Source organism: Quercus robur, chromosome 4, assembly GCF_932294415.1.
Source record: "Quercus robur chromosome 4, dhQueRobu3.1, whole genome shotgun sequence".
NCBI lineage: Eukaryota > Viridiplantae > Streptophyta > Magnoliopsida > Fagales > Fagaceae > Quercus > Quercus robur.
The window spans coordinates 52,495,299-52,639,477 of record NC_065537.1 but is presented as its reverse complement, the minus strand read 5'-3'; the positions used below and the strand labels follow the sequence as shown (position 1 = coordinate 52,639,477).

The 144,179-nt window shown below is 34.6% G+C and overlaps 6 protein-coding genes, 1 long non-coding RNA gene and 1 pseudogene across 9 annotated transcripts; 6 read left to right on the top strand and 2 right to left on the bottom strand.

Moving 5' to 3' along the window:
- Positions 1-2,653: 2,653 nt before the first annotated feature.
- Positions 2,654-11,706, top strand: LOC126722952 (3-phosphoinositide-dependent protein kinase 2-like). Its single transcript, XM_050426117.1, has 11 exons — positions 2,654-3,389; positions 5,135-5,315; positions 5,489-5,541; positions 6,324-6,425; positions 6,495-6,603; positions 6,688-6,766; positions 7,003-7,168; positions 8,859-8,993; positions 9,149-9,315; positions 10,340-10,562; positions 11,207-11,706. The coding sequence occupies exons 1-11, from the start codon at positions 3,219-3,221 to the stop codon at positions 11,288-11,290; spliced, it is 1,470 nt and encodes a 489-aa protein (XP_050282074.1). The 5' UTR covers positions 2,654-3,218; the 3' UTR covers positions 11,291-11,706.
- A 6,682-nt stretch (positions 11,707-18,388) lies between these two features.
- On the top strand, positions 18,389-22,008 carry LOC126722947 (bark storage protein A-like). The gene is made up of 6 exons (XM_050426111.1): positions 18,389-18,734; positions 18,828-18,895; positions 19,235-19,390; positions 19,526-19,735; positions 20,971-21,150; positions 21,675-22,008. Exons 1-6 carry the CDS (start codon positions 18,491-18,493, stop codon positions 21,828-21,830), a joined length of 1,014 nt encoding a protein of 337 aa, XP_050282068.1. The 5' UTR covers positions 18,389-18,490; the 3' UTR covers positions 21,831-22,008.
- An 18,602-nt stretch (positions 22,009-40,610) lies between these two features.
- Positions 40,611-42,771, top strand: LOC126722949 (bark storage protein A-like; annotated as a pseudogene).
- Positions 42,772-56,383: 13,612 nt separating this feature from the next.
- On the bottom strand, positions 56,384-113,922 carry LOC126722948 (uncharacterized). Of its 3 annotated transcripts, none has more exons than XM_050426114.1 (6): positions 113,859-113,922; positions 57,875-58,004; positions 57,621-57,790; positions 57,023-57,308; positions 56,743-56,906; positions 56,384-56,624 (listed from the first exon to the last, which is right to left on the bottom strand). In XM_050426114.1, the coding sequence occupies exons 1-6, from the start codon at positions 113,890-113,892 to the stop codon at positions 56,476-56,478; spliced, it is 933 nt and encodes a 310-aa protein (XP_050282071.1). In that variant the 5' UTR covers positions 113,893-113,922; the 3' UTR covers positions 56,384-56,475. The 3 variants fall into 3 exon arrangements, with proteins under 3 accessions (XP_050282071.1, XP_050282070.1, XP_050282069.1); XM_050426113.1 differs by lacking the exon at positions 113,859-113,922 and adding an exon at positions 62,046-62,111; XM_050426112.1 differs by lacking the exons at positions 56,384-56,624; positions 56,743-56,906; positions 57,023-57,308; positions 57,621-57,790; positions 57,875-58,004 and adding exons at positions 108,384-108,626; positions 108,744-108,907; positions 109,023-109,308; positions 109,623-109,792; positions 109,877-110,006 and having other exon boundaries at positions 113,859-113,921.
- LOC126722951 (uncharacterized) lies at positions 73,995-79,252 on the bottom strand. Its single transcript, XR_007654079.1, has 3 exons — positions 78,252-79,252; positions 74,178-74,333; positions 73,995-74,082 (listed from the first exon to the last, which is right to left on the bottom strand). It is a non-coding gene; the product is annotated as an uncharacterized LOC126722951 (long non-coding RNA).
- On the top strand, positions 88,420-92,051 carry LOC126722946 (bark storage protein A-like). Its single transcript, XM_050426110.1, has 6 exons — positions 88,420-88,840; positions 88,934-89,001; positions 89,306-89,461; positions 89,613-89,822; positions 91,048-91,227; positions 91,718-92,051. Exons 1-6 carry the CDS (start codon positions 88,591-88,593, stop codon positions 91,871-91,873), a joined length of 1,020 nt encoding a protein of 339 aa, XP_050282067.1. The 5' UTR covers positions 88,420-88,590; the 3' UTR covers positions 91,874-92,051.
- Positions 97,197-102,060, top strand: LOC126722950 (bark storage protein A-like). The gene is made up of 6 exons (XM_050426115.1): positions 97,197-97,505; positions 97,642-97,709; positions 98,070-98,225; positions 98,319-98,525; positions 101,250-101,429; positions 101,585-102,060. Exons 1-6 carry the CDS (start codon positions 97,253-97,255, stop codon positions 101,741-101,743), a joined length of 1,023 nt encoding a protein of 340 aa, XP_050282072.1. The 5' UTR covers positions 97,197-97,252; the 3' UTR covers positions 101,744-102,060.
- A 17,632-nt stretch (positions 113,923-131,554) lies between the features above and the next one.
- On the top strand, positions 131,555-134,629 carry LOC126722945 (60S ribosomal protein L24-1-like). The gene is made up of 5 exons (XM_050426108.1): positions 131,555-131,717; positions 133,488-133,563; positions 133,735-133,836; positions 133,919-134,067; positions 134,242-134,629. The coding sequence occupies exons 1-5, from the start codon at positions 131,707-131,709 to the stop codon at positions 134,393-134,395; spliced, it is 492 nt and encodes a 163-aa protein (XP_050282065.1). The 5' UTR covers positions 131,555-131,706; the 3' UTR covers positions 134,396-134,629.
- The last annotated feature ends 9,550 nt before the right edge of the window (positions 134,630-144,179 follow it).

Here is a 144,179-nt window from a genome sequence, read left to right as displayed (position 1 = left end):
GAAGTGAGTGTTTAACACTTTTCCATTTTATAGCGTAGTCCTCAAATTTAGTCTAATGGACCTAGTTTAGGTTTTATTTTGTATTTTATTTTGAATTATTTTAGAATAATATAATTAAGAAACAAAATATTGTAATTAAGATTGAACCCATATAATTTGGTTAATTAAATTAAGTGGTGACTTCAATAATTAAATTAAGTGGTGACTTCAATATTGTAAGTTCCTTAGGATAGGGGGATGATATCAAAAGTTGAATTTCCACATTGAGATTTGCTATTGAGTGATTTTATAATTTACCCATTAAAATTAGAATCTATTTGCGACTCTCACATGTTGAAATCTCCAAGACTATTAATGTGATTGAAATACCCCTTTAAACCACCAAAATGATAATGATAATAAAACACCCCAAACCATCAAAATGAGAAAAATACCTCCCAATATCCAGTTTTTTTTTTTCCTCCCAATATCCAGTTAATGACCATGATATGCATCAATATATTGGGAATCGCCCTTGAACTTTTAAAAGTTGAACAAAAACAACTTTTCAAGTGTCTTTTTAGATGTTTAAGTATTTTAATTATGAATGTCAATTTTATTACCATCTTTAAATTTCAAATGCTGTCATATACAAAAAAAAAAAAAAAAAGAGAGTTAAATTATTATAAAACTAAAACACAAAAATAATTTTTAGCCTATTTTTTTATTTATGTGTCGATTTGGTTGCAAATTGTTTTAATTAGTGATCGATTTCATAATATGGCTTCGTCTCAATTCTCTCTTGTTTGTTATAGGTATTTGCTTCTTAAAAACAAAAAAACAAAAAACAAAAAAATTATTATAGGTCCATTCTTACCTCAACAAAAAGGAGTTTATTGTTTATCTTTATCCAAAAGAACCGATGTTTTGTTTACGTTAACTACACTGCGTAGAATGCTTTTTTTTTTTTTTTTTTTTTTTGAGAAACCACTGCGTAGAATGCGATGCTAAAATGATGCAATATCAATCAATATCAAGTTACCAACTTGTTAGGGAATAACGTTAGAACAATACATACGGCGCTAAAGAATAACATATCAAGAGAGATTAGATTTTGTAGTCTCTACTCTCTACTCTCTACCATTGATAGAATAAAGTAACTATAGTTCATAAAGTTACTTGCATCAATGCCTTAACAAAATTACACAATACCCTATACTAGACATTACTAAGCAATATAACGAGAGTAATGAACATGAGAATGTGTCATTTTGCTTATAATATGAGCCTCTATTTATTCGTGAGGCCTCAATAGTTATTGATAGAAATTTGTGCCACATGAAGTATTATCAGTGATCCTCTAGAACCCTTGTCTATCGTGTTATTATTAGGCGTTAACTTCTCTTTTAAAATATCATAAATACAATAACCGGCTAACCCTAGTATTTCTAACAAGGGATTGCCATGATATCCATTTCGTGTTAGCCATGCTATGTTGTTTTTTTGGCAGTCCTCCATGATTTGTTGCACGTCTCATCCCTTTGGTTCCATTTGCATTTTGGTCATAATAGTAACACACCAAAATAGGAAATACTATACATATGATCAACATGTGAGAAGCATTTGTTTTTTTTTTTTCCCCCCAAATAAAATCACTCCTAGACTTAGGTGAATTAATATCCTAGAGAGTTTATAGGGTAACTCTACCATGGATTTTAAAAATCTTGTTCATCCAATGTTGCTGTTGTTGCCTTTTTTTAAAAAAAAAAAAAAAATTTATATTGATAAAAATCTTGCTCATCATTGTGATTAACAGATCATCAACACTTAAACAAAAAATTGATTAACACTATTTATATTTATTTATTTAAATTGTTGATAATGTGACAAAAATGATTAACTCATTTCATAATTAATGGATAAAATTTTAAAAATTCCATAGTAGAATTACTCTAAAACCCCTATAAAATACCAATTAGGAATGATCATGAGTTGGGTTTGGGACGAAAATTGCTTTTCCAAATCCAAACCATTCCCACTCATATTGGAAAGACTTAACCTGTTTATCTAACCACGAGTCGGGTCAAATAAGTTGGATTGAGTTGGGATGACCTAAAATTGAACACCTTAAAAACTATTAACAAAAATTAAACATTAGTAAGCACTTTTACACTAAATTAAAAGCAATGTTTTAGGAGAGAAAATAGAGGCACGCTTACTTTTATTATAGAAACCCTAAGTCTCTTTGTATAAACAAAATTAATAATAGGATTACTTTAGTAATCTAAACACATAATCGAGTCTGGGTTGAATTTGAATATTTAAGATATAAGAAAAACCAAACCCTTTTCTAAGTCCTCATGATGTTCGTGAGATTCATGGTTTGAAGCCTTTAACAAGCATTTTGAGATCACCTTTAAGAGATTTCTTCCTAGTTCTGAGTGTTTGTAGAATGATGAATTACAAACATTCCAATGAATAGTTAAATGCTTAAAGAGAGCCTTGGATTTCTTGTTAAAAACCATTCTCTAAATCAATAATAATAACAGATCAATTTTATAAGCTGTCAAGACTCGAGAGTCTTATAACTTAATTGTCAGTTTCAAACTGAAGATATCCATGGATAGGGCATAATATATATATTTTTTGCTAGATATGGTTTCCCAATCATAAGGAGCGTCAGCATCACCCCCCTACTCTCATTTCCCTTTTTAGGTGTAGTGAGAGAAACAGAAAGAGGAGATGTCCATCATTCAATCCCATGTGCCATTCTCTCCTCTTCAATCCCCATACCTTCCTCTCCTCCATCAAATATAATACCAAACCCAAATACACAAAGCTCTGTCTCTCTGTCTCTCTTTCTCTCTCTCTCTCTCTCTCATCATCCAATATTGGAGTTTGAGAGTACTTTCTAGGGGTTTTGAAAATTGAAAAACAAAAACAAAGCCAAAGCCCAAAGCTTTAAAGCTGATCACACACACACCTTCACCGCTAAACACCACACTCACACACATACCCATATACCCCCAATAAGGGAACCCCAACTCTCTTACCTTTTCTTTTTCAGAGAATATTATCAATTATCAAAGACACAGTCTCTCTGATCCAATTGGTCAAGCTCTCCTCCCAAAGTTTTCATTTTTATCTTCATTTTTTATTCTCAGGAGAGAGAGAGAGAAAAAAATGTGGGTTCAGAGAATATGTAGAGAATATTGAAGGGAGTGAAGAGAAAAAAAGAGATGTTGGCAATGGAGAAGGATTTTGATTCAAAGTTGAAACTTCAGGCCACTTCTTCCAATGGTGGGAATGTCCAGAAATCCAAGAGCTTTGCTTTTAGGGCACCCCAGGAAAATTTTACTGTTCAGGATTTTGAATTGGGCAAGATCTATGGCGTTGGTTCCTATTCCAAGGTTTTTATTTTGGAAACTATTCTTCCTCTTTATTTTTTAGATTTTTGTTCATTTTTGGCTTTCTGGGTTGTTTTAGTTTGTTTTGTTTTTGCTATAGATTGCTGGCTTTTGATTGAATGTTCGTGTGTGAATGGTATGTTTGTATCAGTTTTTTTAATATGTGATAAAAGTTCAAAATTTATTTTCTTCTTTGTATGTTTATTAATGGGCAGTAATGGTGAATGGGTATATGAGCAATAAAGCTATTGGGGGAGTTATGGGCAATATTATGGTGGATTATATTCATATGTGGAGCAAGTATAATTATGAATTAATGCAAACCCAGGTGGGTCTTGCTCAATAGGGGAGTTTCATTTACAAGGAAGGTAGTTTTGATAAATTGGGCCCTGAAATGAAGATGGATGTGATGGATGGAACATGGGGTTTGATTTCAGTGCCCTTTTGATTGGTTGCTGGGAAATCTGAACCAAAGATCCTTTTCTTGTTTTTTACCCTCAGAAAATGCGGCTCTTCCAAGCTGTATGGTTGAAGTTAGTTTTATAGCATGCTGGTTTTTCGTCTTTTCAGTTCCAAAACACAATACACACACACACAAAAAGAAGACTCAAATAAAATTTTTACCCCCCCCCCCCTCTCTCTCTCTCTCTCTCCAAAAAAGGAGAAGTGTTACGTCCACAATATTTTCACAACAAATCATAGATGTTAATTTGTTACTGGTTCACCATTGCACACCCTTGGTGTGATAGTTACTCTACAAGTATAAGTGCTTGTTAAGTTGTTACTAGTTCACTATCGCATACCCTTGGTGCGATGGTTACTCCACAAGTATAAGTGCTTGTGGGGTATGGGGGGGCAAGGGATAGGGTTCAAGTCTCCAGGAGTGAGCTTCATGTACATATACAATTATATGTTAAAAAAAGAAGTTGTTATTGGTTATAATTTGAACCCACCACTACCCACTAATAACAATTAGTAATAACCTGTCACTTAAGATATTTGTTGAGAAAGTGTTGTGGATGTTACATTTTTCAAAAAAAAAAGTGAGAATTTTAGAGAAAAAATATATGAGCTGAGTACATCGTGTGGGTTGTTAAGACAGCATGGCCTGTTGGAATTTATGGAGCTTCTCACCTGCGCTTTTATAGGTTTAAGCTTAGGTCCAAAAGGACCAAAACACAAAAAAGAGTAAGGATGTGATAAGGGGTAGACTATTAATTATGATGATTAGCTAGTCTGTGATGCTATCTAAGACCAATTTGGATGCTGTGTCAAATTATTTTCTTATGCAACTTTCCTCTTGTCATGTGAATGATTGATTACAACTGATGTGATATGCCATGGTAATTTTCTCAATTGGTTGGCCGTATGGATTGATTGACTATCACCTGTATTTTTTTACCTCAAGGTTTCTGTTGAGTGCTTTATGAGGATGATTTATTATTTTTCACAGACAGAAAAGTTTAGTCACCTTGCTTTGGATTTCGTTTGTTTGACATGCCAAGGTTGACCAAATTTGAGGCTTTCCATTTCTGTATTTAGAGCTAATATCATACACATGACTCTAAATGCAAGAAAATAATAGTTATAATTATCTGTTCTATTCTTCAACCTCTTATTCTCTTCTTTAAACTGTTGGCGACTCTTATAGGTGTGTGGCTCATATCATCTCTTGTCTGTGTTAAATGTGTAATTATTGATATATTTCTATCGATCTTCTTTGAATATTGAATGAATGATACTAACAGGTTGTTAGGGCAAAGAAAAGGGACACGGGAATTGTGTATGCATTGAAGATCATGGACAAAAAATTCATTACCAAAGAAAATAAAACAGCTTATGTGAAGTTGGAGCGCATTGTACTTGATCAATTGGATCATCCTGCCATTGTGCGGCTATATTTTACATTTCAAGATACTTTTTCACTGTGTAGGTATTCTTATTGTAATTTTGTAGTAGTATTTTACTTTTTGAATACTGCTTCGGCTTCTCAACTTTTTTACTGGTGTTCTTTATGTGCTCTTTGTTCTTTGTTATGCCTTTCTGGTTTTTCCTTATTTGGATTATCATTTGATGTTGATTTCTTTTATTATATCGTGAAGACATGGCACTTGAATCCTGTGAAGGTGGAGAACTGTTTGATCAAATAACCAGGGTAAGAAATTTTATAGCATGCATCCATTGTGGAATCATCTCTGATTTGTCCAAAGAAAACTTCTTTGGCCACTTTTTCCATGTTTGATATAAGCAAAAAGAAAAATAGAAGATGGTGTTTTTCTGTTTAATATGTAGCTTTGACACAACTCATCCCACTTTTGGAAGTTTTATGGTTAGTTGCATCTTGTTTGTGAAAAAAAAAGAAGCTTTTTTCAAAAGGCGCCAACAATGGTAGTGCTGCTGAAGTACATGGGCAGAGGGTGACCAAAGAGAGGGGAAAGAGGGGGGGTGGTGGTGAGGGAGCAAGGCCAGTCGTCTTTTATAATAATAACTGTCCATAAAATTTAAAGAGGAGGAAATCTTAATAAAAGGAGTAATGCATATTTTTACTTATATATATAAAAAAGAAAGTAGTAATGCACATCCAAGAAATTGAAGTCCTTGTAAACTTATGCTCAGGAACTTTTCCATTTGTCAAAATTTCCCTACCATGCCATCAAAAGCCTTTTATTTCTTTGCAACGAAATACCCTTCACCAGTGACAATGGAAAGCATCCTAGTTTTCCCCTCTCATAACTTCCCTCTGTTATTGGACACCAAATTCATCACTGTATTAGGCATAGACCGGTTAAGCCCAAAATCTCTCTCTATCTCTCTCTTCTGAATATTTGCTTTGTCAAAATATCAGGAATTCGAATCTGTTGTTATGTTTCCAGTTTCTGTTGCTGCCTTTTAGCTTGTCATTCTACAGTATCCACTATCGGTTAGTTGTATTTGCAGAAAGGTCGTTTGTCAGAGGATGAAGCTCGCTTCTATGCAGCAGAAGTTGTAGATGGACTTGAATACATACATAGTCTGGGCTTGATACATCGTGATATTAAGGTAGTTTCCAAGTTGGCTTGTACCATTTCATTTTTATATGAATGATTCTAAAAGTTTTTCACATGGCAGCCTGAGAACTTGCTGCTTACTTTGGATGGACATATTAAAATAGCCGATTTTGGAAGTGTGAAGCCTATGCAGGATAGCCAAATTACAGTCCTTCCAAATGCTGCATCAGGTTGGAGTAAATCTTGTCATGTGGATGCTGTTAATTCCACTTTTGAGTGATATGTTAAAATTTTTCAGTTAATGCCTTGTCCAGATGATAAGGCCTGCACATTTGTGGGGACAGCTGCATATGTCCCTCCAGAAGTTCTCAATTCTTCTCCTGCAACATTTGGGTGAGTGACTTTCTTTCCTTGATTAAGCAAGGCATGTATAAGTTAGCGTGCGTTGTTATTGCAATCAATACAAATTCTTAAGTTTAATGTTTCTACCTTAAATTTATATTTATTGAATTATTCACTTCAATCAATACTTGGTTCTTATACTTCACCTTGTTCATTCTTTTAGTTGTTAATGTTGCACTGCCTTCGTAGGATAACTTCCTTTGCTTTTTCTGAACATATTAAAACAGAAATGACCTCTGGGCACTTGGCTGCACCTTGTACCAAATGCTTTCAGGAACTTCTCCTTTCAAAGATGCAAGTGAATGGCTTATTTTCCAAAGAATTATAGCCAGAGATATTAGATTTCCAGATCACTTTTCAGAGGAGGCAAAAGATCTCATTGACCGGTTATTGGTAAGCTACAACTGCAGTTGTTATTAGCTTGAGGGTTCTTGTAAGCATGCACTGATTGTATATGTTAGGGTCCTACTGTTTCTTTTAAACATCTTTATCAGGGAAAAAGAATAAAGTAGAATTACTCCCAAGTGATTATGGTGTGCTTTTCAGCTATAATCTTTAGGAAATGACTGTGCTATAGGGCAAGCTCATGTTGGCACTGGTTTGAAGGCATGTGGTTTTATTTTTCTGTTTTAGGGAGCGAAAACCCTTATATCCCCATCATTTACAAATAGTGCTTCTTGTTGGAAGAGAACTTTGAAGAAGGCAACTACTGTATTCAGTTGAAGACAGGGAGGGTGGATCTTGGGAATAGTGTAGCTGCTGTCAGTTTTGCTTCCACTTCTTCTCCTCTTCCCCCTCGTTGTACTACTGCTACTTCTAGTTCTATTACAAAGATAATGACAACCACCACCACCTTTGAGAGTATCGTTTATCTACATTTTGATTATTGGCCTTTAAATCGTTAACTGTTATGTTCTGTTGCTATCCTGAGCTATTTCTTATTCCTTTCTCTACTAAAAGCCTATATATAACATCATAAAATGGTTAGTTGACTACCATGACTAGCAGTAGGATCACCACCCTTGAGAGTCCAGTTCAACAACAACCAATCCTTAGTCCCAAATTTTTTGGGGTCAGCTATGGTATGGTTCCTTAAGGACCTCAACAGATTAATCACAGTGGACACTTCAATGAATATCTGTGGTGAATTCCTTCATAATAGAGTGACTAAGTTTTACGTTGGCAGTCAACCTACAGCAACCCTCATCCTTTTCTCAAGCTTGGGACTGGCTGCGGACAAAATATATGACACTAAGCATAGATGTAGGCCTAGTTTCTTGAGAGTCCTATTGATTTGCTTTATTCATTAGTGTATTTTAAATTGTTTACTTTCACAGCTTGTCATATTTGTGAACTATCATATATCTTGCACTACCTACAGTCCTGACTTAAAATTAATAACACGGATTGATAAATTTCTGACATTGAAATTAACTGCAAAGAAAACAGATGTAATCCTAGACTACATATAATCTTTTGGTCCACTTTTGGTCCTAGCATACAATGCATCGATAATGGCCTACAATATAACTTTTTGTCCGTATGTGTTCAAGTAGGAAGGTATTCAGATAGGATAAACAAAAAAATCCACGTATAAGATGTGCATAAATTGACAAAGATTCCAATGAGAGCAAGTAGGAGCCATTTTGATCTTTAAGGAAGACTATAGAGAACCATCCCACTTATCTTTGATTTTGTTTTTCCTGGAAAGTGGAAGGTCCTTTCCTCTGCTTGGTAACAGGTTCTAATGATTGAATTTCATCCTTCAGTAAATAATCAAGAAATTTCCAATTATTATCAGAGTTGGTAATTGTCAATATAGTTAGGTGCTTTTGTTAGTTTTCCAAAAAATGTTTCTTTAGGGGAAAATATCTTTATTTATCAACAAAAATAAATCTTTCAAGTGTTTAAATTCATTTTTCTCTCGTGAGGGAACAATGCAGGCATTTAAAGAATATCTATTTTTGAATATATTTTGATTTATTTTTTCTCACTTAATCTCTGTTGCATGTGATAGAATGTTTAATTGATATTGCTTGATGAAGTGAATAATTGCCCTAAATTAGCTACAACCATGATGCAGGATTTAGATCCCAGCAGGAGACCTGGCGCTGGACCTGATGGTTATGTGGTACTCAAGATGCATCCCTTTTTCAAGGGCATTGACTGGAAGAACTTAAGAGGGCACACCCCTCCAAAACTTGCTTTGGAACGAGGGGTATGGCTTTGGCTATGTGTCAAACTGCAATCTACAAAGAAATCTCACTCCCTCTAAGAATCCTTGCCTTCACTGATTGAATAATTCTAAAAAAATGTTTTTTATTTTTTACTTTTTTTTACATCAATTTTGATAATTGTTCTCTAATTTTTTAGGTTCCCTCAAGTGAGGGCGAGGATGTTCAAGATTCATCATGGAACCCTTCACACATTGGGGATGGTTCAGACAGACAAGCAGATGGGAATTGTGGTGCTGCTTCATCATCTGAAGGGTCTGGCCATATAACTAGGCTTGCTTCAATTGACTCATTTGATTCAAAATGGTATTGGTTCAACATCTTTATCTTTATTCTTGGCATCCATTGTGCTTTACTGTTAAGAAAATCTGGTGTTTCTTCGACTAGCAATTCTATCTGTTGTGAGCTCTACATTTTTAAGAGTATAGATATTACTCCCTCTGTCCCATTGTGTTTGTCCAGTATTCCATTTTTTGCTGTTCGCAAATGGTTGTCTAGTTTTTGAAGTTGATGGTCATTAATTTACTGACTTACTAATATTCCCCTGCTCTTAATTGTATTCATGTTTAAAATTCTTGAAGTTTATAAGGGTAATTTGAAATCTTCCACACTTTTCTTTGAGATACGATGCATTAAATGAAGTTCGCTTAAAAGTTTAGATTTTCTGAACTGGACAATTAAAATGGGACGGAGGGAATTGTCGTTGTGCTTGTTACTGTGAAGGTGTCTCAAATGTTCACATGCCCAAGATCATGATTGGACTTGATCTTAATTACACCATCCATTCCATTGTTAGTGGTTCTCATGAAGGATGCCCTGTAAATTTTGATGCAATTTGTAGATGAAATATAAATCTGCATAGGTTTTGTAATAAAGCTTAAGCTTTTCTAGAAGGCAAGTATAAGGAAGATTCACATGATTTTATTAGGGACTTGGACTCCAAACTTTTACTCTCTAAGCTCTAGCGTTTAAACTGTTGAGCTCAGTCAAGAAACATGCATGGAAAGAAGTTGTAAAGATCAAGTTGCTGTGTTGCAAGAACGGTCCTCATTGGGGCTATCCAACAAATTCACCTTCAAAAAGGACATTTGGCTAATTTCTCTAGAACTTGGGCTGAAATAATTTTTCTTTGTTGATGTTTTAGATTTTTGAGAAGTATGAGGGGAAAGGAGCTCTATAATTATACTTTCATTTCTGTCATACTTTCTGAAATTCAAATTGATTTTGAATCTGTAACGTTTGTAGGTTTTGCTTGGCCGTCAACATGTGTTCTTTTGTTTGTGTATGCATGGTGACCCATATCTAATCTGTATACTAACCATGTTAACAGGCAACAGTTCCTAGATCCAGGGGAATCTGTTCTTATGATCTCAATGGTGAAGAAAATACAGAAATTAACTAGCAAGAAGGTGCAGCTTATCCTCACTAACAAGCCAAAATTGATTTATGTGGACCCTTCAAAGCTGATTGTGAAGGGAAACATAATTTGGTCAGACAATCCTAATGACCTCAACATCCAAGTCTCAAGTCCTTCAAATTTCAAGATTTGCACAGTAAGTCCCCCTGCTCCCTGCCCTATTATCATCAAGGGCATATTTCCAGTTAACTGTGTCCCCCCTCTACCCTACCTAAGCTTCAAAATAAATAAGTAAATAACAAGTAAAAAAAATATTTAGCAGTAGCCAATCATAGTGGGCCTCGTCATTGTATTTGGAATTCGGCAATAATCTTTCTCCAATAATGTGTCATATAATACATAAATCTTGAGTGTTATGATGTGCAGTTTTAGTAATTTTTATCTTCATATAGCCAGCATGAGAATTTAGAAAGCATTACTTTCATTGATTATTGCAGAAAAATTATTTTGATAAGTGATAGAAATTTTATTAATAAAATAAAACAGTCTAGTAGACCAGATCTGTACAAGAATGTTTCATAAAGTTTTAAAATCTGAATTTCATAAACTCAAGAAAGAAACAAAAGAAGCTGAAGAGTAGCACTATGAAAAGCACACATTGAAACATACAACACACAAGAATTTTTAAGTGAATAAACTGAGAGCTCCACCCCCTCATAATTCCAGTTATTGCAGCAAAAATTGAATTAAGAACTAAATATATAGGGTTTTGGTCCTACTTCTGTTCCTTCTTCTTTTTTAGATCTTCGTTTCCTGATTCTAATTTATGTAATTGTTCAGCCAAAAAAGGTGATGTCATTTGAGGATACAAAACAAAGAGCATGGCAGTGGAAAAAGGCAATTGAAGGGCTTCAAAACCGGTAAAATTTGTTTCGTGGTTTTGACAACACATTCTTTGGATGTTATAATAGTGTAGAGGAACGTGGAGATTCTCAAACATTTGACACCCCTGAGAATTATTTATTCAATGAAAGAGATTTGAGTTGCACATTCGGCTCTTCCAAGGTGCAAAGCTGTTCCCCCTCCTCTCACTGCTTTCATCTGAGTTTTTGATGAGGGGTTTTTTCCATCCTTTTTTCACGCATTGTGTGGTAATCTGTACAATGTGAAGTTGTAACTTTAGGGTTTGTAGGGGGGGGTGGGTTAATCACTTGATACTGTATGAAAAGGACATTACCTTAATGAAATTTTCTTTTTGTAAAATGATTACTGTATAACAGCAATTTTGAGATTGTTCCATTTGGTTTCTTAGCATTTCATATGCATGCAATTTGCTGTGAGTGGTGTTCATGCCCTTCATAAAATGGCATCATGCTATTGAGCTCTAACTTGACTGACACGTCTTCCTATTATAAGTTCTAGATGAAGGGCGATGTCATGGATTCAAGATCCATTGAGTGCGTGTGCAACTTTACCGATTTAAAAAACAGAAAGTGCTCCATCTGTAAGTGTAAGAGTGCTTAGCCTTACCTTTTGAGTTTCACATCAGTTTTCTTGAGACTTTGATGGACTGAGCTAAACCATTCAGTTTCATCTCCTATTGTTCTGTCATCCTCCATTGCTTAAAAAGGTGACAGCACCGGTAGTGCGTTTCATATTATGATGAGATATATTCTTGTGATGGTTTCAGACTTCAGAGCACCTATAGGTCCTATACTGTTGAGTCTGTAATCATATGCAAATAGCTCTTGTGCATGTATAGATTATGGATAATACGCCATCTAAAAGTAGACAAAAATCCTCATACTTTTAATTGATTGTATTTACATTATGATTCTTTTAAGTGCAGGTGCCATCTCAAAATGCCATGTTTTTAGATATTCCGTGTTAGATCACAAATCACATGAACTCGGTTATGTCTTCTTAAAAAAAGAAAAGAAAAAAAAGAACTTAGGTTATAATGTGGGAGGCTGAGAGAATTAAACTGGCAGTTTGTATCTGATGTACGAATTAATTGAAAAGTATATGCAAATTAGGGAAACGATTCATTAATATCATTGAAATTGAACAATAAATTCGATAGTCTTAATTTATATTATTTGGCAAAGCTGAGAGAAAATCTAATTAGATTTCAAATTTGACTTCAATTAAAGTTTAATTTTGCACCATGTGTTTCATCTAATTTAGCTTTTAAATTTTTGTGCCAAGTGAATTAATATAGTGTAAAAATTAGATTTCAATTAGGGTTAAATTTTGCACTACGTGTCTCATCTAATCTAAATTTTTAAAATTTTTGTACTAAGTGAGTTAATTCAGTGTTAAACGAGGAGTCCAATATAAAAAAACTTAGGTAATATATATAAATATATATATATTTATATTTATATAAACCAAAGCTTAGAGAAAATTTGATTAGCATTAAAATTAGATTTTGCCTTCGTTAGCTTTTCATACAAATTAAATTGTTTAGATTTTTGAGTTTTATTTTATTTTATTTTTATTATATATATTTTTTGAACTAACGAGTGTATTCTTATTTTATTTTTTAATACTGTTTCTATTTACATATTTTGTATGTGAAGATCTTGAATATAACAAACTGTAATTGATCTAAACGATCCTATGCACCCATCCCCATTCAATTTAGGAGATACTATTGAACCAATTTATTTTTTTATTTTGTGTTGTATTTAGTAGAATTTCATGGATAGTGATAATGAATTCATATTGTATATGTAGTGTCCAATAGTGATTTTCAAAATTATATATATAATAGTAGTGTAATGAGAAACTTGGTGTAACCAATGTTATTCAAATTGCAAGGAAAAATCATTCTAGTACCTCCAAATGTCCTGGTCAAAGTAATGTCTTATATATTTAATAATCTAAACTAACATCAATAGTTCCATTATAATTTATCATTCTTGTGCGTAAGCACAGGTTACATACTAGTAAAAATAAAAGGAAAAAAAATTACCTCAAAGTTTTGCAAATTGCATAATGAAGAGCCTTATATAAGATTCTCTTTCAAAAGTACGAAAAAAATTATAGTAAATGACTTAAATACTTTGAAATAAGTAACGAAAAGTTATTTCAAATTTCTTTAAAATTTTGGTAATATAATTTTAATTAAATATTCTTAACTTTTTAGAATTTTACTAGATTAAATTATTTTGATAATATATATATATATATATATACACATATATATAAATCCAAAACTTGGAGAAAATTCAATTAGATTTTAAATTAAATTTCAATTGTTGGCTAATTTTGTACCTTGTGTCTACTTAAAATTTTTAATCTTTGTGTCAAGTGAGTTAATAAATGCAAATTACTAAAAATTTAATATTAATGAACTATAAAATAAAAATTAAAAACTAATTGTGTATCTATCAATAAAAATCATCACACAACAAAGATTATCATGCGTTCTATCTTAGTTAAAATTAAAAAAATGATCATAATTAGTATTAAATTTATGCAAGAATTTTAACATGTAACTAATTATGTTTACTTTTTCTAATAATTTTAATAGTTATTTATATTTTTATGATAAAAAAGTGTTTATTTTTAAATGCATTTATGCATATGCATGAGTTACACACTAGTTTCAATGTTAGCAAGCAACATTATGTAAGCATGTCATATGACGTATAATTTATAGTGTTTATAATGAGTCATATAATAATGTATATAAGATGCTATGCTTATTATATATTATTAACAATATGTCTGTGCCATGTACAAATTAACAAAAAAGTAAACTGATATTATTGAATTTCAACAATGAAATAAATAGTAATAATATATTAAATTATTTGACAAAAGCATATTGTGTAGTAAGACATAATTTTCATTAAAAAGAAATTATGGAGGATGATTAAACCAATTTAAAATGAATAACAAAAGCTCTTGTAACCTTCTTGAAACTTATAGTAATAGAATTTAATAGAAAAATATTTAAAATTCTTGAAACTTGGTAATAGTGTTTTATTTAGAGTAAATTGTGTTACTTATTGTATGAAGAATAAAAATTATATCAATTTTTTTTACAAAAAGTTTACAAACTAAACAAGACAATAGATGTGATTGGTGACATATCAACAACATAATAAATAAATTTATTAATAATTAAATATTATTATTATTTTTTTAAATTAAAAATATTAGTTTGGTAAGAATTATGTAGGAAAATTGATAGTTTCCTAACATCATTATAATATTAATAATACTTATAGTGAGAAATATAACAAAAGCATGTTATATGACCTATAACATTTATGTTGAATTTACGGATGGCATATGAGAGCCAACTTGTCATGTAATAGATAATGCTTAAATGAGTTACATCGTCTATAATTTATAATCTATATAAAACAATATCATTTTTTTACTTTTAGTTGAGCTCAACGTATTGTGTCACATAAGTTGTTGAGAGTTCACATTTTTTTCACGTTATTATTTTAGTATATATATATTTAATTGAATTTAAATTCTATTCTATATTTAAACTACCATAATGATCAAATTTTATATTTTGAAAAAAATAAAAGAAAAAAACAAATATTATTATTATTATTATTATTATTTGGGTTTATTGTTCAAGTTACCAACTAGTGTAAATATAACATGAAGATATCATTTTCATTATACTAGATTATAGGGCCAACTTGAAAACTTGATATAGTTTGAGGCTTGAGTGGATAATTTTTTTTTGGGGGGGGGGGGGGGGGGGGTTTATATTTAATATAAACCAAGGTTAATTTGATGAATTAAATATACAACTCGATGAATTAATTCTAACCAAAACAATGGTAATTTTATATAGAGAATTAAATATCATAGTTCAAGCATATAATTTAACAAAAAGAAATGAAAAATCATTATATTTTAAAAGGGTGTTTACTTTATCTGGATAAAAGGTAATGCACGAATAAGTAAAGTTGTAATTTATTCATTTATTTTTATTTTGGTATTAAGAGAGAGATAGAGATTATTTTAGGTGTGGTTTTATGAAAACATTTGACTTTAGGTCAACACCTCATGATATTTTGTTACATAAACTTTTAATGACTCACAATTTTACATGTCAATCTTCTAATATATATATATATATATATTTAAAAAAAAATTAAATTCTATTCTATATTTAAATGCTCAATTAGAATCTTAACGTATCATAGTTTGTGGCTTTAGTATTTTATTTTCTATTAAATAATAGAATAATTAGTTATATATATAAACATAATCATAATAAATACCTATTAGGAAAATGATTGGCATCAACTGTCAATAGGAAGATGACACGTGTCTTGTTATGTGTAATACACATAACTCACTTGGTTTATTGGGTTAAGTGAGTCATACGCAATGCATATGATAATGAAAAATTTCATCTTCCTATTGGTGGTTAGAAGTTAGAACCCAAAAATCCAAACATGTATGAAACCAAACTTTGTCCTACCTATTAATAATTATCATAATTATATATTTAATCGATTCATATAATACAAAATTATAATAACTACTCATTAATATCTATCATAATTAGGCATGTCCATGGGTCGGTCCGGGTCGGGTTTGTGCCCAACCCGGAACCGACCTGACCAAATTGGGTCTCCTAAACCTGGACCCATCGACGGCAGCGGTTTAGGTGGTCGAATGTCAACGGTTCGCTAGTCGGGTATTGGTTGGTTTCAGACTGTGTAAATTGTGCCAGATTTTGCAGAAATCGTCGTTGGATTTTGTCGAAATCTCTGGTTTTTGCTAGATTTGACTAGATCTCAAAGAGATCTTGGTGGATCTTAAAAAAAAACCTATTTTCCTGATTCTTATGTCATATCTTGGGGATATGCTAGAATGATGATCTTGATGACTTTACTCTTTGTTCATGTGTTTTAATTATACAACATAAAACACCATCAAATATACCACTTAATTAGGATCAGTTTACTGTCCTTTAGAGGCTTATAAGCCTGTTATTGTATAAACTCTTTAATATCTAAATAATACTCCCCTTTTATCCAAAAAAAAAGAAAAAAATTACCACTTTATTGGATTAAAACTTAAAACTAGTTTTTTTGTGAATTAAGAAATTCAACAAATAATTTCAAACAATCTCAACAGATATTGTAACCAAAATTCTTAAGTCTAGAACATAATTCAATCACGCAGTACATAAACTATACAAAAATACTAAAGTAAAAAATAAAAATAAAAAGAAAAAAGAAAAAAAACCTTTCCATTTGAAGAGAAATATCATAGGAACAAATCGTGGTTGAGTGTTGACCATGAATCCTCGATAAACTAATTGAAGTTATTAACATATATTTTTCTCCACCTTCCAACTCCAAACAAACATGCTATCATAAAATTAATTATTTATTCTCAAGTTAATGCCTTAAAAACAAGATTGACACCAATAACAGATTATAATACAAGTAAAAAAATCTCTATATTAGCAACAAAAAAAAAAAAGGTAAAAGAATCTCAATAAGAATTACATCACAATTTTCTCATAAAAAACAACAAACTTTAAGAGGTCAAAATGCTCAAAAAGTCAAATATTATGATGGAATTCACCCACCAAAGTCCTACAAATCCTCCTTGATATCCAAAGTTCAAACCTTTGAAGAAATTCAGAACTCGTGAGTCGTCGTCGTCGTCTCTCTCTCTCTCTCTCATTCTGTTTTCTTTCCCAAGTAAAAAAAAAAAAAAAAAAAAAAACTCTAATTTTTATTTCCAAGACCACTGATAGTTATGGTTTTCTTACTCTTGTTTACTGGAAAATTGAATCATAATTTAATTCTTCAATTAAAATAGATCACCTTTTCTTATCCTATAAAGATAAGAAAAACGATTGTACTAGAGCATATCAATTTTTTATAATTTTTTCACAAAGGCTAATATGATATATTGTAATTAAAATAACATTATTTTGACATTAACACATCATTGGTATCATTTTTATTAATGGTGATTAGTATTACAACAGACCGTGGGTTTGCCAGTACTTAACCCTAACTCTATTATTCACTCCAAATTAAAAAAAAAAAAAAAACCCAACACTGTTAAATAATTTATTTGTTGCTTACTTGGCTTTTGCCACTTAACCTAAACATCATATTGCTATGTTGAGATATGAAAAGGAAAGAGATTAATGCAATGATACCAAAAGGTAAAATACTATTACATACTACACGCTATACACATATTGCTTTTTAACTGAAATTACGACTTGAAGTTATGATTTTAGTTAAAAAACAATATATATATACAGTGAGTGGTGGATCTAGGAATTTTATTTAGGATGATCATTAAAAAATTTAAATTACCACAATATTTTTCTTAGTACCATTTTTTAAAGAAAAATGAAATTAGAAATTATTTTTATTGAATAGGTTGAACAAGTTAAAATTTATCTTTTTGTTTTATAATAGGTATTTTGTTGAATAATTTTTTCATTTGTTGTTGTTTGGTCTTGTATTATTTTTGTTTGATTTATGTTTGTTGTTATTTGGGTTAATATTTATTATTATTATTATTTAAGCTTAAAAAAAGAGATTAAGAATTATGTTTGGGGCAGAATTAATTTTGGAGTAATGCTAAGTCCATAACATTTTTATAATAAATCTTATGCAAAAAGCTGTTATTAGTGGGTAAAAAATAATATTAGTATTTGACCCAAATTAGAATCAATAACAACTTATCACATTTATATTTGTTATAAAATTATTGTGAAAATGTTGTGAATGTAGTAGCACTACTCTTATTTTTGTTGAACCTAAATTTTTGTAATTCTCAAATCAGGGTGTTCAAAATTTTTATTAGGGTAGTCACAATAGGTTAGTTTAGCATATAATATTTTTTTAGTAAGTTAATATATACATTTTTTTTTGTAAATTAGGATTGTCTTTTGACCACTTTGGCTTGCAGTTAGAGCCGCCACTATGTTTGGAATAACCATTACTCGTAACAAAGAAAGTAGGTGTGTGATGACACCGGCCAAACAAAAATTTTGGATAATTTTAGAATATGCCTTGCCGGAAATCTCTTAAGTCTGAACAAGTCATATGCTTATATATTGGAAAATAAAGCAGTCTCTTTCACCAGAACCTAACCATGGCTACAAAACTAGTTACAAGATGTTCACTGCTTATGCAGGTTTTAGTTTTCTTTCTGGCTGTTGTTCCTGATGCATTTGCTTTACCACTAAACAGGTTGAAATCTCTGACTGTAATCAAGGAGGTAAACCGCAGAGGGCCTTATCTTGGTCTCATCACAGTGTATGAACCTGAAGAGAATGCTTTTTTTGCTACTGGGGCTTTTAAGCCTCACAAGACTCACCCATTTGTTGACTTATCAGGTGAATTTTGTTCCCCTCCATCTATGGTTTGTTGAAGTTGTAGTTTTATTGGTATTAAATTAGTTTGTTAAAAATACAACTTGAAATTTACAGGCCGGCGATTCCGGGTTGGAAAGATCCATGGTGAGAAAGTCATCTATGTGAGATGTGGGGTTGGAATGGTAATTAAATACACCTTTAGATTCTAAATACTATAGCATACACCATGGTGGTTATGTTATTTTGAATAAAAATCATCAGTCCCACTTAATTTTTCATGAATCATAGTTGGTCACACTTTTTTTACGTGACATAATATTAAAGTTAGTAAAGCATAAAATGGAACACAAAAAATGACGTCGCTATTTTACTAGATGCTATTTTGATGACCAAGAATACCAGCTACAACTAGTTTACCTTAATATTTCAATTTTCTTATATATATATATATATAATCAATATCTATGTGCCTTGTTGTTAACCTTTGTAGTTGTTATTCTGATTGGTGTTGGGTAAATCAGGTAAATGCTGCAGCAGCAACACAACAAATGCTGGATTTGTTTGACATAAAGGGCATAATCCATTTTGGCATTGCTGGGAATGCAAATGATTCTATGTCCATTGGAGATGTTATCATTCCCAAACAATTTGCTAACACTGGCATTTGGGGCTGGGTGGTATGTATTTAAGTTAACTCTATAACTTTAGTGTCTTTTAATCTTTATATGATTTTTTTTTTTTTTTTTGCTTTGGTTGTTCTATGTACTATATGTTCTGTGCTGCTTATGTGAGGAAAACTCTTTTGTTGACAGAACCTTAATAGTACAACGAACCTTAGCGATGTTGTTCACTTGGATATTGCAAGCTACAATGTACCAAAAGGTGAAGGAAATAATTTGTTGGGACATATTGGGTATAGTGATGAGGAATTCTACTCTGAGTTGGGGAAGCCCAATACTGCTCAGCCGCTGTTTTGGGCAGAAACAAGTAAGCATTGGCTTCATCTTGCTGCCAAATTGGAGGTATGACTAACATTCAAGCTTCTTCTTCTTACTTTTTGGATTATTTTTGTTATTATTATGTATTTTCTAGTCAACAGAGAGATATATCAGATAGGAAATTTGGAAATTTGTAGGTGACTTTGAAGTTTAAATTGTTAGGTAAGGCAATGACAAGTCAAATTGAGTTCATATAAATTATAATAGATAAGGAATTGTATGTAACATTATTACTCCATGCCTTAACATCCAAAAGTCATTTTGCATAGCCCCAGAACACCAAATGTGTAGTGCCCAAATATAAGATAGTGACAAGTATTGACAACTAGGTATAGTACTACAGCCAATAAAAAAACAAGGAAAATTAAATTAAAGTTTCTCCTTTGACATTTTCTTCCATTCTGTCGTCAAATTAATTAAGTTAGGTAAAATATGTGTAAGGTAATTTGATGATCGAAATTTCAGGAAATGACTGATGAATTGATCTAGAACTTTATAATCTTGTTGATAATCAAAATCTATTTTGGGTTAAATTTTTAATTTGGTACTCCAACTTAATATAGATGGCAAAATTTACCCAAACCTATTTACTCACCCATTAAAATAAGAGCTAATTACCCAACTAGCCCCAAGTATCATTCACCCAAATCACATAACTCTAAAATATCTCAAAACCATTAAAAAGACCAAAATACCCTTAAAATCACCAAAATGACTAAAATATGCTCTAAATGACCAAAAATATTATGAAACCTCTAAAATGACCAAAATACTTAAAATTTTTCAAAAATGACAAAAAATACTCAGAAACCCCCTAAAATAACTCAAATACCCTAAAATTAAAGATAAAATTAAAAATTTAGTTTGGTCCCTTGATAATTAATCATATAAACTTAGTTCCAATTAATTGTATCAATTTAGTCCCCTTTTGAAATCAACTCAATTTTATCATTGAATCTTCTCTCCATTTAAAATTTAACGAAATTAGTTAGTGTGGCAAATGGAATATAAATTAAAAGGTTATAATATAAAGTTTTAAAAAAATTAAAATCAAATTAAATTCAACTATTAATTTCATTAAAATTCAAACAAAGAGGAGAGTTCAAGGTGAAATTAAATTGATTTTGAAGGTTAAGCAATTATATTGATACAATTAATAGTTGAGAAAATCAATTAAACTTTATCTCATTGTTTGAGGATCAAATAAGTAGGGTATTTTCTTTTTATTGATTGTATTTTCAATTTGAGTACTTTTTCAGGGGATGGAATTGGAACAGTGTGTGAATTCAAGCTTGTGCCTCCCACACAAGCCCAAGCTAGTAGTTGGACTAAGGGGATCAACATCCAACATTTTTGTGGATAATGCAGCTTATAGGAAATTTTTAGTTAGAAATTTTCACGTGTCATCCGTAGATATGGAGAGTGCAGCTGTAGTAATGGTAAGTTTGGTAATCACTCTATATATCAGTTATAAAGCTTGAGTTCAACTATTGTATCATTTACAAATTGATTGCTTAATAATGATTGGCAGGCAATATATATATTTTTATATATATATATATATATATATATAAGTTTAATTTAACCTTTGCATGGATGTTAAGTTAGCCTAATGTAGGTTTAGTTAGTTCGACTGACAAATACTCATAATTGAATAAGAGACTTGAAATTGAATTATGCCTACATAAAAGAAATAAAAAAAATTAATGTCTTAACTTGATGGTAAAAAGCAATTATTTTAAAGCAAATGCATTACTTTAAATCTTATTATATCTTTAAAAAAAAAAGAAAAAAAGAAAAAAAAAAGGCCAAGTTAGCCTAAAGATAAACACAAAAGCTTTTATTTATTCATGTGAGTAGATTTTAGTTCAAAATTAGTGGCTATGCATTTCGCACTTTGATAACCTGATAGGAACTTATTTTATATAGAGAAATAGCTAATACAAAATGGCACTTCTTTCAGACAAGCTTGTCAAATGGTTCTCCAGTGATAGTATTCAGAGGGTTATCAGATTTAGCCGGAGGACAATCAGGAGGAAATGCAATTTTAAAATTTGGACCTCTTGCAGCACTCAATACTGCCAAAGCTGTTGTTCAATTTATCAAGACATTACAATGATGTAATTTTTATTTGTTATTGCTTTCGTAAACTCATACCTTTGATGATGTTAGCCAGTGATGTTCATTTAAAGGCTATCTATGGACATGTTAGGTTTTATGCATAATGAATAAAATATGTAAGTTCTCAACAATGAATTCATTAGTCTCTAAATAAAGGAAAGGGTATATTTAGGATTTGTTTGGGATCTACTTATTTTGTTGAAACTGAAAACTTTTTACTGAAAGTACAGTAGATAAAGGTAAAAATGAGCTAAAATAGTTCAGTGGGACTCATAAATAGTATCAAAAAGTGCAGTAGAACTCATAAATGGTAGCAAAAATAAGTTGAATAGTAAAATAATTTGGCTTTTTAATTTGGAGCCAAATTAATGCATTCTGTTTGGGACCCACTTATTTTACTGAAATTGAAATTTTTTTGCTGAAAGTACTGTAGATAAAGGTAAAAGTTAGCTAAAATAGTACAGTGAGACCTATGAATAGTACCAAAAAGTGTAACGGAGCCATGAATAGTAGCAAAAATAAGCCGAATAGTAAAATAAGCTGACTTTTTAATTTTTTCCAAACACACTCTTAGTTGATTTTCATATTGGAGTTGAAATCAAGTGTAATTTCTCAATTCTTTGAGTTGTAATAGTGCGAGTAACAAGAATTGAACAAACTGCATGAAAGCAGGCACTATTTGTAAAAGTTTTCTGATGTGTCAAAGAAGATTTATTTCACAAATTTCTCTGGAAAGGCTATTCAAAGAAAGGTTTCATTTCTAATCAAGTGTTTATAAATCAAACTCAATTCTAGTGTATAATGCTTGTAAGTTTTGCGTCACATCAAGAAGCAAGTATCTTATCAAACACAATCTCACTATGCTCAAGTAGAAAACATAAAGGAGGAATCAATAAAAGAGAAGTTTTATTGATACTTTAACATTACACGCACTGTGTTAAACACACACACCACTATTCACTATTTCACTCTTTGCTTTCTTATTCCTTATATACACTTGTATTTTGCTTTCGTACTTGCACTTGTTGGATGCTTGATACATATCGTAGGAAGTCTTAAATAGAAAACCAACCTATACTTCACTTCAAAGTCAAAGAGACGAATTAAAATTATCACCTAGCTACAAGTTGGAAAGTTTGACTGCATGCAAAGAAGATTCAACAATATCAACTCTTCTTCCTTTAAAAACCTATACCACGTTTTTATTTTTTTCTCACACATGAAGTTTCAAAGACAACATTCACCAACTAAAGAATCCCATTGTCCCTTTATTGCTTTCTAGTATCGTAAACATATGTAAACACATATCTTACTTGTTAGAGATATATTAGCCCAATATCATAGGCCCAAGTTCAATCCTTCAATATATATAAGCCCAAGCCCAATCCTTCTATTGGGCTAATAGATCTCTAATAATACTAACTCACATGCACAATATTGGTTTTGATGCGCGCATCATCAATACCTATAGTTTTCAAATAATTAAAATTATCCATTCTCACAATACAAATATATCGATGTGAAAAAAGAGCTAACTACATTTAACCTTATAACTTAAAAGGTCTAATAAAATTGCAATTGAGATCTTTTAAACCTAAGATCCATATAGTAAACACTTAATATAGGACTCAACACATGCCTACATAATACCAATGTAATGACCCGAGGAAAGTGCTAACTATATCATACCCTAAATGGACTAGTTAAATTGCAATTTGAACTTCTTGTAATTACTTATAAACCTAAGATCTAGTTAGTAAAATACTTAATTTGGGATGTAACATACGACTGCATAATATACACTCAAACAATTTTATCAATCAAATTCGCACAATTTGGGTGTTGAAATACACATGCATCTTATACATGAAATCCACAGCGGAATTAAAACAACATCTACTTCATATCTTAGACTTTTAAATTATTGCAACTTCAGGTGCACCATTAAAATCTTGCAACTTCTGGTGCATAAGCTATTGCGACATTAAGTTTTTTTTGGAACTTTAAATCGTGCAACTTTTGATGCATAAACTTATGGGATGATTAAGTTCTTTTGGAACTCATATCTCTCCCTCAAATTATTTCATGAATTTAGGGGACGTTTTACTGTAAGGTACTTGTAGTTGCACGATTTCCCTGGCCCAACTTCTGTTGATCAGGCCTTGGCCCAAAGCACAACCCACAATAAATATTTGTAGAGGATGGGTCAAAGAACTTAGCCTCAGTGAACCTATTAGGTCTGATGCATGGACTGTACTGTTTGCAAAAAGAAATAAAAGCACAAGAATGGATTTCTCACGTATGATTCTATTTCTTCAGTTCCTGATACAATTCTTTCGTCCCCTTCTTTGAGGGACTCCACTACATTATATAGTTCTCTTCCTTTCATCTCAACCTTACACCTGTTGATCATCTAAGCATCCATTTGAGCACCTGTCCTATCAGACGCCCTCATCAGTCCCTTTGTGAGTTGCAGAGGCGAAGGTGGTACTGTTCAGGGGTCTTTTCCTCATTAATGCGGCCAAGAGGGTGGTTGGGGCGCAATTAATGTGGTGGTAGCCTTCCATGAGATATTTTGGATTTTATTCATTTTATATGTTGGGAAGATGAGCTGAAATGGCTGGGGAAAGTTCCTCGTCTGGGCTTCGTGATGTCCGAGGAGGAGTTACTCCTCGGACAGGTTTCCTTGGCGCTATTGGGATGGAGTAATGCTTCATATGAGGCTTCTCTTCGGACAGGACGCTCCTCGGACGGGCCTGAGTTTGGAATAGCCCATTATTTTTGGGCCGGGCCCCACAATAGCCCCTCAAAACTCCGGTTTTTACCTCCCTCCGAGGAGAGAAGCGGGGTTTTGATGTTTGTGAGAGGATGGAAATAAGGAGATCGTGTGGCGCGCGTGCGGACCGTTACTTTTGATGCGCTACAATTTACGAGGCGCGGCCATTAACTTCTGGAGGCGTTATGTTCCCTTCATCCAACGGCTTGGCGTGGATCGAACGGCCATCGTTCTTTCCCGTATTTTTAGGCAGGGGTGATCTTTTCTCTCTCCTCCCGGCTATATAAGACGTTAGAGGGGTTCACTTCCTTCTTTCATCTGCATTTCACAAACCTCAAAGGACTCTAGAGAACTCCATCGAATCCTAGAGATATATGAACACTTGCGTCCGTTACGCCACCGTAGCCGTTTTTGTGAAGCGTTTCGTCCAAGAGAGATTTCCAGCCGTCCCATTGAGTGTTTTGTGAAGGTACCAGTACATTTCGTTCTTCTCACCGTTTCAATTCCCTCCTCGGACTCTACTTTTCTTTTTGGTCTTTACTTTCATTTCCCCAGTTCATTTCAGATGGGTAGATTCGAAAAATTAGTAAAAACTCCAGCCGCTATGGAAGCCTTTAGGGCGAAATACCACATTCCCCCGGGGGTTGGGCTGCGGTACTGTCCTTTTGAAGGAGTATTGACAGATAGAGTTGAGGGAGAAGTTGTTATCCCCATGATTGCTTTTATAGAGGGAGGGATGACACTTCCCATGCGTAGGATTACAAGGGAATACCTGTTCAACCATAGGTTGACGCCGTATCAGTGTGCCCCAAATATGCTCAAGATACTAGGCTGTGTAGACGTCTTAGACGAGCGGATGAATCTAGGCCTCACCTGGCACGATGTGGCTTATCTGTACGAATGTCACCGCCTCGGGGATGATGGGTATTATCTTAAATCCCGGAACGAGGACGTTAGGTTGATCTCTTGTCTCCCAGTATCCAATAAGACCATGAAGAATGACTTCCTCATTGCTTTTGGGGAGTGGTTCGACGGTATTCATTGTACAACTCGGGCAGGAAACCCAGGTGCGGCGTTTTTAGGATCGGTCCTTTTTGGGAAAGGATTTAGTATTAAGGGGTTATTATTTTTTCTTGCTTTCTGTGTAATTGGAAAATTTCATGGACTAACCCCACTTTTCTTGGTTGTTTGCAGACAAAGTTCATGTCGCTCCTCGGATAAACTTTGTGAACGTGCCAGCGCTGAACTATCTTCTTAGGTCGGAGATTTACGTTTCCGAGGACGGACAGTTGCGTGCGGCCCATCTGGTTCTGGGCTATCAACCTCTGAGCAGCGCTTTCCAGGCAATCGGTCACGCTATAAGGGCTGGTAGTCCGAGGCTGGCTAGGATTGACGTGTCCCAGGACGAGTTCCTAGCTCAATACGATCTGCCACCAGTTGTGTTGCCTGGTGTCAGAAATCCCTACTTAGCAGAGCAGCTACCTCCGGTGAATGAGCCTGGCGCTGCTGTTTTGGTTGAAGAAGGAGCTGAATCATCTCGTCTTTCCCTTGAGGAGGAGATAGACAAGTTTTACTTCGAGGAGGAAATTCAGCAAAACCCCTTAGTGGAGCTTTCTAATCCTGAAGCAGAGCAGGACCAACATTCTGCAGTTGGTGTTCCCTCAATCGTTATTTGCTCGGACGATACTTCAGACGAAGAGGCGGAGCCCATGGCAGGAAAAGGAAAATCTCTAAAGGAGCTGATGTCCTCCCGAGGGAAAGGTCAGTCATCGAAGGGTCAGTCATCGAAGGGACCAACTCCATCACAGGTCAAAACCCTTCCCCCGGTGATCCCCCAGGGCGTCTCGGGCCCTGGCCTTAAGGTCAATCCGGACCTGAAGAAGAAAAGGCCGGTTGACACTCCTGAGGAAGGCGAGGTGGCTGCCCAGCCGACCAAGCAGCAAAAAACCACACGGGCGCCAAGGAGCAGAAGGGGTAACTCCTCGGAGAACCGGGATGAGGAGAACCTGGCTGAAGTGCGCGCTGCCCCTCGTCCATGGGACCCAAAGTTGGAGCTGGATGGGGTTGCCATCCCTTTCAATGCTTCGGTCCAAGAGTATAATCAAGGCCGGGCAGGGTACGTGGCGGATGCCTTAGAGCAACCCCTACTTCTTCCTCGGGACATGGAGGCCTATAGGCGGTTCTCTCAGTCCAAGCTCTTCCTATCCCTTAAAAGGGATCTCGCGATGGTAAGTAATCCTTTTACTGTTTTATTAATTTACTTACCCCTGTTAGATTTCTTTTAAGGCACTCTTGTTTCGTTCGCAGATTACTCAGCAGGTGTTCGTGGCTGAGGAGTTTTGCCGTGATAGCCGCAGTCGGGCTGAGGCTGAGACCCAGGCTCGGACGGAGATGGAGAAAGCCTTGGGGTCCCTCAAGCACGATCACCTTAGACTCACGGACGAGTTCAAGGAGTCGGAGAACCGGCGCAAAAGTGCAGAGGCTGGTTTGAAGAACGCCGAGACCCAGGCGGAGGACCAGCGCAAAGAGCTGTACACGACACAGCTTAACCTCGTCACCGAGAGGCAGGCAGTGCAGGATCTCAAGACTGCCCTTCAAAAAGTAGAGGATGAGCTGAGGCGGGTCAAGGAGGAGGCCCAGCTGATCCGAGAGGCTACAGAGGCCGAGAAGAATGCTGCTCGCCAGCTCGGGGCCGAAGAGACGGAGGCCAGGCTATCCGAGGAGATCCCCGAGGTATGCAGGGAGTACTGCGGCATTTCATGGGCTCATGCTCTCGACGCTGCAGGAGTTCCTGCGGATTCGGCATTAAGACTGCCCGAGAACATCTTCTATCCTCGGGAGATCTGAGCGAATCCTGATGACGCCCAAGCGGCTTCAGAGCAGGACCTGGCGGTGCCTGATGCCGTCCCTGTGCCTGGTGTGGCGGAGGATCCTGCCGCAGACTCTACCATCGAGGTTCCTCTTCCTCAGCCCGAGCAGAAAGAAGATCCTCCTGCTAAGGCTTAGCCTTTTAGGCTTTCGAACTTTGTGAATAGTTAATATATATATATATATATATATTTTTTTTTTTTTGAATGAGAGTTATCTTACTTTTCCCTTTTTTTTGTAAGGACCTCTCTTTCTAATGTACTCGGTATATTAATATAAAATGTTCGTTTTGCTTACTACGGATGTGTGTCAGTAGCGCTCTTCTTTAAACATTTGCAATCGATGTGGATACAGGTAATTGGTCAAAATAAAATGGGTTCTTGGGGCTACGCATTTGACGGTTGCGATGGTGCTAGACTGCGCGCACGCCTTAAAAATGATTTCCTTTAAGTAATAATCTCCCAATCTATCATAGGTAATAATTTCCGTTAAGTCTGTGGTCAGAGGAACCATGCAGGACTTAGGTTCTGTTTAAAACCATGAATTGTCATGAGTAATAATTTCCCCAAAGTCTGTGGTCCGAGGAGCCATGCAGGACTTAGGTTCTGTTTAAAACCATGAATTGTCATGAGTAATAATTTCCCCAAAGTCTGTGGTCCGAGGAGCCATGCAGGACTTAGGTTCTGTTTAAAACTTATAAATAGTTGTCTTAAGTATTAATTTCCCCTAAGTCTGTGGTTCGAGGAGCCATGCAGGACTTAGGTTCTGTTTAAAACTTATAAATAGTTGTCTTAAGTATTAATTTCCCCTAAGTCTGTGGTCCGAGGAGCCATGCAGGACTTAGGTTCTGTTTAAAACTTATAAATAGTTGTCACATAGACCAGCAAGCGGCGGATAGTCATGAAAGAAAACGTATGCTAAGCCATTCTCATTAATAATAATACCTCCTGAGGTTATTTACATTCCATGGTCGAGGTACAGCTTTTTCATCCAAATCTTCTAGGTAGTAGGCGCCTATTCCGGCCACGGATGTGACACGGTATGGTCCCTCCCAATTGGGCCCCAACTTGCCCCAAGAGGGGTTCTTTGCGCTGCCAAGAATCTTCCTCATCACGAGATCACCTAGACCCAGAGGCCGTAATTTGACGTTAGCATCATACCCTTGTCTCAGCTTCTGGTGATAATAGGCCATGTGAATCGTGGCCTTTTCCCTTCTTTCCTCGGCTAGGTCCAGACTTCTTCCTAGCAACTCATCGTTATCGCTTGGGGTAAACGAGCTAGACCTCAATGTGGGGAAATTGTTCTCGATCGGAAGCACAACCTCAGCCCCATAAGTCATTGAGAAGGGGGTTTCACCGGTTGAACGCCGCGGCGTTGTCCGATAGGTCCACAAGACGTGCGGTAGTTCTTCTACCCATCTCCCCTTTGACTCATCCAGTCTTTTCTTCAATCCGTTCACTATGACCTTGTTTACGGCCTCGACTTGCCCATTTCCTTGGGGGTATGCGGGGGTGGAATATCGATTAATGATCCCAAATTCACGGCAATACTCTCTAAAATTCTTGCTGTCAAACTAAAGACCATTGTCGGAAATGAGTGTTCTCGGAGTTCCGAAGCGGGTGATAATGTTCTTCCAGATGAATTTCTGGGCATCCACGTCCCTGATGTTGGCCAAAGGTTCAACCTCCACCCATTTAGTGAAGTAATCGGTTCCGACTATTATGTATCGCTTGTTCCCCGCAGCCTTGGGGAAAGGCCCGACAATATCAAGACCCCATTGCGCGAACGGCCATGGACTGGAGAGTGGGTTGAGAACCCCTCCGGGTTGGTGGATATTCGGGGCAAATCTTTGGCACTGATCGCACTTCTTAGCGTATTCCTGGGCCTGTCTCTGCATGTTCGGCCACTAATATCCTTGGGTGAGTGCCCTGTGCGCCAGCAATCTTCCTCCGGTGTGACTTCCACATACTCCCTCATGCAACTCCTCAAGAAGAGACTCGGACTCTTCTGGATGTACGCAAAGTAAGTACGGTCCAGAGTAGGAGCGCCGATAGAGTTTGCGATTCTCTGATAGCCAGAAACGAGGAGCATTTCTACGTATCTTCTCGGCTTCTAGTTTTTCTTCCGGGAGGATATCGTCTTGGAGGAAATTCCTTATGGGGTCCATCCAACTAGGACTCTGTCTAATCTGATGGACATGGGCCGGGTTTCCGCTGATGGGACTGGCCTTGACTAGATCTTCGACTAGGATCATTCGTGGCAAACTACGTGCCGAGGACGTGGCAAGAGTGGCCAGCGAGTCTGCATGAGTGTTTACGCTCCTGGAAATGTGCGTCAGACTGAAGGATTCAAAACTCGTCTGTAGCCGTTTGACTTGTCCCAGATACTCTTGCATCCTAGTATCTCGAGCTTCAAGCTCTCCCATCACTTGTCCAACCACTAATCTGGAGTCCGAGAATGCTTCTATTACTCTTCCACCCAATCTTTGAACCATTGCCATCCCTTGAAGTAAGGCTTTGTATTCGGCTTCATTGTTCGTAGCCGAGAATCCGAGTCTTAACGATTTTTCAATGACAGCGCCGTCTGGCGATATTAAAACTATCCCAACTCCTGATCCTCTCTGGTTGGCCGCGCCATCCACGTAGACCTTCCAATGCATGGTCCCCTCGGCTGAAACTGCGCCAACCAATTTTCCACCCAAGTCTTTCTTCTTGGTCATCGTTTCTATAGAGGGCTCAGCAAACTCGGCTACCAAGTCTGCGAGGACCTGTCCTTTGACGGAGGGTCTGGGCATATATTTAATATCAAAGGCCCCCAAAAGAGCACTCCACATGGCGATCCTTCCTGTGTAGTCAGCGCTTCGAAGCACGGCTCGAAGGGGAAGCTGAGTTAGAACGATGACCGTATGCGCCTGAAAATAATGAGGAAGCTTCCGGGTTGCATGCACTATCGCGAGAATTGCCTTTTCTAAAGGTAGGTATTGCATCTCGGCCTCATATAGTGATTTGCTCACATAGTACACCGGTCGCTGCACCCCATTATCATCCCGTATTAGCACCAGGCTTACGGCGTGGGGAGCTACGGCGATGTAGGCAAACAACACCTCGTCTGCCTCAGGGCTGGACATGATGGGTGGTCGGGACAGGTAGTCCTTAAGCTGTTGGAAAGCCTGAACGCAATCCTCTGACCATTTGAACTCTTTCCACTTGTTTATCAGGAGGTAAAAAGGCCGACATCGATCCGCCGATCGCGATATGAACCGGTTTAATGCCGCAATCATGCCAGTGAGCTTCTGCACCTCCTTCGGGTTCCGAGGAGTCTGTAGGCTGTTAATGGCTTTGATTTGGTCGGGACTTACTTCTATTCCCCTGTGGGTGACCATGTACCCTAGGAATTTCCCAGACCCGACCCCGAATGAACATTTGGAGGCATTCAGCCGCAACCGGTGCTCCCTTAAGATAGCGAAGACTGTTCCAAGGTCTTTCACGTGCTCGGACACCCTTTTACTCTTCACAACCATATCGTCTATATACACCTCAATGATCTTGCCCAGTTGTGGCTCGAACATCCGAGTCATCATCCTTTGGTAGGTTGAACCCGCGTTCTTTAGCCCGAACGGCATCACCTTATAATGATAATTTCCGATGGGCGTCATGAAAGCCGTTTTCTCTTGGTCCTCTAGCGCAAGGGGTATCTGATGATAGCCCTGGAAGGCGTCCAGGAAGCTCATTCGAGGGTGCCCCACGGTTGTATCCACCAATCGATCGATTTTGGGTAGGGGGAATGGGTCCTTGGGGCACGCCTTGTTCAGGTCCGTGAAGTCCACGCAGACCCTCCACTTCCCCGTCTTCTTCCTTACCACCACTGTGTTCGCCAACCATTCGGGATAAAAGACCTCTTTGATAGCCCTTGCTCTTTTCAATTTTGCCACCTCGTCTCTTACGGCACTAGCGTGTTCCTTTGAAGGGCGTCGGGGTGGCTGCTTCCTCGGAGTGGAAGAGGAGTTGACGTTCAGGTGGTGACAGATGAGGCTAGGATCAACTCCCGGGGCATCGTAGGCGTCCCAAGCGAATACGTCGACATTTTCTCTGAGAAATCTGACCAGTTCCTCCTTTTCTTGAGAGGGCAATTCAGAGCCGACCTGAAAGAACTTCTCCGGGTCATCGTTGACAGCAATCTTATCTAAACCTTCACACCTTGTCTCCTCGGCCAACCCATCGTTTTGCTTTGCCGAGGAGGCTGGTTGCTATAAGCTCTTTGAGACCGAGGACTCGACTAAGGGCCGATGTAAAATGGCGGCCACCACACACTTCCTGGCCACGGCCTGATCTCCTCGGATCTCTTCCACTTGTCCTCTGGATGGGTATTTTACTTTTTGGTGAAATGTGGAGGTCATGGCCTCTAGGCTGTGGATCCATGGCCTTGCAACTATCGCGGTGTAGGGTGAATAAGCGTCGACCACGATAAAATTCACCTCCACCACTTCCGCCCCAGTCTGTACGGGCAGTCGGATTTGCCCCTTTGGCGTAACAATCTTCCCCTCGAAGCTGAGAAGAGGGGAGTCATAAGCTGTCAAATCTTCCGGCTTCAAGTTCAGCCCCTTGTATAGGTCGGGGTACATTATCTCCACCGCACTTCCTGAGTCTACTAACACCCTTTTCACATCGAAACCCCCAATCCGCAGGGTGACCACCAAGGCATCATTGTGAGGTTGAATAGTTCCTCTCTTATCCTCATCCGAGAATCCCAGTATCAAAGAGCTTCCCTTTTTTAACCTTTTGGGCTCCCTTTGCCTGCCCTTGGAGGGGAGGCGATCCACGGCTAATACCCTGGGGATGGGCGGCCCTGTTCTTCCCGGTGCATTAAGGATGACATGTATCGTCCCGGTGGGGGGTCTTAAAGACACGTCCCTTCGAGGTTCTTGTGTTGCTTGGCCGGGATGGCCGCTCGATGGGTGCAGCAGGTGACGTAGCTTTCCTTCTCGGACCAATTGATCTAGGTGATTCCACAGATTCCTGCAGTCCTCAGTAGTATGCCCGTGGTCCTGATGATAGTGGCAATACAAGTTCTGGTTACATTTGGCAGGGTCTCCAGCCATCTTTCCCGGCCACCTGAAATAGGGTTCATCCCTTACTTTCTCCAATACCTGTTGTACTGGCTCTCTGAATACGGCATTCACTGTTTGCGGGTTGCTCTGCCCAGCCTGTCGCGGAAAATCTCTCCTCGGCTGACCAGGATTGTGACGTTCCGTCCTGAAATCATTTGCTTTAAGGGGGATAACCTTCTCCTTTCCCTTCCCTTGCAGCTGATCTTCCTCCACTCTTTTGTACTTGTCGATCCTATCCATTAGCTGTTAGACGTCAGTAACTGGTTTTCCGGTGAGGGATTTCCTTAAGCCATGCCCGGTGGGGAGACCGCTTTTGAACGTGCTGATAGCAACATTATCATGGTTGTCATCTAAATCGTTATACACCTCCCAATACCTATCCGAGTACGCTTTCAGGGTTTCTCCTTCGTGCATGGATAAGAACAGTAGCGAACTGAAAGGTCGAGGGACTCTGGTGTTTGTAATGAAACGGGAGCAAAAAGCTTGAGTGAGCTGCTTGTAGAAGCCTACGGAGTTTGTCTTCAGGCTGTTGAACCACCTCATTGCCATTGATCCCAAGCTGGATGGGAAGATTTTGCACATTAGGGCCTCGTTTTGCGAATAAATCGCCATTTTTTGGTTAAACTGACTCACGTGCTCCATCGGGTCTGTTTTGCCGTGATAGATGGCGAACACCGGTTGGTTGAAGCGTCTTGGCAGCTTAGCCCCTTCGATTCTATTCGTGAAGGGTGATCTTAAGACCTGATCCAGCGCCTTCTTCATGGCGTCGCTCCCCGAACCTTTGCCGGACGGGCTCTCATACTTCCGTACAGGGCGTGGTTCCTTTTCGTAAGAAAAGGTTTCGCTTGGGGGGGTCCTTGACCTTTGTCTGTAACTCACGTCTTCCGCATTAGAAGACTCGCCTGAGTCAGAGGGAGATCGTCTTCGCTGCGCACGTCGTAACTTCCTTTTTAGGTCATCTATCTCTCGCTGCATGGCCTGGTGACTATTTCGCCTCTGAGACACGTGACTTCCTATCTGGGCGTGACTTTGGCTCGTCCGGGTGGTATGCACACTCCCCTCACGATTCCCCCTGCTGCCTGGGTCGGTTGGGTTATTTTGCCTCTGGGACTCGGCGGGTCGTGTCCGCTGGGAGTTAGCTTGGTGAGGATCCTCCTGGTGTGGATCTAGTTCTGCCATGCTCGACCGTTGCGCTAGCTGATGCCTTAGTTCTTCCCACAGACGGCGCCAATTGTAGTTGCACGATTTCCCTGGCCCAACTTCTGTTGATCAGGCCTTAGCCCAAAGCACAACCCACAATAAATATTTGTAGAGGATGGGTCAAAGAACTTAGCCTCAGTGAACCTATTAGGTCTGATGCATGGACTGTACTGTTTGCAAAAAGAAATAAAAGCACAAGAATGGATTTCTCACGTATGATTCTATTTCTTCAGTTCCTGATACAATTCTTTCGTCCCCTTCTTTGAGGGACTCCACTACATTATATAGTTCTCTTCCTTTCATCTCAACCTTACACCTGTTGATCATCTAAGCATCCACTTGAGCACCTGTCCCATCAGACGCCCTCATCAGTCCCTTTGTGAGTTGCAAAGGCCAAGGTGGTACTGTTCAGGGGTCTTTTCCTCATTAATGCGGCCAAGAGGGTGGTTGGGGCGCAATTAATGTGGTGGTAGCCTTCCATGAGATATTTTGGATTTTATTCATTTTATATGTTGGGAAGATGAGCTGAAATGGCTGGGGAAAGTTCCTCGTCTGGGCTTCGTGATGTCCGAGGAGGAGTTACTCCTCGGACAGGTTTCCTTGGCGCTATTGGGATGGAGTAATGCTTCATATGAGACTTCTCTTCGGACAGGACGCTCCTCGGACGGGCCTGAGTTTGGAATAGCCCATTATTTTTGGGCCGGGCCCCACAGTACTCATTTTATAATTCTTCATGGAAATGTGTCAAATAAAGATTATTTACTTTTAAGCAATCCTATTGGGATGCTTGGTAGCCATTCAAATTAATATCTCCAATATTCATTACACCAAGGTGGATCTCATCAAGGATCTTGATAAATAATTATTTTATCAATTTGTGTCCAAAATTATTAGACACGTGTCACATATAATTTTAATATGCTTAAGATAAAAATAAATGCTATAGAATTGCTTGATTTATCACTGATGATATTTAACAATATTACCATATGTAATATTGTGGTTGCTCGGCCCAATGGAATGAAGGTTTTGGGCTGAGGTCCCCAATTCACTTGTATTATGGGTCAGGAATTTCCAACGATGAGAGGCCCCAAAGATGGCATTGTAGGTTTTTATAAGAGACAAACAAAGGCTTTTTGGTTTCCTTTCTCGTAACTCTACCTTCCCTGAGATGATAACAGTGTAACTGATCTCTTTTTATGAAATCTAGACCGGACTTCCTTCTCCCCGGGACGTATATCTCCTCACTACTCTCGTGTTTCTCTCCCCTATTTTCCCAACCCCTTGCCCCTTACCTATTAGTCACTATTTATAGACTCCCCTTAATGGTGTCGTCATGATGAGAGGGTTATTCCCATGTTGGTGGGCCCCTCTATGCTATATTCCTAACTAGATGGGACCTGCCACTTGCAGCTAATGTGACCCTCTTCGAACTTGCACTAGGCGCCATTTAGCTCGGTAGGCGAATTCCCCCAAGCAAGTCTGACCCTAGACATTTTGGGGCCTAAGGCGAGAACTAAAATATGAGATTTTTTTTAAATTATATTTATATATTAATTAAATTAATATTTATTTAATATTTTTATATTATAATATATTTCATTTAAAATCTATTTTTCTTGCCTTTTGAGATGCAAATTGATTAATTAAAATTTTGTAATCAAGTCCTTCTAATATCTCATTTTCAATCGATAATATAGTAAATCTACTTAATCTTTCTTGGGACATTGTCGATCTTAGATATGATTTTATTAACATCTCCTTTTGTGTTGTATTTTGTTTATTACCAATAACAAATTTATCCATTGAGACTTAATTAATTAATTTTTTTTTTTAAAGTTTTTCATATCCAAATGCATATTTTATAGTAGACATTTCTAATCAAACAATATTTACAAATAAAATAAACACTATCTATAATATATTTATAATGACTGGAATAAAAAATTACTTTCAAGTGTAGAGCAATAGAACCTGATGTATATAAAAAGTACTATTGTAGCTTTACCGAACAATAACAAGTAACAAGTATCTAGCAATCTCTACTTGCATAAATAAAGACATATGCATTATATTATTCAATGAATTAACACTAATAAAAATTATATATATATATATATATATTCTAAATATCCGAACAATAACAAGTATCCATTTTGTGTATAATTTTTTAGATCGGTTTTGTATTTTATCTGGTTGAATTTTGGTTTTTCAATAGGTTAAGGATGCTATTTTTGGGACAATTGATTTTGTTTAGATCAAAGAATTTTTTGGGTACCAATGTTTACCAAGATGTACCCAATTTTTTGTTCTTCGGTCACAAGGATGTACTAGATTTTTTTGAAGTTTCTTTTGAAACTTTTTTTTTTTCTACTACCCTTCTTTTTCAAAATTTTGGAGCCCCTTTCACTTGGGAGCCTTAGGCAATGGCTTAATTGACCTAGTGGAAGGGCCGGCCCTGCCCCCCAGGCATTATCTTTTGATCTCGGTATAATAGAAGATATTTAGTCAGGCTGTGAGCTCGGGCCAAGCTCGTCTAGGGAATAGGCTAGGTGCTCGGTTAGTAATTAGGGTGAGATGTGCCCACCTAGGAAATGTGCAATGAGCTCGGTACAGGCTGATAACCGTGGCCTGTACAAATATGTTTAGCATGAGATCCATAATATATAAATTTAATAAATAAGTACATAAATTTTAAGCATGAATCTTGTGATAACAAATGACTTAGATGATAAAATTACCAATTCTTAGGGAAAACTTACAATGGGTTGTAGTATCTCATAAATAGCCTTTAATTTCGAAAGGTAGAATGAGGATAACTTTCTTTTTAGAATTTGGCTAGAGCTTCGTGTTGATAACGTGTGAAATAAAGGATATAGCAAGACAAGAGAAAGAACTATGAGAATGAGATAAAATATATAGAACTGAAGTGATCATCCACACAATAAATCTGATGATATATCTCTTGTAGTTTATATTAGCTCTTCTGCATTTTACCAGGAGAGTGTACACATATGTATAGCTCAAGTGTCGGTAGGGAGGAGAGAGAAGCAAATTCAAAGTTGGCAGTTGGCTGAGAGATTGCATTGAATTTCCGCATAAAGAAAAAAAAAGAAAAAGTGCAGCACATGTTTATCTCATTTCCAAAACATGTGGAACCTAACGTTTATTTTATAACATATCTCTGGTTGTTAGTCTTCCTCACATTTTGAATGTGAAAGACAACTCACCAACATGAGAAAAAAAAAAATTTCAGCAAAGAAGAATAAAAAATAAAAATGCAAATAACATATGTAAAATGTTGTTAAGACAAATCACCGTCCAATTGCTAAAGTTGGTGATGATTCTTACACTTTTATCGTACAAAGGACAAGAACTACAGAAATCTTAAGAAAACAAATTTCATAGCTTTTATTTATTTTTTTACAATTGTTGACTGCGCAAATTATTATTGGAATAACATCACTTACCTAACATATCTCATGCTTTTACAATTTTAAACAAACATCATGATAGCAAAATAGAAGAGATCAAATGATCAATGGCAATCAGGGGCATAGCCAGGATTTTTAACTTAGGGGGAGGGGCGGCGAATTACATACTTGTACACAGGGGTGGAGCCACGTTGCCCCTTGGGGGGGCAGTGGCCCCTGCAAAAAAAAAAAAAAAAAAAAAAGTCCACCAGCCTATATAGAAATTTTAATTGCCACCCCCCCCCCCTCCCCCCCGCCCCCATGATGTACATCAGGCCCCCCCTCCCATTTCTGTTCAATTCACTCTTAGGCCCCAACATGCTCCAGTTTCAATTGTAGGCCTCTTTTATTTTCTAATAAAACAAAACATGGCCCCTTTATATTTAAATACCCAAACGCACTACCCAACAAAATATCATTTTATCACTCATTCTCAATCTCAAAATCAGAACCCTTTCTTTTGCTATTCTTTTTAGAGAGGTGCTACGTCTACAAATTTTTTATTGTATTTTTAAAATCATAAGTGGTTAGTTGTTATTGGTTCAAATTTGAACCTAACACTAAGATTACTTTTTTGCTCCAACAATAACAATCAGTAAAACCTGCCACTTAGGATTTGTTATAAAAATGTTGTGAAAATATTGTAAACATATCATTTTTCTTCTTTTTATTCTCTTCTTGTCTTCTGTGTACACACCACCGCCCACTCCACTGGTACCAGCAGCCCCCAAACAAAACAAAACCTTAGCTTAGCCCTCCTTTCAAACTCGGTCCTCACGATCCCAAAAAAAAAAAAAAAAAAAAAAAAAAAAAAAAAACTGACCATTATTTTCTTTCTTCTTGCTTTCTTAAAATAAATCATTCAGAGGGTGAGTTTTCAGTTTTCTTTTCTTTCTTCAGCACTACACCTTCATCTCTTTTTTTAGTGTTTTTTTTTTCCCTTCTTCTCAACTATATACGCTTACTTAAATATTTACATGCACTTTAATTTTTCATAGATTTTTAGAGAAATATATGATTGAAGGCATGGGGAGGTATGAATAACATCCATATAATTAATAATAGGAATGATGATAGGTTGACTGTTTAAATTACAGTGGAAATTTTGTTTTTTTCTTAAATACGAATAACATCTATATAATTAAGTAAAAAATTCTAATTAAGAGTTTATTTTTTAAGTTCTTTTCAGGTTAATTTTTGAGTAATATTCTTAAAGCTTAAAGAATTATGAGCAAACGAAAAACAATTGATGCATTCTTTAAGAAAAAAGATGTTAGCAATTCAGAATTTAGGACACCTATGGTTGTAGAAACAAATGTGGCTGTAGAAATAAATGTTGATACTTCAATGCCTAATGAACACCCTTCCAAATGTTTAGGAATTCAATCTGAAGAGATAGATCGTGATCCAGGATCACATAAACAAATATGTGAATTTCCTATCAAAACAAACAAGATGAATCCGACGAGCTTATCTCAAAGAAGGTCCATATCAACTTAAAAATATAGACTGTCCATACAATAATGATAATTATTGTCGTCGAAAATCGGCCCCCCCATGTAAAAAATCCTGGCTACGCCCCTGCTTGTACATTAGTCATAACTCATATATTTATGTCTATGTATGTGTGAGATAGATAGAGTTAAAAAAAATAAAGAAATGAAACTTAAAGATTAAGAATGCCACCAAAAAAAAAAAAAAAACACTAGTTTAAGCAAAACGATAAACTTTTAGTGACTTTCACATTTGAACATGCACAAACATAGGGCACTTTTATTTACTTAAAATATATATATATATTTTTTTTTGGTTTGAGTAAACATGTGTTTTGTTGGGTGAAGTCCGTTTGAGAAACTAAAATATTGTAATTGTAAAAAAAGTCATATTTCAAAATGAATGCTATAAAGAAATTAACATTGTATGATGCATAAGCCCCACAACAAAATAAATACATGACAATTGCTCCAGTCAATTGCTGAGCCAAAGGCTAATGACTGAAAGGTAACTAATACTTTTACTTTGTTTTAGTCATTTTATATGCAATAATTTGCTAGACAACCCCACTTAGCTAATTATTTTCATTACTTCCATATACCTTCTTTAATCCTAATAGTTCCATGCTCGATACATCCAATCGTCAGCCAATAAAATTGAAACATACTTATGGTATCAAATATTTTTTATCACTCGTGCTAGTGTGTCATTCTATGTAGTTTTGAGAGATAATTGCCTTAGCCCTTTGATTGATCATACAACCACAACATATTTCAAAGGGGAAACCACTAAAACTAACATTAGGCTAGATATGTGAATTTTTTTGGAGGGGCCAATTGATACATTTGCAGGTCACCCCCCCCCCCCCCCCCACCCCCCCCCACAAAAGGTTATGTGTGCCTCCGCCCCTGATGACAATGATAGCCAAATACAAAACACTATAAAATGGTAGGGTTGGCATTGGCTATTAATGGTCGGCATCTCTGAACAAGCCATTTCTTTATATATAGGAAAGTACATGCAGCAGTCTCTTTCACCAGAACCTTAACCATGGCTGCAAAACTAGTTAATAGAAAATGTTTACTGCTAATTCAAGTTTTAGTTTACTTTCTGTTTCTGGTCATTGTTCCTGCTGCATTTGCTTTACCACTAAAAAGGTTGAAATCTCTGACAGTAATCAAGGAAGTAAACCGCGAAGGGCCTTATTTAGGTCTCCTCACAGTGTCTACATCTGAAGACTCTGCTTTTTTTGCTACTGGGGCTTTTCAGCCTCACAAGACTCATCCAATTATAGATTTGTCAGGTTATTTATATTTATTTATTATTATTTTATAATGTTAGATTTTTTTTTATTTTTTATTTTTTGTGTGAAAGAATTTTATAATGTTAGTTGAAGTTGAAGTTATTGTTTTTAGTTAGTTACTTAAAGAAAACTTGAAATTGCAGGCCGAAGATTCCGGGTGGGAAAGATCCATGATAAGAAAGTCCTCTACGTGAGATGCGGAGTTGGAATGGTAAAAAACACTTTTAAATTTGTAATATTTAATCTAAATAGTAGAGAGCATCTTGTAATGAAAACATGTTATTTATCTTATTTTCAAATAAAAATCCTCGGTTCACTTTTAGCATTCATTTTATACTATCAATCGCAATTTTCCATGTCATTTCCTTATAAAGTACCGAGTTTTAAAATGAAAAAAAAAAAAAAAAAAAAATTAGACACGTTACTATAATTGGTAGGGCACAAAATGGAATATCAAGAATAAGATATATGATTTTTATTCTATGTTTTTCAATTTCTTATTATGTATATGCCTTTTTGTTCACCTTATAGTTTTTATCTCGATTGGTGTTGGGTGAATGCAGATAAATGCTGCTGCAGCAACACAACCTATGCTGGACTAGTTTGACGTAAAGGGCATAATCCATTTTGGAGTTTCTGGGAATGTAAATGATTCTTTGTCCATTGGAGATGTTGTCATTCCCAAACAATTTGGTCACACTGGCATTTGGGACTGGCTGGTATATATCTAAGTTCACTCTATGACTTTAGTCTCTTTCAATCTCTATATTTGCAAATTTATATTGTGTTAGAAAATTCTTTTTGTGACAGAACCTCAATGGAACATCGAACCTTGACCATGTTGCTGAATTGAATGTTGCAAGCTACAATGTACCAAAAGGTAAAGGAAATTTGTTGGGACTTGTTGGATATAGTGAGGAGGAATTCTACTCTGAGTTTGGGAAGCCTAATATAGCTCAGTCGCTGTTGTGGGTACAAACAAGTAAGCATTGGCTTCAACTTGCTGTCAACTTGGAGGTATGACTAATCTTCAGGCTTCTTTTTCTTCCTTGGGACTAGTTTTGTTATTAATTTATTGTATCCTCTAGTCAACAAGAAGATAGATTAGATAGGGAATTTTGATTGAAAATAAAGCTAAGACACAACACTTCCACAATGTAGAGGGCCATACCAGGCCTTAAGTCCTTAACACCCAAAAGCCAGTTTTACACAGCCCCAAAACAGCAAATGTCTAGTGACCATTTATAAGAAAGTGCCAACTAATGTATCTTCTTGACCGTTTTCAATCACTACTACAAGCTATATAAAAGCGAGGAAAAATTAAGTTTCTCCTTTGACTTTTCTTCCATTAAGTTATCAAATTAAGTTAGGTGAAAAATGTGTAAGGTACAATAAGTATAGAGACACACCAAAATTGATGACAAATTTCATACTATCTGAGATGGCAAATTGTTAATAATAGATAGTAAAGTACAATTAGTGGTGGGCTTATATGAGAATTAATATTAATAACTTGTTAATTTAGCAGGTGTGGATTTTATTGTCAAAACTATTGAATCAATAGCATTGCTCGTGTAAGATAATTTGATTATAGAAATTTCAGGACACGATTGATTGGGTCAAGAAGTTTCTAGTCTTGCTGACTAAATAGAATTTTAGGTTAAATTATTAATTTGGCACTCCAAGTCTCCAACTATAAGGTAACATTAAAAATTCAATTTGGCCCATCAACTATTAATTGTATAAACTAGAGCTCCACAGCTATTTATTGTGTCAATTTAGTTCCACAACTTTTAAATCAAGTCAATTTTATTGTTGAATCTTCTCTCCATTTAAATTTTAATGAAATTAGATAGTGTGGTGAATGGAACACTAGTTGATAGGTTATTATATAAAGTGTAAAAAAAAAATTAAATTAAAATCAAATTAAGTTCAACTATTAATCTATTAAAATTTAAACAATGGGGATACCTAAAGATGAACTTGATGTTGAAAGTTAATGGATTAAGTTGACACAATTAATAATAGACAGACCAAAGTAAACTTTACCTAATCGTAGGAGGACCAAATTAGTAGGATATTCACCTTTTATTAATTTAATTTATACATTCAATTTAAGTACTTTCAGGGGATGGAACTGAAACAATGTGTGAATTCAAGCTTGTGCCTCCCACGAAAGCCAAAGCTGGTAGTTGGGTTGAGGGGAGCAACATCCAACACTTTTGTGGACAATGCAGCTTACAGAAATTTTCTAGTTAGGACTTTTGGTGTTTCATCCACAGATATGGAGAGTTCAGCTGTAGTTATGGCAAGTTTGTTAATCACTCTATAGTCTATATACTGCCAGTTATAAAGCTCGTATTCAACTTGTATCATTTACAAATTGATTTCTTAATATATATAATTTGATAGTAGCTTATTCTATAAATAGAAATAACTAGTATAGAGTGGTAATTCTTTCAGACAACCTTGTCAAATGGCTTCCCAGTGATAGCATTACGAGGGCTATCAGACTTAGCTGGAAAACAATCAGGGGAGAATGCATACACTAAATTCGGATCCCTTGCAGCATATAATGCTGCCAAAGCTGTTGTTCAGTTTATCAAGATATTACAATGATGTAATTTCTCAATTCTTGAGTTGCAATAGTGCGACTTGCAGCAACAATTGAATAACGTGGTTGGTGGAAATTTTTCTCCAAACTCGTTTGAAAGTAAACTTTTTCCATTTAATAAAGTGCATGAGAGCGGACGATATTTGTAAAAGTTGTCTGAAATAAGATTTATTGCACGAGTTTCTTTGGAAAGGCTATTAAAGACAATCAAGTTTCGCTAATCATGTTTTGATAATTCAAGCACAATTATTTTGTGTATAATGCTTGTAAGTTTTGTGTCATATCATGAAATAAGTGGTTAGATGAACCACTAATTCTGTTACCCCTTACTATTTTTTATTTGACATACTGTTTAAAAAATTATCAACTGAAATATCATATCATATACTATAGTTGGGTTTGGATACGGATGAAAAGGAATGCGTTTGCTACTGCGTGCTTTTTTTTTTTTTTTGAGCGTTTTGTGGCTGTGGTGTCATACCAGTGGATCCCGTGCACTGTTCACAGGACCCACAGATCTTTTTTTCAGTAACTTTTTTATTAAAAATGGGTCCCACGGCATTATTCACACATTTAAAAATTATTTTACTACAGTGTTTTCAGTTTTCAGCAAAATAAGCGGTATTCAAACGGACCTTATATAATAAAATTTGGGCTTAGAAACTGTAGTTGCGCCAAGTGGCGGCACAAAATTGAAGAAAAAACAAGAATAATAAAAGTTGAGTTTAGAAACCATAGTTGCGCCAAGTGGCAGCACAAAATTGAAGAAAAAAAATTTTAAATAAAAGTAAAAAATAAAAAATAATGTATATCACTATATCCTATTATAATTAGGATTTCTAATTAACGTGTTTGTTGTTATCCTATGAGAAAAATGGAATAAAAAAGGTCATATTTTTATGGATAGAATGAAAAAAAAAAAATGTTGATATCAACATAATGTAAAAATTAAAAATTAAAAAAAGAAAACACGTGAATGAGGTAATAAGGATATAAGATAGATTTTTTTTTTTTAAAGGATATATATATTGTTATAGTCCCATTTGATATAAAATTTAAATCCTATTGAAATAGAATTGTTAATCAATGTGTTGTATTGCCATACTAAAAAAAAAAAAATAGAATTAATAAAAAAAAAAAGGTCATATGAAATTATGAATAGAATGAAAGCAAAAAAAAAAAAAAAAAAAAAAAAAAAAGTGATCTGTAAGGAATTAGGATATGATTTTATAAAAAAAAAAAAATCCACAAATAACAAAACAAATTTATCCTAAGAAGTGATAAAAGAATAGAATAAAGGTTGATAAGAACAAATAATATGTTATATTTATCTAAAAAATCATTGTAATTAAAATAAAATAAAAAACCCACAAAGAAGAAGTTGTTATCAACATAACTTTATCCAAAGAAGTTATAAAGCAACTAAAGAAAAGTACAACTAATTTGTAATAATCTTTTCTGATAGGGCAAAAATGAATTGACCCCTTTTGTAAATTAATTAATTAATTAAGTCAATTTAACATGAAATAGGCGTGGTAGCACAAACAAATCATCAAATAACTAAATGCAACGAAAAATAAATTTAACACAGGTGATTTGTTTACGAATGGGGAAAACTACCGAGGCAAAACTTCACAAGGTGAATTTAAGGTCACTATTCCTAAGAATCCACTATTGTCAATAACAAGTGGTTATAAGTAAAAGGAATCCCAGTACCCAATACCAACTTACAGTTGAACTCTTACCCTAATACCCAATTGGACTTATATTGTAGCGGCAATCTCTCCGTTCAATACACAAATCCCAGTATGCGACTACTAATGATGCACGGAATCCAGTGCGTGACTAACACACCAACTTGAGGAAGATGTAGGCTGCAAAGTTCTTCAGTTCATCAACAATGAAGATCAGGAAGCTCCTTGGTCACAAAACTTTTGGCGTAAAGACACAGTAGTTTCTACAGAGAGAAAGATGAACTAGAGCAATTTCTGCTTCCGGTCACAATATGCGTGTATTATGTTTTCAACACCTTGCATCACTTGTGACGACTCTTAAAATAATCCTTATATATGGCTAGGGTTGTGAGAAAAGAAATCCTACACAAATAATCAAGGATATGCGTGTAATCAGATCTGGAATTTTTGATTTCGTAATTCTTGATAGATACAACTTATGTCGAACTTCTGTCAAGCTTCAGCAATAATTCTCGATAAAAAAGGATTCTATCGAGATTTTTGTCGAGTTTTAATGAGCAGCACATTCTTCACTTGTTTCTTGGTCAAATTTGCATGGCTTCAGTACTTAACTTGAACACTTATTTCTTGAAGTACTAAATTTATCCTAGATCTACTCAATTACAAGTAAAGTACATTTTGTCAAAGAATTAGCCAATTACATCAAATATGTCCCTAACATTTTCCAAAAAAATTGTACGATTTCTCTATTTTAAATCCTATATCAATTAGGTTATGTTCCATCTACTTTGCATGGGCAAAAATCATTTATTATATCCAATGAATCTAAGATAACAGATGTAATGCCATCACGAAAGGTAGGTACAATCTAGATGCAATTTGTAACACTAAGAAGGAAAGGTAAGGAAATTTGTGTTATTAATAGGTTAGTGATTCTCATACTTATTTTTTTAATAGGAATTGAAAGCTAATTCTTAGTACTTCTGAAATAGTGTTGTTTTTCATTTTGGAGTCAAATGTTGTTGTTTTTCATTAGGGAGTCAAATCTCTCAAAGGATTGATGAAATACATGTTCCATTTACTTTCTTTTATATAGTTTTAGATCTATTATTTTATTTTTATTTCAATTTTATCATAGGAAACTCTTAAATTGACAATTAAATTTAAAGGTTGTATAATATACAATTCTATTTTTAATTTAGTTTAATTTTCCTTCTAATTTATATTTTCAATTTAGCTATTGTTATATGTTTCATTCCATTTGTTATATGTTGTAATTAATACATTTTTTTTTTTTTTTCATAGGTGATTCCAAGCAAGCATCCTACAAAATTGTTGAAGACTCCTAAATTGACATACAATTCAAAGGTTGCAATCTATGTTATTCTATTTTTTAAACTTAGATTTTAATTTCTTTCTGATTTGTATTTTCAATTTTAGTTATTGCTATATATATATATATATATATGTTATTTTATATTTTCTTTTCTTTTTCAGTATTGTCGTAGGAGATTCCATGGATTCTAAGATGGTTGAAGACTATTGACAATCAATCTCAATGTTGTAAAGAAAAGGTTGTATAGGCTTTTAAGGTAGATTCCCATTTTATCTCAATATCATTTTTTAACTCAATTTTAATATTCGTCATTTGTTCTCCCATGTTTGCGGAAAGGGTAATGCTATGGCTAATAAGTTAGCCAAATTTGCTAAGTATCTTGTTGTTCCCCAAGTTTGGTTGGAGGACATCCCTAGTGATGTTGACTCTTTTGTATTGATTGAGAGTAGTTTTGCTGTGATTTGAATAAAATTCTTGACTAGTTTCTCAAAAAGAAGAGATCATACACAGCGACCAAAATATTTTTCATAGTTTTAGTTTATTAAAAAAAATTTAAATAATAATAATAAAACCTGAATTAGGATCCAATTAATTGGCTAAAAAATATTTAAAGAGCAAACCCATATTTAGGGCTTATGGTAAATTGGTACTAAAATTAATCATCTTTAAAAAAAATGGTACAAAAACTAAATTAGGGAAAATTATTGAATACTCTGGGAGTACTATAAATGCGTACTCCTCCCTCTCATATGAATTATGGGTCCCACTATAAATTTAACTAGTCGCTAACCCGTGCGATGCACGGGTAAACTATTAGAAAATAATAAAGCATGCATATATTAAAAGACAATTTAAGTTCATGTGTGCTTGCAAGGGATACATACCTAAATAGTTTTTGCGGTAGAAATAAAAGTCTTATCTTTGAGATAAAGAACTGATGTAAACAAACTAACCTTACATAAAACAAATTAAAAAAAAAAAAAAAAAAACATAAAACTGATGTCACGGGAAATTCAGCCATATAGTAGTAATATATAAATCTCTTAAAACCTAAACCTAAACCTAAATGTAAGGACTAAATATTTATGCACCTTCTCTTGCTTTCCTGATGTATTTGGTTAAAAACATAAAACTGATGTCACGGGAAATTTAGCCACATAGTAGTAATATATAAATCTCTTAAAACCTAAACCTAAACCTAAACGTAAGGACTAAATATATAAACAAACTAACCTTATAAAAGCTGAACTTTATAAGGTAAAATCTATACCGTGAGTTGTAGATCTTGAATGCTATACCGTGCGTTTAGGGCTTCCTACATCTGGAGAGAGAGAGAGTTTGCAAAAACCAAAGAAAATCTCTCTATAGCTTAAGAAACACAATATAATAAAATCAAAGAGATAAAATTTTTCAGATGACAAAATATTATAGATAATTTAAAAGAATTTTGGTTTAATTCTTGAACATCGCAACTCCATAAAATTCATACTAATAATAATATTTTATGATAGCGCAGTTAGAATTTTGGTTTAATTCTTGAACACTGAATTGGAAATTGATTATATGAGTATTCAATGGTGAACAAAGTACTATGTATTAATTAATATATAAACAAAACTAACCTTACAAAAGCTGAACTTTATAAGTTAAAATCTATACCGTGCATTGTAGATCTTGAATGCTTTAGGGCTTCCTACGAGCTGAACTTTATAAGCTAAAATCTATACCGTGCATTGTAGATCTTGAATGCTTTAGGGCTTCCTACGTCTGGAGAGAGAGAGAGTTTGTAGAAATCGTGACTTTATATTTCTTAACTTGAGAGAGGGGTAAGGTTGCTAGGGTTTTGAGTTATAATTTTTATTTATTTTTTATTTTTTAAATATTGTACTGACGTGGAAAATTGTGGTGCCAGCAAAGGCTTCGGTTTTATATATATATATATATATATATATAGATTAGTGGGACTCATAGTTATGTGAGAGGGAGGAATACACATTTATGGTACTTTAGGAGTATTCAATAATTATCCTTAAACTAGTAGCTGCAAGCCTATTAGTTTGGGCTAAAAGATAGGTAAAAGGCTAAATAATCAATTGCAAACCATTAATTTGTGCAATTAGCTCTTTTAATTTGTGGCAGATATACTTGTAACCCGTTTAGATCTGACTCATCCACCTACTAGTTACTCATATTTTTCCTAACGCTTACTATGTCTGTTTATTAAGTTCTTAAGTTATCTATGGAAAAAATTATCACTATTAGCAATAGGGGTGTTCACCAAACCGCACAAATCGCACAAAACTGCCTGTAAAATGGCATAATCGCACCGTACCGCAAATAACAGTGCACTGCACCACAAGTAACAGTGTACTGCACCACACTACACCGCATGGTGCAATGTGATTTGCAATTTTATTATAAGAAAACTGCCCAAACCGCACCGCAATGCACTCTCTTTATATATTAATGTATTTATTTATTTTTAATATTAAATATATTATTAATAGTTTAATGACCCTAGTTTTCAAAAAAAAAAAAATGATAACCCTAGCAAGTGTTGACTAGGAAATCCAACCAAAAAAAAAAAAAAAAACTAACTCAATAGTTTAAAACCTAGCCTAAAACAAAGGGAAAAATTTGTTTTGGGCTGGGTAGGAAAAGCCCAAAACTTGAAAAATATATTGACTTCAAATTGTTCAAACCGTATCTTATACACTGTATTACACATGTGACCGCAAAAATGAGGTGCAGTGTAGTTATGGTTTTGGCCAAACTCTAAACCGCACTACATCACACATGTGACTACAAAAATAACGTATAGTATAGTTATAGTTTTAGCTAAATTGCATTGCAAAGTGCGATGCTAAATATGGTCCAAAACCGCATCGCACTGCAAATACCCCTTAACAACGTATTTATTTTCATTGATAATTTGATAGTAACATATTAGTGATGATGCTGTAAAACTTTTCTTAACCACCGAGCATTTTTGGTGTAGTGGTCATTACACAAGTATAAGTGTTTATGGGGTGTAGGGGGTAAGGACCCGAGTTCAAGTCTCTAGGAAGGAGTTTCACAGACACATACACTTAGATTAAGTTAGAGTAGAATTTCTATCTTATAAAAAAAAATATATATATATATATATATATATATACATACTAATATAATAAAAGCGGACAATGACATGTCATTTATTTCCTTTATTTGGTGTGATTTAAATAAACTATACAGCATACCATAATTAGTACATATAAATTTCATTTATGATGTGTTTGTCATATATAAATATATTTCTTAAAATACATTAAATAATTTACTGTCAGTTTTATCCTTTTTTTTTTCTTTTTTTTTTCTTTTTTAAGGAGTAAGTTTTATCCTAGTTATACCCAAATTGATATGCCCTTGAATATCCACAATGCACAATGGGCTACTTAAATGGCCATTCATTTCTTTTTTTTTTTTTTTTTTCTTTCCTATTTCATTATCCATTTTGTTGTCAGAATTATTACCTAATTGAATTGATGCAATGAGGATTACAATTATGTAAAGACTATTAATTTATTATATGACAGTTTTTGGTAGTCCAAGTTGTTGGGAAAAAATCCTAATCCCCTCAATGTCTAAGTGTGAATTAAAATATATAACTACTAAGCAATAGCAATATTATAGAAACAAAAAAAATTCAGCAAGCACCGCATAAACACAATCACACAAGAATATCAAATCTTACGTGGAAAACCCTTCGGTATAGAGGGAAAAACCACGGGACAGCTCTGAAAAATATCCACTATGAAATAGAGATTACAATTATCAAGTTTATGCTAAACTTGAGTCCACAATAAATTGGATATACAATAAATAAATTTCAAGGAGTAAATGCAATCTCACCACAAAGTCAGTAGCAAAAGCTTCCTCTGAATACTCAAACTCTTCATGATTGTAACACTCAAAAACTCTATGAGAACTCTATCAATTTATCTTCCTTGTGTGTAACTTGAGCAAAGAAAAAATGTCTCATTTTTCTTTTTCACTCTCTCATACTCTCGCTATATTTTTCTCTATCTCTTCGGATTGCACCTCCTGAAGCTCTCACTTGTGTTTTTCTCACAATGGCCGAATGGCTCTCTCTTGCTTCAGCTCTTCACCGTGTGTTTCTCTTTGTCACACCCTCTGGCCGAATGGCCTTTTTTTCTTTCTTTTCTTTTTCTTTAGCGTGTACAACACACCTAGGATCACTTCTCATTAAGAGAAGTCAGACTTCTAAAAAGTCTTGGTCATTTCTCAATAAATGAGAAAGCTGAATTTGAAGACTCTTGGAACAAGCTCATAAATGAGATTTGACAAAATGTGTGTGCTGGAATTCAAAGGGTGTCACGTGCACCCAACACAAGTAAACAAAATGTTTTTGGTAAAAATATTTATGACAATTACTCTACTCTTTAGACTTTTTTTTTTTTTTTTGAATTTAACCATTTTATTTCTTATTTAATAAAGTACTGTTACCCATAGATTCTTCAATTTCCCCTTCCTTTATCAAGGTGATGCCTTTTAGGAATTAATCCTCACTACCCACAGTACATCTAATATTCACCCACAATTATTAGAAGTTTAGAACCAACCATTGATATTATTTTCGTGAAAAAAAAAATTGATATTCTCCATAATGCTTTCATTTTGATATAAATAGACCAAGCTCAAGTAGAAATTTAAAAGAGGCATTCTTGCAATTGAATATACATACCTTTTACCAAAAAAAAAAATATATATATATATATATATATACCTTCTTCAAATCCTCGTTTCTTTTGCCATCAAATTCTACGTGAAGTTGTTATGGAACCAAAAATAGTGAAGGAGAGATGGTTTTTATTAGGGTTAAGGAGGAGAACAAGTTCACGGTGGTGTGTGACAATGAGTTTAAGGTTCCATGTCAGAATGAATAGTAGGAAGACATTGTTTTTTTTTTTTTTTTTGGGGGTAAGTCTTTTTAGCTGCTCTAAGGCATCCATATTTGTCCATTACAAAACTATTTTTTTATTTGGGAACAACAGTCATAAACTCATAATTATTATGGAAATACTAAATAAACCTGCCAAGATGAATTTGGTAACTATTATTTTAATTTTTTTCTTTTAAAAAAAAGAACCATTTTTGGTAGAAATTATTGTCCAAGCATGCATTAAATGACTTCCTAAAAAAATTATATTATAATAATGATAACTACGGGTTACTCGAGAAAAATTCAATCATAACCCTGAATTTTCTTCTTAAAATACATTAAATAATTTACTATCAGTTTTATGCTACTCACACCCAAATTGACATGCCCTTAAATATCCACAATTAGCTACTTACCATGTAAGGTATTCTCTCTCGATCTCAAATTGCTATATCAAATATTGTTTGATCAAGATGTAATAATTTTCGTTCTTATCTAAAATTTTGGTAATGCGAGGTGCAGATTCAAAGATTGATTTGAATTTAAATTTGAGATCTTTCATCTAAATATTGTTTTTTCTTTATTTTATTAATGTACAGGTTATGTGATTAGGATATAAGCACGATGATTCCCGCCAAATGAAGACAATTGGTGAAAGAGCCAGCACACAAATGACCAATTGGTACAAATTAATGTCCTACTATTTAAAGAAGCAATGGATGCTCCAAAAAATTCAATCAAAATCCTTTAATTTCTTCTTTAATCTCTCTCACTCCGAAATTCATAATTTTGTTTCTTTGTATTTAACGCATTGAAGCTATTCTCTCTCTATTTTTACTACTCTTGATTCCAATTTGTAAATATCTAATATTGTTTGATTAAGACATAGTAATTTTCCATTCTCATCTAAAATTTTGGTTCGTGTAAATTCATTTTGTTAGGTGTAGATTCAGCGGTTGATTTTTAATTGAATTTGAATTCTTTCATCTAAATATTTAAAGTAATGTGTAGGTTGTATGATTGGGAATGATGATTTCTGCCAAAGGAAAACAATTAGTAAAAAGAACTTACTGACGAAAGGCCAATATTTAAATGAACGATCGAGATATTGAATTGAAATGTAATTTCCTAATGTTCAATTTTAAATATTATGCAAAAAAAAAATTATGTATATATTGTGTGATTGAGCATAGCGATACTGATTAAAGGAAAATAATTGTTGAAAAGAACTTTTTTTTTTTTTTTTTTTTTTGAGAAACCCCTATCCTTAGGGAATATTATTAAGTAATGAACTGAAGGTCAAAATTGTAGACATCAATCGTGTCTGGAGGAACAGACTCCATCCAAACATCCAACGGATTAGGCACGGCTCTTCTGGCAAGTTTATGGGCCAGATAGTTACCTTGCCTCCTAATATGGTGAAAAGAAATACAACTAAAAAAAGAAGATAGAAACTTAATGTCTTGTAAAATATGCCCAAACTCAGATTGAGCCATATTGTTGCCATTGATGGAGTTAATAATAATTTCTGAGTCACCTTCAACTATCAAGCTGTGAAAACCCAACTCCTTTGCAAACCAGAGAGCTCGGCGCGCTGTTAGCACTTCCACCATCTCTATCGAAGCAGGCAGTGGAATTTATTGTGTTAGAGCAGCCATAACCAATCTGCTTTCATTACGGATTATAATACCTAGACCAGCAATGTTTTCTTCAGCAAAAAAGGCCCCATCAAAATTAACTTTGAGCAGACCTACCGGTGGAGGACGCCACCTTAAGGATCTAGCTTTTTGTGGGAGCTTCTCATGAGTGGGCCGAAGTTTATTGTATTCCAGGAGTGCCTCACGAGCCATGGAACTGATCTTAGCTAATGGAGCCGTGTCTTCCTGCATGCGTAACTTATTCCTACACATCCAAATCAAGGATGATGTCCAAGCAAATAAAGCAAAACGGGACAAGTCTTGTTGTGCAAGCAAAAAAAAAAATCCACAACAACCCACCACATTCACAAACCTCAAAACCCATCCCAAATCAAACAAACCCACAACCTAGCTCAAAATCTCATTCCTTATGCTCTCCGACAACGATTTCCTTGACGACCCTGCCACCAGAGTCCTTCCAGCGCATCCGCGAATATCGAATCGGAATCACCTTCTTCTTTGTACTCGCCAGAGTTGGTAAAGACGGAGACGGGATTATTGTCGATGCAGACAAAGACTCAGTCATTACCAAGTGAGTCATCGTAAATGGGATTGGACGAGGGCTGTGGACAAGAGAGAGAGAGAGAGAGAGAGAGAGAGAGAGAGAGAGAGAGAGAGAGAGAGAGAGAGAGAGAGAGAGAGAGATAATGACAGGGAAAAAAAAAGAGAGAGAGAGAGAAAGAGGTGCAGAGAAAGTGAACGGAAAAAAGAAAAAAGGAAAAAAAAAAAGAACTCGAAGCCATGTGGTGAAGATGCTGGAGCCATCTATTCCTTCATTGTCCAGTTGCTCTGGAGTTGTGGGATATGGTTTTTGGTTTATTTGGAGTTTGTTGGGTTATGCCAATGTCTGTTGTTGAGCTTTTTGCTTGCTGGCAAGGTCGATTTGGTTGCTATCGCAATGGAGATATATGGATGGTTGTTCCTCATTATTTGATGTGGTGTATTTGGAAGGAAAGAAATAATAGGTGTTTTGAAGACAATAAGCGTTCTATGCCTAATTTCAAGCTTCTTTTTTTCAGAACCTTATTGGACTAGTTCTCAGTGTGGAGAAACCATCATTTTTTCTTCTTTTTTGGATTTTCTTGATTTATGTAATTTCTGTATGTGATATGTGCCCTGTATACTTTCTATGTACTTGGGTGTCTCTCTCTTTTCGTTATCAATAAATCCTATTACTTATCAAAAAAAAAAAAGAAAAAAAAAAGAAGAAAAAGGGAAGAGGGAGTGACAGGAGATAAGGAACAGGTGGAGGAAGAAAGAAGAAAAAAGTAAGAGAGAGAAGAAAGAAAAGTAATAAAAGAAGAGAGGAAATGAATAAAAAAATATTTTTTTTAGTACATCTGTTCGTATCGTTCCAAAGATGGAATGGTACTATTTACGTGTGTCAAAATTTATAGGATTTAGAACACCTTATGAGAAGGGTTTTTTGGTGTTTGGTGTGCCAAATGTCAAATATTTGGCATTTGGCACACCTAATGGTAATGCTCTTATTATTATTGCGTCAACATTGATCAAAACTAATATTTGTAGCACAAGAAAAAATAAAAGTAAATTTTATTATATAGCAATATTGACTACTATGCATTATACAATTGAGTGGGAAGACCATTAAGTATCACCAATTTGGTCTTTTAAGTGCACTTAATAATATCTCACATTCTAACATTTACAACTTACCTTTTCAACGGCAATCAAGTTTAGCTTCTTCTCACAAGAAAAAAAAAAGTTTAGCTACAAATTAAATAGAGGATTACATGAAATAATAATAAAAAAAATTCTTTATATAATAATAGATGATACTATTTAAAATAATTAATTTAAAAAAAATTACATCTACTTATAATATTTAAAATTTTATAAATTATTAAAAAAAAAAAAAAAAAAGAATCGTGTGAAGCACAGGTTAACAACTAGTATTGTCGATTTGGTAGTCATAATAAACCAATTGCCTATAAATTGCTTGTTAGGGCATGACATTTGGCTTACCCTTTCACTGATGATATACTTCCATATATATCGTAAAGTTCAATTATACATATTGTGGAGCTCTTCAAAAAATAAGAAGATAAAAAATCATCTCATTTATATATAGTTCTGGTTTTATATATTTTTTACGTTATAAAAATGTATTATTTCATAAATTTTTTATTGAATTATTGCATAATTTATTGATTGAATAGTAAAACACATTTTATTGATATCAAATTTGATGTGTATGATAAATATTGAAAGAATATTTGATTTAAAAATTTAATATAAAGATACTAAGGGATTTAATTTTAACAAAATTAATACTAGGTATAACTTGATTCAAAGTGTATACCAATTATGAGTATGATAAAATATCAAATCTATAATAAATTATGAAATAGTATTACATTGAAATAAAGTTATATCATATAAAAGATGAACTTAACTTTTATAAATACACACTTATTAGTTATTATGTACTACTGAGATGATTTAGAGCATACATGTATACATACATAATTACATAATATATATATGCACACACACACACATTTATATACATACATGTGTGTATTTATGTATATAAATTGCTAGCTAAAGACCAAATTTCCTTCATTGTTGATTTGGTAGCCATAATAAACCAATTGCCTATAAATTGCTTGTTAGGGCATGACATTTGGCTTACCCTTTCACTAATAATATACTTCCATATACATCGTGGAGTTCAATTATACATATTGTGGAGCTCTTCAAAAAATAAGAAGATAAAAAATCATCTCATTTACATATAGTTCGGGTTTTATATTTTTTGCATTATAAAAATATATTATTGATTAATTTTTTTATTGAATTATTTCATAATATATTGATTGAATAGTAAAACACATTTGATTGATATCAAATTTGATGTATATGATAAATATTGAAAGAATATTTGATTTAAAAATTTAATATAAAGAAACTAAGAGATTTAATTTTAACAAAATTAATACCGGGTATAACTTGAGTCAAAGCGTATACCAATTATGAGTATGATAAAATATTAAATCTATAATAACTTATGAAATATTATTACATTGAAATAAAATTATATCATATAAAAGATGAACTTAACTTTTATATATACACACTTATTAGTTATTATGTACTACTGAGATGATTTAGAGCATACATGTATACATACATAATTACATAATATATGTGTGTGTGTGTGTGTGTGCGCACATTTATATACATACATGTGTGTATTTATGTATATAAGTTGCTAGCTAAAGACCAAATTTCCTTCATTGTTGATTTGGTAGCCATAATAAACCAATTGCCTATAAATTACTTGTTAGGGCATGACATTTGGCTTACCCTTTCACTGATGACATACTTCCATATACACCGTGGAGTTCAATTATACATATTGTGGAGCTCTTCAAAAAAATAAGAAGATAAAAAATCATCCCATTTATATAGAGTTCTGGTTTTATATTTTTTGTGTTATAAAAATTTATTATTGATTTTTTTATTGAATTATTGCATAATTTATTGATTGAATAGTAAAACACATTTGATTGATATAAAATTTGATATGTATGATAAATATTGAAAGAATATTTGATTTAAAAATTTAATATAAAGATACTAAGAGATTTAATTTTAACAAAATTAATACCGGGTATAATTTGAGTCAAAGCGTATACCAATTATAAGTATGATAAAATATTAAATCTATAATTTTATGAAATAGTATTACATTGAAATAAAATCATATCCTATAAAAATGAACTTAACTTTTATAAATACACACTTATTAGTTATTAAATACTACTAAGATGATTTAGAGAATACATACATACATGTATGCATACATACATAATTACATAATATAAATAAATAAATAAATAAATATATATATATATATATATATGCACACACACATTTATATACATAAATGTGTGTATTTATGTATACAAAGCGCATGCGCGCATGTGAGTGCATGCACAAGTTTCGAAATAAAGAAGACAAATTTAAACTTTTTTAATATTGACATCTTTGTAATTACAATAATAATAATAATCCCATAACCTCCCCAAGTGAAATTCCAGGATAAAGATGCGTTTTTACAATATTTAAAGTATAATTTTTGCTATAATTTCTTAGACAACCATTTTAGGGAATCACTTAACATTAGACATAACTATTATTTCTCCTTCTACAACTAAAGCATCATTCATAAGAAGTCCCTTGGATGCATCTTGGAGATCCTTAAGAGGCATAAAGTGTGGGAAACCCCATTCATTTGAAGAGGTAGTGAACCAATGTTTTTCTGTAAGAAACAAAACGAGACAAAAAAAATTAAGACAAAAATTACACAGGAACAAAACAAGGTGAAAGAGAACGGGAGGCATGTGTGTGTGCATACACACACATATAGGTATACATACCTGTTTTTTCCACGTGATTTTCCATGTTAATTTGGTCCTTTATACGTATCTTAAATTCTGCAAAAATTTTTTGCTCAGGTAGAACACAATCACAGCAAAAGAGGCAGAGAGATATTGTTTTGATTTCTCCATTATAAATCCCTTTGGGATAAACCAGTAATTTCCTGCATGGATTCAATAAAAAGAGTTAAAAACAATAGGTTTTAAGTTTCAAAAAGGAAACTTTCCTTTTTTTGTTTACAACAATAAAAGTTCAACTTATAATAATAAAAATTAATACCATTTCACATCGCCAACTTGAAATATTCTAGAATAATATGTCACTTTATCTAGTGATGAAAAGTTTTCAATCTTCCAAGTCATAGTACGGTTAAGGGGCTCTCTTATCATAGTAAGAAACTCCCGTTTGGCATTGCGTTCATGAACAAAAAGCTCAGCACCAAATACGCAACAATCATTGACAAGATATCCTTGAGAAAGATCTTCGAAAGATTTAAGGTCTAGAAATTTGTGAAAACCCCATTCAGTCTTGATATCATGGAATCTTCTAACTACCCCATCAAAATCTACACACACAAAAAAAGATATGTTAGATTAGTTTTTAAGAGAATTTAAAATTTTAAATGGTATCAGAATAAAAAGTCCTAAGTTTAAATTTTCCCAGTGACCTCCTCATATTCTATTTAAATTTTCACGTGTTGAGTCCCTACTCAATAGTAGTTTAGGTGTCCAACATGTGAATAAATTTACCATCTCCTATCGTTTAAGTTTATGAGAAAATCAGTAATTTAATAACTTATACCAAAATGCAATCATAAAAGATGAATATGCATGTGTGTATATATATATAAACTATGAGAAACTATGAGAGAGCAAACCTTGAATGGTCAAGAACTTGTCTTGTATTTGATCGAACAGGAACAATTTGAAGCTGACATAAATTTCCCAGCCAAGAGTGTACTTTTCGGTGTCAACAATTGCCAAGTAAATTGAGATGTGACCACTTCCATTCATTTTCTCATTTCCTTTTGGATAAATAGACAACCTCCTGCAAAATAAAACTCACTACATTAGAAGTAAACATTTATAATTGAATAGAAAAAACAAGAATTAGAATTATATTAGAGCCCACCATTTGTATCCTTTGGCTTCAAAGACACTAGAGTCATACTTTTCCACCCCAGTATCACATAGTAAAGAGTATGACTGTATTTTAAGTAAGTAATGCGCTGGACGAAAATGTCTTTTTGTTCTTTTGATTGCTGCAATACATTAGGAATATTTAAATACACTGTCTAATAACAATTGGGCAATGAGATATGGGTCAAGTTTGGCAATAGTTTCAATCAAGCAGTGCTAAAGCATAATCATCATAAATTAAGGGCAATGAAACTTAAAAAATGAATAAACAATATGTCATGATTGATGATACAACATATTTCCTTTGTATCACCCATCATGACATGCTATTGTTTTCATCCCTAAAATGGAACGTGTGGCTTTTCAAATATCATATTTTTTCAAGATTTAATTCAATTTTTACAAATAAACAAACTACGTTAAATATATTGATCTTCTCAAAAAAAGAAGAAGTTAAATATATTGATGACTTTGTTTTTTGAAAGGAATAAATTGATGAATTAAGCTCATCCAAAGGCCACCTTGACTTGAATATATTTTTTTAAATGTAACTATTAAAAAATGCTTAAACACCTTAAATAACAATTTGAGCCCATTAAAAATTAAATTCTACCTCTCCAAAAAATTGCGAGAAATGCTATGTTCACAATATTTTCGTAACATTTTTATTAGAAATCTTAAGAAGTAGGTTGCTACTGATGGATAAAAAAATAATTTCAGTGATATATTCAAATTAAAATTATTAAAAACTTACCACCTAGGCTTTGTTGTGTAAGTTTTGCAAAAATTTTGTGAACGTATCACTTCTAAAAAATTTCCCAAACAAACAAATTAACCTAAAAGCCCAAACCAAATGTTTAATTGTGATTTTTTAAATTGTGTTTTCAAATGGCATATTTTGAGATTGCTATTTTTTATTTAAAAAATGCACACTTTTCAAATAGTTAGTCTATTAGTGCTTGCTTTAGTCTTTAGCCGAATTTGTTGGATTTATGTGATATATTTTTTCAAAAAGATAGTACATTTTGTTTATATTATTACTTATTTAGGCAATATGTCTGTAATTGAATGAGAGATTAGTAGTTTAATAATTGCTTAATTGTGTACATTGAAATAAATGTAGTTAATAACATTGATAGTGAAGCTATCATATCATTCAATGATTTCAAAATATAAAAACTTGTAAAGGAAATTTTAATACTTTATGTATTTGGGCTTTTTTTTTTTTTTTTTGTGATGTTAATATATTCAAGTTTTATTTTTATTAAAATTTTAATTAATTTAAGTTTTTTAATAACTACCCTAAAAAAAATTCCTAAAGCTGCCACTTATTACATCTCTCACGTTTTAAATTATTTATTCCGTTGTCCTCTTAGTCTATCCATGTTTGTAAAATATAGACTTTAAGTTTTTTGGAGTTTAAAATTATACATAAAATATGTTATCAAACATTAAATACATTATCAAACAGTAAATAACATTGATTAGTCAAAACAAAATTTGACAAGTTTGTTAATAATAAAGAAAACTTGTAATTTTTTTTTTTTTTTTTTGAGAAACAAGAAAACTTGTAATCTAATGTTGATAATTTAAAATATTACTATTAAATAATATAGCATTAAGAAAGAGTCATACCAAATATAAATATTTATATTTATATGCGGTGCAATACATTTATACAAAATATTTATTAAATCAAATTGAACCGTTTTCATTAATAAGCCCATATTAACTCCACGTATTAAAGAAAATTAGGGGATGGAAATCTTGATTAATAATTGTTCAAGCATAGACATACTCTACAATGAAAATGTATCGAACGTAGATCCCATTTGTTTATGAAAAAAAGGAGAAGGAAAAGGAAAATTTTTCCTCATTTTTGGACATTTGAGGTGGTTGAGATTTTTTTTTTTTTGGTGAGATGGTTGAGAAACTTGACTAAACAAAAATATTTTTTGGTCATTAAGAAATACACTATCTTTAAGGTTGATAATGCTGAAAATGTTTTACATCCCAAAATTAGCTTAAAACGTTTTCAACCTTGGGAGATAGAACTTCATTTCTCATGAATCTAAAGCCCCTCTTATATCTTAAGAGAACAAACCTCTTAAAACCTACGTGGAGAAAATAATAACTCATAATCTCTAAAGTCATGAAAACATTCTTGAAATCTTCCAAATGACCAAAACACCATGAAAGCATCCAAAGTGAGAAATACTTCAAAAATTTGTAAATAATCAATATACCCCTAAAAACTTGAAAATGACTGAAATATCTTATAACCTCCAAAATGATAGAAATGGCCTAAAAATTTCTAAGATGACTAAAATATACTCAAAACCTTGCATAAAACATTTATAATGATTGAAATGCACAAAAAACTTCTATAATGACCAAAATACCTTAGAAAAACTTCTAAAGTAACAAAATTACTCTCAAAACATTCCCAACGTTTTCAAGATGACTAAAATACCCTTAAACCCTCACCTAAAACCTTTATAATAAAATGCTCTCATAAGTTCAAAAATGACCAAAATGCCATAGAAATATCTAATGTGATAAAAATACCCTCAAAATTTTAAAGACCAAAATATCTTTAAAACTTCTATTATTATTGAAAACTTCTAATAGTAGAAGTAACAAAAATACTCTCAAAATGCTCCTAACGTTTTAAGACGACTGGAACACCCTTAAACCCTCACCTAAAACCTTTATAATGATCAAAATTCTCTCATCATAAGTTCTAAAATAGCCAAAAATGTCACGGAAATATTTAATGTGATAAAAATACCCTCAAAATTTTAAAGACCAAAATATCTTAAAAACTTCTACTATTATTGAAAATTCCTTAAAACCATCAACTAAAAAAAATTGAAATGATGAAAATAGTAGCTCTTCAAAAATTCAAATAACCATGATATGCCTCAAAATTATGAAAAAACACCTTCAAAAGTTTAAAATTTGCTCAAAAACAACTTTCATATAGTTTTTTTTTTTTTTTTTTTTTTCCTTCTTTCTCTATTGGGGAAAAAGAGGCCAATAGTAGTCCTTTTGTTGTTGTTAGTTTTTCTAAATTATTTTACTTATTTTTTTATTTTTTTTCTGTAGCACTCTTAGAGCATTAGTATTGGGGTGTAAAAACCTCCAAATTACTATTTTAGTCACCAAACCCATAAAAAAATCATGCTTCATCCGGGTTCCTATTTCATAAAAATTTGTAGCTGAGTTGCAAACTTGTTTAATATTTTTTATTTTTTCACCCGGGACCACATCTCAGTTTACTCTCTGAAGTCTGATATGTGATATCTCAGCCTCACCATCTCTCTCTGTCTCTCTCTCTCTCTCTCATCTCTTCCTCTCTCCCCACTCTCTGTTTTGTTCTCTCCTTGCTCTGTCTCGGTCCATCTCTCTCAGATCGGCGTGGAGGGTGTGGGTTTGTGGGGATCGGCGTCTGTGGTGGATTGTGGTCGAGGTTGAGGTGTGGGTCACGGTGGTTGCTGGGCTGTGGAATCGATGAATCGGTGGTTGGGTTATGGGAATCGGTGAGTGGGTTGTGTGGGTTTGGGTTTCGGTGGGTCATTAGGTGGTGGAGTCTGGTCTGTTTGGTGGTGGAGTCCGGTCTGTTTGGGTTTGTGGGTATGGATTTGGCAGTGGTGTTGGACTTTAGGTGGTGGTGGCTGCTGTGCTGTGGGTGATTTTTTTTTTTTTTTTTTTTGCTATTAGATTGATTTTTGGATTGGTTGTGGTTGTGATTGTGATTGTGGTGGCAGTGGAGATGGTTTTGGTTGTGGTAGAGGGTGGGTGTGGTGGTTGGCTATGGTTGGGGTGTGGTGTTTGATTGTGCTTATGTTTAGGTTGATTTTTGTTCTACATTAAACATTTTAAAGTGGTGTATTAAAATTTTTAAAAAATTAATGTGTAAAAATCTAGGAAAAATTTGATGTCGAGCTAGCTGTAGTTGAGATATCATTCCTTTTTTTTTTTTTTTTTAAGAGCAAATTTGAAATATTTTTTTATTCATTTGTTTGATGTGTTTGCACGGGGTTCAGGGAGTATGACAATCTTGATATTGTATTATTAGAATATTTAAATGAAATAAATAAGAAACAAAAATAATAGAGTCAAATAATAATCTTAGAAAGGGAAAGGGGAAGAGAACATACTGAGCTCATCGGCAAGGTTGGCCTGGGGGTCCATGACTTCAAATTTTGGTGTTTATTGTTTAGAAATCACTTTCTTAAAAACTACAATTTAATTTGCATTATTTATAGGGTAATCAATAGGATTGTCCTAAACAACAATGCCATGGCACTTTACACACGAAACCATAGGTGCGAATGTGATTGGTTGGTTGGAAGGAAAGAATAGAAAAGGAATTGAGAAGCAAGGGAAAAGAAGGATTGATGCCTATTTTGATTGGGTAGAAGAGGAGAATTGGAGAACTAGGTTACCTTTTGGGATCAACGTACGAAGAAACCATGGTAAAGACGTCAGTAAATAGTGTAAAAACAATTACTAGATGAGTTTCAAGAAGAAAAAAAAATTAAAAAAATCATTATTTTTGAGTTAGAGTAGTAAGCAAAAATGCATGAAGTTAATAAATAAAAAAAATTAATATCGAAAGAAATAAGAAAGCAATGTCGTTTTATTTATTAATATTTTTTTTCTTTCTCAAAAAAAAGAAAAAGAAAAAAACTAATAAATAAAACGACATTGCAAAACATGTCTATATACAAGATAGATTAATATATATATATATATATATACACACACACATATATATATACACTCCAAAACGTGTCTATTGAAATGTTATAACTCTTTAAATTAGATATACCAAAAAGTACTTTATGAAAGGTTATAACTCTTTGTATTAGATATATATTAAAGGTGCCTATTAAATGAAAATGTATCTATTGATTGAAAATGTGTTTATTGAATGAAAATGTGTCCATTGACTAAAAATGTACATACTGAATGAAAATGTGTCTATTGAAAGGTCACAATCCTTTAAGTATAAATAGTAGTTTATATTCATTTGATAACTTATTCTCAACTTCTTTTCTTTCATCTTTCTTAGAAACACAAGAAACTTGTAGGTCTTCTTTAAAATTGCTATTTATAGAATCTAATAAACTTGGTTGTATCCTAAGGATAAATTTGTGGGGCAAATATTGTCTAAAGATAACATTCAAGTGTATATCCAAGTCAATCAAATTTTCTATTTGTGTACTGGATCATTTTGTTATTTCTTTATATTACTCCTCTAAATTCCCAATAGTTTAGGCAATTGATTTTTTTGTATGTTTTTTTTCTTTTCTTTTTTGTCAAATATTGAAAAAGTCTAGGAATCAAGCCACACCAACGGTAGTAACAATAATACTAAACAATTTTTTCAAACGCCTTACGAGCGTTTTTCTTCTCAAATTTCTCATCTTTTCCCTACGCCTTACCGATGCTTTTCTTCTTAATGGAAGTTTTTTGTTTTAATATATACATCGTATGTGAAACGGTGAGAAGATAATGAAACTTAACGGGTAAAATGAAAAAAGGTCTCATTAAAGCTAAGGCAACCACACCAATGATGTTTTTATGAGTTATTCACTATGTTGTTTTTAGCATATATTAATATAAAAGCATTCTCAATGGGTTATGCAATATAAAAATAAATTCATTTTAGATGATGAATAATCATTCAATATGCACCACTCTTCAAATTTTTACATATTGCTACAATATCATCTATATTTAAAAGACATTATACAACAACATCTATATATATATATGATTTCCTCTCTCTCTCTCTCTCTCTCTCTCTCTCTCTCTCTCGTTGTAGTCGGATTGCAAGCATCATTGTTGTAGGATCATTGTCGTCGTCAATGCTAGTGTTGGTGGGTGGGTCATCATCGTCCATTCTCTCACTCTCCCTCCTCCATCCTCTTCCTCATTTTCTAGGCAGCACCTTTTAGATCTAAATTGTTGTGATGGTCGTCATGGCTGGGGTGGGTCATCAATGCTAGTGTTGTTGGGTTTCATTTTAGGTTTTGATGGCAACAATTTTGGTGGTTATTGTGGCTAAAGAGGATAGTTAGTGTTAGTGTGGGTTGTTGTTGGGTCAAAGGCGGATTTGGTTTTGGATTTTTGGGGCAGTGGTGGGTTTGGTCATGAGATGATGGTGTTTTGGGTTTAATTACTGTTATTGGTGTTAGTAGAAAATATATTATTTTAATTGGATGAACTGTAAAATTAAGAATGAGATGTATGGTGTGAGGTATCTAGTCTAAACCTTTCTTTTTCCTTTTATTTTATTTTCTACCTTTAAATCCTCCTGCTTGCTTTATTGCTTGTTATAATATGTTTTAATATGCCTCTCTTGGTTAAGTTTAAGTTTGCGTATGCTTAAAATGCATGTTAGGTTGTTAAAATTGTTGTTTTAAAGTTTTGCTCTGTTTCTGCATTTTTAGGTTTTTTGGGCGAGGATCTGCATACACATGATCTAGCTTGCGCACGCAAGCTTGATTATGCATTTGCATGCCTGTTTTAGCGTGCGTGATGCCGTTACCAAGAAACCCTATTTCTTTTGTTTGTTTGTTTTGTTTCTGCTTTCGCATGTTTGTTTGTTTAGCCTCTTTCTCCATGCTTTTATGCTTTCAATGCCTATGTTTCACATGTTTAATTGCTTGGTTTGGTATCACATGTTAGAGTTAGGGTTTGTTTAGTGTTTTCCTTATTTTGATGACATCCATTCATTCACATGTTCATGCACGAAAACCATGGGTGCTGTGTTGCTGCAAAGTAAGTAAAAGGTAAGTCATGCACTAGAAATGTTCATGCATTTGTGACATGATCTTGTGTTGATGTTAGAGGTGAATGTGAATGGTTGGATCTTTCCTCATGCTTATGTATCTGCTTTGATTTGATTGTATATATTGCTGCCTTGAGAATGCTTTGATGCCATGATAGATGTATGCTGGGGTTTGTAATGAGATGATAGATGTATGCTAGGGTTTGTGATGGATGCCATGATTAGATGTATGGTTAGGGTTTGGGATGATTGGGATGAATGATGCCATGTTGTATGCTTAGATGTATGCTAGTGTGTGTGTGAGTTAGAATACAAATGTTGAACATGTTTTTAATAAGGTTAAGATATAAGACACAATGATGGGAGGTCAACCTTAGGGTTGGGTGATCTTGGGTACCTAACACCTTCCTAATAGCATACCTAAACTCCGAACCCATACCTCTGGTAGTAAGATCAAAAGGTTCTTCCTCAAGTGGACGTTATATATATATATATATATATATATGGTTCCTAGACCATTGCAAAAACTAGGTGGCGACTCCAACCCCATCCCCCCTTGTGTTCACAGGTACTTGCAGATTTTTCTATGCTCGGTAATTCAATCTTTATCTATGCCTTTTCCTGTGTTGAGTGGAGATAGAATCTGCAAATTTTTAGGCTTGGGGCAACAAGTTTCTACACAGCCCTTTATTAAAGGAATAGTACCGAAGTGATGGAGTTAGGGAGTTTGGGAATACAAAAGTCTAGTAATTTGTCTAGGCTTTGAGAGGTCTGACAAGTTATCAGTTATCACATGCAAAAAAAAAAAAAAAAAAAAAAAAAATTGAAAAAAGGGGGGAAGAAAGGTGCTAATGTAATAGTGTCCAGGTGCCTTTGTTTTTTTTCTAGTATGATATAGTACTAATGTGGTGTTTGGTACGACGGAATTCACATTACTCCTGGCGTCCAAATTCCTGGGAGTGTGATTCCTTACAATCTGGATGCTTAGGAATGTAGTTATTCCTATGTTTGATTTCAGTAGGAATCTCTTAACACTCCTAGGAATGTGAGATGATAATGTTTGGTTTATCTCCAGGAATCTTAAATGAATTATTTATTTTTCCCATTCTATTCTTATATTTGAATGTGAAATATCAAGTCATTTAAAAAAAAAATCTTCCTTTAAATAAATAATGAAAAAAAAATATAAACTATTAATTATGACAAATTCATTAAAACTATAGTCTAACATTTCAAAATGACAAGTACAATACAAAAATAACTAGTACAATACAAAAATAACTATTTAAATTCTCAAATGCTTTATTCTTAATAATTTTTAAAAGACCTTCCAATAAATTTCAATTTCCAAAAATGCGCATAAAAATATGATGGGTTGTTAAAAAAAAAAAAAAAATCTACACATTTTGTATCGTTGTATAACAAACATCAAAAGCACCAGATAGGATACGAATTATTGACATGTACTGTAACATATGAATCTAGAAACAAAGCCATTAATCTATAATAATAAAAAAAATAAAAAATAAAAACCAGATGAAGCCACCAATCCGGATCTATATTTCTAGCAACTAAACAAAACCAAGATATGAGATATGAGATATGAATAGATACATTAACAAATTTCCATGAAAATAAATCTATTAATAATTTGTTGAGCAACACACACACAGCAGTAAAATTGAATATTTGGCAATAATGGAGAGTCCCCTTCAAACTCTTTTTTTTCCACACATGAAACCTAAATAGAACTTTGTTAAAGAATATATCAACAGAATTGTCTATCCTATTTATGTTGTTTTGGTGGAAAACGATAAAGACAAGGGAAAAGATATTGATGATTTGTTTTATATTTTATCTTAATTACTTAAATGATAAGGAAAAACGGTTAAAATTGTCAATTTATGAAAAATACAATTTCCTTTAAGCTTGGGAATCTGAATACCCACTTGTTTTCAAGGGAATCCACATTCCTACTAAGAAGGGCTTAAAGGGGAAATTCAGATTCCCCTAGTATCTGATTCCTTAGTGTGATTTGCAACTAAACATAGGAATCTTTAAACATTCCTAAGAATCCTAAAACATTACCCCATACCAAACGTCACATAAGAGTTTTAGCCTTATCTCTAGGGCATTAATGGTTGCAGAAAAATAAAGAAGATATATTAAGAATATGAGAATTTTTGGGTATGAAATATTAGTGGAAATTATTGTATATTTTTAGTAGTTTCTCTTCTGACTGTGTACTGTTATAAATTCTTCTTAAATTATTTGATTATTGAGTAAATGGTACTTGTAAAATTGTTTTAAGTGAAATCTATAAGTATTTTAGGGGAAGTATTAGGGAGAATTTTTTTGTAGTGAGCTAGTTAAGGTAATTAACCTTATCCTAATTGGTGTTAACGTAATTGATAGGGATAAATCCCAAATCAGACGGATCCAATTAACGGAGGCAGTCATAAGTGACAGAATCGCCAAAAGAGACGGCCTAGTTATTCTACCAACCAAAGGACTAGTAGATGGGCTCATAACCTGGATGGAGTGGCGGGGCGACGGGGCGACAGATGGATTCCTTAAAGTAGATGGATCCAAGGGAGACCATTTGTTGAAGCCACGTGGCACCTACGTGGCATGAGTGGTCTTCCAAGAATCCTAGTATGGAAATATCTTACATTCTACGCCCAACCATAATTAGAGGAATCCCTACAAGGAAATGATTCCATAAAATACGAGTATTAATGAGAATCTTCTCTACAAGGAAACGCCTTCTCCGCCAAGAAACAAATGTCAACTCTACACTACTATAAAAACCTCAAAGCCCTCATAAATCAAGGTATGCATAATTCCCCAACTCTAGCACTCTATAGTTGTTGAAATTCTCTATCTAACTTAACCTTCGAATGGTATTTGGCCTGTACCACACTGGTACTCTCTCTAAGGTCTTCTCTGTGTTTTTGTTTCGTAGGTTCAATGAGGAGCGCGTGAGAACCGTTCGACTCATTGAAAATTTTTTGCGCCATCAGTTGGTGTCGTCTGTGGGAAACACAATGGTAGCCATATTACCGCTTCCCAGATAAAGAGTTGTATGGTACTCACATGCTCGATGGCAACCAACAACAATCAAAAAGGTGAGCCATGCACTACTACCCTTGAAAGGCAGGTACAGACTCTAGCCATGGCTGTGGAACTCCTTACTAAGCAAAATCATGACCTGGGAGAACAGTTGCGTCAAAGGAACGCTGGGCCCAATAATTAGGGAGAGGAGCAAGAGGGCACCAACCCCCAACACACTGCCGAAAGGTGGGATCGAGAGGGACCGAAGGGTAGCAATGCCCTAAGCAGATAAGAGCAACAGGACACTGGCCTCCCATCTGTCGCAGACACGGGACCACCGCACATGGTTGCAGAGATGCAGATGATGAAGGAGATGATGAACTTCATGATGAACACCCTCAGGGGACGGGTGTCAAACGACCTCGACGAGCTGGTCCACCGGACAGATTCGCCCTTTACAGCACTCGTCACTTCATTCGCCCTTCCAACAAAGTTCTGTATGCCACAGATAGAAGCCTATTATAGATCTAAGGATCCCTTGGATCACTTGGAGTCATTCAAAACCCTCATGCACTTACAAGGTGTTCCAGACGAGATCATATATTGAGCTTTCCCAACTGCCCTGAAAGGTCCCACCAAGGTATGATTCAGCAGATTGACACCTAACTCCACTAGTACTTTCAAAGAGTTAAGTGCGCAGTTTGCATCGCACTTTATAAGAGGGCATAAGTACAAGAAATCCACTACGTGCCTGATGAGCATCGAGCAATGGGAGGACAAGATATTAAGGTCCTACATAGCATGCTTCAATAAAGAAGCTCTTTCAATAGATGAAGCTAATGACAAGATATTGTTGCTGCTTTTACCAATGGCTTGCGAAAGGGGAAGTTTTTGTTTTCCTTATACAAAAACGCCCAAAAACCATGTCAAACGTACTTTACCGAGTCATTAAGTACATGAACGCAAAAGACGCGCTACTGGCCCGAAAGAAAAAACCTAAGAAAAGGGATAGGCAGGAAGATGTGCGCTAGGAAAGAGGGCGGAAGACGACTAGGTTTACTAATTTCACCCCACTAACTACCCTGATTGATCAAATCCGGATGTAGATCAAGAATGACACAACCTTGATGTGGCTTGGCATTAAAGGGAGATCCCAACAAGAGGTCCAGAGACAAGTATTGCCATTTTCATCGTGATCACGGTCACGACACATTTGAATGTTATGGCTTGAAACAACAGATTGAGGCCCTCATCAAATAGGGGAAGCTATAACGGTTCATCAGTAAAGAAAGAACAGATAACAACCCCTTACAAGAACAGGCTAGTAAGAGGGATGGCAAGCGCCCCAGGCCACCCTTATGCGACATAAGGATGATAGTGGGGGCCACCACAGTAGCCGGCTTTACTAGGAAGGCACGAAAAACCTACCTTTGGATGGTCTAGAGCGTCCAGTTGACAAGATTTGTCCCAAAGATGGCACGGGTGGATAACCCCATAATTAGGTTTTCGAAGGAAGATGCCCAACATCTCCACCACCCCCACGATGTTGCTCTCATTGTTAGCATGTGGATAGGAGACTACAACACCCGTCAAGTCCTAGTCGATAATGAAAGCTCAGCTGATATCCTGTATTACCCAGCATTCCAGCAAATGAGAATCGAGAAAGAACGACTCATACCGACCAATGCACCACTCATCGGGTTTGGAGGCACGAAAGTATACTCTATTGGGGTAGTTACATTACCTATAACAGTCGTAGATTACCCTCAACAGATCACCAAGGAAGTGACCTTCCTGATCGTCGACTACTCGTCCGCTTATAATGCCATATTGGGACGACTTACACTCAATTCGTGGCAGGTCACGACTTCAACCTATCACTTGATAATCAAGTTCCCCATCGAGTACGAGATAGGGGAGGTATGTTGAGACCAAGTGGCAGCGCGCGAATGCTATATAATGATGTTAGAGATGGACGATCATTTACAAGCTCTGAGCATAGAAGAGTAACGAACGGTTGCAGAGCCTATCAAGGAGTTAGAGGAGATACTCCTCGATGATTCCAGACCTAAATGGACAACCAAGATCGGCAGCCTCGCAAGTCCACCTGTTCGTCAAGCGCTCGCAACCTTTTTGAGAAAGAACCAGGATGTCTTTGCTTGGAGCCACGAAGACATGCCTAGGATCGACCCCAATCATGGTTCACAGGTTGAATATATCACCCTCTTTTCCTCCTATCCACCAGAAGAAGAGAGTATTTACCTAAGAGCGAGACAAAGTTTTAGCGGAAGAAGTCCGCAAATTGAAAGATGTAGAATTCATAAGGGAGGTATACTAACTCGACTAGCTAGCCAATGTAAAGATGGTCAAGAAAGCCAACGGAAAGTAGAGGATGTGTGTAGATTTCATGGACTTAAATAAGGCGTGCCCCAAAGATAGCTACCCACTCCCACGGGACAACATCCTGGTGGACTCAACAGTGAGACACTAGTTATTGAGCTTCATAGATGCTTTCTCTGGTTACAACCAAATCAAGCTGGACAATGCTGATCAGGAGCAAACTTCATTCATCTCCAGCCAAGGCCTTTTATGTTACAAAGTGATGCCATTCAACCTCAAGAATGCAGGTGCAATGTATTAGAGGCTCATGAACAAGATGTTTACACATCAAATTTAGAGGAATGTCAAGTTTACGTGGACGATATGCTGGTAAAAATTCAACGAGAAGATCATCATTTGGAAGACCTCAAGGAGACCTTCGATACACTCCGTTCTTATAACATGAAGCTCAGTCCAAGCAAATACGCAATTGGGGTAATGGCTGGAAAATTCTTAGGGTTCATGGTGTCTCAAAGAGGTATTGATGTCAACCAAGACAAGATCCGGGACATAATGGAGATGACACCATCTAAGGATGTAAAAGAAGTACAAAGCCTCAACGGCAAGGTAGCAGCACTGAACACGTTCATATCAAGAGTAACGGATAAATGCCTGCCTTTCTTCCGCACATTGAAGAAGTCCTTCGAATGGATGGTCAAATGTCAACAAGCATTTGAGGACTTAAAAGCGTACCTCTCTTCCCCATCGTTGCTAAGTCCTTCCAAACTTGGAGAAGAGCTGTTTCTCTACCTAGTCGTCTCCTTAGCTGCGGTCAGTGCAGCCCTAGTCAGAGAGGAGGAAAGCGTGCAAAGGCTTGTGTACTACACTAGCTGAATGCTCTAGGGCGCAGAGGAAAGATACCCCCCGATGGAAAAGCTAGCCTTTGCCAGAGTTCGTCGAAACAACACAAAAAGCCGTCACAGATTAGTATTGTCGACGGTAAAAGGTCGTCGACTGCCGTCGGAAAAAGCCTTGTCGGTAATACTATATTATCGACGAGACCGTTGCTAACACTCATTTTCGATAGCACCACTCCGTCGTAAGTACTTGATAATTGCCGTCGTAAATTCAACTTCATACGAGGAAGTTGGACGACCAAATACCTTTTGTGATGACCTTCAGCCATCGTTAATGCATAGTTTCGACGACAAAATGTCGTCATAGTTATTTCATTTGTCATCGACAATACAACTTCATACGAGGAAGTCAAACGACCAAATACTTTCTACGACGAACTAAGGCCGTTGTTAATACCTTTTTTGACGAATAAAAGCTGTCGTAATTACTTGGTTTGTCGTCGACAATGTAACTTCATACGAGGAAGTCAAACGACCAAATACTTTCTACGATGAACTGAGGCCGTTGTTAATACATTTTTTGACGAATACAAGCTGTCGTAATTACTTGGTTTGTCGTCAACAATGTAACTTCATACGAGGAAGTCAAACGACCAAATACTTTCTACGACAAACTAAGGCCGTTGTTAATGCCCTTGTTTTGACGAATAAAAGCTGTCATAAGTACTTGGTTTGTCATCGAAAATAACTTTTGCGATGAACTATAGTTGTCGTTAATGTAGTTTTTCAACGACTAAAAGCCATCGTAAAATAATTGGTTTTTTGTCAATAATACATTATCAATGTGACCATTTACCTTTTTCAATGAACTTTGACCATTATGGAAACCTATTCACCACGTCAGTGATACATTATTTGTAATAAAATAACTCTGTCAATAATAAAAGAGAGATAATTTCTAATATTTTAATTGCGAGGAAACATAAATCTCCCAAAAGTTTTTCTATTCAAATAACAAGCACAAATCCATAATTGTCCAAATCTAGAAAGTACATAATGCAATAGAAAAAAATATTAAAACATCTATAAAATAGAATAAAAATTTTTAATTAAAACATCTAAATGAAAGCTATAATATCCTTCACCAAACTTGAAAACATAAATATTGGAAGATCAATCATCATCTGAGTCAGTATTCTCCTTCTGAGAGCCATCGGAGTCATCTTCTTCCTCAGAGTCATCTTCCTCCTCAGAGTCATCTTCTGTATTTTCGTCCACATTTTGATTTCCTTCTCCAGCATTGGTCTGTAATATTTTGATTAAACTAAATAAGTATAAAAAAAATTATTACTATGCAAATTATATTTACAATACATAGTAAAGATATTGAAACGTATTAATTTAACAACATCAACAACAATCCCCACAATGAATAACAATGGTATTATCAACATCAAAGAATACAAGATCCTTACTAACAAGAACCTTGTAGTTCTCTTGTGAATGAGAACTTCAAAGAATAAATTTGCCACCAATAGTCACATTAATAACATTTTCATAACAAACACTACAAATCATGTACTTTGCATGGATAGGTAAAGATATACTAATTTAAATAAAATTTTTTTAATCTAAATTTAGCGATCCAAATAATTGAAATCCATAATGAGCAACTTTACAACTTATTTCAACAACCTCAAGAAAATAGCGAAAAATATTAATGTTGATTATACTGAAAAATATATAAATATACCTGTGTAGTAGGTTCTTGCATAGAATTAAAGCCCATCTTTTCCAAAGCAAACCTTATCATACTAGGCATTTCCTCTTTCAATTGATTGATTTCTCCCTGCAATTTCATTTTCTCAGCAGAATTTTTATCCTCTGATTCTTTAAAACGAAGCTCAAAATCCTCCTTTTCTTTTAAGCAATCCACTTGACATCGCTTACTACACTGGCTAGATGAACTTGGGCCATACACATCTCTAGGCTTGACACCAGCACCCATGCCAAGCACACGACCACGAGTAGGAGGTCCAGTCACTTCAAAGAATATTTGACTATCATTAACAATCTCACCTTGAGATGCAACCTTTGATTTCCTTGCATCCATTTTTTCCTAAAACAAGATTTATTCCGTTATTAGATATATACAAACTTTAAATTCAAAAAGACATTTAAAAATAATAATAGTTATAATAATAACTTACATATAATTTTTGTGCTTTTTCACTGGCAAAAGTAACACCATCCTTTTTCATATGCATCGACCTGAAACATTCGATTGGACTTGGTTCACATCCATTCTTCTCCTCCTATGACCATTTTAAAAGGAAAATCATAAGATAAATCAATTCAATATACGAACTAATGTTATAGAAATTTAACATGGCAATTTTATCATACCAATTCTTTTCTACGCTTAGCCATTGGTACAGAACCTGTAGTCGCAATGATAGCTTGATTTTCTTTGCGATTTCTTTTGTTTCTATCACTCTTTTCCTGGTTACATGAAAAAAAATACACTAAATGAGTTAATTATCAAACATGTGCTTCTAAGAAAGATTTTACAAAAAAAATATATATATATATATATATATTAAAAAAAAACTGTTAATAAAGTTCATTTTATAATCACCTGCCACTTGCCATTATTCCGTTTGTTGCACATCTCTTTCCAAATAGTTGGAGTTACATCATCATGGGGATGCTTGTACCATTCTTTTTGAGGAATTTTATTTGTTACACAGTGTTTCCTAGGGTGCCACATCCAATCAGGATAGCGTCGTTTGACATGCTCATCAAATACCTCCCTCTCAAGAACTAAGTTGTATCAAATTTTGCTTCTTTGTATAACTCATAAAGCATATTCAGTTGTTCTTTAGGGTATTCTGAAAAAGTTGTCCATGGCCCAGTAATGTTTTGGTGGAACTTAATAGTAATCTCTTGGGGTATTTTCTTTTCTATGAATCTAATAAAATGAAAGAAACACAAAGCATGTAAAATATTACATATAAATGAAATGTAAGCACTAAAAAATAAATGATTAAAGTAACCAAAAAATAGGGAAAAAAGATCTTCTGTCATGTATCTCACACTTGCGGTTATGACCTGGATAAACACCCTTAGCCTTTCCCCGACCTCTTTTCTTTTGTACAGTAGATCCTACCAATAATGGAATAAGTAAAAATAAATAAATAAGCTGTAAGCATAAAATTGATATATTAGCATATAAACTTTAGGAAAATATTAAGTATTACCTTCGCTGCCCCCATTAATCACACTATTAGAAGAAGCAAGTGCTTCATTAGTTGGTGAATCAAATGATGAAGGTGTAACTTGTGATTGACTACCACTATCACCTTTATCTCTTGCTTGTTTTATAGCTCGCTTCTTAATTTTCTTTGCCATTTCACCTGTAACGTAGTTAAAAAGAAAGCCACATCATTGATAAGTTGTAATTATTTAATCAACAAAAACATAATTAAAACCAAGGACCATATTAGAAATATCAATATAAAGATTAAAAAAAAATGTGATAGATTAACTTATTATAAAAGTTAAAAACCAAAAAATTAACTTAACAACACCACCTCTAAATTTATTGTAAACTAACTAACATGAAAAGCTTAATCAAATTTTAGAGATCCACTAATTTAATTAAATAATTATATATAAATAACATGAATAGCTTCAACAGATTGCTAAAGTTTAGCCACAAAAGAAAAAAACTAAAGTTACTTTTTACAGTACCCCTTATATTATTATATATCTATAAGACAAATATTATCATTATAATACTATTATTATAGGGTCACAGCTTTAACAAAACAAATGCTTAAATTATTGAAAAGTGCTCAATAAGAGATTCTAGTCTCCTTGCAAATTTACAGACAATGGAATAGTCAACGGTACACTAATCAATATTATATTATTATAAATCCACATCAAACACCAACCATTCATTCAAATATATTTTTTTAATCAAAATAAATTTCAGCCATTCATTCTACCCAACCATCCACTATCACCATATCTCTATTGAGGTGATTCATTTAACCGGTACGCAGTATAACTTATAACTTTACCAAAAACTAAAGTGCAGACAAAGAGAGTGAGATAGAGTAAGTGATACCAGTGGCTCAACAAGACGATTGGATTCTGACAAGTATGGAGAACGATGGTGTAGAGACAAGCAAAGATACTGACGGCGCAAGAGAGTAACAAGACAGAGTTGCGTTTCTTTTTTTTTTTTTTTATGTTTCTGTTTTTTGGTTTTTGTAATGAGAATTAGGGATTTGTTGAGGAAGACAAATTTGGGCTTTTTTTTTGTTTTGTTTTGTAATTAAGGATATGTTTACCTAAAAGGAATTTCATATATTTTTTGGGTTTTTAAAATTTTTATTTTTTGTTGAGAAGATGGGTTTGTTAACATTGTTGTACCAACTTTATTTTATTTTTTGAATTTTTTTTCAACAAATTTATAAGGGTCAATTATAAAATTTTAAAGTATAAATTAATTTTTTTTTGGATGATCTAAATTTTAAATTTTTTGCTGCCAAATTCTAAATTTTGAGAGAGGTGGGGGTAGGAGGGAAGGGGTGGCGGTAAAGAAAATTTTAACCTATGTTGCAATTTTATTCCATCTCAAATAGGAAGTTTCAAAAGTCAGGGAAATACAGCCTCAATATTGCATAGGTGGATTTTTTTGTACGAAAATATAACCTCAATATTAAAAAAAAAAAAAAATGTGTATTTTATTTGGCAAAACAACCCCAGGAAAAAAACATTTTTCACTTGAAATCTCATTAACCAATTTTTTTTAATTAATATTAAAAATGTTGTATTCTAAGACCTATGAAGTAGCTCTAGTATGGACGTGTAAAGAAAAATCTTAGAATAGCAGTATAAGAATCATTGTCATTTTAAATGAAAGGATAAATATGTGCCATGTTTAACTAAATATCGATTTTTTTTTGGTTAAATGTATAACTAAATAGCGATTGATCAATCAAAACTGCATTTTTAAAATATTCTCAAAAAAATTTTATTTAAAGAGTATTTAAAATATTCTTCCAATCCAAAGGACAAATTTTGGAATTGAGTCTAGAGCATTTTGGACATATGTTGTTGTACCAACATATCAAGAAATTTTGATTGGTTACTTTCTTCTAATCCAACCATTCGATTGAGCTCATAATTCATCAAAACCAATATTTTATCCTACTATTTCAATCCAATGGTCAAATTTGACTTTTGACTTTGGCATTTTAAAACTTGACACAGATAAAGGCATGAAAACCAAAAAAAACCTTAAAACACTGGCCAATATTCAAAACCCACTTAAAACCTCCTTGATCAGCCTAATTTTATCAAATTCAGTGGACTTGGAGCCGACTTTGAATTTAACCAAAGATTGACCAAGTCTAATAGACTTTAACGAAGTTTCATAAGATTTGATTACTCTGTTCTCACAATCTAACCGTTGGATTGTCACTGTAATTTACAAAATCAAATATTTCACCACATTCTACCAATCCAATGGTCAAATTTTGGATCTCCATCTAGGTGCATGATGGACATGTGTCGTTGTACCCACCCACTAAAAAACTTTGATAAACCCTATTACCACAATCTGACCATCCAAAATGGCTGAAATACACCATTAACCCCATTGACACAATCCCCACTCTTTCAATATAATTGTCAAACTTTGAATATGAGTTTGGCACATGATGGATGCATGTCGTTATCTCATATATCGATAAAAACTACCAAATTAATAACCAATAATAACTACTAAAAAAAATTAAGTATTTTATTTGGCAAAACCACCCCATTTGACGGGAAAAAAAAATTTCCACTTGACATCCCATTAACATTTTCTTGGTGAGTCGGTCATGTTCTCCTCATCCAATCGTTTGATTGAGCTCAAAATTTGTCAAAACCAATATTTTATCATATTCTTTCAAACCAATAGTCAAATTTTAAATCTTGTTATGACACAAGATGGAGGCGTTTCGTATCTGCCTATAATGAAACTTTAATAACTAAAAATATCCAATACTCTATTAATTAAGAGAGTTATACACTATATAAATATTACTAAGAATCGAGAAAGTGATATGCAAAATACAACCCAAAACCTATAAAATGACCTCGAATGGATTTGCATATGACTTTTGACTTTGCCATTTTAAAACTTGAAACTAATAAAAGCATGAAAACCAAGAAAAACCTTATAAATCACTGACCAATACCCAAAACACACTCAAAACTTCCCTACTCAACATAATTTGATCCTATCGAGTGATCATAGACCCAACTTTGATGATTGATCATGTTTGACCAAATATTGACCAAGTTTTGTAAACTTTGGCTATTCATTTTTCATAATCTATCCATCTAACTGATGCCATACTTCACCAATACCAATATCTTACCACGTTCTTCCAATGCAACGGTTGGATTTTGGATTTGAGTCTAAAGCATTATGGACATGTGTTGTTGTACCAACACACCAAGAAATTTTGATTGGACACGTTCTCCTAATCCAACCGTTTGATTGAGCTCAAAATTCATCAAAACTAATATTTTATCTTATTTTTTCAATCCAATGGTCAAATTTTAAATCTGAATATGGCACAAGATGGATGCGTGTCATATCCGCCTATAATGAAATTTCAATTAATAAAAATATCCAATACACTGATGAAAACATGAAATCCAAGAAGATCTTAAAATACTGATCAATACCCAAAACTCACTTAAAACCTACTTGAACATTTGATCAAATCCAGTGGTCTTAGAACCAACTTTGAATTTTGACCAAAGATTGACAAAGTTTAATAGACTTTTGATGAAATTTCTCAAGATTTGACGAAGTTTAATAGACTGGAAAACTTTGATTAACTTGTTAACACAATCTGACCATTCAAAATGGTTGAAATACGATATCAACGCTAGGAAATGACCATTCGAACAGGATGTCCTGTTTGCTAACGTGGCGTTGATGTAACACTTACGTGACTATTAAAATATGATTAAAAATTTATTTGACATTTTTTAAATGATGCGGCAGTATTTTAATTAATAAGAAATTAAAACAAAAAAAATTTTAATTAAAAAAAATAAAAAAACAAAGAAAAATTTTACTTTTTCAGTTTTAAACGATTTTTTTTTTCTTTTCTTTTTTAAGTGTGTTGTCAACAGTGTATATACTTTAAAAATCATCAAACCATTTTTTTAATTATTATTATCATTAGAACATTTTACACCATGATTTGAGTTTAGAGAGAGAGAGAGAGAAAGAGAAAGGACTATTCGTTTTGTACCGGTGAACAATCCGGTACTGGTAGACCTTTATTTCGTTTCGTTTTAAATACCAGACTATTCCGGTTTGCATCGGCCTTTCCGGTGAATTTCGGTCATTCCGGCTGAAAAATGCATTTCGGCCCGGAATGTAATTCCTCTGCAACTTGAGAAAAAAAAAAAAAAGAGAGAGAGAGAGAAAGAAAGAAAGATAGATAAATTTCAAAATAAATGAGAAATAGCTAAATTACTTGTACCAAAAAAAATCTATAGCTTGAAGGTCAAACGAAATCATAAGCACCGAATCAAAAGAAATGGACAATAATTATACATATAGGTTTTTCAAAACCAGCATCAAAATCTCAGATCAAATACTTTCACAGAAGCTCAAAACTTCATCATCCAATCCTTGTGCTCCACACAAAACAAAAATCAAAACCAGTGCTCATTTCCATAGTGTGAATTAATACACGTGCTATCATCATAGTCTGCCAGTCAATGCAGTTCTTGGTCATAGGGGGATTGATGGCCTAGGGGGTTGTAGTAGCTGCTTGGACCCTGATGAAACCATTGTGCATGTTTTGCGGGATTGTCCTGTGGCCCAAGTATTTTGGAGACAAGCTAACTGCCCCTCTACCTTATGGCAGTCTTTTGAAGGTAACTTCCTAGATTGGTTACGCATAAACTCGAATAGCACGCTGTTGACTAGTGATAAGGACTACCCTTGGTGTTTGTTCTTCCTGCTGGGTATCTGGTATCTTTGGCTGCAGCGAAATAGGAAGGTTTTTGGCTCACATTGCATGATTTCCAATGATGTGCAGAAGGTGGAGATGCAAACCAGGGAATTTTTTTACTGCATTGCTGATCCGAGGAAGAGAAAAACCAAAGTCCCAAGGTTGGTTAAGTGGCTGAAACCCCCTGATGGCTGGTGGAAGCTTAATACCGATGGCTCCTTTCTTGGCTCGTCTGGTTTAGCTGGTGGTGGGGGGATTATCCGTGACTCTAGGGGCCAATGCATTGGTGGTTTTGCTAAAACTTGTGCAGCCACTTCTTGCTTGGCAGCTGAATTATGGGCCTTGAGGGAAGGCTTGCTGCTATGTCTGGATATGCAGGCCCAAGCCGTGGCTGTTGAGCTTGATGCCATTGCAGCAGTGTCTTTAATTTCAAATAATGCTTGCACTAATGGAGACTTCTCTATTCTTGTGGATGATTGTAGGGACTTGTTGCTGCAGCTGCCTCAGGTTCAGATTGTGCACTGCTTTAGGGAGGCTAATTGTTGTGCGGATGCCTTGGCTCGTATGGGTTCTGCTAGATGTGATGTGGAGATGTTTTTTGTAACCCCTCCTTCTACTCTTTTATCTCTTTTGAACGCTGATATGTTGGGAGTTTATCACCCAAGACCGTGTACAGCCTTGGCTGTTCTTTCTTCTTAGTTTAATGTTATTCTAGTTTACCAAAAAAAAAAAGAATTAATACACGTGGGCTAATCTGTGAGGGAAAGAGAGAAATAGATCTTACTGAGATTATGGGTTAGTTTTAAATCTTTTGATGGGAAAGGTATGCGTGAGAGACTAGAGAGAGAATGAAAAAAAGCAGATTTGTGAGGGAGAAGTACTGAAGGACAACGTGGGTACTGTTTCAATCTGAACATTTGAAAATGTGTGGATGGGAATTAAAGAGAAAGGACATAGTAATAAAAAAGAAAATAAATAAACAAAAAGATAAAGTTGACGTGGATCTTAAGACAAGACTCATTTGAAAATCTATGGATGGGAATTAAAATGTAAGGACATAGTAATAAAAATATATATATATACAAAAAGATAAAGTTGACTAGACAAGACGGAGGAGGAAAAAAATATGCATACATGGATAAAGGGCCGGTGTTTTATTTTTTATTTTTTTTATATTGGATAGAATTCTAAAGTGTGTATATATATATATATATATATGTGTGTGTGTGTGTGTGTTTGTGTGTAAAACTTCTTTTTAGAGACTTAAATCTTAGCTTTTGTCTCTCATACCCTACAAACACTTATATTTTTGGAGTGATCATTGCACTAAGAGTGTGCGGTGGTGAGACTTTTATTTTTTGAACACAAAGGGATTAAGCTTTTATTTTTTAATAATAAAAAAGGATTGGGATTGAGTTAATATAGATATTTATGGTATTGACCAACACTACAACAGAATTGTACAGATTGACCCAATAATTATTTAAAGACTATTAAATTTATTTGTTTTAAATGTTAATAAAAATTATTATTATTATTAGCGGTAATCTCGAAACGATACACCGATATTAATCGGTACCGAAATATATTGTTTTCATAGCTACACCGAAACGGTCTCCAGTACGGTATTGACCCCTTTGGTTTGGATTGGCGTCTTGCGTTTTGGTGTGAACAGTAATCTGGAAAACTGAAATGCTGACGTGGTATTTAAAAATGCCAAATAATTATTTTTAATAATATTTTAATGGCCACGTCTGTGCCACATTAGCAAGCAGGGCACTCTGTCTGCCATGTAGGAGGTTTCTGTCAGTGGGTTGACAACAAGGACCATTTTAAAAATAATTTTCTTTTTTCGAGATGAAATTTGCAATGAAATCAATTTTGGGACCAAAATAGGAATTGACCCAAAATGTAGGAACAAAAAATGCATTTTCGCCTTTAAAAAAATTACCAATATCGACCGCATAGGTCCATCACAAATATTATTTATTGGGAGGGATCCAATTCCTTTACTAATACATTCTTTCTTTTAAAGCAAATCCATAATTGTCAAAATCTAAAAAGTGCATAATGCAATAAAAAATATTAAAACGTCTACAAAATAGAATAAAAAATATTAAAACGTCTACTTGAAAGCTATAATATCCTTCACCAATCTTGAAAACATAAATATTGGAAAATCAGTCATCATCTAAGTCAGTATTCTTCTTTTGAGAGCCATCTGAGTCATCTTCCTCCTTAAAGTCATCTTCTGTGTTTTCGTCCACATTTTGATTTCCTCCTACAGCATTGGTCTGCAATATTTTGATTAAACTAAATAAGTATACAAAAAAATTATTACTATGCCAATTATATTTATAATACATAATAAAGATATTGAAACGTATTACAACATCCTCAAGAAAATAGCAAAAAATATTAATGTTGATTATACTGAAAAATATATAAACATACCTGTGTAGTAGGTTCTTGCATAGAATTAAAGCCCATCTATTCTAGTTCATCCCATCATCTTATTCATTTGCTCCAGCCACATGTGTATTGAATCTTTGAACCTCTTCTTCTTGATAAGGCTCTTCTTCATTTGCTGGCATGTCATAAAGATTTCTTGGCTTGGTCTCAATCACAGTGCTCCATGCTAGATCTTTTATACAACTTACATAGTAAACTTGTATTGCTTGACACGCTAACACAAATGGCTCTTGTGTGTTTAGCTTACGTGTTCTATTAATACTAGTGATCCCATGACGATCTAGCTTATAACCAATTCCTTATCGAGCTACATCATACCAATCACATTTAAACAAAACAACAGAATTCCCCTTTGTGTAACAGAGTTCGATAATGTCTGTTATCAATCCATAATAAGACATATTTTGATATTCCCCTTTCACCATAACACCACTATTTTGTGTTTTTTTACCATCATCACGTAGTTTAGTACGAAACCTAAACCCATTGACATTGTAACAAGGGTAGAGTGTAGCTCGTTTATCTGGACCCCAAGCCAATGATCGCACATGCTCGTCAACTTGCTCGTTTCCATCATTATAAAGTTTTGTGATCTGCAAATATATATAAATAATGTAAGATTCATGCTTTAATTAATTTTTTTTTAAATGGAAGAACCAATGTGATTGTACCCTTTCTTTGAACGAACAAATGAACTCATGTCTAGGCATCTCGTCAACATTGACACCCAAGTCTACAAGGATGTTCCTATGTTCTCTACATATAAGATATCATAATAGTCAATCTTCAAAGTTTATACAAGAATATTAAAGAGTTGATGTACAAGAAGTAAGTCTTACTGAACAAGGGGCTCGATCTCATCACAATTTTGTAGGACATAAAGTGATGCTGCATAGTAATCAGTGTTGTTTAACTCTCGTACTGCACTCTTCCCATAAGGGCGGCCTCTCCTAGAGAATATGGGTAATCGAGGGGTATCATCACATGTTGCTGGACATTGATCATCATTTCGCTCAGGTCGATTAAATATTGTTTCGATCCCAATTAGATACCGTGAGCAAAATGTTAGACATTCATCTGCCACATACCCTTCTGCAATCGACCCTTCTGGGTGTGCCTTGTTACGAACATAACCCTTGAGCTTATACAAATACCTATTGATGCATCAAATTAATATGAGTAATTAAAAAAAAAAAAAACTATATTGCAAATAATATCTCAATTTAACTTTCACTTATCAAAAAAAAAAATAAATAATTTTACCTTTCAATCGGATACATCCATCGATATTGCACTGGACTGGCAACTTTAGCTTCCCAAGGTAGATGAATTGGCAAGTGTACCATTACATCAAAGAAAGCAGGTGGAAAAATTCTTTCTAACTTACAAAGAATTATAGGAATTGTGTGCTCCATATGCTCCAAGTCCTCCAACCGTAAAACTTTAGAGCATAATTCTTTTAAAAAATTGCTAAGCTCGATTAAAGCATCAGATACCTTTTTAGGTAATAATTCACGCACTACAAGAGGGAGTAATCTCTCCATGAAGACATGACAGTCATGAGTTTTCATACCAAAAATCTTCTGTTCTCCTACATTCACACACCGAGACAAATTTGCAGAGTAACCATCCGGAACCTTTAGATTTTGCAACCACTGAAACACAGCCTTTTTCTCATCTTTTGAGAGTGTATAACAAGCACGAGGAAAAGTAGTCTTCCCATCTTCAGGATGAAGTTCCTTTCATATACCCATCATTTTTAGATCGAGCCTAGCATTTAAGGAATCTTTACTTTTCTTATCAATATCTAATACTGTCCCCATCACACTATCACATATATTTTTCTCAATGTGCATCACATCCAAATTATGACGCAATAACAATGTTCTCCAATACGGCAAATCAAAGAAAATACTATGCTTCTTCCAATTGTGGCACTTTCCACGCCCAAGTAACCTTTTCCTTTTAACGGCCTTGCCTAGTATTATTGGTGGCAGAGTACCAAGTTGATTCAGCACATCATCACCAGATAATCGTTTTGGTGCCCCTTTTCTCTCTCTCTTACCATCAAATTGTGCTTTTTGTGATCGCCATTTATGGTCAGGAGGAAGAAATCGACGATGACCCATATAGCACATTTTGCTACCATGCTTTAACCTACGATGAGAAGTCTCACTACCACAGCAAGGGCATGCAAGATTCCCTTGTGTACTCCAACCCGAGGTATAAGCGTACGCAGGAAAGTCATTGATAGTCCACATTAATGCAACTCTCATTTGAAAGTTTTCCTGCGTTGAAGCATCATAGGTTTCAGCACCCTTTTCCCATAATTCTTTTAACTCATCAATTAATGGCCTTAAAAATACATCGATATCATTGCCAGGACCCTTTTGGCCCGGAATAAGTAGAGACATGAATAGGTAAGGCTCTTTCATACACATCCACGGGGGAATGTTGTAAGGGAATACGACAACAGGCCAACAACTATAGCTAACACTCATGTTTCCAAAAGGATTAAAGCCATCGGTAGCTAACCCAAGTCTTACATTGCGAGGATCTGAGGAAAAGGACTCATGAGTTCGATCAAATGATTTCCAAGCCTCAGCGTCTGCGGGATGCCTTAGTACTTCATCATTAGAACGATTCTCATGGTGCCATCTCATGTCTGGAGCTGTTTTTGATGACATAAATAATCTTTGTAGCCTCGGCTTAAGAGGAAAATATCGCAATACCTTCCATGGGACTTTTTTAGCATCCCTTTTACCGCCCTTGCTATTCAACTTCCATCTTGAGATTTGACAAACTGAGCACTTATCTGCTTCCGAATGCTCCTTGTAATATAGCATACAATCATTTTTGCATGCATAGATCTTTTCATAGTTTAGACCAAGATCACTCACAATCTTCTTTGCCCCATAGTGGGATATGGGCAATTTTTCGCACATTGGAAATGCATCCTTCAGTAGTTCCAGCAAAATTGTGAATGAGTTGTTGCTCCATGAATTCTTGCACTTTATGTGCATTAATTTGACAATGAAGGACAAATTGGAATACTTTTTACATCCCAAATAAAGTGGTTGGTCTGCCTCTTCAACCAATCTGTAAAACTCCTTTACTTCTTCATTTGGATCTTGCGATTCACTCCCACTTGTTTCCTCAACATCTCTCATATGAGGATAAGCATCCCGTATCATATTATGGATATCATCAATATTTTGTTCATCATCACTACTATTATCCTCATTCTCATCACTACCTTCCTCGTCCTCATCACTATTTCCCTCTCCATGGAGATGCCATCTAGTATAATCACGCCTCATCCCTTTCCATAAGAGGTCACTTGTAACCTCAACTCGTGTTCTTCTATATCTATTGTTACAATCATTACAAGGACATTTTATCTTCATATCTTCATCTTTGATACGTTGAAATGCATAATCAACAAACTCTGTTACTCCATTTATATATTCCTCACATGACCTACTAGAAAGATTAATCCAAGATTTATCAACCGACATTATATCTACACCCTTCAAAAATGACATAAATATTAACAATTATTCTTGTCTAAATTGTAATAGATATGCTTATTATAAAAGTTAAAAATAAAAGTACTAAATTAACAACACCATCTATGAATATATTGTAAACTAACTAACATGAAAAACTTAATTAAATTTTAGAGGACCACTAATTTAATTAAATAATTATATACAAATAACAGTATCTGACCAAAAAAGAGACGGCTAAAAGAAACTAATAATTTCTACATTATTAACTCACACAAAAAATCCACATATTCAAAACATATATATATATATGCACACTTTACTTTCTGCCACCTGCCACTTAATTCACTTTTGAGATAAGGACAAAACTAAATAACCATCTAAATCAAATCACCTAGGCTTCTATGGATACCATTATATATATATATATATATATATATTTATATATATTTTCCCTACCACCTGCCACCATTATAATCTTTTGAGATGATAACTCTAAGTACAGTTAGGCACAAGGTCTTATGGAAAAACAACCATTATTTCTTTTCTTTTTAATTTTCTTTTTCATGATGGCATGTCAGTACTCAAAGGCTAGGCGCAAAAGGTTTTTTCTTTTTCATCAAGTCCCTACTTCGGCAATATTACTGCAGATTTTGCTATGCTCAATCACTTAGGCTATTTGGTAAAGCATTTTAAATATATATTTTTAATTTTTAAATAATATTATACATATTTTTATATATTTTTTTCATTTATACATATTTCAAAAAAAAAAAATATTACAATAAATTCCTCTACATGACCTTAATCTTTTTCTATTCCTTTGTGCGTTAAGCGTGGAGAGAAGCCACAAATTTTTCTTAATGAACTGCTAAAGTTTAGAGCCAAAAAAAGAAAAGAAAAAAAAAAGAAAAAGAAAAAGAAAAGAAAGAGGCTAAAGTTACTTTTACTGGAACACATATATTATTATATATTCACGACACAAATACTATAATTAAAGCTTCACCAAACACTCATATCATTGAAAAGTGGTCAATAATACCATTCATCAAGTCTCCCTTAAGTTTCACAGTCAAAAAATTATTCAAACGGTACACTAATAATCAATATTATATTATTAAATATCCACCACACAAATACATGAGCACCACCATCCATTCAAATATATTTTTTTAATAAAACCAATTTCAGCCATTCATTCACTAGCTTTTTGGCTCAGCAGCACCCAACCATCCTCTATCACTATATATCTATTGGATTCATTTAACAAGAACGCTTCAGTATTATTTCAAACTGTACAAAAAACTAAAGTGCAGAGAAAGAGAGTGAGAGAGAGTAAGTGATACCAGTGGCTTAGCAAGGCAATTGGATTCTGGCAAGTATGGAGAACGATGGTGTAGAGATAAGCAAAGATACTGACGGCACAAGAGAGTAACTATAAGACAATGTTGTGTTTTTTATTTTTTTATTTTTCTATTTTTTGGTTTTTGTACTGAAAATTAGGGATTTGTTGAGGAAGACAGATTTGGGCTTTTTTTTGTTTTGTTTTGTGATTAGGGATAGGTTTACTTGAAAGGAATTTCCTATATTTTTTGGGTTTTTTAACCCCCCTTTTATTTTTTTTTGAGAAGATGGGTTTTTTCCCATTGTTGTACTAACTTTGTTTTCTTTTTTGAATTTTTTTTGACAAATATATAAGGGTCAATTATAAAATTTTAAAGTAAAAATTAATTTTTTTTTTGGATGATCTGAATTTTAAATTTTTTGTTGCCAAATTCTAAATTTTGAGTGGGGGTGAGGGTAGGAGGAAAGGGGTGGCGGTAAAGGAAAAAAAAATTTGCTGCCAAATTATAAAGTATATATTATTTGTTTTAAAGCAAATTAACTATTTATGACAGTTAGCATGTTTGTCGTAAATACAAACTCAATTAGATAAAAAAAAAATAATTGCGATGGATAAATGTTGTCATTAATGTGAAAAGTAAGGAGCAATTTTCCCTTCAAAATATTTTAACATTTTCGATGGCTTCCTATCTGCCACTAATACCTTTTTTATATTTACGATGGAATCATATTTGTCGCAAATAATAACACCATAAAAAATATATATTTTGCATTTTCGATGCACAAAGGCCATCACAAGTGTTAATAGTGTTGATGGTGTTTCTTCTGTCGTTGTAAATAATACCCTTTTTTATATTTACGATGGAAGATGGTTTGTCGCAAATACTAATACCATAAAAAATATATATTTTGTATTTTCGATGTACCAAAGCCGTCGCAAGTGTTAATAGTTTTGACGGTTTTTGTTTAGTCGTCATAAATAATACCTTATTAGCGACAAATATTTTTATGCCGTCGTAAAAGGTAAGGCGGGAACATTTCCCTAAAAAAAAAAATCACATTTTCGACAAAAATAATAGGCATTTTCGACAGACTTATTTTGCCGTCACAAATATGTTGATATTTGACGAGTCATTGTCGATGGAAGAAACTTGCCGTCGAAAAAGCTAGTTTTTACGATGGCTTTTTGTAATCGTCGAAAAAGTTTCGTCGCAAATAGCAATGTTTTTTGTAGTGACACTATTAAATAATTTCTTTATTGCTTACTTGGCTTTTGCCACTTAACCAAAACATCATATTGCTACGTTGAGATATGAAAAGGAAAGAGATTAATGCAATGATACCGAAAGGTAAAATACTATTACATAGTACATACTACACACTATACACATATTGCTTTTTAACTGAAATTACGACTTGAAGTTATGATTTTAGTTAAAAAACAATGTATATATACAATGAGTGGTGGATCTAGAAATTTTATTTAAAATGATCATTAAGAAATTTAAATTACCACAATATTTTTCTTAGTACCATTTTTTAAGGAAAAATGAAATTAGAAATTATTTTTATTGAATAGGTTGAACAAGTTACAAATTTATCTTTTTGTTTTATAATAGGTATTTTGTTGAATAATTTTTTCATTTGTTGTTGTTTGGTCTTGTATTATTTTTGTTTGGTTTATGTTTGTTGTTATTTGGGTTAATATTTATTATTATTATTATTATTTAAGCTTAAAAAAAGAAATTAAGAATTATGTTTGGGGCAGAATTAATTTTGGAGTAATACTACGTCCATAACATTTTTATAATAAATCTTATGCAAAAAGCTGTTATTAGTGGGTAAAAAATAATATTAGTATTTGACTCAAATTAGAATCAATAACAACTTACTACATTTATATTTGTTATAAAATTATTGTGAAAATGTTGTGAATGTAATAGCACTACTCTTATTTTTGTTGAACCCAAATTTTTGTAATTCTCAAATCAGGGTGTTCAAAATTTTTATTAGAGTAGTCACAATAGGTTAGTTTAGCATATAATATTTTTTTAGTAAGTTAATATATACATTTATTTTGTAAATTAGGATTGTCTTTTGACCACTTTGGCTTGCAGGTAGAGCCGCCACTATGTTTGGAATAACCATTACTCGTAACAAAGAAAGTACGTGTGTGATGACACCGGCCAAACAAAAATTTTGGATAATTTTAGAATATGCCTTGCTGGAAATCTCTTAAGTCTGAACAAGTCATATGCTTATATATTGGAAAATAAAGCAGTCTCTTTCACCAGAACCTAACCATGGCTACAAAACTAGTTACAAGATGTTCACTGCTTATGCAGGTTTTAGTTTTCTTTCTGGCTGTTGTTCCTGATGCATTTGCTTTACCAATACCACTAAACAGGTTGAAATCTCTGACTGTAATCAAGGAGGTAAACCGCAGAGGGCCTTATCTTGGTCTCATCACAGTGTATGAACCTGAAGAGAATGCTTTTTTTGCTACTGGGGCTTTTAAGCCTCACAAGACTCACCCATTTATTGACTTATCAGGTGAATTTTGTTCCCCTCCATCTATGGCTTGTTGAAGTTGTAGTTTTATTGGTATTAAATTAGATAGTTAAAAATACAACTTGAAATTTGCAGGCCGGCGATTCCGGGTTGGAAAGATCCATGGTGAGAAAGTCATCTATGTGAGATGTGGGGTTGGAATGGTAACTAAATACACCTTTAGATTCTAAATACTATAGCATACACCATGGTGGTTATGTTATTCTTGAATAAAAATCATCAGTCCCACTTAATGTTACATGAATCATAGTTGGTCACACTTTTTTTTACGTGACATAATATTTTTTGACGTCGCTATTTTACTAGATGCTATTTTGATGACCAAGAATACCAGCTACAACTAGTTTACCTTAATATTTCAATTTTCTTATATATATATAATCAATATCTATGTGCCTTGTTGTTAACCTTTATAGTTGTTATTCCGATTGGTGTTGGGTAAATCAGGTAAATGCTGCAGCAGCAACACAACAAATGCTGGATTTGTTTGACATAAAGGGCATAATCCATTTTGGCATTGCTGGGAATGCAAATGATTCTATGTCCATTGGAGATGTTATCATTCCCAAACAATTTGCTAACACTGGCATTTGGGGCTGGGTGGTATGCATTTAAGTTAACTCTATAACTTTAGTGTCTTTTAATCTTTATATGATTTTTTTTTTTTTTTTTTTTTTTTTTTTTTGTGCTTTTGGTAGTTCTATGTACTATATGTTCTGTGCTGCTTATGTGAGGAAAACTCTTTTGTTGACAGAACCTTAATAGCACAACGAACCTTAGCGATGTTGTTCACTTGGATATTGCAAGCTACAATGTACCAAAAGGTGAAGGAACTAATTTGTTGGGACATATTGGGTATAGTGATGAGGAATTCTACTCTGAGTTGGGGAAGCCCAATACTGCTCAGCCGCTGTTTTGGGCAGAAACAAGTAAGCATTGGCTTCATCTTGCTGCCAACTTGGAGGTATGACTAACATTCAAGCTTCTTCTTCTTACTTTTTGGATTATTTTTGTTATTATTATGTATTTTCTAGTCAACAGAGAGATATATCAGATAGGAAATTTGGAAATTTGTAGGTGACTTTGAAGTTTAAATTGTTAGGTAAGGCAATTACAAGTCAAATTGAGTTCGTATAAATTATAATAGATAAGGAATTGTATGTAACATTATTACTCCATGCCTTAACATCCAAAAGTCATTTTGCATAGCCCCAAAACACCAAATGTGTAGTGCCCAAATATAAGATAGTGACAAGTATTGACAACTAGGTATAGTACTACAGCCAATAAAAAAACAAGGAAAATTAAATTAAAGTTTCTCCTTTGACATTTTCTTCCATTCTGTCGTCAAATTAATTAAGTTAGATAAAATATGTGTAAGGTAATTTGATGATCGAAATTTCAGGAAATGACTGATGAATTGATCTAGAACTTTATAATCTTGTTGATAATCAAAATCTATTTTGGGTTAAATTTTTAATTTGGTACTCCAACTTAATATAGACGGAAAAATCTACCCAAACCTATTTACCCACCCATTAAAATAAGAACTAATTACCCAACTAGACCCAAGTATCATTTACCCAAATCACTCAACTCTGAAAATATCTCATAATCATTAAAATGACCAAAATACCCTTAAAACCACAAAAATGACTAAAATATACTCTAAATGACCAAAAATACTATGAAACCTCTAAAATGACCAAAATACTTAAAATTTTTCTAAAATGACAAAAAATACTCAGAAACCCCTAAAATAACTCAAGTACCCCAAAATTAAAGATAAAATTAAAAATTTAGTTTGGTCCCTTGATAATTAATCATATAAACTAAGTTCCAATTAATTGTATCAATTTAGTCCCCTTTTGAAATCAACTCAATTTTATCATTGAATCTTCTCTTCATTTAAAATTTAACGAAATTAGTTAGTCTGGCAAATGGGATATAAATTAAAAGGTTATAATATAAAGTTTTTAAAAAATTAAAATCAACTATTAATTTCATTAAAATTCAAACAAAGAGGAGAGTTCAAGGTGAAATTGAATTGATTTTGAAGGTTAAGCAATTTATATTGATACAATTAACAGTTGAGAAACTCAATTAAACTTTATCTCATAGTTTGAGGATCAAATAAGTAGGGTATTTTCTTTTTATTTATTGTATTTTCAATTTGAGTACTTTTTCAGGGGATGGAATTGGAACAGTGTGTGAATTCAAGCTTGTGCCTCCCACACAAGCCCAAGCTAGTAGTTGGACTAAGGGGATCAACATCCAACATTTTTGTGGATAATGCAGCTTATAGGAAATTTTTAGTTAGAAATTTTCACGTGTCATCCGTAGATATGGAGAGTGCAGCTGTAGTAATGGTAAGTTTCTTAATCACTCTATATGCCAGATATAAAGCTTGAGTTCAACTATTGTATCATTTACAAATTGATTGCTTAATAATGATTGGCAGGCAATATATATATATATATATATATAAGTTTAATTTAACCTTTGCATGGATGTTAAGTTAGCCTAATGTAGGTTTAGTTAGTTCGATTGACAAATACTCATAGTTGAATAAGAGACTTGAAATTGAATTATGCCTACATAAAAAAAAAAAAAAAATTAATGTCTTAACTTGATGGTAAAAAGCAATTATCTTAAAGCGAATGTATTACTTTAAATCTTATCATATGTTTAAAAAAAAAAAAAAAAAAGTTAGCCTAAAGATAAACACAAAAGCTTTTATTTATTCATGTGAGTAGATTTTAGTCCAAAATTAGTGGCTATGCATTTCGCACTTTGATAACCTGATAGGAACTTATTTTATATAGAGAAATAGCTAATACAAAATGGCACTTCTTTCAGACAAGCTTGTCAAATGGTTCTCCAGTGATAGTATTCAGAGGGTTATCAGATTTAGCCGGAGGACAATCAGGAGGAAATGCAATTTTAAAATTTGGACCTCTTGCAGCACTCAATACTGCCAAAGCTGTTGTTCAATTTATCAAGACATTACAATGATGTAATTTTTATTTGTTATTGCTTTCGTAAACTCATACCTTTGATGATGTTAGCCAGTGATGTTCATTTAAAGGCTATCTATGGACATGTTAGGTTTTATGCATAATGAATAAAATATGTAATTTCTCAACAATGAATTCATTAGTCTCTAAATAAAGGAAATGGTATATTTAGGATCTGTTTGGAATTTGCTTATTTTGTTAAAACTAAAAACTTTTTATTGAAAGTACAGTAGATAAAGGTAAAAATGAGCTAAAATAGTTCAGTTGGACCCATGAATAGTACCAAAAAATACAGTAGAACTCATAAATAGTAGTAAAACTAAGTTGAATAGTAAAATAATTTGGAGCAAATTAATGCATTCTGTTTGGGATCCGCTTATTTTGCTGAAATTGAAATTTTTTTGCTGAAAGTACTATAGATAAAGGTAAAAGTTAGCTAAAATAGTACAGTGAGACCCATGAATAGTACCAAAAAGTGCAGTAGGGCCATAAATAGTAGCAAAAATAAGCTGAAAGTACTGCAGTGGAGCCAAATTAATTTTGTTTGGGATCCGCTTATTTTGCTGAAAGTACTGTAGATAAAAGTAAAGTTAGCTAAAATAGTACAGTGAGAGCCATGAATAGTACCAAAAAGTGCAATGGGGCCATGAATAGTAGAAAAAATAAGTTGAATGGTAAAATAAGCTGGCTTTTTAATTTTTTCCAAACACACTCTTAGTTGATTTTCATATTGGAGTTGAAATCAAGTGTAATTTCTCAATTCTTTGAGTTGTAATAGTGCGAGTAACAAGAATTGAACAAACTGCATGAAAGCAGGCACTATTTGTAAAAGTTTTCTGATGTGTCAAAGAAGATTTATTTCACAAATTTCTCTGGAAAGGCTATTCAAAGAAAGGTTTCATTTCTAATCAAGTGTTGATAAATCAAACTCAATTCTAGAGTATAATGTTTGTAAGTTTTGCGTCACATCAAGAAGAAAGTATCTTATCAAACACAATCTCACTATGCTCAAGTAGAAAACATAAAGGAGGAATCAATAAAAGAGAAGTTTTATTGATACTTTAACATTACACACACTGTGTTAAACACACACACCACTATTCACTATTTCACTCTTTGCTTTCTTATTCCTTATATACACTTGTATTTTGCTTTCGTACTTGCACTTGTTGGATGCTTGATACATATCGTAGGAAGTCTTATATAGAAAACCAACCTATACTTCACTTCAAAGTCAAAGAGACGAATTAAAATTACCACCTAGCTACAAGTTGGAAAGTTTGACTGCATGCAAAGAAGATTCAACAATATCAACTCTTCTTCCTTTAAAAACCTATACCACGTTTTTATTTTTTTCTCACACATGAAGTTTCAAAGACAACATTCACCAACTAAAGAATCCCATTGTCCCTTTATTGCTTTCTAGTATCGTAAACATATGTAAACACATATCATACTTTTTAGAGATATATTAGCCCAATATCATAGGCACAACTTAAATCCTTCAATGTATATATGCCCAAGCCCAATCCTTCTATTGGGCTAATATATCTCTAATAATACTAACTCACATGCACAATATTGGTTTTGATGCACGCATCATCAATACCTATAGTTTTCAAATAATTAAAATTATCCATTCTCACAATACAAATATATCGATGTGAAAAAAGAGCTAACTACATTTACCCTTATAACTTAAAAGGTCTAATAAAATTGCAATTGAGATCTTATAAACATAAGATCCATAGAGTAAACACTTAATATAGGACTCAACACATGCCTACATAATACCAATGTAATGACCTGAGGAAAGTGCTAACTATATCTAAATTGCAATTTGAACTTCTTGTAATTACTTATAAACCTAAGATCCAGTTAGTAAAACACTTAATTTGGGACGTAACATACAACTGCATAATATACACTCAAACAATTTTATCAATCAAATTCGCACAATTTGGGTGTTGAAATACACATGCATCTTATACATGAAATCCACAGCGGAATTAAAACAACATCTACTTCATATCTTAGACTTTTAAATTATTGCAACTTCAGGTGCACCATTAAAATCTTGCAACTTCTGGTGCATGAGCTTTTGTGACATTAAGTTTTTTTGGAACTTTAAATCGTGCAACTTTAGATGCATAAACTTATGGGATGATTAAGTTCTTCTGGAACTCATATCTCTCCCTCAAATTATTTCATGAATTTAGGGGACGTTTTACTGTTAGGTACTCATTTTATAATTCTTCATGGAAATGTGTCAAATAAACTGTAAGGTACTCATTTTATAATTCTTCATGGAAATGTGTCAAATAAAGATTATTTACTTTTAAGCAATTCTATTGGGATGCTTGGTAGCCATTCAAAATAATATCTCCAATATTCACTACACCAAGGTGGATCTCATCAAGGATCTTGATAAATAATTATTTTATCAATTTGTGTCCAAAATTATTAGACATGTGTCACATATAATTTTAATATGCTTAAGATAAAAATAAATGCTATAGAATTGCTTGATTTATCACTTATGATATTTAACAATATTACCATATGTAATATTGTGGTTGCTCGGCCCAGTGGAATGAAGTTTTTGGGCTGAGATCCCCAATTCACTTGTATTATGGGTCAAGAATTTCCAATGATGGGAAGCCCCAAAGATGGCATTGCAGGTTTTTATAGGAGACAAACAAAGGCTTTTTGGTTTCCTTTCTCGTAACTCTACCTTCCCCGAGATGATAACAGTGTAACTGATCTCTTTTTATGAAATTTGGATTGGACTTCTTTCTCCCCGGGACGTATATCTCCTCACTACTCTTGTGTTTCTCTCCCCAATTTTCCCAACCCCTTGCACCCTACCTATTAGTCTCTATTTATAGACTCCCCTTAGTGGTGTCGTCATGATGAGAGGGTTATTCCCCATGTTGGTGGGCCCCTCTATGCTATATTCCTGACCAGATGGGACTCGCCACTCGCAGCTCATGTGACCCTCTTCGAACTTGCACTAGGCGCCATTTGATGCTCGGCGGGCAAATTCCCCTAAGCAACGCCAACCCTAGATATTTTAGGGCCTAAGGCGAGAACTAAAATGTGGCTTTTTATTTTTATTTTATATATTTATGTATTAATTAAATTAATATTTATTTAATGTTTTAATATATTTCATTTAAAATCTATTTTTCTTATATTTTGAGACACAAATTGATTAATTAAAATTTTGTAATCAAGTTCTTATAATATCTCATTTTCAATCGTTAATATAGTTAATCTACTTAATCTTTCTTGGGACATTGTCGATTTTAGATATGATTTTATTAACACCTCCTTTTGTGTTGTATTTTGTTTATTACTAATAACAAATTTATCCATTGAGACTCAATTAATTTTTCTTTTTCTTTTTTTTAAAAGTTTTTCATATCCAAATGCATATTTTCTAGTAGACATTTCTAATCAAACAATATTTACAAATAAAATAAACACTATCTATAACATATTTATAATGACTGGAATAAAAAATAACTTTCAAGTATAGAGCAATAGAACCTGATGTATATAAAAAATATTTTGTAATTTCATCGAACAATAATAACTAACAAGTATCTGGCAATCTCTACTTGCATAAATAAAGACATATGCATTATATTATTCAATGAATTAACACTAATAAAAATTATATATATTTATTCTAAATATCCGAACAATAACAAGTATCCATCTTGTGTATAATTTTTTAGATCGGCTTTGTATTTTATCTGGTTGAATTTTGCTTTTTCAATAGTTTAAGGATGTTATTTTTTGGACAATTGATTTTGTTTAGACCAAAGAATTTTTTTGGTACCAATGTTTACTAGGATGTACCTAATTTTTTGTTACTAGATTCTTTTGGAGTTTCATCTGAAACTATTCTTTTTTTACTACCCTTCTTTTTCAAAATTTTGGGGCCTTCTTCCACTTGGGGGCCTTAGGCAATGGCTTAATTGCCCTAGTGGAAGGGCCGGCCCTACCCCCAAGGCATTATCTTTTGATCTCAGTATAATTGAAGATATTTAGTCAGGCCGTGAGCTCGGGCCAAGCCCGTCTAGGGAATAGGCTAGGTGCTCAGTTAGTAATTAGGGTGAGATGTGCCCCACCTAGGAAATGTGCAATGAGCTCCGTACAGGTTGATAACTGTGGCCCGTACAAATATGTTTAGCATGAGATCCATAATATATAAATTTAATAAATATGTACATAAATTTTAAGCATGAACTTGTGATAACAAATGACTTAGATGATAAAATTACCAATTCTTAGAGAAAACTTACAATGGGTTGTAGTATCTCATAAATAGCCTTTAATTTCGAAAGGTAGAATAAGGACAACTTTCTTTTTAGAATTTGGCTAGAGCTTCGTGTTATCGTGTTGATAACGTGTGAAATAAAGGATATAGAGAGAAAAGAACTATGAGAATGAGATAAAATATATAGAACTGAAGTGATAATCCACACAATAAATCTGATGATATATCTCTTGTAGTTTATATTAGCACTAGAATGAGATAAAATATATAGAACTGAAGTGATAATCCACACATTAAATCTGATGATATATCTCTTGTAGTTTATATTAGCTCTTCTGCATTTTACCAGGAGAGTGTACACATATGTATAGCTCAAGTGTCGGAGGAGAGAGAAGCAAATTCAAAGTTGGCTGAGAGATTGCATTGAATTTCCGCATAAAGAAAAAAAAAAAGAAAAAGAAAAGAAAAGAAAAGTGCAGCACATGTTTATCTCATTTTCAAACATGTGGAACCTAACGTTTATTTTTTATAACATATCTCTGGTTGTTAGTCTTCTTCACATTTTGAATGTGAAAGACAACTCACCAACATGGAAAAAAAAAAAAAAAAAATTCAGCAAAGAAGAATAAAAAATAAAAATGCAAATTACATATGCAAAATGTTGTTAAGACAAATCACCGTCCAATTGCTAAAGTTGGTGATGATTCTTACACTTTTATCGTACAAAGGACAAGAACTACAGAAATCTTAAGAAAACAAATTTCATAGCTTTTATTTATTTTTTATTTGTTTACAATTGTTGACGCGCAAATTATTATTGGAATAACATCACCTACCTAACATATCTCATGCTTTTACAAGTTTAAACAAACATCATGATGGCAGAATAGAAGAGATCAAATGATCAATGGCAATCTTCATCAAAAAAAAAAAAAAAAAGATCAATGGCAATGATAGCAAAATACAAAACACTATAAAATGGTAGGGTTGGCATTGGCCATTAATGGTCGGCATCTCTGAAAAAGTCATTTCTTTATATATAGGAAAGTACATGCAGCAGTCTCTTTCAGCAGAACCAAAGTCCTAACCATGGCTGCAAAACAAGTTAATAGAAAATGTTTACCGCTTATTCTAATTTTAGTTTCCTTTCTGTTTCTGGTCATTGTTCCTGCTGCATTTGCTTTACCACTAAAAAGGTTGAAATCTCTGACAGTAATCAAGGAAGTAAACCGCGAAGGGCCTTATTTAGGTCTCCTCACAGTGTCTACACCTGAAGACTCTGCTTTTTTTGCTACTGGGGCTTTTCAGCCTCACAAGACTCATCTAATTATAGATTTGTCAGGTTATTTATTTATTTATTATATTTTATAATGTTAGGTTTTTTTTTTTTTTTTTTTTTTGAGAATGAATTTTATAATTAATGTCAGTTGAAGTTATTGGTTTTTAGTTAGTTACTTAAAGAAAACTTGAAATTGCAGGCCGAAGATTCCGGGTGGGAAAGATCCATGATAAGAAAGTCCTCTACGTGAGATGCGGAGTTGGAATGGTAAAAAAAACACTTTTAAATTTGTAATATTTAATCTAAATAGTATGAAGCATCTTGTAATGAAAAGTGAAAACATGTTATTTATTTTATTTTCAAATAAAAATCATCAGTTCCATTTTTAGCGTTCATTTTATACTCTATCAATCGCAATTTTTCATGTCATTTCCTTATAGAGTATCAAGTTTTAAAATGAAAAAAAAAAAAAAAACTTCGACACATTACTGTAATTGGTAGAGCACAAAATGGAATATTAAGAATAAGATAGATGTTTTTTATTCTATGTTTTTCGATTTCTTAATATGTATATGCCTTTTTGTTTACCTTATAGTTTTTATCTTGATTGGTGTCGGGTGAATGCAGGTAAATTCTGCTGCAGCAACACAACAAATGCTGGACTTGTTTGACGTAAAGGGCATAATCCATTTTGGAGTTTCTGGGAATGTAAATGATTCTTTGTCCATTGGAGATGTTGTCATTCCCAAACAATTTGGTCACACTGGCATTTGGGACTGGCTGGTATATATTTCAGTTCACTCTATGACTTTAGTCTCTTTCAGTCTCTATATTTGCAATTTATATTATGCGTTGGAAAATTCTTTTTGTTGACAGAACCTCAATGGAACATCGAACCTTGACCATGTTGCTGAATTGAATGTTGCAAGCTACAATGTACCAAAAGGTAAAGGAAATTTGTTGGGACTTGTTGGATATAGTGAGGAGGAATTCTACTCTGAGTTTGGGAAGCCTAATATAGCTCAGTCGCTGTTGTGGGTACAAGCAAGTAAGCATTGGCTTCAACTTGCTGCCAACTTGGAGGTATGACTAATCTTCAGGCTTCTTTTTCTTCCTTGGGACTAGTTTTGTTATTAATTTATTGTATCTTCTAGTCAACAAGAAGATAGATTAGATAGGGAATTTTGATTGAAAATAAAGCTAAGACACAACACTTCCACAATGTAGAGGGCCATACCAGGCCTTAAGTCCTTAACACCCAAAAGCCAGTTTTACACAGCCCCAAAACAGCAAATGTCTAGTGACCATTTATAAGAAAGTGCCAACTAATGTATCTTCTTGACCGTTTTCAATCACTACTACAAGCTATATAAAAGCAAGGAAAAATTAAGTTTCTCCTTTGACTTTTCTTCCATTAATTTATCAAATTAAGTTAGGTGAAAAATGTGTAACGTACAATAAGTATAGAGACACACCAAAATTGATGACAAATTTCATACTATCTGAGATGGCAAATTGTTAATAATAGATAATAAAGTACAATTAGTGGTGGCCTTATATGAGAATTAATATTAATAACTTGTTAATTTAGCAGGTGTGGATTTTATTGTCAAAACTATTGAATCAATAGCATTGCTCGTGTAAGATAATTTGATTATAGAAATTTCAGGACACAATTGATTGGGTCAAGAAGTTTCTAGTCTTGCTGACTAAGGGTGAGTTTGGTTCAGCTTTTAGAAAAAGTGCATAATGAAAAAGTGGAGTTTTGTAAAAGTGCATAATGTAAAAAGTGGAGTTTCAAAAAACTGAGTGTTTGGTAAAAGCTGTTAAAAGTGCATAATGAAAAAGCTGAGTGTTTGGTAAAAGCTGATAAAAGTGGCTTTTTGAGGGGTAAATGACCAAAAAGGACAATGTATATATAAGGGAATTTATTTCAAATTTTTTTTTTTATGTGAGTTTGTTTCATACTTAAATCAATTACTTCATCATACTTAAATCAATTTTTCTTTTTCTAAAAAAATTATTTTTTTCTTACCAATATTAGCTAATAATAATCTACCACTTAAGATTTATTGTGAAAGTATTGTAAAAATATTGTGATAAAAATTGATAGTAATTTTAATTTTAACATACTATTAAAATTATTTTTTTCTCTTTCTAAAAAAATTATTTTTTTCTCACCAATATTAGCTAATAATAGTCTACCTTAAAATTTATTGTAAAAATATTATGAAAATATTATGATATAATTTCTTTTTTCTCCCTTTTTTTTCTCTCCACACACGAGGCTCTACTTCCTTTTTTTTTTCTTTTTTTTTTCTCCTCTTTTTTTCTCATCCACCCTGTAACCAACCACACTCTCTTTTCTTTTCCTTTTTCCTTCTTTCCTCTACCATCTTCTCAGTCCAGAACATTCCCAGCTCTCTTTCTTTTCTTTTTCTTTTTTTGCCTCTTAGCACTTCGGTCCAGAACACCATCTGCTTCTTCTTCTTCTTTTTTTCCTTCTTTTTTTCCTCTTAGCACTTCGGTCCAGAACACCATCTGCTTCTTCTTCTTCTTCTTTTTTTTTTTTTTTTTTTTTGCCTCTTAGCACTTCGGTCCAGAACACCATCTGCTTCTTCTTTTTTTTTTTTTTTTTTTTTTTTTTTTTTTTTTTTTTTTCCTCTTAGCACTTCAAATCGGAACACATCAGAACCATCGTCACCAACGCTGGAACTCATCCTTTATTCTTTTTTTTTCACACTCCAGAGAAGAAGATGATGATGATGATGATGAAGATGAAGATGAAGATGATTGAAGCTGAAGATGAAGATTTTGGGATTTTGGGTTTTTTTTTCTATGGATTTTGGGTTGATTTTGAGTTGGGTTTGGGATGGGTTTTCTGGATTTGAGTTGATTTTAAGTTGTTTTTGTGTTGATTTTGAGTTATTTTTGGTTTGGTTTTGTTGATTCTGTATTCGGAATATCAAAGGTTGAAATGGGTTTTGTTGATTGTGGGGGTAGACCGGTGAAGAAGCAGAGGAAGACGAAGAGGAAGAAGACGAAGAAAAAAGACACAGATGAGAGATGAGGGTGTGAGAGACTGATGGGTATTTCGGTAATTTTCGGATTTGCAACGGTAATATACAAAACGCGCATAGCGCGTTTTCATTTATGGACCCCTGAGGGTCCATAATCCTTCCGCGTTTCTCCTCAGTTTTTCCTCAATGCTCCAAACACAGCTTTTATAAAAAAGTTGCGTTTTGAGTTTACCAAACGCAAAAATTGGTTGAGTGTTTTTCAAAACGCGCTTTTTGGGCTCAAAAAGCCGAAACAAACGGGCACTAAATAGAATTTTAGGTTAAATTATTAATTTGGCACTCCAAGTCTCCAACTATAAGGTAACATTAAAAATTCAATTTGGCCCATCAACTATTAATTGTATAAACTATAGCTCCACAGCTATTTATTGTGTCAATTTAGTTCCACAACTTTTAAATCAAGTCAATTTTATTGTTGAATCTTCTCTCCATTTAAATTTGAATGAAATTAGTTAGTGTGGTGAATGGAACACTAGTTGATAGGTTATTATATAAAGTGTAAAAAAAAAAAAATTTAAAATCAAATTAAGTTCAACTATTAATCTATTAAAATTTAAACAATGGGGATACCTAAAGATGAACTTGATGTTGAAAGTTAATGGATTAAGTTGACACAATTAATAATAGACAGACCAAAGTAAACTTTACCTAATAGTAGGAGGACCAAATTAGTAGGATATTCACCTTTTATTAATTTAATTTATATATTCAATTTAAGTACTTTCAGGGGATGGAACTGAAACAATGTGTGAATTCAAGCTTGTGCCTCCCACGAAAGCCAAAGCTGGTAGTTGGGTTGAGGGGAGCAACATCCAACACTTTTGTGGACAATGCACCTTACAGAAATTTTCTAGTTAGGACTTTTGGTGTTTCATCCACAGATATGGAGAGTTCAGCTGTAGTTATGGCAAGTTTCTTAATCACTCTATATTCTATATACTGCCAGTTATAAAGCTCGTATTCAACTTGTATCATTTACAAATTGATTTCTTAATATATATAATTTGATAGTAGCTTATTCTATAAATAGAAATAACTAATATAGAGTGGTAATTCTTTCAGACAATAACCTTGTCAAATGGCTTCCCGGTGATAGCATTACGAGGGCTATCAGACTTAGCTGGAAAACAATCAGGGGAGAATGCATACACTAAATTCGGATCCCTTGCAGCATATAATGCTGCCAAAGCTGTTGTTCAGTTTATCAAGATATTACAATGATGTAATTTCTCAATTCTTGAGTTGTAATAGTGCGACTTGCAGCAACAATTGAATAACGTGGTTGGTGGAAACTTTTCTCCAAACTCGATTGAAAGTAAACTTTTTCCATTTAATAAAGTGCATGAGAGCGGACAATATTTGTAAAAGTTGTCCGAATTAAGATTTATTGCACGAGTTTCTTTGGAAAGGCTATTAAAGACAATCAAGTTTCGCTAATCATGTTCTGATAATTCAAGCACAATTATTTTGTGTATAATGCTTGTAAGTTTTGTGTCATATCATGAAATAAGTGGTCAGATGAACCACTAATTCTATTACCCCTTACTATTTTTTATTTGACATACTGTTTAAAAAATTATCAACTGAAATATCATATCATATACTATAGCTGGGTTTGGATACGAATGAAAAGGAATGCGTCTGCTTCTGCGCTCTTTTTTTTTTAATTTTTTTTATTTAGCATTTTGTGGCTGTGGTGTCACACCCGTGGGTCCCATGCATTGTTTACGAAATCTACAAACCTCTTTTTTCAACAACTTTTTCATTAAAAATGGTTCTCACGGCATTATTCACACATTTAAAAATTATTTTACTATAGTGTTTTCAGCAAAATAAACGGTATCCAAACGGACCCTATATAATAAAATTTGGGCTTAGAAACTATAGTTGCGCCAAGTGGCGGCACAAAATTGAAGAAAAAACAAAGAACAATAAAAGTTGAGTTTAGAAGCCATAGTTGCGCCAAGTGGCAACACAAAATTGAAGAAAAATCAAAAAATAATTTTTAAAATAAAAGTAAAAAGTAAAAAATAATGTATATCACTATATCCTATTATAATTAGGATTTCTAATTAACGTGTTTCTTGTTATCCTATGAGAAAAATGGAATAAAAAATGTCATATTTTTATGGATAGAATGAAAAAAAAAAAATGTTGATATCAATATAATGTAAAAAAAAAAAATTAAAAAAAAGAAAAAACACGTGAATGAGGCAATAAGGATATAAGATAGATTTTTTTAAAAGGATATATATTGTTATAGTCCCATTTGATATAAAATTTAAATCCTATTGAAAATAGAATTGTTTATCAACGTGTTGTATTGCCATACTAAAAAAAAATAGAATTAATTAAAAAAAAGGTCATATGAAATTATGAATAGAATGAAAGGCAAAAAAAAAAAAAAAGTGATCTGTAAGGAAATAGGATATGATTTTTTTTTTTTAAATCCACAAATAACAAAACAAATTTATCCTAAGAAGTGATAAAACAATAGAATAAAGGTTGATAAGAACAAATAATATGTTATGTTTATCTAAAAAATCATTGTAATTAAAATAAAATAAAAAACCCACAAAGAAGAAGTTGTTATTAACATAACTTTATCCAAAGAAGTTATAAAGCAACTAAAGAAAAGTACAACTAATTTGTAATAATCTTTTCTGATAGGGCAAAAATGAATTGACCCCTTTGGCAAATTAATTAATTAATTAAGTCAATTTAACATGTGATAGGCGTGATAGCACAAACAAATCACCAAATAACTAAATGCAGCGGAAAATAAATTTGACCACAGGTGATTTGTTTACGAATGGGGAAAATCACCGAGGCAAAACCCCACGAGGTGAATTTAAGATCACCACTCCTGAGAATCCATTATTATCAATAACAAGCGGTTATAAGTAAAAGGAATTCCAATACCCAGTACCAACCTACAGTTGAACCTTTACCCCAATACCCAATTGGACTTGTATTGCAGCGACAATCTCTTCGTTCGATGCACAAATCCCAGTACGTGACTACCAATAATGCACGGAACCCAATGCATGACTAACACACTAACTTGAGAAAGATGTTAGCTGCAAAGTTCTTCAGTTCATCAACAATGAAGATCAAGAAGCTCCTTGGTCACAAAACCCTTAGCGTAAAGACACAGTAGCTTCTACAGAGAGAAAGATGAATTAGAGAAATTTCTGCTTTCAGTCACAATATGCGTGTATTTTGTTTTCAACACCTTGCATCACTTGTGACGACTTTTAAAATAATCCTTATATATGGCTAGGGTTGTGAGAAAAGAAATCCTACACAAATAATCAAGGATATGCGTGTAATTAGATCTGGAATTTCTGATTTCATAATTCTTGTTGTGCAAGCAGGAAAAAAAAATCCACAACAACCCACCACATTCACAAACCTCAAAACCCATCCCAAATCAAATAAACCCACAACCTAGCTCAAAAATCTCATTCCTTATGCTCTCCGGCAACGATTTCCTCGACGACCCCGCCACCAGAGTCCTTCCAGCGCATCTGCGAATATCAAATTTGAATCACCTTCTTCTTTGTACTCGTCAGAGTCTGTAAAGACGGAGATAGGATTATTGTCGATGCGGACAAAGACTCGGTCATTACCAAGTGAGTCATCGTAAATGGGATCGAACAAGGGCTGCGGACAAGAGAGAGAGAGAGAGAGAGAGAGAGAGAGAGAGAGAGAGAGAGAGAGAGAAAGAGAGAGAGAGAGAGAGAGAGAGAGAGAGAGAGATAATGATAGGAAAAGAGAGAGAGAGAGAGAGAGAGAGAGAGAAAGAGGTGCAGAGAAAGTGAACGAAAAAAAGAAAAAAGGCAAAAAAAAAAAAAAAAGAACTCGAAGCCATGTGGTGAAGATGCTGGAGCCATCTATTCCTTCATTGTCTAGTTGCTCTGGAGTTGTGGGATATGGTTTTTGGTTTATTTGGAGTTTGTTGGGTTATGCCAATGTCTGTTGTTAAGCTGTTTGCTTGCTGGCAAGGTCTATTTGGTCACCATCGCAATGGAGATATATGGATGGTTGTTCCTCATTATTTGATGTGGTGTATTTGGAAGGAAAGAAATAGTAGGTGTTTTGAAGACAATAAGCGTTCTATGCCTGATTTCAAGCTTCTTTTTTTCAGAACCTTAATGGACTAGTTCTCAGTGTGGAGAAACCATCATTTTTCTTCTTTTTTGGATTTTCTTGATTTATGTAATTTCTGTATGTGATATGTGTCTTGTATACTTTCTATGTACTTGGGTGTCTCTCTCTTTTCGTTATCAATAAATCCTTATTACTTATTAAAAAAAAAAAAAAAAAGAAGAGAAAGGGAAGATGGAGTGACAGGAGATAAGGAACAGGTGGAGGAAGAAAGAAGAAAAAAGTAAGAGAGAGAAGAAAGAAAAGTAATAAAAGAAGAGAGGAAATGAATAAAAAATATTTTTTTTAGTACATCTGTTCGTATCGTTCCAAAGATGGAATGGTACTGTTCATGTGTGTCAAAATTTATAGGATTTAGAACACCTTATGAGAAGGGTTTTTTGGTGTTTGGTGTGCCAAATGCCAAATATTTGGCATTTGGCACACCTAATGATAATGCTCTTATTATTATGGCGTCAACATTGATCAAAACTAATATTTGTAGCACAAGAAAAAATAAAAGTAAATTTTATTATATAGCAATATTGACTACTATGCATTATACGATTGAGTGGGAAGACCACTAAGTATCACCAATCTGGTCTTTTAAGTGCACTTAATAATATCTCACATTCTAACATTTACAACTTACCTTTTCAACGGCAATCAAGTTTAGCTTCTTCTCACAAGAAAAAAAAGTTTAGCTACAAATTAAATAGAGGATTACATGAAATAATAATAAAAAAAATTCTTTATATAATAATAGATGATACCATTTAAAATAATTAATTTAAAAAAAATTACATCTACTTATAATATTTAAAATTTTATAAATTATTAAAAAAAAAAAAAAAAAAGAACCATGTGAAGCACGGGTTAACAACTAGTATTGTCGATTTGGTAGTCATAATAAACCAATTGCCTATAAATTACTTGTTAGGGCATGACATTTGGCTTACCCTTTCACTGATGATATACTTCCATATATATCGTAAAGTTCAATTATACATATTGTGGAGCTATTCAAAAAATAAGAAGATAAAAAATCATCTCATTTATATATAGTTTTGGTTTTATATATTTTTTACGTTATAAAAATGTATTATTTCATAAATTTTTTATTGAATTATTGCATAATTTATTGATTGAATAGTAAAACACATTTTATTGATATCAAATTTGATGTGTATGATAAATATTGAAAGAATATTTGATTTAAAAATTTAATATAAAGATACTAAGGGATTTAATTTTAACAAAATTAATACTAGGTATAACTTGATTCAAAGCGTATACCAATTATGAGTATGATAAAATATCAAATCTATAATAAATTATGAAATAGTATTACATTGAAATAAAGTTATATCATATAAAAGATGAACTTAACTTTTATAAATACACACTTATTAGTTATTATGTACTACTGAGATGATTTAGAGCATACATGTATGCATACATAATTACATAATATATATATATATATATATGCACACACACATTTATATACATACATGTGTGTATTTATGTATATAAATTGCTAGCTAAAGACCAAATTTCCTTCATTGTTGATTTGGTAGCCATAATAAACCAATTACCTATAAATTGCTTGTTAGGGCATGACATTTGGCTTACCCTTTCACTAATAATATACTTCCAAATACATTGTGGAGTTCAGTTATACATATTGTGGAGCTCTTCAAAAAATAAGAATATAAAAAATCATCTCATTTACATATAGTTCGGGTTTTATATTTTTTGCGTTATAAAAATATATTATTGATTAAATTTTTTATTGAATTATTGCATAATATATTGATTGAATAGTAAAACACATTTGATTGATATCAAATTTGATGTATATGATAAATATTCAAAGAATATTTGATTTAAAAATTTAATATAAAGAAACTAAGAGATTTAATTTTAATAAAATTAATACCGGGTATAACTTGAGTCAAAGCGTATACCAATTATGAGTATGATAAAATATTAGATCTATAATAACTTATGAAATATTATTACATTGAAATAAAATTATATCATATAAAAGATGAACTTAACTTTTATATATACACACTTATTAGTTATTATGTACTACTGAGATGATTTAGAGCATACATGTATACATACATAATTAAATAATATATATGTGTGTGTGTGCACATTTCTATACATACATGTGTGTATTTATGTATATAAGTTGCTAGCTAAAGACCAAATTTCCTTCATTGTTGATTTGGTAGCCATAAAAACCAATTGCCTATAAATTACTTGTTAGGGCATGACATTTGGCTTACCCTTTCACTGATGATATACTTCCATATACATCGTGGAGTTCAATTATACATATTGTGGAGCTCTTCAAAAAAATAAGAAGATAAAAAATCATCTCATTTATATAGAGTTCTGGTTTTATATTTTTTGTGTTATAAAAATGTATTATTGAATTTTTTTTATTGAATTATTGCATAATTTATTGATTGAATAGTAAAACACATTTGATTGATATAAAATTTGATGTGTATGATAAATATTGAAAGAATATTTGATTTAAAAATTTAATATAAAGATACTAAGAGATTTAATTTTAACAAAATTAATACCGGGTATAATTTGAGTCAAAGCATATACCAATTATAAGTATGATAAAATATTAAATCTATAATTTTATGAAATAGTATTGTAGTGCCACGATTTTTAACGACCCAAGAATGACGTTGGACTCGTATGTGAAAGGCCCGAACAATATAATTCATAGAGAGTGGGATGGAAAGGCTGGGCCTTGGTCGTTGGACGGCGGTTTTAGTCATGAGTTACATAGAAGCCCATAAGAAAGTGGATTTGGCCTGTATAGCTTAGCCTTACACGGATGTGGTTTGAAAGTTCTGACTCCTCAGAACTAGTCCGAGGAGCAGTATCTTCTCACCATTCTTCCTCCTTTTTTCCTTCCTTTTCTGGGTCCCCCTCTTTTTAGCTCTTTTTTCCCTTTTATACTAGTATTCAATTCTCCTTCTTCATCCACGTGTTAGTTTCTCCTTGTTTGGGGCAATTACTCGTCCTATCAATCCTCACGTCAGAGTGGTTGGGAAAAGCTGGATAGCATGGTATGGGGTATGGGCTTGTCAGGTGCTGGGCTCCACGTTATGGCGTTGGCAGCTTTCTCGTTTGTGCTGTTCTTGTACTGAGTTTGTCCTTTTCTTCAGGCGTTTTTGAGAGGTGTTGAGCGTGAGGTTGTCCTCGGCCACATTCTTGGACCATTAAGGGGTTCTCATCATACCTCCTCGCCAGTGGGGCTCCTCGGCTTGGGCTTTGGGCCCTTAATGTGAAGTGGGCCAGGATTTCAAATTTCAGGCCCCACAAGTATTACTTTGAAATAAAATCTTATCCTATAAAAATGAACTTAACTTTTATAAATACACACTTATTAGTTATTAAATACTACTAAGATGATTTAGAGAATACATACATACATGTATGCATACATACATAATTACATAATATAAATAAATAAAATATATATATACATTTATATATTTATATATATGCACACACACATTTATATACATAAATGTGTGTATTTATGTATACAAAGCGCATGCACGCATGTGAGTGCATGCACAAGCTTCAAAATAAAGAAAACAAATTTAAACTTTTTTAATATTGACATCTTTGCAATTACAATAATAATAATAATAATAATAATCCCATAACATCCCCAAATGAAATTCCAAGATAAAGATGCGTTTTTACAATATTTAAAGTATAGTTTTTGCTATAATTTCTTAGACAACCATTTTAGGGAATCACTTAACATTAGACATAACTATTATTTCTCCTTCTACAACTAAAGCATCATTCATAAGAAGTCCCTTGGACGCATCTTGGAGATCCTTAAGAGGCATAAAGTGTGGGAAACCCCATTCATTTGAAGAGGTAGTGAACCAATGTTTTTCTGTAAGAAACAAAACAAGACAAAAAAATTAAGGCAAAAATTACATAGGAACAAAACAAGGTGAAAGAGAACGGGAGGCACGTGTGTGCGCACACACACACATATAAGCATACATACCTGTTTTTTCCACGTGATTTTCCATGTTAATTTGGTCCTTTATACGTATCTTGAATTCTGCAAAAAACTTTTGCTCAGGTAGAACACAATCACAACAAAAGAGGCAGAGAGATATTGTTTTGATTTCTCCATTATAAATTCCTTTGGGATAAACCAGTAATTTCCTGCATGGATTCAATAAAAAGAGTTAAAAACAATAGGTTTTAAGTTTCAAAAAGGAAACTTTCCTTTTTTGTTTACAACAATAAAAGTTCAACTTATAATAATAAAAATTAATACCATTTCACATTGCCAACTTGAAATATTCGAGAATAATATGTCACTTTATCTAGTGATGAAAAGTTTTCAATCTTCCAAGTCATAGTACGGTTAAGGGGCTCTCTTATCATAGTAAGAAACTCCCGTTTGGCATTGCGTTCATGAACAAAAAGCTCAGCACCAAATACGCAACAATCATTGACAAGATATCCTTGAGAAAGATCTTCGAAAGATTTAAGGTCTAGAAATTTGTGAAAACCCCATTCAGTCTTGATATCATGGAATCTTCTAACTACCCCATCAAAATCTACACACACAAAAAAAGATAAGTTAGATTAGTTTTTAAGAGAATTGAAAATTTTAAATGGTATCAGAATAGAAAGTCCTAAGTTTAAATTTTCCCTGTGACTTCTTCACATTCTATTTAAATTTTCATGTGTTGAGTCCTTACTCAATAGTAGCTTAGGTGTCCAACATGTGAATATATTTACCACCTCCTATCGTTTAAGTTTATGAGAAAATCAGTAATTTAACAACTTATACCAAACTACAATCATAAAAGATGAATATGCATGTGTGTGTATATATATATAAACCATGAGAAACTATGAGAGAGCAAACCTTGAATGGTCAAGAACTTGTCTTGTATTTGATCGAACAGGAACAATTTGAAGCTAACATAAATTTCCCAGCCAAGAGTGTACTTTTCGGTGTCAACAATTGCCAAGTAAATTGAGATGTGACCACTTCCATTCATTTTCTCGTTTCCTTTTGGATAAATAGACAACCTCCTGCAAAATAAAACTCACTACATTAGAAGTAAACATTTATAATTGAATAGAAAAGCCAAGAATTAGAATTATATTAGAGCCCACCATTTGTATCCTTTGGCTTCAAAAACACTAGAGTCATACTTTTCCACCCCAGTATCACGTAGTAAAGAGTATGACTGTATTTTAAGTAAGTAATGCGCTGGACGAAAATGTCTTTTTGTTCTTTTGATTGCTGCAATACATTAGGAATATTTAAATACACTGTCTAATAACAATTGGGCAATAAGATATGGGTCAAGTTTGGCAATAATTTCAATCAAGCAGTGCTAAAGCATAATCATCATAAATTAAGGGCAATGAAACTTAAAAAATGAATAAACAATATGTCATGATTGATGATACAACATATTTCCTTTGTATCACCCATCATGACATGTTATTGTTTTCATCCTAAAATGGAACGTACATGTGGCTTTTCAAATATCATATTTTTCAAGATTTAATTCAATTTTTACAAATAAACAAACTACGTTAAATATATTGATATTCTCAAAAAAAGAAGAAGTTAAATATATTGATGACTTTGTTTTTTGAAAGGAATAAATTGATGAATTAAGCTCATCCAAAGGCACACTTTGTATTTTCATTATTGCACTTAATTCATATTCTCAGCGCCACCAAGACTCCTATCAAATTGTCCATAAAATTAATCACATAGATCAGAAAGCGATTTTACTGTTGATCATGAATTGTAAACAAAAAAGAAAAAAAATGATAGAAGTTTTATAATCACAAAATCAATGACTGAAGACATATTACATCCAGGGATGGCACCAAGTGTAGTTCAAGGTGGTCACATGACCACCTTGACTTGAATTTTTTTTTAAATGTACCTATTAAAAAAATGCTTAAACACCTTAAATAACAATTTGAGCCCATTAAAAATTAAATTCTACCTCTTCAAAAAATTGTGGGAAATGCTATGTTCACAATATTTTCGTAACATTTTCATTAGAAATCTTAAGTAGTAGGTTGCTACTGATGGATAAAAAAATAATTTCAGTGATATGTTCAATTAAAATTATTAAAAACTTACCACCTAGGTTTTGTTGTGTAAGTTTTACAAAAAATTTGTGGACGTATCACTTCTAAAAAATTGCTCAAACAAACAAATTAGTCTAAAGGCCCAAATCAAACGTTTAATTGTGATTTTTTAAATTGTGTTTCAAATGGCATATTTTAAGATTGTTATTTTTTATTTAAAAAATGCATACTTTTCAAATAGTTAGTCTATTAGTGCTTGCTTTAGTCTTTAATAGAATTTGTTGGATTTATGTGATATATTTTTTAAAAAGCTAATACATTTTGTTTATATTGTTATTTATTTAGGCAATATGCCGGTAATTGAATGAGAGATTAATAGTTTAATAATTGCTTAATTGTGTACATTGAAATAAATGTAGCTAATAACATTGATAGTGAAGTTATCATATCATACAATGATTTCAAAATATAAAAACTTGTAAAGGAAATTTTAATACTTTATGTATTTGGGCTTTTTTTTGTGATGTTAATATATTCAAGTTTTATTTTTATTAAAATTTTAATTAATTTAAGTTTTTTAATGACTACTCTAAAAAAAATTCCTAGAACCACCACTTATTACATCTCTCACTTTTAAATTATTTATTCTTCACGTTTTAAATTATTTATTCCTTTGTCCTCTTAGTCTATCCATGTTTGTAAAATATAGACTTTAAGTTTTTTGGATTTTAAAATTATACATAAAATACGTTATCAAACATAAAATACATTATCAAACAGTAAATACCATTGATCAATCAAAACAAAATTTGACATGTTTGTTAATAATAAAGAAAACTTGTAATCTTTTTTTTTTTTTGAGAAACAAGAAAACTTGTAATCTAATGTTGATGATTGAAAATATTACTATTAAATAATATAGCATTAAGAAAGAGTCATGCCAAATATAAATATTTATATTTATATGCGGTGCAATACATATATACAAAATATTTGTTAAATCAAATTGAACCGTTTAACTCCACATATTAACTCCACCATGAAAGCATCCAAATTGAGAAATACTTCAAAAATTTGTAAATAATCAATATACCCCTAAAAACTTGAAAATGACTGAAATATCTTATAAAACCTTTAAAATAATAATAATAAATACTCCATAATAACCTCCAAAATGATAGAAATGGCCTAAAAATTTCTAAGATGACTAAAATATACCCAAAACCTTGCATAAACATTTATAATGATTGAAATGCGCACAAAACTTCTATAATGACCAAAATACCTTAGAAAAACTTCTAAAGTAACAAAATTACTCTCAAAATGTTCCCAACATTTTCAAGACGACTAAAATACCCTTAAACCCTTACCTAAAACCTTTATAATGATCAAAATGTTCTCATAAGTTCAAAATGACCAAAAAGCCACGGAAATATCTAATGTGATAAAAATACCCTCAAAATTTTAAAGACCAAAATATCTTTAAAACTTCTATTATTATTGAAAACTTCTAATAGTAGAAGTAACAAAAATTCTCTCAAAATGCTCCCAACGTTTTCAAGACGACTGAAACACCCTTAAACCCTCACCTGAAACCTTTATAATGATCAAAATTCTCTCATCATAAGTTCTAAAATAGCCAAAAATGTCACGGAAATATTTAATGTGATAAAAATACCCTCAAAATTTTAAAGACCAAAATATCTTAAAAACTTCTACTATTATTGAAATTTCCTTAAAACCATCAACTAAGAAAAATTGAAATGATGAAGATAGTAGCTCTTCAAAAATTCAAATAACCATGATATGCCTCAAAATTATGGAAAAACACCTTCAAAAGTTTAAAATTTGCTCAAAAACAACTTTCATATAGTTTTTTTTTTTTTTTTTTTTTCCCTTCTTTCTCTATTGGGGAAAAAGAGGCCAATAGTAGTCCTTTTGTTGTTGTTAGTTTTTCTAAATTATTTTACTTATTTTTTTATTTTTTTCCTGTAGCACTCTTAGAGCATTAGTATTGGGGTGTAAAAACCTCCAAATTACTATTTAGTCACCAAACCCATAAAAAAATCATGCTTCATCCGGGTTCCTATTTCATAAAAATTTGTAGCTGAGTTGCAAACTTGTTTAATATTTTTTATTTTTTCACCCGGACCCACATCTCAGTTTGCTCTCTGAAGTCCGATATCTCAGCCTCACCCTCTCTCTCTATCTCTCTCCCTTTACTTTTTTCTCTCATCTCTTCCTCTCTCCCCACTCTCTGTTTTGTTATCTCCTTTCTCTGTCTCGGTCCATCTCTCTCAGATCGGCGTGGTGGAGGGTGTGGATTTGTGGAGATCAGCGTCTGTGGTGGACATCGGCGTTTGTGGTCGAGGTTGAGGTGTGGGTCACGGTGGTTGCTGGGCTGTGGAAATCGGTGAGTGGGTTGTGTGGGTTTGGGTTTTGGTGGGTCATTAGGTGGCGGAGTCTGGTCTGTTTGGTGGTGGAGTCCGGTCTGTTTGGGTTTTGTGGGTATGGATTTGGCAGTGGTGGCGGTGGTGATGGCTGCTGTGCTGTGGGTGAGTTTTTTTTTTTTTTTTCTTTTTTTTGGGCTATGAGATTGATTTTTGGATTGGTTGTGGTTGTGATTGTGATTGTGATGGCAGTGGAGGTGGTTTTGGTTGTGGTAGAGGGTGGGTGTGGTGGTTGGCTATGGTTGGGGTGTGGTGTTTGATTGTGCTTATGTTTAGGTTGATTTTTGTTCTACATTAAACATTTTAAAGAGGTGTGTATTAAATTTTTAAAAAAAATTAATGTGTAAAAATCTAGGAAAAATTTGATGTCGATCTAGCTGTAGTTGAGATATCATTCCTTTTTCCATTTTTTTTAAAGAGCAAATTTGAAATATTATTCATTTGTTTGATGTGTTTGCAGTTTGCACGGGGTTTAGGGAGAATGACAATCTTGATCTTGTATTATTAGAATATTTAAATGAAATAAATAAGAAACAAAAATAATAGAGTCAAATAATAATCTTGGAAAGGGAAAGGGAAAGAGAACATACTGAGCTCAGCGGCAGGGTTGGCCTGGGGGTCCATGACTTCAAATTTTGGTGTTTATTGTTTAGAAATCACTTTCTTAAAAACTACAATTTAATTTGCATTATTTATAGGGTAATCAATAGGATTGTCCTAAACAACAATGCCATGGCACTTTACACACGAAACCATAGGTGCGAATGTGATTGGTTGGTTGGAAGGAAAGAATAGAAAAGGAATTGAGAAGCAAGGGAAAAGAAGGATTGATGCCTATTTTGATTGGGTAGAAGAGGAGAATTGGAGAACTAGGTTACCTTTTAGGATCAACGTACGAAGAAACCATGGTAAAGACGTCAGTAAATAGTGTAAAAACAATTACTAGATGAGTTTCGAGAAGAAAAAAAAATTAAAAAAAATCATTATTTTTGAGTTAAAATAGTAAGCAAAAATGCATGAAGTTAATAAATAAAAAAAATTAATATCAAAAGAAATAAGAAAGCAATGTCGTTTTATTTATTAGTTTTGCAATGTCGTTTTTTTCTTTTTTTCAAAAAAAAGGAAAAAAACTAATAAATAAAACGACATTGCAAAACATGTCTATATACAAGATAGATTAATATATATATATATATATATATACACACGCATATATATACACACTCCAAAACATGTCTATTGAAATGTTATAACCCTTTAAATTAGATATACCAAAAAGTACTTAATGAAAGGTTATAACTCTTTGTATTAGATATATATTAAAGGTGCCTATTAAACGAAAAATGTATCTACTGAATGAAAATGTGTCTATTGATTGAAAATGTGTCTATTGACTAAAAATGTACATACTGAATGAAAATATGTCTATTGAAAGGTCACAATCCTTTAAGTATAAATAGTAGTTTATATTCATTTGATAACTTATTCTCAACTTATTTTCTTTCATCTTTCTTAGAAATACAAGAAATTTGTAGGTCTTCTTTAAAATTGCTATTTAGAGAATCTAATAAACTTGGTTGTATCCTAAGGATAAATTTGTGGGGCAAATATTGTCTAAAGATAACATTCAAGTGTACATCCAAGTCAATCAAATTTTCTATTTGTGTACTGGATCATTTTGTTATTTCTTTATATTACTCCTCTAAATTCCCAATAGTTTAGGCAATTGATTTTTTTGTATGTCTTTTTTTTTTTTTTTTTTTTTTTTTGTCAAATAGTGAAAAAGTCTAGGAATCAAGCCACACCAACGGTAGTAACAATAATACTAAACAATTTTTTCAAACGCCTTACGAGCGTTTTTCTTCTCAAATTTCTCATCTTTTCCCTATGTCTTACCGATGCTTTTCTTCTTAATGGAAGTTTTTTGTTTTAATATATACATCTTATGTGAAACGGTGAGTAGATAATGAAACTTAACGGGTAAAATGAAAAAAGGTCTCATTAAAGCTAAGGCAACCACACCAATGATGTTTTTATGAGTTATTCACTATGTTGTTTTTAGCATATATTAATATAAAAGCATTCTCAATGGGTTATGCAATATAAAAATAAATTCATTTTAGATGATGAATAATCATTCAATATGCACCACTCTTCAAATTTTTACATATTGCTACAATATCATCTATATTTAAAAGACATTATACAACAACATATATATATATATATATATGATTTCTTCTCTCTCTCTCTCTCTCTCTCTCTCTCTCTCTCTCTCTCTCTCTCTCTCTCTCTCGTTGTAGTCGGATTGCAAGCATCGTCGTTGTAGGATCATTGTCGTCGTCAATGCTAGTGTTGGTGGGTGGGTCATCATCGTCCATTCTCGCACTCTCCCTCCTCCATCCTCTTCCTCATTTTCTAGGCAGCACCTTTTAGATCTAAATTGTTGTGATAGTCGTCATGGCTGGGGTGGGTCATCAATGCTAGTGTTGTTGGGTTTCATTTTAGGTTTTGATGGCAACAATTTTGGTGGTTATTGTGGCTAGAGAGGATAGTTAGTGTTAGTGTGGGTTGTTGTTGGGTCAAAGGCGAATTTGGTTTTGGATTTTTGGGGCAGTGGTGGGTTTGGTCATGAGATGATGGTGTTTTGGGTTTAATTACTGTTATTGGTGTTAGTAGAAAATATATTATTTTAATTGGATGAACTGTAAAATTAAGAATGAGATGTATGGTGTGAGGTATCTAGTCTAAACCTTTCTTTTTCCTTTTATTTTATTTTCTACCTTTAAATCCTCCTGCTTGCTTTATTGCTTGTTATAATATGTTTTAATATGCCTCTCTTGGTTAAGTTTAAGTTTGCGTATGCTTAAAATGCATGTTAGGTTGTTAAAATTGTTGTTTTAAAGTTTTGCTCTGTTTCTGCATTTTTAGGTTTTCTGGGCGAGGATTTGCGTACACATGATCTAGCTTGCACACGCAAGCTTGATTATGCATTTGCATGCCTGTTTTAGCGTGCGTGATGCCGTTACCTAGAAACCCTATTTTTTTTGTTTGTTTGTTTTGTTTCTGCTTTCGCATGTTTGTTTGTTTAGCCTCTTTCTCCATGCTTTTATGCTTTCAATGCCTATGTTTCACATGTTTAATTGTTTGGTTTGCTATCACATGTTAGAGTTAGGGTTTGTTTAGTGTTTTCCTTATTTTGATGACATCCATTCATTCACATGTTCATGCACGAATACCATGGGTGCTGTGTTGCTGCAAAGTAAGTAAAAGGTAAGTCATGCACTAGAAATGTTCATGCATTTGTGACATGATCTTGTGTTGATGTTAGAGGTGAATGTGAATGGTTGGATCTTTCCTCATGCTTATGTTTCTGCTTTGATTTGGTTGTATATATTGCTGCCTTGAGAATGCTTTAATGCCATGATAGATGTATGCTGGGGTTTGTTATGAGATGATAGATGTATGCTAGGGTTTGTGATGGATGCCATGATTAGATGTATGGTTAGGGTTTGGGATGATTGGGATGAATGATGCCATGTTGTATGCTTAGATGTATGCTAGTGTGTGTGTGAGTTAGAATACAAATGTTGAACATGTTTTTAATAAGGTTAAGATATAAGACACAATGATGGGAGGTCAACCTTAGGGTTGGGTGATCTTGGGTACCTAACACCTTCCCAATAGCATACCTAAACTCCGAACCCATACCTCTGGTAGTAAGATCAAAAGGTTCTTCCTCAAGTGGACGTTATATATATATATATGGTTCCTAGACCATTGCAAAAACTAGGTGGCAACTCCAACCCCACCCCCCCTTGTGTTCACAGGTACTTGCAGATTTTTCTATGCTCGGTAATTCAATCTTTATCTATGCCTTTTCCTGTGTTGAGTGGAGATAGAATCTACAAATTTTTAGGCTTGGGGCAACAAGTTTCTACACAGCCCTTTATTAAAGGAATAGTACCGAAGTAATGGAGTTAGGGAGTTTGGGAATACAAAAGTCTAGTAATTAGTCTAGGCTTTGAGAGGTCTGACAAGTTATCAGTTATCACATGCAAAAAAAAAAAAAAAAAAAAAAAAAATTGAAAAAAGGGGGGAAGAAAGGTGCTAACGTAATAGTGTCCAGGTGCCTTTGTTTTTTTTCTAGTATGATATAGTACTAATGTGGTGTTTGGTACGACGGAATTCACATTACTCTTGGCGTCCAGATTCCTAGGAATGTGATTCCTTACAATCTGGATGCTTAGGAATGTAATTATTCCTATGTTTGATTTCATTAGGAATCTCTTAACACTCCTAGGAATGTGAGATGATAATGTTTGGTTTATCTCCAGGAATCTTAAATGAATTATTTATTTTTCCCATTCTATTCTTATATTTGAATGTGAAATATCAAGTCATTTAAAAAAAAATCTTCCTTTAAATAAATAATGAAAAACAAAATATAAACTATTAATTATGACAAATTCATTAAAACTGTAGTCTAACATTTCAAAATGACAAGTACAATACAAAAATAACTAGTACAATACAAAAATAACTATTTAAATTCTCAAATGCTTTATTCTTAATAATTTTTAAAAGAACTTCCAATAAATTTCAAAATCCAAAAATGCGCATAAAAATATGATAGGTTGTTAAAAAAAAAAAATCTACACATTTTGTATCATTGTATAACAAACATCAAAAGCACTAGATAGGATACGAATTATTGACATGTACTGTAACATATGAATCTAGAAACAAAGCCATTAATCTATAATAATAAAAAATAATAAAAAAATAAAAACCGGATGAAGCCACCAATCCGGATCTATATTTCTAGCAACTAAACAAAACCAAGATATGAGATATGAGATATGAATAGATACATTAACAAATTTCCATGAAAATAAATCTATTAATAATTTGTTGAGCAACACACACACAGCAGTAAAATTGAATATTTGGCAATAATGGAGAGTCCCCTTCAAACTCTTTTTTTTCCACACATGAAACCTAAATAGAACTTTGTTAAAGAATATATCAACAGAGTTGTCTATCCTATTTATGTTGTTTTGGCGGAAAACGATAAAGACAAGGGAAAAGATATTGATGATTTGTTTTATATTTTATCTAAATTACTTAAATGATAAGGAAAAACAGTTAAAATTGTCAATTTATGAAAAATACAATTTCCTTTAAGCTTGGGAATCTGAATACCCACTTGTTTTAAAGGGAATCCACATTCCTACTGAGAAGGGCTTAAAGGGGGAATTCAGATTCCTCTAGTATCTGATTCCTTAGTGTGATTTGCAACTAAACATAGGAATCTTTAAACATTCCTAAGAATCCTAAAACATTACCCCATACCAAATGTCACATAAGAGTTTTAGCCTTATCTCTAGGGCATTAATGGTTGCAGAAAAATAAAGAAGATATATTAAGAATATGAGAATTTTTGGGTATGAAATATTAGTGGAAATTATTGTATATTTTTAGTTGTTTCTCTTCTGACTGTGTACTGTTATAAATTCTTCTTAAATTATTTGATTATTGAGTAAATGGTACTTGTAAAATTGTTTTAGGTGAAATCTATAAGTATTTTAGGGGAAGTATTAGGGAAAATTTTTTTGTAGTGAGCTAGTTAAGGTAATTAACCTTATCCTAATTGGTGTTAACGCAATTGATAGGGATAAATCCCAAATCAGACGAATCCAATTAACGGAGGCAGTCATAAGTGACAGAATCGCCAAAAGAGACGGCCTAGTTATTCTACCAACCAAAGGACTAGTAGACGGGCTCATAACCTGGATGGAGTGGCGGGGCGATGGATGGATTCCTTAAAGTAGACGGATCCAAGGGAGACCGTTTGTTGAAGCCACGTGGCACCTACGTGGCATGAGTGGTCTTCCAAGAATCCTAGTATGGAAATATCTTGCATTCTACACCCAACCATAATTAGAGGAATCCCTACAAGGAAAGGATTCCATAAAATACGAGTATTAATGAGAATCTTCTCTACAAGGAAATGCCTTCTCCGCCAAGAAACAAATGTCAACTCTACACTACTATAAAAACCCCAAAGCCCTCATAAATCAAGATATGCATAATTCCCCAACTCTAGCACTCTATAGTTATTGAAATTCTCTATCTAACTTAACCTTCGAAGGGTATTTGGCCTGTACCACACTGGTACTCTCTCTAAGGTCTTCTCTGTATTTTTGTTTCGTAGGTTCAATGAAGAGCGCGTGAGAACCATTCGACTCATTGAAAATTTTTTGCGCCATCAGTTGGTGTCGTCTGTGGGAAACACAATAGTAGCCATATTATCGCTTCCCAGATAAAGAGTTGTATGGTACTCACATGCTCGATGGCAACCAACAACAATCAAAAAGGTGAGCCATGCACTACTACCCTTGAAAGGCAGGTACAAACTCTAGCCGTGGCTGTGGAACTCCTTACTAAGCAAAATCATGACCTGGGAGAACAGTTGCGTCAAAGGAACGTTGGGCCCAATAATCAGGGAGAGGAGCAAGAGGGCACCAACCCCCAACACACTGCCGAAAGGTGGGGTCGAGAGGGACTGGAGGGTAACAATGCCCTAAGCAGATAAGAGCAACAGGACACCGGCCTCCCATCTGTCGCAGACATGGGACCACCGCACATGGTTGCAGAGATGCAGATGATGAAAGAGAGGATGAACTTCATGATGAACACCCTCAAGGGACGGGTGTCAAACGACCTCGACGAGCTGGTCCACCGGACAGATTCGCCCTTTACAGCACTCGTCACTTCATTCACCCTTCCAACAAAGTTCTGTATGCCACAGATAGAAGCCTATTATAGATCTAAGGATCCCTTGGATCACTTGGAGTCATTCAAAACCCTCATGCATTTACAAGGTGTTCCAGACGAGATCATATGTCGAGCTTTCCCAACTACCCTGAAAGGTCCCACCAAGGTATGATTCAGTAGATTGACACCTAACTCCACTATTACCTTCAAAGAGCTAAGTGCACAGTTTGCATCGCACTTTATAGGAGGGCACAAGTACAAGAAATCCACTACGTGCTTGATGAGCATCAAGCAACGGGAGGACAAAACATTAAGGTCCTACATAGCATGCTTCAACAAAGAAGCTCTTTCAATAGATGAAGCTAATGACAAGATATTGTTGTTGCTTTTACCAATGGCTTGCGAAAGGGGAAGTTTTTGTTTTCCTTATACAAAAACACCCAAAAACCATGTCAAATGTACTTTACCGAGTCATTAAGTACATGAACGCAAAAGATGCGCTACTGGCCCGAAAGGAAAAACCCAAGAAAAGGGATAGGCAGGAAGATGTGCGGTAGGAAAGATGGCGGAAGATGACTAGGTTTACTAATTTCACCACACTGACTACCCTGATTGATCAAATCCTGATGTAGATCAAGAATGACACGACCTTGATGTGGCTTGGCATTAAAGGGAGATCCCAACAAGAGGTCCAGAGACAAGTATTGCCATTTTCATCGTGATCACGGTCACGACACATCTGAATGTTATGACTTGAAACAACAAATTGAGGCCCTCATCAAATAGGGGAAGCTACAATGGTTCATCAGTAAAGAAAGAACAGATAACAACCCCTTATAAGAACAGGCTAGTAAGAGGGATGGCAAGCGCCCCAGGCCACCCTTATGCGACATAAGGATGATAGTGGGGGCCACCACAGTAGCCGGCTTTACTAGGAAGGCACGAAAAACCTACCTTTGGATGGTCTAGAGCGTCCAGTTGACAAGATTTGTCCCAAAGATGGCACGGGTGGACAACCCCATAATTAGGTTTTCGAAGGAAGATGCCCAACATCTCCACCACCCCCACGATGTTGCTCTCGTTGTTAGCATGCGGATAGGAGACTACAACACCCGTCAAGTCCTAGTCGATAATGAAAGCTCAGCTGATATCCTGTATTACCCAGCATTCCAGCAAATGAGAATCGAGAAAGAACGACTCATACCGACCAATGCACCACTCATTGGGTTTGGAGGCACGAAAGTATACTCTATTGGGGTAGTTACATTACCTATAACAGTCATAGATTACCCTCAACAGATCACCAAGGAAGTGACCTTCCTGATCGTCGACTACTCGTCCGCTTATAATGCCATATTGGGATGACCTACACTCAATTCGTGGCAGGTCACGACTTCAACCTATCACTTGATAATCAAGTTCCCGATCGAGTACGAGATAGGGGAGGTATGTGGAGACCAAGTGGCAGCGCGCGAATGCTATATAATGATGTTAGAGATGGACGATCATTTACAAGCTCTAAGCATAGAAGAGCAATGAACGGTTGCAGAGCCTATTGAGGAGTTAGAGGAGATACTCCTCGATGATTCCAAACCTAAATGGACAACCAAGATCGGCAGCCTCGCAAGTCCACCTGTTCATCAAGCGCTCGCAACCTTTTTGAGAAAGAACCAGGATGTCTTTGCTTGGAGCCACGAAGACATGCCTAGGATCGACCCCAGTCATGGTTCACTGGTTGAATATATTACCCTCTTTTCCTCCTATCCACCAGAAGAAGAGAGTATTTGCCTAAGAGAGAGACAAATTTTTAGCAGAAGAAGTCCGCAAATTGAAAGATGTAGAATTCATAAGGGAGGTATACTAACTCGACTAGCTGGCCAATGTAGAGATGGTCAAGAAAGCCAACGGAAAGTAGAGGATGTGTGTAGATTTCATGGACTTAAATAAGGCGTGCCCCAAAGATAGATACCCACTCCCACGGGTCAACATCCTGGTGGACTCAACAGCGAGACACTAGTTATTGAGCTTCATAGATGCTTTCTCTAGTTACAACCAAATCAAGTTGGAAAATGCTGATCAGGAGCAAACTTCATTCATCTCCAGCCAAGGCCTTTTATGTTACAAAGTGATGCCATTCAGCCTCAAGAATGCAGGTGCAACGTATTAGAGGCTCATGAACAAGATGTTTACACATCAAATTAGGAGGAATGTCAAGTTTACGTGGACGATATGCTGGTAAAAATTCAACGAGAAGATCATCATTTGGAAGACCTCAAGGAGACCTTCGATACACTCCGTTCTTATAACATGAAGCTCAGTTCAAGCAAATACGCAATTGGGGTAATGGCTGGAAAATTCTTAGGGTTCATGGTGTCTCAAAGAGGTATTGATGTCAACCCAGACAAGATCCGGGCCATAATGGAGATGACACCATCTAAGGATGTAAAAGAAGTACAAAGCCTCAACGGCAAGGTAGCAGCACTGAACACGTTCATATCAAGAGTAACGAATAAATGCATGCCTTTCTTCCGCACATTGAAGAAGTCCTTCGAATGGATGGTCAAATGTCAACAAGCATTCGAGGACTTAAAAGCGTACCTCTCTTCCCCATCGTTGCTAAGTCCTTCCAAACTTGGAGAAGAGCTGTTTCTCTACCTAGTCGTCTCCTTAGCTGCGGTCAGTGCAGCCCTAGTCAGAGAGGAGGAAAGCGTGCAAAGGCTTGTGTACTACACTAGCTGAGTGCTCCAGGGCGCAGAGGAAGGATACCCCCCGATAGAAAAGCTAGCCTTTGCCCTAGTTACTACAGCTCGCAAACTTAAGCCCTATTTCCAAGCCCATATGGTGGTCATCCTGACAGACAAACCCCTATGGAGAGCAATGAGTAATTTGGAAGCCACTGGACGAATAGCACTATGGGCGATTAAGTTGAGCAAATTCGACATACAATATTGCTCACGCACTACGGTGAAAGGACAAGTAGTTGCTGACTTTGTCGTGGAATTCATCAATATGGAAGGCAAGGGGGCAAAGAAGCATCCTCAATGGAGTATCCATATAGACGGATCGTCCAACAGGTAGTCTAGTAATGCGGGAATAGTGATCCCCTTTCCAGAAGGGAACGAGATCAAGTGCATGGTTCATCTCGACCTCCCTACAACCAACAATGAGGCGAAGTATGAAGCCTTAGTGGTAGGACTGGACCTCGCTAAAGCAGTAGGGGCCACAAGCGTGATTGTTTATTGTGACTCTCAAGTAATCACGAGTCAGGTGAACGGTGACTACGAGAGCAAAGATGAATGGATAAAGAAGTACATGGAGCAAGTAAGGAAGGGGGTAGAGAACGACCTTCAGGCTAAGTTTGTTCAAATCCTAAAGGAAGAGAACAAGCAAGCAAACCATCTTGCCAAGGCCGCCTCAACAAAACACATGCTCGTCTCTAGTAAGGTACTTTCTTTTGTTGAACTTTCGCCCATGATAGATGGCATGGTTATGCAGGAAATAGGTTCAGAAGGAAACTGGACCACACCAATAGTTTTGTATTTGAGAGACGGCACACTACCCGACGGTAAAGATGCCGTAAGGAAGTTAAAGGTTCAGGCGGCACGATTCGTCCTAATAAAAGACATCCTGTATAAAAGAGGATTCTCCCGACCGTACCTAAGATGCCTAACCACCAAGGAAGCATATTATGTCATGAGGGAAGTTTATGAAGGAATTAGCGGGAACCATTCGAGATCACGGTTGTTAGTACACAAGCAGATTTAAGTAGGATACTATTGGCTTACTATGCAGAAGGATGCCCAAGCTTATGTCAAAATCTGCGACAAGTGTCAAAGGTTTAGCAACATTATTAGACAGCCAACAGAAGAACTCACTCTGATGATGGCCTCGTGGCCTTTTTCTCAATGGGGGCTGGACATTATGGCCCCATTCCCAACTGCAATAAGACAGCTTAAGTTTCTAGTGGTTGGTATAGATTACTTTACTAAATGGGTGGAAGCTGAAGCACTAGCTACCAAATGGGTGAAAGCTGAAGCACTAGCCACCACCAGAAAAACGTACGAAACTTCGTCTGGAGAAACATTATCTGCAGGTACAGAATCCCTAAAGTCTTGGTCTCAGACAACGGAAAGCAGTTCGACAACGAGTCATTCGGGGATTTTTGCTCACAATTGGGAATCAGAAATCAGTACTCCTCGCCCGTCCACCCTCAGGCCAACGAGCAAGTTGAGGTTATGAATCAATCCTTACTCAAAATCATCAAGACTCGGCTTGAGGGAGCAAAGGGAATATGGCCAGACAAGCTGCCAAGTGTACTATAGGCATACAAGATGACAGCAAGAACACCTACAGGGGAAACACCCTTCCAACTAGCATACAGGAGCGAAGTTGTTATCCCTGCTGAGATCAGACTCACAAGTTTCAAAGTGGAGAATCATGATGAGAATAGAAATGATGAGGCCATGCGCCTACAGCTGGACCTAGTGGATGAGGTCAAAACAACAACTGAACAAAGGTTAGCACGATACCAAGACCTCATGGCAAAGCACAACAATTCCAGAGTCAGGAACAGGGACTTTCAAGTTAGAGATCTTGTCTTAAGGAAGGTGATGAGCGCCACAAGAGATCCCTTCCATGAGAAGGACCTTACAAAATCACTTTGTGGCAGAGGAAAGACACCTATCACCTGGAAACACTTGACAATCAAAAATTGCATCACCCATGGAACACGGAGCATCTAAAAAAAATAGTACCAATAGATGATAGCATACAGACCACCACTCCTCATTTTCAGTCTATTTCTTCCTTGTCATTTTTATTGTCTACAACACTTTTAGCCCAAAGGGCAGTTTTTTTTCAAAACAATTTATGACTTATGCACTTGTTTATTGTAATCAGAGGAGTTATTCAAATATATCATACACATATATATATTTCTACAAAACCACATCGATTACTATGTCCTTAAGTGGACGGACTCAAAAAAGATCCCAATGGATAACTTGAAATTTATACAAGTCCTTAAGTGGACAAATACAAGGAAATCCCAAGGGATAACTTGAAACTTATATGTCCTTAAGTGGATGGATTCAAAAATCCCAAGGGATAACTTGAAATTTATACAAGTCCTTGAATGGATGGATATAAGGAAATCCCAAGGGATAACTTGAAATTTATCTAAGTCCTTAAGTGGACGGATTCAAAAATCCCAAGGGATAACTTGAAATTTATGTTCTTAAGTGGACAGACTCAAAAATGATCCCAAGGGATAACTTGAAATTCATACAAGTTCTTAAGTGGACGGATTTAAAGAAACCCCAAGGGGCAACCTAAGATTTATAAGTCCTTATTGAAACCCCAAAGGGTGAGCTTGAGAATTACGTAATTCCTTAAGTGGACGGATTCAGGGATACCCATGAGTACCTTGAGAAACCTGTTAAGTCCAATTTATGAAATGAACGGATCATTGCAACACTAGAAGGTTTATTAAAGCCCTGTATATAAGTTGGATGGATGATAAGCCAGAAAGTTATTTATTAAAATCCAAAGGTGGACGGACGACATTACTTATAAAGCAAAACAAGTCTCGAAGCACCGACAAATGCCTTAGAGACCGATAGGTTAAAAAGCTAAAATTTTTGAAGATAGATGGAAACTCTAAGATAAATAAACTTATAAAGTCAAATGCTCAAAACCAGTGAGTAGTGTTAAAACATTACATAAACATCGTTTTCAACAAGGATTTCCTTATACAAAGAAAATAAAGAGACTAGTTCACAAAACTATTAAGGCTGGTCGACAGGGTTCTCTTCATTCACTACTTGTTTATGCCCAGCTGGCTCACCCTCCTCTCCAATAGGACGGGTCTTATCCCCAACGGAATTGACTTGCTCGTCTTCAGGAGTTGCCTCACCTTCACCCTGAACGTTAGGTATGGGGTCAGCCTCGAAGATCTCATCAGTACCTTCATGGTCGACGGTTCCAGCCGAAGTCTGGGCCATATTGTCTAGAGACACTTGCGACACGTCTAGATCAGGTTAAAGAGCTTTAACCTAACAGAGGCACTTCTAGAAGCCATCGTCACAACAGTCGCTGAGCTCGTTAAGAAAGCCGTTGGAGTTACGGAACTCTGTCTTCCCATCTTCCTTAGCCTAACGGACTTGCTCCCTTAACGTGGAAATCTCCCCCTCCTTGTCCTAGAGCACTTTCCTCAGTTCGACAACATGACTCTTTGACTCTTCCAGAGCTTCCTTGGTCATGGCCAATTTTTGGACTTATGTTTCTTTCCAAGCCCTAAGCTCATTTAGCTCTGTCTTGGTAGTCTCAACCTTTTCCTTCAAGCGGTCGACCCATTGCTCTCGGGCCAGACAACGGTCCATCAAACCTTTCATCATCAGTACAACCTGCAAGAGTTAAAAGAAGATTAGAAATAAGAATAATAGTTGAAGAACGAAAGGGAAGGAGGACGATTGTGCACCTGAGCCAAGCTAAAGAGACCTGACTCCCCCATGGCCTCAGTGGCATGGTTGCCCAAGTCTTCATAGTCGTCGTCCTTAATGATGGACGACAAAAGCCCCACAGCATATTGCGAATCCTCACAAAGAAGAAGGGCGTGCTGCTCAAGGATAGGACCTTTGGCCGACATCAAACCCTTGCTAACGCCATAACGAAGAGGAGGAGGCACCTGGGTAGCTACAAGCATTTCTCTGACAGTTGTCGCAACTACTTCTTTGAGTTTCTTTACTGGACGGTCCCCCTTATCCGTTAACTTCCGCTTTATGAATGGCTTAGCCTGTGCCATATCTCCAGTAGGGGAGACGACCCCTTCCAACCGTTTCTTTGCACGTTCGATGACTTGTTTATGAATGAAGGCTTTCCTCTTACCGTCGTCCATTTCTGCGCCAAAGGGAACAGGGGGGAGAGTTAGACAAGAATTATTTTAAGAAGTAAAGAATAAATAATAAACAACGGACTCACATTTGCGGGCAATCTCGTCATAGCGACGAGTTATATCTGTAGGCTCGGGACCCTTACAATACTAGTCGAGGGTGTCTAAGGTGACAAGTTGTTTCCACGTTCTCTCTTTCAGTGGAATACGGAAGATTTTTTCCAAAAAGTTCCACTGCTCGAGGGTAACCTCTAGACGGTCCTAGGCTACAACCAAAATGAGCCATAAGTTAGTTGACAATAAATATGTGTAAGTAACGGACAAATTAAGTAAACAGACACCTAGCAGATGGGGACAATATACCCCAAGTTCTATCAAGAATAGGCATATCCTGCCATTCATCAGGGTGACATATCCAATTGTCTCCCTGGACGAAGAAATATCGGTTCTTCCAGTTTCAGTTGGAGTCAGGGGTCTCGTACACCAGCCTTAGCGATGGTTTCCTTGCTAAGAAACTATATATGCCCCGGGACTTAGTTATCTCCTACAAACGATAATAGTGGAAGAACTCCTCCACTGTCAAGCGACGACTCCCTTTACTTAGTACCCCATACAACACCTCGACACCCAGAAAGATTCTCCAAGCATTCGGAGTAATCTAGGTGACAACTATCCTTAGATATTAGGCCAGGCATCGATGGAGTGTGCTTAAAGGTACCCTAAACCAAGCCTTGAACATTTGCTTGTACATCCCGACATCAGGGGCATCACGGTAGTAGCACTTTTCAAATTTATGTGGCAGACGAATGAGGACATCAATGGGAATTTGATACCTATCCCACAAGGTGTTGAAGTGTTTTTTTTGTATGGTCAAACTAAAATCGTTGACCGTCCATATTAAGGGGAGGACGAAGTTCCTAAGGCCGTTGGGGCCAACAACAGTTTTGAGTGGGGACTCGTCACTCTCCTCGTCACTTGAAACCTCGTCCATATCACTCTCTAACCCATCCTTGTCTGAATCCTCATCTTACTCCTCGAAAGGTGAGTTAGTAGACGGATCTCTTTTAGGGTATGAGGTGCCGGGGTCACATTGACTTGACGGGTACACTTCATCATAACCTGCTTCTTCGCAAACACACGACTGTTCACTCAATGCTTCACTAGACATCTATTACACCTACAAGTGACAGGTAAAATCCTAATACTCTACAGGTCTGTATACACGACTATCACATAAGACTTGAATAAAAGACAGAGAAAGGAAAAATATACATAGGACGGGAGTACTTACAAGTATACGATGCGAATAGAAGACGTAAGTATGGTGAACGGATGCGCTGAGATGACTCTGGGAATTAGCAACAAAAGGTGGAAATGGGGGAGGAAGGCAACATATATATAGAAGAAATTGCACGGGAGTCGAAGCAACGCTTCGATCTGAGTAACCCACCACTAAAATTGTACCACGTGCCCCCTCAACATTTATGACTCTCAACTACCCTGTCAATGAAAACACAACTCTCTATAACTCGATGAAGCCGTCACCTCACGTGTCCATCTAGAATACCATGCGACAAACCCGTGGAGTGAGGGGGTAGCTGATAGGGATAAATCCCAAAGCAGATGGATCAAATTAACGGAGGCAGTCATAAGTGACGGAGTTGCCAAAAGAGATGGCCTAGTTATTCTACCAACCAAAGGACTAGTAGACGGGCTCATAATCTGGACGGAGTGGCGGGGTGACAAATGGATTCCTTAAAGTAGACGGATCCAAGGGAGACGGTTTGTTGAAGCCACATGGCACCTACGTGGCATGAGTGGTCTCCCAAGAATCCTAATATGGAAATATCTTGCATTCTACACCCAACCATAATCAGAGGAATCCCTACAAGGAAATGATCCCATAAAATACGAGTATTAATGAGAATCTTCTCTACAAGGAAATATCTTCTCTGCCAAGAAATGAAGCTCATTACTATAAAAACCCCAAAACCCTCATAAATCAAGGTACGCATAATTTCTCAGCTCTGGCACTATAGAGTTGTAGAAATTATCTGTCTAACTTAACCTTCGAAGGGTATTTGGCCGGTACCATACCGATACTCTCTATAAGGTCTTCTCTGTATTTTTGTTTCGTAGGTTCAGTCAAGAACGCGTGAGAACCATTCGACTCACTAACGATTTTTTGCATCATCAGTAATAGTGTCCAAGTGCCTTTGTTTTTCTTCTAGTATGATATAGTACTAAGAGTTTTAGCCTTATCTCTAGGGCATTAATGGTGGCAAAAAAATAAAGAAGATATATTAAGAATATGAGAATTTTTGGGTATGAAATATTAGTGGGAAATTATTGTATATTCTTAGTAGTTTCTCTTTTGGCTGGGTACCGTTATAAATTCTTCTTAAATTATTTGATTATTGAGTAAATGGTACCTGTAAAATTGTTTTAGGTGAAATCTAAGATATAGGATTTTTAGGTAGATTCCCATTTTATTTCACTGGTTTTTATTTTTTATTTTTTATAAGTCGATAACTACACCAGGCTATTTCTTGGGTTTCATAGAATGCGTTGATTAACATTTTTCTATTTATTTGTTACAAGTGTTTAAATTGTCCGATTATTGTAAATTAAAAAACTATTGCTGGTAATTTACTCTACTTTAAACTTTATCATCTAAAATATAAATTCTCCTCAACTATAATTTACTCTACTAAATGTTTGTGGCAGTTTAAATAAATTTAATTCAATATATATAATAAAATTTACATACTATATACCATACTTGCATGAAGTTACACATTATAAAATTATTCCATTTTTATCACATGGCTTATTATCAATATGATTAAAATTTATTTACATATAAATTTTAAATAAGTTGTGCATCACCCAGGTATAATACAATGGAGAATTTCAACTACAATATAAATTTTAAATAAGTCATGCATCACCTAAGTATAATAAGATGGGAATTTCAACTACATCATCAAGCAGGCTAAGAGCTGTGATGCTCAATCAATTCTCTTATTAATGCTTATACATTTGGATAGCTTATAATTTGTGAATTTTATGTTGATACTAATTTAATGCTTAGATATTAATTTACATGGACATATTATTTTGTTAAATGTTGATATTCATTTTTATTGTTTAGTTTTTTAGACAATTGGTACTGTTGAAGAGATTTCTGAATAAAAATATTTCATTAATTTATTAATTGTCAAATGCATTATTATATATTGTATTTAATGAGTTATTGACTAAAACTGTGCAATGCACAGGCATTCAACTAGTGATTAAAAAAGATAAACATTCTTAAGCAAAGACATTGCAAGTGATATAGAAACAAACAGCTACCATTCAATGAACAAAATTTCCATCTAAGGATTTTTAAATGCCATTATCTACACTCAATAGGCACCGTTGGGTCGTTAACATGAGTAAAGCAAGCGAAAGACTCATGTTTGAACCCTAACAGTAGCACAGGACAAACTTATTGGATAGTAAAAGAGATTACTCATTTAGAAAGGCCCATTTCATCCATTTAAGCAGGTAAAAGATATATATTGGATAGTAAAATGCATTAAAAATAAAAATCAATATTTTTTTTTACTTCGTAATGGGTTGGGTTAGAACATCTTAAGAGCTAAACTTAGGTTTGGTTCAAAATGACCTATTTCTAATTAGTTTTATTTTCTTCGTAATGAGTTGTGTTGGAACATCTTGAGGGTTAACTTTGGTTTGGTTCGACCTATTTCTAATTAGTTTTATTTTCTTCATTCCAATCTGACCATTTTACTTGCGTGACCCATAATTTTTATTTTCATTTTATTAAAAAATATAGCCAACTTAGTTATTTAAAATATTATATTTTAAGTCAATTTCATCATAAAGTTTTTTTTTTTTTTTTAAATTATGTCATGACAAAAAATGATATTGTATTACATTCACACTTCACAAATAAACTATCTTTTTTATATATCCTTTTAATTTTCAATCATCTATGCAGTTTAGTTGACTACTTAACTTATTATGATAGCCCATAATAAATAAAAAATGACAGTCTTCTTTTTTGAGTGATAATGGCTTAACTTACATAGTTTCTTCTAGTTGAACAAGAAATTTGTGTGATCAAATTTTGCTCTTAGAACGGCAAGAGTAAGGGTTTAAAGTAGGGATGACGACAGGTTAAGATGAGATCAAATTATGAGTGTCCTATCTTCAAACTGTCTCCTATTTAAGACAAGAGAAAACTAGGGAAGATGGGACTAAAGCAAGTCAAATCAAGTAAAAGATATTTTACTAATCCTAATAAAATGATTTGACATTGATGAGATAAAGGGAAGAAATGAGGGATAAGTGTTTTTAGGGTGAGACGGAATAAGCAAAACCTATTCTCGCTCGTCACCCTTCCGAGACGGAAAAAAATCGGTACGAAAATATTCAGAGCAAGTCATTTTTGTCATCCAGAATTTTAAAAGGGGCTGCCATTAGTTGAGCCTAATGGACCACTCTACCGCTAGTGCTCAGTTGGGCCTAGCCCGCCCACCCCTTTGTTAGGCGGTGAGAACCAGTCCAGATCCTGGACCCAGCTTCGACTAAAATTACACAGTGCCCTTCTCGTAATTTGAACAAAATCCGAGGGCTATTCAGTTGCGATTTCAATCAACGCCTTTAACCTATTTAGGGTTTCATTTTTCTTATTAGGGTTTTCTCTGAAGTGAAAAAAAAAAGCCGTAGAGCAGCGACAACAACAGCAGCAACACCCAATGGTTCTCAAGTATGTTCCTTTTTTCCTTTCAATTTTCTTATCAAACCCTGTTTGGTTCCCGAGAAAATGTTGGGATTCTTTTTCTTATTATTTAGGGGTTCATTTCTTCTTTGGATGTGTAATTTTCAGTTAATTTATTGAATAATATTTATTTTTTTGTGATGGTTTTAGATTGTGATACAATGATTTAGATTATGATAATATTGGATAGGATTTTTTATTGATCAAATGGATATTTTGATGGGTTATTCAAAAAAAAACCTTGTCTTTATCCAATCAGCATTCTTGTGATTTATACAATTTTTTTATATTTTGTATTTTTGTTTATGAATTATAGCTTTATGGATCTGTTCTTAAGATGGGTTTTGCTCAAAATTTTTTTTTTGTTGCATCAGATTGATTTTATGTTTAATTAGCTTTGTAGCTTTGAGGTGAATGCATTGTGGATAAGCTGATCTGAGTACTTGGTTGGGGTTGTATTGGAAATCCAGAAATGGGTTCTAGCTGACTTGAGCCTTTACTGAGGCCTTGGGTTGAGCTGTGTGGGAGCTTGGTTTTTTAATGAAGGTCTAGAGATTTGTTATAGATTACAGTTGTGGATTGTTGTATTGATTTTTAGTACTCATGCCAATGAGCTTTAGCCCAAATGGCATATCCTCCTCTGATAATATGGATGGAGGGTAAGGTTGTGGGTTCAGGACCTGCTGGATGCACGTGTAACTTCATTTGGTTTATATGCTAACTTGAAAATTTCGCTAAGAGTCTTGTAGCTCAACTGCTTGTCACCTCTTGGAGTTTCCAACGGAGACATCCGTGGTTCAAATACTCCCACCCCAACTATTAGTGTATAAAAAAAACTTGAAAATTCCTTGGGAATGAGTCTGGTTCTTTTGTGGAAAAAGATACCTAGAAGATTGGTGTGATTTTGTAGGTTAGGAATAGATGGAGTGGAAATTAATGAAAATAAATGAAGCACAGATAGAAAAAGTTATATGGGTCTAAATTTATATTCATCTGGTTGGACTTGCCATAGCTTAATCTGTATTGCCTAAACATGTACATGACTATCTGTGGCAAGATGATTCCTTTCACTTTAAGTTTCAAGTCTGACAGAAATTGGTAAGTTAACCCAACTTAACAAATAATTCGACTAAGGGAATTGGGCTTGGCTACAGGACATTTTTTACTGCATACTGTTACTGGTTATACAGATAACTTGAAAATCCTGCTTCAGTCTTCAATCTTCATACTATATTGAATTTTTTCCTTGATGGTTTTTTTGGTTGCTGAGAAAAAATTGAGTTTTTTTTTACACACTATTTGTATTATAAGTAAACAAGATGCTTCAATCAATCAAGCAAGCCTTAAATGAGTTTGTGTTTAAGCCTACCAAATTTTGCTAATTTTCAGATTAAATAAAATAGCACAAAACTTGTCATTCTGTTTTCTTTTGTTTCTTTGGTGTTCTTTCAACCATTTCGATTCTTTGAATGTATTCCATTTTTCTATTTGCACTACTACAATTAGGTATTGTATTTTCTTCAAAGAATACCAAATAAGTCTAGAATGACTATTCATTTCTGACTGAGTCTCAGTCTCACCTTCCTTTTCTTAGTATGCGCTAATTCTTTTCTGCGAGAATATTTATGTCAAATATTTAAAAATAATAGAATAAAAGTGTTCTTACTTTTCACCAAAACGTTCACAAACTGATGAGGAATCTTGGTTTTCAATCATTATTATTTCAATGTACATGCTCAGTACTGTCTGATGTTTCAGGACTGAACTCTGCCGCTTCAGCGGGTCAAAGATATACCCGGGTAGGGGTATCAGATTTATCAGATCAGATTCTCAGGTTAGTTTTTATTTAAAACCATGGCAAATCTTTGGGTTTTTGCATTTTATATCCTTTTCTATTATTCATTTATTTTTGGTTTGGTTTGGTTTAGTTTGGTTGAGAAGAGGGTGTTGGTTTTCCCCTTTTTGCACTGAGATTGATGTTTGTTTTCTTGTTTGGTCAATTCAGGTTTTCCTGTTTGTCAACTCAAAATGCAAGAGGTACTTCCACAACAAATTGAAGCCCTCAAAGCTTACTTGGACAGCGATGTATAGAAAGCAACATAAAAAGGTGGAGTATCCTTCCATTATCTAGTTTTGATGCTACAGTAATTGGTATGACTTATATTCTTACTCTTTTACATGACTCACAGGACATAGCTGCTGAGTCTGTGAAAAAGAGGCGTCGGGCCGCCAAGAAGCCATACTCTAGGTCCATTGTTGGAGCTACCTTGGAAGTTATCCAGAAAAGGAGAGCTGAAAAACCAGAAGTACGAGATGCAGCACGTGAAGCTGCTCTCCGGTATGCATTCTTCCAACCATTTTTTTCTATCTAATGTATAGTTCGTAACTGCTCATTTTTTAACCCAATACTAGATTGAAGGGTTTTGGTTTAGATATTTGGATACTGAAGAGTGCACCCAAGTTGTTTATCCCTTGTCTGTGATTAAATTGCTTCCTTAATATGATTATGCAGTGAAATTAAGGAGAGAATCAAGAAAACCAAGGATGAGAAGAAGGCAAAGAAAGCAGAAGTGACAGCCAAATCTCAGAAGACTCAGAGCAAGGGAAATCTGCCCAGGGGTGCTGCACCAAAGGCCAAAATGGGAGGTGGCGGTGGAAAGCGCTGAGCCGACAACTTAGACTAGTCAGAGGGAGCTATTGGGCTAGTTGTACTGTTGAGGAAGATTTTGTAGTACTTTCTTGTTCTTCAGTTTTGTTTTCTTTGTGGCTTTATTAAAATTGAACTTGAGCAGATATACTTTGTATCGAGGTTTTAAGCTTTGGTCATGACCTTTTTATATTGCTTTGTTTTGAATTCCTGGTAATTTAAATGGATACGAAATCTTGGATCGTTTTGAAAACTCAATGAACTAAACTATAGATTACAATCAGTCTTATTTAGGGGATTCTATAGATTGTATAGGGAGCGTCATTGAATGAATTGGATGGGGCTCTCTCCAGTGACCTATAAATAGGATTATATGACTGTCAATCATTTTGAATAATCAAAACTTGCGTCCCCGATTTTTCCTATTATATGCTTAATTTTATTCACTTGAGGACAACAAATGAGCATGATAATTAACCATGAAAGAAAAGACATGGGAAAGTTTTATTTGTTTATTTGTGGTATTAAACTAACGAATTCATAAAAGAAATTGATCCATAACAGCTGACTAAACAAACGTAATAAGCATGTGCAAAATGTAGATAAATTGTATAGATTATTAAATTCTAGATTAATTAAAAAAACTAAGTACATTATGGGGGCGGATTTATAAAAGAAATTAATCCATAACATCTGATTAAGACTTATGTCTAGGTACCCTAGACACAAGTCTTAGACATCTCAAACTAGGAATACTACTCTTTCATGCGTTGTGACGTTTATAGAGCCACTTCATTGTAGGAAAATTTTTATGGTTTTTTTATTTAAGCAAGTATTTGTGTCTTAGCATTCATTGTGATTGTCAGGTTGCCATAGCATATGCTTAGAGCAAAATGTATAATGGAAAAAGTTAACATATCCGATTGAGTCAATATTGTGAGGTAACTTATTAATAATGGTGTTATATCTTTAGACTTTTTGAGATCAGAAAGGAATTTGGTCGATCATTTGTCCAATCTACTAGCAAAAAAGTTGGTGAGTGAGAGACATTTAGGGGAAGAGTTTGGCTTACCTCCACTACTTTTTTAACTGGATATGTTCTTTTATTTTAAATATAATGGCAAGTAGTAGTGAATTTTAATCTTCACATTTTATTTAATTAGTAGATGATGTCGCAGTTTCTCATTAAAACAAAAGGAAATTCCAGTTATAAAAATACTGGATGTAAGTCAAACCCTTATGAGAACTGGCATGACCCTGCACCATCCTACCCTGTCCCTCCCCTCATTTTATGTGCCCACCTTGCTTGATTTTGACAATTTTTGCCCCTTCAAAGGATTATTTTCAAAGGTTTGGGTGGAGGTCATCCCAATCTCGGATTTGAGTGTGTAGGGGTCTTTTTTGTGTTTTGTGTGTTGGGCTTGGGTTACCTCCTGCGGTAATGGGCCCTAATGTTTTCTGAGTAAAGGAGTTGGGGCCGGTCCAATTGTAACTCAACTTGGGCCAGTTTGTGCACAAACTTATGCCTTGTCTGCCAGGAGTAGGCTTACGGCAAGCGGAACTGTTTTAGATGAGTTACGGCAGACAGATACAATAACAATAATCAAAACAGAGTATTCTGACTATTTAAATAAATAGCTATGTAATCCCTACTTATAAAGCATAAAGCATGATTACAGTTGTGATAATGTCATTCACAGAGAAAGTAAAGGAGAAAGAAAATAATACGAACTAATCAAATGGGCATAAATCAAGTTTTAGGTTTAGTTTGCCGAAGCAAAGCCAAAGAAAAGAGAACGCCTATTCTCAATACAAATAATCTCCCAGGAAAAGATCTTGTCGTGGGGATTAATGACTTTGAGAGAGTCGGACCTGAATAGTTGTTGCCCAAAAAAGGAGTCATTGTTTACGTTTTGGAAGAGAGGAGGATTTGAAGGGGGAAAGAGGGAAAACGATCTATCAGTGCATGCCCATGGTATTACCTCTCATTCTTCCTTAATTTTCTCTCTTTTCTTCTCTGTTTTCTTTCTTATCTTTTTTCTCTTCTTTTTACTCTGTTTTTTCTTTTTACTCCCTAAAAATGCTCTGTTTTTCGATCCCCTTTTCAGGGCACGGCACGGACCCTTTTATAGTGCCTGCTGTGACCAAGGTTTTACCATTTTGCCCCTTAACCGCCTTTGTCTGGTCTGGGTGTACTTGCCGACCACCAAGTCTGTGCGACATTCACCCTTGCCAAACAGAGGCAAGTTTGTTTCGTTCCTCAGTTTACCGTAGCGCTTCTTTTCCTGCCATGGTGTAAATGCTCTTTCTCTCTACTCTTAAGGCATGCACCCAACGGTTCCCCCCTCAAACTTGCCTCTTTTGGGTGGTCTGTCGTACCTCCCAAAAAAGCTTGGGCGGGAGCCGCAAAATAGATCTTTTCCCCTCTCCCCACCACCAAACCATACCCCATTTACCTCTTACCTCTGGCCTATGGCCCCACCACGTCCTATATTGGCTGGGTACAGGCAGGTGGTGCCTGGGCCTTGCGCGTGCTTCCCTTTTAGATATGTCTAAAAGTCTGTCTGCCGCTCATGCGTTTGCCGTGATCTGGAGACTCTCCGTCTGCGTTTTCTGACCTTTTATGTGGGCTTTTCTTTGGTTTCTCGTTCCATTCAAGAGCTGGGTTTTGTCTAATGATGGGCCTTACATTTCTTTGGTCCACTCTTGATTTTCTTTATTTCTTGCAACATTGGACTGTTATTCCTATCGTAATAACTTAATCCTGCTAGACCTCTTTTTGGGCCAGCCGTTTATCCCTTTTCTCAGTGGCCTGTCATGGGCACTGTTTTGCTTTTACTTATGGGCTCTTATGTCCCTTTGGGCTTTCCTTTGGGCATCCACAGCCCGATTGCTTTCTTTGGGCTTCCTCGGCCTGTTTGCTAATTCCACACTCCCATGGGCTTTTTACTAACTTCATTGGGCTTCCCCGGCCCAATAACCTTATTCTTATCTTTGGGGTTCATGGGCCTACCATAAACCCCTTATTCTCTTAGTTTGCATTGCCTTGGGCCTGTGGTGGCCCTTTCTTACTTTTCTATCTCATACACTGCCCATGGGATGCTATTTCTTTTTTTCTTGGCTTCTTTGAGTCCACTTGCCTCTTCAAGACCCATTTATTTATTTGTTGGGTCTGTGATCCATTATTCCTGCCGCTTGGACCTAATGGGTTCTTGCTATCTATTTTGTCAATTATTTGTTGCCCTCATTATTGGGCTTTCTTTCTGCCTGCCTGGGCTTCTACAAATGGCCCTCAATAGAGTGATTTTGGAGTCATTGAAAAACTTGCGAAGTATACTTTCAAGTTTCAAATTCCATTGACCTTGTGTCATTTGGATTCTGGAACATAACTAAAAATGTTATGCCCTTGAGAAAGAGGCTTATCAAAGTTGTATTTTTGGAAATCTAATGGCTTCTCATTTGCTGCTCGTGATTCCTATTAATCCATAATTTCTTGGGACGAATTGGGATAAACGGGTCATAGAGAATTTCTTCAAATTTAAGAAATTCCTTACTTTTCGAATCAATATGTCATTGTTTGGAGTACATTTGTGCACAAATGTTGCCCTACCCATTGATCACATTTTGGGTCTAAAAATTCAAGTTTTTCCTATGAATGTTTCCACTTTTGTGCACTTGGTGTGTGGCCTTCCCGACATTGGTTTATCCCAATTGACATATTGTTGGAAAGCTTGTAGTGCCAATTTTATAACATTACTAAGCTTGTGCTTCGATTCTTTTGATGAGAAGAACAGGCTTACGAGCATTAGTCACCTTGAACTAGTTTTGAAAAAAAAAAAAATTCACGTTTTTCATATTTTTATGACGTTGATCTACTTGCTCGGAATTTACGTTATCGAGACCCTTCAAAAATAATGACTTCCAATAACTTCTCCAATATGATTGAGCTTTCATTGATCCAAAGTCATTTGACCAAGGTTTGACTTCCACACTTAGCAAAGTTTGCTATTTTGAATATTTTTCCATTGATTAGTGATATCTTACTCTTCTAAGGATTGATTTCAGGTCGTGAATAATGAATTTGAAGGACTTTTCCTTGTGTTTCAATATTGCAAAAAAATTTCTTCAATACGACAGTTAGATTTTAAATTAAAGCTTGGTCAAACCTTGTTAATGTTGGTCAAGGTCAGTCAACTCTAAGGCTTGGCCATGAATCCATAAAAATTTTGATCTTGTTCAAATTTGATCAAAATTCACATTTTTTAGAGTTTGATCGTGATCTTGAGTTTGGGTTTGTCTTTTAGTCCGATTGACACAAACCAACCTTGTATCCTTGAAATTTGGTAGAACCAATCATTTTCAAAGATTTGTTTTTGGATGTCTTGGTTTTTACAAAAATAAATCTAAAAAATCTTAAGGGGTCAAAATACGGTTATGACTTATGACACCTAATCAACAACATCTTGCATCTATTCTATATGGAAAATGTCACAAGAAAAATATAATTCTAACATAAGTGTATAACATTTAACTGTATAATATTAATTTAAACAATATGTGATATCTTTCTTGATAATATCTAACATCACAACTCATAGAATAAATAGAATAAACAAACAATAGACAAAATGTAACAATAAGTGCTTAATAATTTAATACAGAAATACATGACATCAGTTTTGGGTTCGAAATGCCAAAATTAACCTAACTTTTACTACTCAAATACATAATTGTAAATGTTTCTCAAAAAATAATAATAATAATTGTAAAAATTTAGGCAAAATAATATCCCTAAATGATATTATTACAAAACTCAAACCAAAAAATTTTTGTTGTTGTTATTCAAACCAACACATTTTAAACCGAGAGACACTTGAAATGTTTCATATGACAAGTCTAACTCTTGGACCAACTTTGAGCATCCTCCAATTGTATTTTTCTTTTTTCATTTTTGAGAAAAAAGTAAGTAAATTTTATTGAACTAAATCCGATATAAAGAAAGACTGAGAGATTGAAAACTTTTTCTCCACGAAACATTCTGTTGTGTTAATTTCAAAAAAAGACTGAGAGATTATAGACTAGCACAACTTTTGAGGAGAATATTGTAGTTGTGGAAATTTTCAACCAATTCTTTGCGCCACCAACACTCATAGAGAGGACAAACAAGTTTGGCATGATGTAGGAAATTTCTAATCATTCTTTTTTTTATGTTTGAGGAGCAGATTGCAGATCACACGCATGTAGGAAATTTCCCAGAAACCTTCATTACTTTGGCATTGAAAATCACAATAAATATGATTACATAATACTAGTATTTTATTACACACTACAACTTCACAACAAAATAGAGGCATTGAAAACTATTAAAATAAATGTTGTTCTTCTTTGAAAATTTGAAAAAATCTTACATATCCGAAAAGCATTCAAAAGTTACTTCTTCTTTTTTCCCTTGGAATAAAAGTATCACCGTTTAAATTTATATTTTAAAAAGAAGAAGAAGAAGAATATGGTGCACTCTATTCCTCCCCTTATAAGCTTTTGAACTAAATATTGGAGCTTCCATCCTTAGATTTTATTTCCTTGTTGCAAACCAATGGCAATAAATAGTAATCTTTTCATTAAAATGTAGTCCTTTAATTGAATAGAACGAAGAATTTTTTTTTTTTTTTTTAATATAAAAATGCTAGTCTTGTATAATTCTCGTAGTAGACCCCGTATAATATATTCATAAACTGTCAAACTCTCTCCAATTACATTCAACGAATCCTACATTCTTACTTTGAAACTTAGCTAATTACATTCACTAATTCAACAACCGATCCTATGGCCGCAGTTCCACCTCTTTCAAGCAGAGAAAGGGCCAGCTCACATTCATGCCACCCTCTCAATCCATTGGCCAATTTTCTCAACGTCTCTAGCTTCACTTCTTGAATCCATGATGGAGTGAAGCTCACCATCAAACCCACTAAACAAGAGAGATAAGCTTTCCAAGTCACCTAACTGTATTGGCAAATAGTTCTCTGCTTGGCACATGTGGGAGGCGTCACATGTGTACCACTACTACACGTGTATTATTGTATATAAACGCTAAAATACAAATATATTTGTAATAGATTAATGGTGAAGTATTTCTGGTATTCAATAGCAAAAGTGATTTTCAATAGGATTTGAAATCATGAAAAAGAAATAAACTAACAAAAAAAAATATATCCAAAAGATTTTCTTTCCTTTTCAAATTAGTGGTGATAAGGATAAAAAGGAGTCTGGCCTCGGACCGACGGTTCTGTGCGACCTTCCATACGTAAGCAGACGGAGCCATAACAGAGGATCTCTAAGGGTGACGGTCTTAATAGCTGACGGTCTAAAAGCTGATGGAAATGAATTAAGGCTGACGGACAAAGTAATATGACTTGCTCCCCACGATACAAGTAAGGGATTGACTTGTTTCCCACGCTATAGAATATTCGAGAAATCCCTATAAGGAAAGGATCCCGAAAAATACGCCCAAAAAGGACTCCTATAAGGAAAAGACTTCTACTCCAAGGGAAAAGGGGGATGACCCTTGCTACTATAAAAACCTTAACACCCTCGTGATCCAAGGTACGCGTAATTTTACCCTCTCTAGCACTCTAGAGCAGTGAGAATAGTTCTAACTTGACCTTCGGAGGGTATTCGGCCGGTACCACACCGGTGCTCTCTGCTAGGTTACTCATTTTCATTGTGCAGGTGCCATTTGCGATCGAGTGAGGAGCGCGTGACTCATTGGTGGTATTGTTTTCAGTATCATCAGTTGGCGCCGTCTGTGGGAAACGCTTTAACACGTTTTCGCTTTCAAGACAAGAGAGTTACATGGTACTCACTCGCTCAATGGCGACCAACAACGACATTCAAGAAGAAGAAACTCCTGCAACCGCACTTGAAAGACAGGTGAGGACGCTCGCCGCCGTCGTGGAGCGCCTCACAAAGCAAAATCACGACCTAGAAGAGCAACTGAGACAGAAGAATGCAGCTCCCAACAACCAAGGAGCAGAGCAGGAAGGAACCAGCGCTGACAGGGGAAACCAGGAAGGACCCCAGGCCAGCAACGCCCCGAGCAAACCTGAATGACAGAACACGAGCATCCCCTCCCTCGCGGAAACCACTCCGCCCCTCGTTCTCGCGGAGATGCAAGCCATGAAGGAGCAAATGGAGGTTATGATGAACGCTCTCAAGGGACGGGTATCGAGCGACCTTGACGACCTTGTCAACCGAACGGACTCGCCGTTCACCACTACCGTCAACTCCTACCCGTTGCCAAGTAAGTTCCGCATGCCGCAGATAGACAGTTATGACGGGGTCAAGGACCCACTGGACCACCTGGAGACCTTCAAAACCCTAATGCACCTTCAAGGAGTAGCGGACGCCATCATGTGTAGGGCCTTCCCTACAACGCTAAAGGGCGCAGCAAGAATTTGGTTCAGTCGACTGGCCCCAAACTCCATCAGCACCTTCAAAGAACTCAGCGCTCAATTTACCGCACACTTTATCGGAGGCCATCGGTACAAGAAGTCTACGGCTTGCTTGATGAGTATGAAGCAGCGAGAAGACGAAACTCTAAGAGCCTACATCTCCCGCTTTAATAAAGAGGCGCTCTCGATCGACGAAGCTGACAACAAGATACTTGTCGCGGCATTTACAAATGGTTTGAAGAAGGGCAAGTTTTTGTTTTCCATATACAAGAACGACCCAAAAACCATGTCGGAAGTGCTTTATCGTGCCACAAAGTATATGAACGCTGAAGATGCACTCTTAGCTCGGGAAGAGAGGCCTAGAAAAAGAGAACGGCAGGAAGACGGTCGGCAGGACCAAAGCTGAAAGAAGGCAAGAACCACGGACCGAAGGGACGAAAGACGCCCTAAGCCCCTGGGGGGAAGGTTCACAAGCTTCACTCCGCTGACAGCCCCGATAGATCAAGTCCTTATGCAGATCAAGGACGAGGAATCGCTGACGTTCCCAGGAAAACTGAAGAGTGACCCCAGCAAACGTTCCCGAGATAAGTACTGCCGATTCCACCGCGATCACGGCCACGACACAGCAGATTGCTATGACCTCAAGCAGCAGATTGAAGCCCTTATTAGACAAGGAAAGCTGCAGAGATTCGTTAGCAAGGAGAGGGCGGATCCCCCCGCACAAGACCAGCACCCCCGACGGGACAATGAGCGACCAAGGCCCCCAATTGGGGATATAAGGATGATCGTAGGAGGGATGACCGCTGCCGGGTCATCCAAGAAGGCCCGTAAGACTTATCTCCGGATGATACAGAATGTCCAACTGACGGGAGCCGTGCCGAAGATAGCAAGAAGAGAAGGTCCCGTAATCGGATTCTCAGAAGAAGACGCACGACGCCTTCACCATCCACATGACGACGCACTCGTCGTCAGCTTGCGTGTAGGAGATTACAATATGCACCGTGTGCTCGTCGACAATGGCAGTTCAGCAGATATCTTATACTACACCGCGTTCCAGCAGATGAGGATCGACAGGGGGCGACTGATCCCAACAAATGCCCCGCTAGTCGGCTTCGGCGGGAGCCGAGTATTCCCACTGGGCGCGGTCACCTTATCCGTCATTGTGGGTGATTACCCCCAACAGATAGCCAGAGACGTGACATTTTTGGTTGTTGATTGCTCATCAGCCTACAACGCCATCCTCGGGCGACCCACGCTCAACTCATGGAAGGCAGTGACCTCCACCTACCACCTGATGATTAAGTTCCCAACTGACTACGGAGTAGGGGAGTTGCGCGGGAGTCAGATGGCCGCGCGCGAATGTTACATAGCCATGGTGGAAATGGAGGATCAGGTTCAGACTTTAAGTATAGAAGAGCACCGGACGGTAACGGAGCCGGTTGAGAAGCTAGAAGAAATACCCCTTGACAGTTCCGATCCTAGCCGAACGACCAAAATTGGAACACTCGCTAACCCCACGACCCGTCAAGAGCTCATAACATTCCTTAGGCAAAATCAAGACGTATTCGCATGGGGTCATGAAGATATGCCAGGAATAGATCCTTCAATCATGGTGCATAAGCTGAATGTGTCGCCCGCCTTTTCACCCGTCAGACAAAAGAAGAGGGTGTTTGCCCCGGAGCGAGACCGAGCCATAGCAGAGGAAGTCAGAAAGCTACGGGAAGCAAGTTTCATCAGGGAAGTGTACTATCCCGACTGGTTAGCAAATGTAGTAATGGTGAAGAAAGCGAGTGGGAAATGGCGGATGTGTGTGGACTTCACCGACCTTAACAAAGCTTGCTCCAAGGATAGCTACCCCCTGCCCAGGGTCGATGTCCTAGTAGACTCCACGGCCCGACACCAGTTGCTGAGTTTCATGGACGCTTTCTCGGGATACAACCAAATCCGAATGCACGAAGCCGACCAGGAGAAAACGTCGTTCGTAACCAGCCAAGGCCTAATCTGTTACAAGGTCATGCCCTTCGGCCTAAAGAACGCAGGCGCAACGTACCAAAGGCTCATGAACAAAATGTTCGCACAACAGATTGGGAGGAATGTCCAGGTCTACGTAGACGACATGCTAGTTAAGAGCCGGAGGGAGGAAGATCATCTAGGAGATCTCAAAGAAACATTTGATACACTCCGCTCCTACAATATGAAGCTCAACCCAGGGAAGTGCGCCTTTGGAGTAACGGCAGGAAAATTCTTGGGATTCATGGTGTCTCAAAGAGGAATCGAGGCAAACCCGGATAAGATCCGAGCCATTATGGAAATGACACCGCCAAGAAGTATAAAGGAGGTGCAAAGCCTAAATGG

Bases quoted from the DNA above. Each gene is read 5' to 3' on its own strand.
- LOC126722947 (XM_050426111.1), top strand. From the start codon at position 18,491: ATGGCTACAAAACTAGTTACAAGATGTTCACTGCTTATGCAGGTTTTA. The intron at 18,735-18,827 runs GTGAATTTTGTT...TGAAATTTACAG, and splicing joins CCCATTTGTTGACTTATCAG to GCCGGCGATTCCGGGTTGGA. The intron at 21,151-21,674 runs GTAAGTTTGGTA...CACTTCTTTCAG, and splicing joins AGAGTGCAGCTGTAGTAATG to ACAAGCTTGTCAAATGGTTC.
- LOC126722952 (XM_050426117.1), top strand. From the start codon at position 3,219: ATGTTGGCAATGGAGAAGGATTTTGATTCAAAGTTGAAACTTCAGGCC. The intron at 6,604-6,687 runs GTTGGAGTAAAT...TGCCTTGTCCAG, and splicing joins CCTTCCAAATGCTGCATCAG to ATGATAAGGCCTGCACATTT. The intron at 7,169-8,858 runs GTAAGCTACAAC...ACCATGATGCAG, and splicing joins ATCTCATTGACCGGTTATTG to GATTTAGATCCCAGCAGGAG.
- LOC126722948 (XM_050426114.1), bottom strand. From the start codon at position 113,892: ATGGACCCCCAGGCCAACCCTGCCGCTGAGCTCA. The intron at 57,309-57,620 runs GTTTGCTCTCTC...TTGTGTGTGTAG, and splicing joins CAAGTTCTTGACCATTCAAG to ATTTTGATGGGGTAGTTAGA. The intron at 56,907-57,022 runs GTATTAATTTTT...GAATCCATGCAG, and splicing joins CAAGTTGGCGATGTGAAATG to GAAATTACTGGTTTATCCCA.
- LOC126722950 (XM_050426115.1), top strand. From the start codon at position 97,253: ATGGCTGCAAAACAAGTTAATAGAAAATGTTTACCGCTTATTCTAATT. The intron at 97,506-97,641 runs GTTATTTATTTA...TTGAAATTGCAG, and splicing joins TCTAATTATAGATTTGTCAG to GCCGAAGATTCCGGGTGGGA. The intron at 98,526-101,249 runs GTATGACTAATC...AAGTACTTTCAG, and splicing joins AACTTGCTGCCAACTTGGAG to GGGATGGAACTGAAACAATG.
- LOC126722945 (XM_050426108.1), top strand. The intron at 133,564-133,734 runs GTTAGTTTTTAT...TGGTCAATTCAG, and splicing joins TTATCAGATCAGATTCTCAG to GTTTTCCTGTTTGTCAACTC. The intron at 134,068-134,241 runs GTATGCATTCTT...ATGATTATGCAG, and splicing joins GCACGTGAAGCTGCTCTCCG to TGAAATTAAGGAGAGAATCA.
- LOC126722946 (XM_050426110.1), top strand. From the start codon at position 88,591: ATGGCTACAAAACTAGTTACAAGATGTTCACTGCTTATGCAGGTTTTA. The intron at 88,841-88,933 runs GTGAATTTTGTT...TGAAATTTGCAG, and splicing joins CCCATTTATTGACTTATCAG to GCCGGCGATTCCGGGTTGGA. The intron at 89,462-89,612 runs GTATGCATTTAA...TTTTGTTGACAG, and splicing joins CTGGCATTTGGGGCTGGGTG to AACCTTAATAGCACAACGAA.